The following is a 144179-nucleotide window of genomic DNA, read 5'->3' on the forward strand; positions in this document are numbered from 1 at the left end:
TGCACGATGGTGAACAAGTTTGTTTTTCTGATTCTCATAACAAGAAAAGGTTAAGACTAAACTATCTAATCTTCAACCCCATCCCAGATCTGAGGAGGAGAAATGTTGCCTGAATAAAAGGAAATTCAGAGCAAACAGCTTCCAAACCTAAGAAATGACAGAAATTGTTGGCTACCCTGGGAGTCAGACAGCAAATATTCCTGTGTCACTGTGGCATCCACCTTCAACTCACTGGGCCAGGATCTCTGACAACAATCCTTTGAAGCAGGTCACTTGAAGGACTATCCTATTTTTTTTTCCAAAAACTGGGACACAGACTTCCCCATGATCAACTTCTGCACAGTCTGGACAGCTTTCTGGCAGCAGTAGAGGTAAGTAGGTAGTATTTCACCCAATGGTTCTTTAGAGCCCATCATCTTTTTCAGAATAGATTGGGGACACTACCAGGAGTTAAGGTCTCTCCCACTGTGAAAAGCCTTTAACTATTAGGACATCTGAAATGGCAGATTCTTCAGATCTCTAAAGGATTTGAGAACCACCTTTGTATGTAATGTCTATCTCAGTGGACAAATGTGGCTTTTTTCCCAAGGGATTTACTTCCTACTTAACTTTAAAAACATACACAGGGAGTTAAATAAAGCTTATTTCTGTACCTAACTAAAGCAGTACCTAACATGACTGGAAGACTGATTATTTATAGTTGGAAAGTACTAGCTTGAATTCCTTAATTATCCACGGCAGTGTGCAGTAGTAATTTTATAAAATTAGAATTTTACACCACATTGTGAATAAGTTGCATATACTTATATCTTAAAAATGAATTGAATCATTTATGCAAGTACAATTTTAAATTCTATCATCATTCAAAAATCCATGCCATCCTAAAATATTTGAGACTTTGTATTGCTTTCTAGTATAAATAGAGATACAGTGATCTATGATTTTGTCATTTTAGTCCCTTCTCCTGATTTCCCACAACATTAGACAGAGAATTGAGGAGAGAAAGAGAAAGGAAGAAAGACATCCCTGGTTCGAATTTCCTTTACTGTTTCCTCCCTGACCATGGCCAGTAAGAACTTGCAACCAACCCCCTAACTGACAATAATCATCTACAGCCCACGGCAGTCAAATAACCACCCACCCACCCTTCCTCCTGAGAACGAGGGGGTCATGTTTTTTTAAGTTGCTTCCCAATGTGTGTGGGGTGACAACATGTTTTGGGGACCTTACAACAATTGGGATATTTTCCAAATCCTGGGAGATCTTGCAGTTTCATATGTGTCCAGACCCTGAATGTGGAGGGATTAACTGAAGTCCTGGCTACATTAACAATTGAAAATACAAACACACATTCCTACCATATGAGGAAGGTCACTGGATATCTACCCCTTGAAGTTTGCTCAAAACAATTAGTCAATTAGCTTTTTATTTATCTTCAGGTCACTTCTTAGTAAACAGGCAGAAAAGAGACAGATTGTTTGCCAAATTATATCAATTGCTTCTAAGCCACTCACCAATAGAGTTCCTGCCATCCTTTGAAGTTTCATCAGAGAGGCTCTATTTTGCACAGACTCACAATACTTATGTCTCCCATGTGGCAAACTAAAAGAACTGTTAAGATCTCCTTAAATAATTCAACAGTTTTCCCAATCCAAAGTCTCCCACCCTCCTCCAAAAAATCAAGAGATTCCTCACAAACATCTCCACTCACTTCGGTGCCAGTTTATATATCAGTCACATTTCTGTTACTGCAGAAAAATACTATGACCAAGAACAACTCAAGGAATACAGTTCTTCACATTGTGGTAACTTGGGGTTGGTTACCCCAACCCCAACTACCAAATTATTTCATTGCTAAGTCATAAATGTAAGGTTGCTTCTGTTTTAAATTGTAATGTAAATATCATGTATAAAGTATGTCTCATATGTGGTTGTTCCCTGAAGGGGTTGCAACCCACAGGTTGAAAACTGCACTTGTGTGTGGTGGTGGGAGGGGGGGTTGGGAGTTTTTTGTTTTGTTTGTTTGTTTTCCTTTTTGTCAAAACCCAAATGCTGATAAGAACATAGGCCAATATCAGGCTCTTCAATTTTATTCCATTAGGCACTGTGTCTGCTCTCATGATATTAACATGCTGGTTTTTCTTTTTTACTATTCCCCAAAATGAAGGTGAAATCATTAAAGGTGATGCCTCCCGCAGTGCTTTACTGTCTTATTAGTTAGCAGTGTCTGACTGCCCTGCTCAGTTGTGCTTTCATGTGAGTTCTGAGATTTTTTTTTCATTCCCATGAAGATCTGTATTGGGATTATAATGGGATGGATTTAAACCTGTAGATGACTCTGGTAGGATTCGATATAATAATATAAATCATACTGATACATGAAAATGAGAGGCCTCTTCATTTTCTGGTTTCTTCAGTTTTTTTTTTTATTATTCCTAATGATTTCATTTTAACAAGTCTTTACTTCCTTAGATATTACAAGATTTTTATTCTGAATGGGTTTGTTTTCTTGGCTTCTTTCGTCATATTTATTGTTGGTATACAGGAGTTCTATTGATTTTACTGTGATTTTAGTGAATGTGTCCATGAGCCATAGGAGTTTGCTAGTGGTTTCGTAGTGGTCTTTATATATGGATCATATCGCCTGCAAATGAGAATGCTCTGACTGCTTTCTTTCATATTAACATGCCTTTCCATCTCTCTCTTGTCATATTGTTTGGATAAGACTTCACATACTAGTTGAATTAGATGAAAAGAATGAACATCTGTGACTTATTCCTGATTTTAGTGGAAATCCATTATGATTTCCTCCAGTTAGGATGCTGTTGGCCTTGCATATTGCCTTTATAATGTTAAGGTATGTCTTCTCCATATCCCAGATTCTCCAGGACTTTTGCATTAATCACTGTGGGATTTTGCCAAAGAGATTGTCTGCCTCTACTGCAGTGATCATGTGTTTCCTGTTCTTGGTTTTCTGTGGTGAATTGTTTATTCATTTGTATTTGTTGAAACATTCTTGCACCTCTGCAGTCAAGCCAGCTTGATCACGGTACCTGACACTTTTGGTAAATGTCTGAATTTTATTTTCCAGGATATTATTGAGAAATTTTTCACTTAACTGTTCCTTCCAATCTTAGTTTCTTTTCTATGCTGTGAAGAGACACCATGAGCAAGGGAACTTGTAGAAGAAAGAGTTTATTTCAGCTTACAGTTTCAAGGATCATGAGTCTATGAATATTATGCTGGGGTACACGGCAGCAGGTAGGACACCATGTTTCTAGAGAACTGGCTGAGAGCTTACATCTTATGTGCAAGTCGGAGACAGAGAAAGTGTTAACTATAGATGGTGTTGAATTTGGAAACCTCAAAGCCCAATCCCATACACTCCTCCAACAAATCCGTATCTTATAATTCTTCCCGAATATTTCCACTAACCAGCAACAAACATTCATATATGTGAGTTTATGGGGGCCATTATCATTCAAATCACCATATTCCACTCCCAATTCCCCATAGATTCTTAAACATATCATAATAAAAATACATTAGCTCAGCTTCCAAAACCCCTGTAGTCTTTCAGTCTCTACACAGTTTATCCACAGTGCTTTTCGACCCTCCAGGAAGTCCCTTAATTATTCCCCTATGAAATCAAAAGGCAAATTGCATATATCCAATGTGTAATGCCAAAAATATGTTATCATTGCAAAGGGAAATTGGGAATGTGGTGAGCCAGTTCAAGGCATTAACCCAACAGGGCACACTCCAGATTCTCTACTTCTGATGCATGACAAAGGGATTAGATGGGTCCACTGCTCTGGCTTTGCTGACTGCAACATAATTCCTAAAACTATGTTGTATCGCATAGATCTGTGGTGGTTGTGTTTTCATTGTCACTCATTTCTAGGAATTTTAATTTTTCCTTATGTGTTTCTCCCTTGGCCCTTTCAGTAGTGTGTTGTTTGTGTTGCTGACCTTCCACGAGAGTGTGTCCTGACTGCACTTTCTATTGTGTGATACCAGTTTGATTCCTTTGTGCTTAGATAGAATGCATGACACTACTTCACCTTTCTTATCTTTCCTGAGGGCTGTTCTGTGTCCTAATCCGTGGTCAATTTTGGAGACAGATCCACAGGCTGATAGAAAATATATGTATAGTTCAGTGTAGTTTGTTAGGTCCATTTGACTGATGATGTCACTGAATTCTGCTCATCCTCTTTTGTTTATTTGCGTGTGATCTGCCAAGTGGTCAGAATAGACTATTAAAAACAATCACAACCACTATTATAGCTAATGGGTAATTTCAGATCTATGTGATAATTATATATTTAAATTTGTGACTGCTGTGTTTAATATGTATATATTTAGATTGTAGTATCTTTTGGTAATTGCAAAATATGAAATGAATGTCCTTACATCTTCTGGACAGGATTGGTTTGAAATCTATTCTGTCAGCTGGATAGAGAAACTGCATAGAATTGCGATAGGGACCTGTGTCTTAGGTCTGTTTCCCTAGTATATCCTCTACATCTCATGATGGTGATCCTGTTTCTGGCTAAATAATGTCTGTTCACTGGGGAATTGAGTTTAGTGACGTGCAAATATTATTTAAACCTATGTATTTAATTTTGTTAATTTTTGTGGGTTTTATTGTCTTCTTTTGATTGACTGTTCTAGTTTTGTTAAATTATTTCCTGTTTCCTCTGGTATTTTATCCTTCTCTTCAAACTAAAGTATTCCTTTTAGGATCCTCTATAGAGCTCCTTACTGGTTATACATATTTTGTAAATTTATTCATCATATGCCTTAATCAGCACAGTAGCTGTGCAGCTGCCTGCCCTCCATGGTATCAGATCTACTTTCCAAACAATAACGCTCAACTCTTACTGACTGTGTAGCATCTTGGCTGCTCTTTGTTGCACTTGGACAGCCCTCAGGACCAGGCTCTCCTCTCCCTTAACCATGGCTGCTGTCCTCTTCCTCTCTCCTCTCCATCACACATGTTCTTCCTTTATTCTCTGGCAGCTTCTTCCTCCTTCTTCCCTCCTCATGATCCTCTCTAGCAAAGCCCTCAAAGCTCACCTCCCCCATCTCTCTGCTGTGCAGCTGTTGGCTGTTGGCTTCTTTATAATCACACTTAACTGGGAGCAGGGTCAGTTTTTGGAGGTTAACCAGTCTTGAGTTCTACATATTAGCATTAAAATACAAGCAGAATTAGGCCAATCCACTACAAGGATTTCTTTTGTTTTGTTTTGGTGTAAGTTTTCTTTTACCTTTTCACTTTTTATTTTATTTTTGGCTATTTTTTTATTAATTGGTTATTTTATTTATTTACATTTCAACTGTTGTCCTGCTTTCCACACTCCCCTCATCATATCTTACATCCCATTTCTGCTCAGCTTTGCCTATATGACAGTGTTCCCCCACCTACACATATCCATTCCCACCTCACAACTCCAGCATCTACTTTTGTTGGGCAACAGGCCTCAGCGTAGACAATGGCCTCCCGCCACATGGGTGCCACTTAAATCAGTCCCCTTCTACACAGTTACCTAGAACCATAGACCCTGTATATACTTTGGCTGGCAGTTTATTCCCTAGGAGCTGGGGGATTGGTGACAGAGGGTCTGGTTAGATATTAAAGACCAATAGTTGCTGCTTTCTCTTCTTTTTCTGGTTATGGGTGAAATGGTGATTGTGTGCTTCATTTTTTGAAATTATTGAGAGATGATTTATTTCTTGGTTTTTCTTGGGTATAGTTTAGCTCATTGTCTTGGAGTTTCCCTACTACAATCCTCTGTTGTGCTTTCTTAGAGAAAAATATTGTTTAAATTTGGTTTTGTCATGAAATATTTTGGTTTCTCCATTTATGGTGATTGAGAATTATGCTGGGTATAGGATCCTTGGTCCGCATTACATCTGCCCAAGATTTTCTGGCTTTTGGAGTCTCTGTTGAGAAGTCTTGTGTAATTTAGATGAGTCTGAACTTATTTGTTACTGGTTATTTGTACCTTACCCCTTTTAATGATCTTTCTTTGATCTGTGCATTCAGTGTTTTAATTATTATGTTAATGGAGGAATTGTTTCTGGTATGATTAAATTGGCGTTCTGTAGGCTTGTTGTACCTTCATGGCCTTTTCTTCCTTTACCTTATGGATGTTTTCTGCTATGATTTACTGAATATGCTTACTGGACCTGTGAACTGGAAATCTAAATTCTCTTCTATTCTATTATCCTTAGGTTTGGACTTTTAATTCTGTCCTGAAATTCATGGATGTTTTGTATTCAATAAACCATACATGGTTATCTGAGATGGGTATTTTGTGATTCGTGGGGTGATCTCCTTGACCCCAACTGTTACACTTAGCACCACGTTTTATAATGAAACAAGGTCAAGAATGGTGACCTCTTGCCATAAACTATATGAAAAAGGCAGGTGAATTAATGTGTGTCAAGTATCAGTAGATTCCTGGGTGGTTTTTGCTCCGGGTTGGCCATATGCAACAGTTTCAAAAGCCCAAGTTTGATGTTCCTTGGGATTCCCAAGATGATGCACTCAGACCTGACAGACAACACCCAGAATCCTCGTCAAAGAAATTGATTTATAAAATCGAGGGAACGTTACTAAGTCATGTTACAAAATATTTGATCACACTGTGATCTCCAAGAATGTATTATTTACTGAAAAAGTAGTGTGTGGTATAGCAGGGCCATGGCACAGACATTTAAAGCAAGAGTTGTTTATTCATGTAAACATGGACTTAATTACGGTATGGCTCACCTACCACACACATTTATGGCAAAGGTAAAAAGTGCACTTAGGTCCAGCAGATCAAGACACAACGTGAAAGGAAATCTAGATAACTAAACCAATGGAAAGTTTTTGAGTTAAAGGATTTTTAAGAAAGTGTTCAGAGGGAACAGGACTGCTCTTCTTCTGGGAGGTCAGTGAATCAGGAAAGACAGTTGGGAGCTTTACTTGACTTCAGCATCTGACTCCTGAAACTTCATTGGTAAAATTAATGTCTGGAATTTTGGATTGTAAAACAACAGGTTGGCCCTGCAGCTTTGGGCAAGGCCCATGGACAAAGAGATCGCACCTGATGGGAACAATCTTAAAAGCCATCTGATTCTGGTAAGTCACCTGAGAAGTCCTCAAGGAGAGAGGAATGAATGGGTAGCACCATAATAGAAGGCTTTAGGATCTCGGATAGTGCTACTCTAGATGCCTTGGAAATAGAAGCAGAAAATGTAAAGCTAAATGACTTCGCAGGAATTAGCTCATTTCTGATTATGATTTTTTCATATTGGTATTTTATATTTATTCTTTTTTTAAAATTTAAATCAAGAGCCTTAGGTTGTAAGGTGAGGCGGTCTTAGAATCAGAAAATGCTTAGAACACTTGTATGGCGCCCCACAACTAACACTATCTGGCTAGAAATTCTACTTTTAATTTCGTCATCATCGACAGCTTCCATTTAACCAGCAGGGTCCATGCCAGGCAGACGCTGAGCAGGTTGTATGTTCTGTTAATCTCCACAACAACCCAATTCAGCAGAAACACGTCCATTTTACAGGTGAAGAAACCACAGCTCAAAGCAAATGAGTATCAGGGTCCCCTCAGTCTCACTGACTGTCACTCAGACCCACATCCTTCTCTGTAAAGGGAAGCCATGGGCCTGATGTGGCTGTGCAAGCTGACTCTGCTGAGATGATCAATGCTATTCTTGACCCTGGGAGAATTTAAGACAAGGTGACCCACAGACTCCTGGGATAGATTCTATCTCTGGGTTCTAGGGTGGGACACAGTATCCCTTGTCGTGGGTCTCTACTCAGCTGAGGAGTCTGCTCCCATCTGTCAGCTTCTATGGCAGTGGTTCTCAACAGTCCTACTGCTGCAACCCTTTAATACAGCTCTTCATACTGTGATGATCCCCTCCATAAAATTATTTCATTGCTACTTCATAAATAATATTGCTACTCTTATGAGTCATAATGTACAAGGTATCTGATATGCAATCTCTGTGAAGCAGTTGCCACCCACAGGTGGAGAAATATTGCTCTATAGACTTTTTTTTTAATGAAAGGCTTTCACCTCAGAAGTACCTGGAGCAGTTGTAAGAGCCCTGAAATACTGACAAGTTTTGGCAAGCCCAAGACTGCTTGCCTTAATGACAACAGAGATTCCTGGCTAAAGGCACAATCTGAAATCACTGTCCCCAGGTCATTTCTTGCCTAAGTTTTCCCTCATTACAATGTCTGTCTGCTTGGACATGTCTGTCCAGGAAGCCAGTCCATGTAGTCTCTGATACAGACAGAATGCTAAAGGCAAGAATGCTTTCCCTCTGTTGGCCCACAGTCATTTCTATAGAAGTAAGTTCAAATCCCCTGTGGATAAATGTGTGTCTCTCACATGGTGTGTGAGACTTGAAATGTCAACCGTTTGAGTTGACAAAAAACAAATTTCACTTCAGATTTACAGCTGACTAAAAATTATTTTTGGGAGAATGCAGAGGGTGGCCAGGCCTGCAGAGTCAGATCCCCTCCCTGCCTGGGATGATCCCACCCTCAGTAGACTTCAGCTTCACCTATAAGGTGTAATCAGAAAAATCTGACCGTAAGATTCTGAAGTCCACAATATGCAAACCCCTAAAGTTGGTAAACGGCCTATATGGGGGTTTTCTCCAGTTTAAACTATTCTGGCTTCTTTTCTCTCTTGTGCTGCAATCTGTTCTCTCAGGTCTGTTGATCCTGGAAGGACCTGGGTTCAAGTCAAGGCCTCGTGGGTGGGGAGGAAGATGTTCTGTTGTGTGAATGAGTATGGATTAAGAATGTAGCCCCACCAACAGATTGGGAAAAGATCTTTACCAATTCTACAACAGATAGAGGGCTTATATCCAAAATATACAAAGAACTCAAGAAGTTAGACCGCAGGGAGTCAAATAACCCTATTAAAAAATGGAGTTCAGAGGTAAACAAAGAATTCACAGCTGAGGAATGCCGAATGGCTGAGAAACACCAAAAGAAATGTTCAACATCTTTAGTCATAAGGGAAATGCAAATCAAAACAACCCTGAGATTTCACCGCACACCAGTGAGAATGGCTAAGATCAAGAACTCAGGTGACAGCAAATGCTGGCCAGGATGTGGAGAAAGAGGAACACTCCTCCAATGTTGGTGGGAGGCAGACTGGTACAACCATTCTGGAAATCAGTTGGAGGTTTCTCAGAAAATTGGATATTGAACTACCTGAGGACTGAGCTATACCTCTCTTGGGCATATACCCAAAAGATGCCCCAACATATAACAAAGACAAATGCTCCACTATGTTCATAGCAGCCTTACTTATAATAGCCAGAAGCTGGAAAGAACCCAACAGAGGAATGGATACAGAAAATGTGGTACATCTACACAATGGAATATTACTCGGCTATCAAAAACAATGATTTTATGAAATTCATAGGCAAATGGATGGAACTGGAAAATATCATCCAGAGTGAGGTAACCCAATCACAGAAAAACACACATGGTATGCATTCATTGATAAGTGGCTATTAGCCCAAATGCTTGAATTACCCTAGATGCACAGAACACATGAAAATCAAGAAGGATGACCAAAAAGCAAATGCTTCACTCCTTCTTTAAAAGAGGAACAAGAATACCCTTGGCAGGGAATAGAGAGGCAAAGATTAAAACAGAGGCAGAAGGAACACCCATTCAGAGCCTGCTCCACATGTGGCCCATACATATACAGCCACCCAATTAGATAAGATGGATGAAGCAAAGAAGTGCAGGCTGACAGGAGCCGGATGTAGATCGCTCCTGAGAGACACAGCCAGAATACAGCAAATACAGAGGCGAATGCCAGCAGCAAACCACTGAACTGAGAATAGGACCCCCGTTGAAGGAATCTTAGAAAGGACTGAAAGAGCTCAAGGGGGTTAAGACCGCATATGAAAAACAATTCCAACCAACCAGAGCTTCCAGGGACTAAGCCACTACCCAAAGACTGACCCTGGGCTCCAACTGCATACGTAGCAATGAATAGCCTAGTCAGAGCACCAGTGGAAGGGGAAGCCCTTGGTCCTGCCAAGACTGAACCCCCAGTGAACGTGATTGTTGGGGGGAGGGTGGTAATGGTGGGAGGATGGGGAGGGGGACAGCCATATAGAAGAGGGGGGGTTAGGAGGATGTTGGCCAGGGAAACCGGGAAAGAGAATACAATCGAAATGTAAATAAGAAATACTCAAGTTAATAAAGAAAAAAAAAAAAAAAAGAATGTAGCCCCACTTTGACTGGCCAACTAAGCTCCAGAAAATCTTCCCCAATCACAAAACTGGGCCATGTGGGAGCCTAAACTGTTTAAAGGGGAGAGCTGAGTGCTTTCTCCTGGAAGAAATACTTGGGGGTTGACTGTCACTTGTGAACCTTCTGTGTTAAGTCACTTCTCAGAAGGGAAGCTTTCCTCTAACTCTTCCATGGGACCCACCCAGCACTGGGGCCTGAGGATCCTATGGTGTTGCAGCTCTGAGCTGGGAGGGGTAGCTCTCACCCTGGCATGGAGAAGCCTGTTTTCACAGCTGATCTAAATCTGAGGAACAGGGGCTTTTAAAGAAGCATGTGAGAGTATCTCCTGCAGGAGAGCCCAGTCTGCAGGGAAAGTCACACAGGACAGCGAAAAGTGACTTCGCAACAAACACAGGGAATGGGAACCAGGGAGGGCACTGGATGGATGGTCGGAGAGTTTGAGAAAGCCTGCATCTCCCTGAAAGACTTCCCACAACCATAAGTCCCACCACTGTCCCCTTCTCACAGGGGAGGCTCAGCGAAGCCTGCCACCTGCTGGGATCCCTGCAAACTAAAACCGGAGTGGAGAACTGAGGAAAGCACTTTGGTGGAGGGGGAGACGCAAGTCTCCAGGGCCAGGTCAGCCTTCTGTCCCTTTGGTTCTCCTCACTTCACAGAGGTGCCTATTGAAAGGTAAAGCTCAAAACACACATTGCACCTCACACAATAATAGTGGGAGATTTCAACACCCCACTCTCATCAATGGACAGATCATGGAAACAGAAATTAAACAGTGATGTCGACAGACTAAGAGAAGTCATGAGCCAAATGGACTTAACGGATATTTATAGAACATTCTATCCTAAAGCAAAAGGATATACCTTCTTCTCAGCTCCTCATGGTACTTTCTCCAAAATTGACCATATAATTGGTCAAAAAACGGGCCTCAACAGGTACAGAAAGATAGAAATAATCCCATGCGTGCTATCGGACCACCACGGCCTAAAACTGGTCTTCAATAACAATAAGGGAAGAATGCCCACATATACGTGGAAATTGAACAATGCTCTACTCAATGATAACCTGGTCAAGGAAGAAATAAAGAAAGAAATTAAAAACTTTTTAGAATTTAATGAAAATGAAGATACAACATACTCAAACTTATGGGACACAATGAAAGCTGTGCTAAGAGGAAAACTCATAGCGCTGAGTGCCTGCAGAAAGAAACAGGAAAGAGCATATGTCAGCAGCTTGACAGCACACCTAAAAGCTCTAGAACAAAAAGAAGCAAATACACCCAGGAGGAGTAGAAGGCATGAAATAATCAAACTCAGAGCTGAAATCAACCAAGTAGAAACAAAAAGGACCATAGAAAGAATCAACAGAACCAAAAGTTGGTTCTTTGAGAAAATCAACAAGATAGATAAACCCTTAGCCAGACTAATGAGAGGACACAAAGAGTGTGTCCAAATTAACAAAATCAGAAATGAAAAGGGAGACATAACTACAGATTCGGAGGAAATTCAAAAAATCATCAGATCTTACTATAAAAACCTATATTCAACAAAATTTGAAAATCTTCAGGAAATGGACAATTTCCTAGACAGATACCAGGTATCGAGGTTAAATCAGGAACAGATAAACCAGTTAAAGAACCCCATAACTCCTAAGGAAATAGAAGCAGTCATTAAAGGTCTCCCAACCAAAAAGAGCCCAGGTCCAGACGGGTTTAGTGCAGAATTCTATCAAACCTTCATAGAAGACCTCATACCAATATTATCCAAACTATTCCACAAAATTGAAACAGATGGAGCCCTACCGAATTCCTTCTATGAAGCCACAATTACTCTTATACCTAAACCACACAAAGACACAACAAAGAAAGAGAACTTCAGACCAATTTCCTTTATGAATATCGACGCAAAAATACTCAACAAAATTCTGGCAAACGGAATCCAAGAGCACATCAAAACAATCATCCACCATGATCAAGTAGGCTTCATCCCAGGCATGCAGGGATGGTTTAATATACGGAAAACCATCAACGTGATCCATCATATAAACAAACTGAAAGAACAGAACCACATGATCATTTCATTAGATGCTGAGAAAGCATTTGACAAAATTCAACACCCCTTCATGATAAAAGTCCTGGAAAGAATAGGAATTCAAGGCCCATACCGAAACATAGTAAAAGCCATATACAGCAAACCAGTTGCTAACATTAAACTAAATGGAGAGAAACTTGAAGCAATCCCACTAAAATCAGGTACTAGACAAGGCTGCCCACTCTCTCCCTACTTATTCAATATAGTTCTTGAAGTTCTAGCCAGAGCAATCAGACAACAAAAGGAGATCAAAGGGATACAGATCGGAAAAGAAGAGGTCAAAATATCACTATTTGCAGATGACATGATAGTATATTTACGTGATCCCAAAAGTTCCACCAGAGAACTACTAAAGCTGATAAACAACTTCAGCAAAGTGGCTGGGTATAAAATTAACTCAAATAAATCAGTTGCCTTCCTCTATACAAAAGAGAAACAAGCCGAGAAAGAAATTAGGGAAACGACACCCTTCATAATAGACCCAAATAATATAAAGTACCTCGGTGTGACTTAAACCAAGCAAGTAAAAGATCTGTACAATAAGAACTTCAAGACACTGAGGAAAGAAATTGAAGAAGACCTCAGAAGATGGAAAGATCTCCCATGCTCATGGATTGGCAGGATTAATATAGTAAAAATGGCCATTTTACCAAAAGCTATCTACAGATTCAATGCAATCCCCATCAAAATACCAATCCAATTCTTCAAAGAGTTAGACAGAACAATTTGCAAATTCATCTGGAATAACAAAAAACCCAGGATAGCTAAAGCTATCCTCAACAATAAAAGAACTTCAGGGGGAATCACTATCCCTGAACTCAAGCAGTATTACAGAGCAATAGTGATAAAAACTGCATGGTATTGGTACAGAGACAGACAGATAGACCAACGGAATAGAATTGAAGACCCAGAAATGAACCCACACACCTATGGTCACTTGATTTTTGACAAAGGAGCCAAAACCATCCAATGGAAAAAAGATAGCATTTTCAGCAAATGGTGCTGGTTCAACTGGAGGGCAACATGTAGAAGAATGCAGATCGATCCATGCTTATCACCCTGTACAAAGCTTAAGTCCAAGTGGATCAAGGACCTCCACATCAAACCAGACACACTCAAACTAATAGAAGAAAAACTAGGGAAGCATCTGGAACACATGGGCACTGGAAAAAATTTCCTGAACAAAACACCAATGGCTCATGCTCTAAGATCAAGAATCGACAAATGGGATCTCATAAAACTGCAAAGCTTCTGTAAGGCAAAGGACACTGTGGTTAGGACAAAATGGCAACCAACAGATTGGGAAAAGATCTTTACCAATCCTACAACAGATAGAGGCCTTATATCCAAAATATACAAAGAACTCAAGAAGTTAGACCGCAGGGAAACAAATAACCCTATTAAAAAATGGGGTTCAGAGCTAAACAAAGAATTCACAGCTGAGGAATGCCGAATGGCTGAGAAACACCTAAAGAAATGTTCAACATCTTTAGTCATAAGGGAAATGCCAATCAAAACAACCCTGAGATTTCACCTCACACCAGTGCGATTGGCTAAGATCAAAAACTCAGGTGACAGCAGATGCTGGCGAGGATGTGGAGAAAGAGGAACACTCCTCCATTGTTGGTGGGATTGCAGACTGGTAAAACCATTCTGGAAATCAGTCTGGAGGTTCCTCAGAAAATTGGACATTGAACTGCCTGAGGATCCAGCTATACCTCTCTTGGGCATATACCCAAAAGATGCCTCAACATATAAAAGAGACACGTGCTACACTATGTTCATCGCAGCCTTATTTATAATAGCCAGAAAATGGAAAGAACCCAGATGCCCTTCAACAGAGGAATGGATACAGAAAATGTGGTACATCTACACAATGGAATATTACTCAGCTATCAAAAACAGCGAGTTTATGAAATTCGTAGGCAAATGGTTGGAACTGGAAAATATCATCCTGAGTGAGCTAACCCAATCACAGAAAGACATACATGGTATGCACTCATTGATAAGTGGCTATTAGCCCAAATGCTTGAATTACCCTAGATCCCTAGAACAAACGAAACTCAAGACGGATGATCAAAATGTGAATGCTTCACTCCTTCTTTAAATGAGGAAAAAGAATACCCTTGGCAGGGAAGGGAGAGGCAAAGATTAAAACAGAGTCTGAAGGAACACCCATTCAGAGCCTGCCCCACATGTGGCCCATACATATACAGCCACCCAATTAGACAAGATGGATGAAGCAAAGAAGTGCAGACCGACAGGAGCCGGATGTAGATCGCTCCTGAGAGACACAGCCAGAATACAGCAAATATAGAGGCGAATGCCAGCAGCAAACCACTGAACTGAGAATAGGTCCCCTATTGAAGGAATCAGAGAAAGGACTGGAAGAGCTTGAAGGGGCTCGAGACCCCAAAAGTACAACAATGCCAAGCAACCAGAGCTTCCAGGGACTAAGCCACTACCTAAAGACTATACATGGACTGACCCTGGACTCTGACCCCATAGGTAGCAATGAATATCCTAGTAAGAGCACCAGTGGAAGGGGAAGCCCTGGGTCCTGCTAAGACTGAACCCCCAGTGAACTAGTCTATGGGGGGAGGGCGGCAATGGGGGGAGGGTTGGGAGGGGAACACCCATAAGGAAGGGGAGGGGGAAGGGGGATGTTTGCCCGGAAACCGGGAAAGGGAATAACACTCGAAATGTATATAAGAAATACTCAAGTTAATAAAAAAAAAAAAAGAATGAATAAATCACCTTTGATCAGAAAAAAAAAAAAAAGAAATACTCAAGTTAATAAAAAAAAAAAAAAAAAAAAAAAAAAAGAAAGGTGAGGCAAGCCGGGATCTCAACAGTCTTTGGCCAAAGAAGTGAGAGCCCACAGGGCAGAGCAAGGCAAAGCAGAGCCAGGCAGAGCAAAGTGAAGCCCTGCCAGTCAGCAAATAGGCCTTGCGCATGTGGGACTGGTGGCAGCAGTGCTTGCCCTTGCTCTCCTGGTGGTGCAGAACACCTGCCTGGAGTGGGGAAACTCACAGTGGCTTGTCCTCCAGCTGCAACTGCCAGTGCTTGGGGAGGGGGAAGTTGAAGATGCTCCCATGATCCTCCGATTTCTGGCCCACTTTGTCCACGGTTGTCCATGTTCAAGGCTGTGGTCAGCCCCGCCAGAAGCCCCGAGGACAGGTAGAGCAAGCACAACTGGCCAGCAACCACCATGGGCATCTGCGGTGGGACCCAGGCCAAGTAGCCACAGAGGCACACCAGGCAGCCAGGCACCAGCCCCAAGCCTGTGCATACTGAGGCCAATGACACTCCACTAGTCCCTCCCACCATGCACATCCCACCCCTGGTAGGCAAGATCTCTCTGTCCAGGGCTTCCCCCAGACCTCCAACTACCACCAGCTCAATGAGCCTTTACTTAATTCTTGTTAACCATAATGGCTTGTCATAAAAGGTCATTGGGAAAGTCAATGATGAGATGAAAGCCTTAAAAGAAAACTAGAGAGACTTACAGAAATGAAGAAGAAAGCTCTCTTCCCAGTAGGAGCCTGGCAGTCCCAAGCTCAGGGCACCTCATGTCCAGTCTTGAACCCAGCATGCATTGTTGTGGAGAACCTGCCTGCTTAAGGACCTGGCTTCCCACTCATTCTCCTGAGATGATGACTTTAATTCTTTTAATTTTTACTGGTTATTTTCTTCATTTCCATTTCATGTGTTATCCCCTTTTCCAGTTTCCTTTCTCCACAAAGCAGAGTCCAGCTCACAAGCCTGAGCAGCTGCAGCCATAGTGCACCATGGGGGATCCTGGGGCAGACTGTTTCATCACCAAGATCCTGTGGACCCACAGGGGATGCATGACCTTAAAGGAACTGCAGAGTAGGATCAGGCTCCAGAGGCAGAGCTCTATGAGCTGCTGGGCAAGACTGCTTATTCCTATTGGAGACTGGAGATCAGGCAGGGATCATGCTGTAGGTGGCGGCTACTACTGAAGCCTGTGGCTTCAATCTCAAGTGCATCCAGGGACCATGCTACAGATTGCCCAAGCCTCTGCAAGCTCAAACTTCTGGGACAGAGTCATTATGCAAAATCCCAGAGAAACCTCTGCAAATATCCACACCAAGTTTTAGGAACACAGCTTCCAGGTCCTGAAGAATCATGAGCTTTCTGGGCTTAACCAAGAGGAGCCGGCCTTCTTCCTGGTACAGGGGGATTCTTTTCTCCTGCAAAAGTTACTACAAAGGAGACAGCCACAAACAGATCTGCTTGAAGCCACAGCCATGCAAGAGAGTCCAAGTCTGTGAGCACTTCACCCAGGCCAACTGCCGTTACCTCAATTGTCTCAGGTCTCATGACCTGTTGGACAGGAAGGTGCTGACCTCCGTGACTGAGCACGGGCTGAGTTCTGATGGGGTCCAGAACATCCAGGACATCTGCAACAACAAACACATTAGGAGGAGACCCACTGGCATGAGAGCTCCCCATGAACATCATAGCAGCAGGGCACACAGAGACAAAAGCAAAAGCAGAGACTGATTCCTTCCAAACAGTCTAGGATTTCTCTCCCATGTCTCATTTTGGCATCTGGTTCACTTTGTCCAGATGTCACCAGCTGTAAGGATTCCCTGGAGGATGTGTCTATAGCTGTCACTCAGGAGGTCAAGAACCTGGGGACCCAGGACTCTGCACAGCTTTCCTTGGTCTCATCTAAGGCTGCTGGTGTCTGAGGACCCAGTCACATGAGAGCAAGCCAGAGGTTTTCTGAGAATGGACATCTGGATGGCTTCTTTTCTAGAAATCCTACTGATTCTTTGTAAGCTCCTGCCTCCTCTGCTGGCTTTCTTCTTGCTGCAGCAAAAAGAGATGAGTCCATGTCCATGAGAACAGGCATGCCTTCTGGACACCGCATGGAGGTCAAGGGAAAGAATGAGGCTCCAGACATCGATTACATCCCATTTTAAATGGTTCTATTGATGGGGTGACAATGGAAGAAGCAACAGACTCAGGAATTCTAGGTAAAAGGAGAAACTCAGGGAAGGAGTTTGGCAATGTTCCTTCTCTTTCAATTCAGTGGAATAATTGAAGCACTATTGTTATTGGGTCTTCATTAAAAGTCTGGTAGAAAGGATGCATTAAAGCCATGTGGCCCTGATTATTATTATTTTTAATTTTTGGAGTGGCAGCCTTTAATGACTGTATCTATTTTCTTATGGGAATTATTCATTACCTTCCCAGATCTGTATTTAACTTGGTATTTGTTATCTGTTAGAAAAATCACCAGTATCAAATAGATTTTTCACTTTTCTGTAGTAAAGGCCTCTGAAGTAAGCCCTAATGATTGTTGAATTCACTCAGTGTCCTTTGTTATATCCCCCTTTTCATTTCTGATTTGGTACTTTAGATATAGGCTCTGTGGTTTGTCTGTCTTGTGGATCTTCTCAAAAAAAAAAAAAAAGCCAGCTCTTGCTTTGCTTGGCTCTTTGTATCATTCTCTTTGTTTGTAATTGATTGATTTTAGTTCTGAGTTTATTTCCTGCCATCAAATCCTACCAGACTCTCTATGGGATGAGGCTTTGCCTCACCTTGGTAACAGCAGCATGTGATACATGAAGCTTTTGCTGCTCTCTGTAGTGGGGACGACGTCACAATTTCACTGAAAACCATGCACAGCCTCGTTTTAGACTGTATTAAAGTAGCCCACGATTTCAGTGCTCCCTGCAAGGTGCCATGAGACAGTAGTAACATGAGTCTGCCTGCACCTCGACAGTTTTCACTAGGGACTTCTGAGTGATTTTATGAAAATTTATAGTGAGTTCATGGATGAACATGCACAAACACAAACGCACACACACACTTTACTGACATGGTGCACATTCTTTCCACACAAAGAAGAAAGTGAGTATTAATGAAAACACACCAATAAAGGAATTGATGGACGAGGTTGTGGGGAAGCTGGGGCTTAGAGTTATTTAAAGGCCCTGTGCAGGCTCTCCTTCTGTTGGAGGCTAAACTTCAAGTGCAATGGGGTTCTTTATTTTCTTTCTGTATAGCACACAGAGCTAGGGTGGAAACTAGTTTTTGAGCATATTTGGCAAGTACTAGAACACTGAATTAATTCCTAGGGCTGGAACCCTATTAATGTTCTACAGAATTACAGGGCAGGCTGGATGAAGACTCTCAGCTGACAATGTGGACATCTCAAGACAGGCACTGGACAATGGCTGACAGACTTGTATGAAGACTGGAAATGTTTGGCTATCTCAGAGGAAAAGAAGGCCCCTCCGACTACACTGTACTCTAAGGACAGTTTATTCAGGTAAGGGATGACATGAACTATTGTCTCATGTCACAGATGTCAGCACAAAATATCCTAGGTATTGTATGCCAATGGTAGCATTAACAGAACAAATCACACAGTGCTGTGAAGATATAGAATATGACTATATGTAGCAAGAACCAGGCCTCTTCTAGTTTCTAAGATCATACCTGAGAACCTCAAATATAGTAATAATGTGATAATGTGGTATAAGTCTAGTTACAACTAGTTTCTATTGTGACACAGATGACTCTTTTTGTGTCATGGTCAGCTTATAATGAATGACTAGACCTAAGCATGAGAATAACCAAATACTACATTGCTTCTCTAGCTGCTGAGCTTTTAAAAGCCCTGGTGTGACAGCAAGCTTTTGTGGACATCTGGATTATTCCTTCTGTACTTTAACTCTCTAAGTCAACCCCACTCTGAGTAAGTCAGTTCCATTCCATAAGTTGGAAATCAGTCAACTGGAAAAAAAATACTTTCTCAATACAAACACAGATTGGCCATGGAAAAAGGGCAGCTTGAACTGTCCCACCTAGGTCCTGGGCTTGCACAGGCCTGCTCTCCAAAAGAAACGTGTGTTCACAGCTGCAGGCTGCATTCACTATGGATGCTCTTGAGGTTCCTCCCTAAACTGCTTAGATTAAGATAATTTTGTTGCCATCTATCAAAAGAATTCATTATGCCAAACTGGCCTTTCTTCTGAATCTTCTGTTCTGTGGGCAGGGCAAAATCTCCAGCAACCCTCACAGCAATGTAGGCTGCCAATCTGGGACTCAGAATTATACCAGTGCAAACCAAGAACAGGGCAACTGGAAGAGACCTCATTGGGTTGTAGGAACCTCCTGTTCTGAGTCACTTCTCAGAAGGGGCACTTTGCTCTAACTCCTCCATGAGACCCAACCAGTACTGGGGCTGGAGGCTCCTTAGGTGTGGCAGCTCTGAGCTGGGAGGGGGAGCTGGCACACTGACAGGGAGAAGCCTGTTTTCACAACTGATCTGGATCTGAGGAGCAGGTGCTTTTAAAGAAGCATGTGAGAGTATCTCCTGCAGGAGAGCTCACTCTGCAGGGAAAGTCACACAGGACAGGGAAAAGTGGCTTCCCAATGTCCACAGGTCCTGTGACCCCAGGGAGGGCACCAGATGGTCCAAGAGTTTGAGAAAAGCCTGCATTTGCCTGAAAGACTTCCCTCAACCATAAGTCCCACCACTGTCCCAGACTAACACCTGAGGATCAGCAAAGCCTGCCACCTGCTGGGGTCCCCACAAACTGAACCCAGAATGGAGAACTGCGGGAAAGCACTTCGGGGGAGGGGGGAGACACAAGTCTCTGGGGCCAGGCCTGGGGTCTGTCCCTTAGGCTCTCCTCACCTCCATTAGCCTCCTAGTGCAGAGCGCTGCAAGCCGGGATCTCAAAAGTCTTGGGCTGAAGAAGTGGGAGAAGGTAGCAGCAGTGGCGGTGGGGACGACAGGGGAGTCGAAGACGGAATGGTAGCAACGCAAGCAGCGGCGGTGAGGGCACAGGCGGGGGGGGGCGAAGGAGAGGACTGGTGGGGGGGGGTCGGGGCGGGGTCAGGGTAGGGGCGAGGGCAGGCTGGGGGCGGGGGTTGGGACGGGTCTGAGTCGAGGGCGGTGGTGGGACTGGGAGGGGGGGATGGGTCGGAGGCGATGTCGAGTGCGGGTGTGAGGCGGGGGTGTGGGCAGGGGCAAGAGCAGGGGCGGGGGCAGGAGCAGGGGCAAGCAGAGCAAAACCCAGCCCTGTCAGCTGGCAGAAAGACTCTGGGGCTGGACAGACTCGCCCTGCAGCTCTATTGATGGGGTGACAATGGAAGAAGCAACAGACTCAGGTATTCTAGGTAAAAAGAGAAACTCAGAGAAGGGGTTTGGCAATGTTCCTTCTCTTTCAAATCAGAGGAATAATTGAAGCACTATTGTTATTAGGTCGTCATTAAACGTCTGGTAGAAAGGCTGCATTAAAGCCTAGTGGCCCTCATATATATTTTTTAATTTTTGTAGTGGCATCGTTTAAATACTATCTATTTTCTTATGAGAATAATCTTATGACTCTTTGTATTATCCTCTTTGTTTGTAATTGAATGATTTTAGTACTAAGTTTATTTCCTGCCATCAAATCATACCAGACTCTCTGTAGGATAAGGCTTTGCCTCATCTTGGTAACAGCAGCATGTGATAAATGAAGCTTTTGCTGCTCTCTCTAGTGGTGATGACGTCACAATCTCTGTGTAAACCATCCACAGCCTGTTTTTAGGCTGTATTATAGTAGACCACCATTTCAGTGTTACCTGCCAGGTGCCGTGGGACACTAGTAACACACGTCTGCATGCACCTCGACAGTTTTCATTACAGTCTTCTAAGTCATTTTATGAAAATTGATAGTGAGTTCATGGATGAACATACACAAACACCTGCACAGAAACACAAACAAACACAAACTCTCTCTCTCTCTCTCTCTCTCACTCTCTCTCTCTCTCTCTCTCTCTCACACACACACACACACACACTTTACTGACATGGTACACATTCTTTGCACACCAAAAATAAAGTGAGCAGTAATGAAAATACACCAATAATGGAGTCGATGAAGGGAGTTATGCAGAAGCTGGGACTTAGAGTTACTTAAAGGCCCTATACAGGCTCTCCTTTTGTTGGAGGAGAAATTTCAAGTGCAATGTGGTTCTTTATTTTCTATCTCTAAAGCACACAGGCTATGGTGGAATGTAGGGCTTTGAGCATGTTTGGAAAGTACAATCACACTGAATTAAATCCTAGGGCTGGAACCCTATTAATCTTCTACAGAATTACAGAGCAGCCTGGATGAAGACACTCAGCTGAAAAGGTGGACATCTCAAGACAGGCACTGGACAATGGCTGAAGACTTGTCTGAAGACTGGAAATATTTTGAAAATTCAGAGAGAAAAAAAAGGACCCTCTGACTACACCGTACTCTAAGGACAGTTTATGCAGGTTAGGCATGGCATGAACTATTGTCTCATGTGACAGATGTCAGCACAAAGTATCCAAGGTATTGTATGCCAATGGTAGCATCAACAGAACAAAGCACACAGTGTCATGAAGACATAAATTATGAGTTTGTGTACCAAGACCCAGGCCTCTTCCAGGTTCTTAGATAGTAACTGAGAACCTCAAATACGGTAGTGATGTGATAGTGTGGGGGTGAATCTAGTTACAACTAGCTTCTATTGTGACACAGATGACTCTTTTTGTGTCATGGTCAGCTTATAATGAATGACTAGACCTAAGCATGAGAATAACCAAATACTACATTGCTTCTCTAGCTGCTGAGCTTTTAAAAGCCCTGGGGTGACAGCAAGCTTTTGTGGACATACTGGATTGGTCCTTGTGTACTTTAACTCTCTGAGTCACCTCCACTCTCAGTAAGTTAGTTCAATTCCATAAATTGGAAATCAGTCACCTGGAAAAAATACATTCTCAATATGATCCCAGATTGGCCATGGAAAAAGGGTAGCTTGAACTGTCCCACCTAGGTTCTGGGCCTGCACAGGCCTGCTCTCCAACAGAAACCTGTGTTCACAGCTGCAGGCTGCATTCACTATGGGTGTCCTTGAGGTTCTTCCCTAAACTGCCTAGATTAAAATAATTTTCATGCTAACAATCAAAAAACTCATTATGCCAATCTGGCCAACAGGAAGCTAATTTCTATTCTGTATTTTGTCAGATGTGCAGAATACATATGGTCATCATTGATAATAGGTGAAAGATCTGCTCTAATATGGACACTAAGTGGTGCTGGAGGATGATCCTGACCCACAATGAGGAGTGGTAACACCAGAGCCCTGTAGGGATGGCTGGCAAGCTAACACATTGAGCATGCACAGCTCAGTAAATTTCCTGTGAATACACATCTCCTGAGATCTCTCTATTTGATTGGAGGTGATCCTGTCCACCTAATACAGTACATGATGTGGAAGGACAAAAGCACCTGCAGGAGCTGTGGTGATGACTCACAGGATAGAGCATCTGCTACTCTCTCAGAAGAACCACATGGACCCTAACAATTGGGTAAAGCATGTCAGTGATTACTTCATAAAGTGTGTGTCCGAGAAACAGCCACATTTTCCACACAAAAGACACTGTCACACTGGGTACCCCTTGGTGACTTTGAATTCACTTATTAGCCCAGGATCCATGGAACATGCAGAGATCCATCTCCACCTGTCAGGTCTAAGTCCACAGGAGGGGACAGAACCCTTGAATAAGAATGATGGTCTTAAGAGTCAAGAGATAGAATTCAATTTTTATTCATAAGGAATTCATTTTTACAACAAAACAGGATTAAAACAAATAAATTAAAATATTTAAAAATATTTGAAAACATAAAAACAGTAACAAGAACATATAAATATGAAACAACAAAAAGAAAATTTCAATTAAAATCATAACAAAAATATTTCTAAACAGCACAATCTTAACGAACATTTAGAAGCACAGATGTATTGCTGTTTCTCCTCTTGCACACATAATGAAAGGAGGTCCCCCAAGTTGTCTCTCAAGTGCTGTTTTCTGAGAAGAAAGTAAGACCTCAATCAGTCAGGCTGGCTTAGTGTTATATAAATTTAGGGTCTCTAAGCAATGACAAATTAACTCTGAGGAAGAATACTCATCCAAAAAATTTGTTACCGTTCAGGATGTTTGTCATCAGGGACTCCTGAGAAAGCAACTTATTCTTCAGGAAGCTCTCTTACTGGTGTGTGTCCAATTCCAGCTCTCTTGCACTTTCTGAGACCTGGGAGAGGAAGGCAGTTTTTCAGACACTGATTTGGTGGTGAAATGCAAGGCAGCTGTCGGAAGGCTGCCTTCTACCATCTCAGTTCTATTGGACAGTCAACATGGACCTTTTAACTGATATCATTGTTGCTACTCTTTGGGAAGGGCAAAATCTCCAGAGAGCCTCAAAGTAATATGGGCTGCCAATATGGGACCCAGACTTATACCAGTGCAAACCAAGAACAGGGCAATGGAAGGAACCTCATTGGGTTGCAGGAAGAAAGTAGATGTCCATATGTCACCAAGGTTAAAACCAATGACAAGTTCTAATTTGACATTTGCATTTTGTTCTTATCCCGCAAAGGTGCTTCCCACACAAGAAGTCACATGACCACAGAGTGTCATTTGTCAAAGAACCAAGAACTTGTTCAAAACTCTACAGAGCATCCAATCTATCACGTGGATATGCAATGATGAGGTATGTTATTAATCTGTCACCATTTCTATACTGCAGCTTCAAAAAGAGCAGACAAATATACTTGCAAAATAATTCAGTTTCTGAAAAGTGGTTGGCTTCCCAGAATACTGGTGCATAGGCAGAGCAATGAACAATTCCATTACATGAGGTGGTTGGCTGGTTGTGAGTGTAAATTAGAAAGGTGGTAGGAGAGAGCAAAGATGTATCAAATTGGCAAACTTTATCAGATATTGTTAAGCTAACACAGCTGCTTGTCCCTACCAGATGGTGCTCGGTCTGGACGTTGCTGGTCTTTATCTTTCTTGTTGAAGTCAACCAAATATTTCTGGTTCAGTGCACAATCAAGATGTACCTCCTTGCTCTCCTGCTTCAGTGGGACCAACTTCTTCCTACATGTGTTCTCCATCAGGAGCTGGCTGAGCAGGTTTCTGGAAATACAGTCTGCATAGTAAGATCATGCTGGCCCTTTCCCCCATTCCTACTCCCAAGTACCACTAACTCTACCAGATCCCAGATACCCATGAAGACTTAATAGAATTCATTTCGATACATATAAGGCTGCTGCACAAACCACAAAGAGTAAATTCCGGGAAGAATAAATTGTTTGTTTGGCCCGAGCACCAATTAGTGTCCACATCTCTCAAAAAGAACATGGATCTACAACTATCCATGAAAGCCCAATGCATGGGGGCAACATCAATTAGTAGTGGGCAAACACCCTCAAAGGAGGTCAGTAGAACCAAGAGAAGGTCATGCTAACCATGTGGTCCACACACTGAGTTTTGTAAAACCTGGTATGACACCATAGGTCCAGGTCAGCCTAATAACCTGTTGACTTCAATCAGTGCTGTTCTATCTAGAGCCTTCTGAAGATGCCTAGACAATCCTGGGATGAGGAACAGTCTTTTGTGGAACTGAAAACTGAGTCCTAATGACCCTGGCACACTGATGTGTAAACAGCACAAGAGATAGAACCAGAGCTGAAGACCGTCCAATCCAGAACAAAGAAAGTCAGAAATGGCCATTCCACAGGTGATAGGCTTTCTGACCAGGACTTACCTAGAGAAGGTAATCTCCTTCTTCAGCTTACAGCTGTTCTCATGGATCTCAGTGTTCTCCATCTCTAAGTTGTGCAGAATTGACATGACCGCCTCCTCCATTCTCTCCAGGTCTTCATAATATGGATTTGGCCTGAAGTGTGGCCTGGCCCCAAATGATAGAATACAATGAACATCAGCATTTAGGAATATATGAGCTCAGGGTGGGTCCTGTACTACCCCAGTCCTGGAAGGACACCTTCTGAATTGTACATATTGGATATTCTTCAGCTTCAGAAACGTGTTTTTCTGCGTCCAGGACACCAGAATCTCAGCATCTAGATGGAGGCTTCCCTGGCTCCCTTTGTTCAATCAAGAGGAAATCTGCAGTCAAGCCAGTTAAGCTATCAAGAGCCTAGGCCACACCTCTCCATGCTCCCCGACCCCAACACACCCAGAAACCGGTGATTTCTTTTCTCCTGTTTTGACAAGAGACCACATATCAACACAAAATTATAATCTGCACAAGGAATACAAATGTACAGACAATCGTGGCCACATAGGCAAAGAACTGTGCTGTTGACAGTGGGGCTCCCAGAACAAAGCATTCACATGACCATGAAAGTGTTACAGGTAAATACTCAGGCTAAGACATAGACCCCTAGATTCCAGGTGTGGAGGGAAATATAAACATATAAAAGTTGTGCATATGCATTTGGATGTATGCACACACAGACTCACAGACTGAAACACACCCACAAAAAAAAGAGAAAAGTTAACAGAATCAGAGAAAGAGAAAAACAAATATGGAAACAGAGAGCACTGTGAGAACCAGGAGAAATGCATGCACCATTGCTGTCTCAGAGTGCAAGACACACAGACAATAACAAACAGGCCTGAGCCTGAGACCTTCTAGTCAAGCATTGAGATGAACAGTTTGGGACCAGGCCCCTCAGGCTGCTGCCTGGATCTTCCAGCACTCAGTCCCCTGCCTAGCAAGTACAGAGACTCACCATAAACTCACTGCAATTACAATCTTGCAAAGCCACCAGCTGTCAAGGGCTTTGCAAATGCACACTAGACACTCACTCTCCCTGACTTTATCCCCGAATTCTTCATTCAGACCACAAGATCTGCTTTTCAATAAATTGAAGCAGATGAGTCCATTTTCCATCTTGCTCCTCAGGAAGGGTCAAGGTTCTGAATCTCCTCTATATGGGAGGTGAGGTTTAGCACAGGGTGGTTAGGGAGGCACAGCTTTCTAGAACCCAAAACCTTAATAGGATAAGAAGAAGGTGACCTTGCAGACCCAGGAATGAAACAAGAGCATTTGGAGCAGTTCATACCTGTTCTTCATGGATCTCTCTGTCAGAAACCTCAGGCGATCTCTCAGGTCATTTCTCTCCTCGGTAATGAGCTGCAGCTCTTTAATCAGCTTCTCCTTTTCCTTCTTGGCCTGATTCTCGCTTAGTTCAGTGCCAGGGGATGATGTTTCTCTCCCAGCGTCTGTAGGTAGAAGAACACAAGTGAACCTGCATGGGGAGAATGCATAGAGTGTACATAGACCACAGTTAGGCCTAAACAGGAGAACAAGCCTGGAACCCAGTGTCACTGCTAGGCGATTGGTCTATGCTTAAGAGGCCTCATCAGTGGATCTCAGTTCTCCCACTACTCTATCGAGACCAAGAGATGTAAGCAGCCAGGTGTTCCCTATTCCGGACATCAGGTGCTTACATGGACCACGGAGATGGCTTCTCCAGGATTATCATCAGCTGAACAGGGTACAGCTTGGTTTCAGGACCCTCACCCCTGTGGGTTCGAACTCAGATGATAAATTCACCACCCACAAGACTTGAGTGATTGGAGACACTCAGATGTCCTACCCTGATACTCTAGGCCAACAACTTTGGATTAAAAACACATTTCCATGGAGGACATGGTCAACAGACTTATCAGTTCCCCTATTTGAAATACCAAATGCCCGAGAAGTTCCAATAGGTTACAGGATGAATCTTGGTCCACATGTTCCAAATACTTTTGGTATTTTAGAAACATGTTTGTAACACACAACCTCTAATATATAAAGCTAACGATGACCCTGCCAGTTAGAAGAAATCAGAGGAGGTCTAAGAACATAAGGTTATTGCCTGGAGCACAATTCTCCCCCTGTTCCTACTGTCAGATATCCACTGTATTTAAAGAAGCAATGATAGTGAAGTACATTGCTGCCCTGTCTAACACAGAAAAGGAGGACCCTCCATGACTCCTGATGGTGTTATTATACAATGTAACATAACAAATGCACTGTAAAAGTAAAGACCAGAAGTTCACAGAATAATAGCATTGGCCTTACCATATCCTCCCAGTGGGGATGGGGAAACTAAAGTTCTGAAATCCTGACTTTCAGGAATTGTGATATTCATGGAAATTCAATTCCTTTTCAGATGCTCCAGTTGTTGTGGCCCATTGCTAGAAAGGTCAGCTTAAGCCTGCAGCCCCCCTGGCAGGAAGCTCAAAATACACTGCCCAGAACTTACTCAACATTCCCCAGAAGTGCTGTCTTTGTCCATCATTACTTTGAGACGAAAGGCTAGACTCCTTCACTTTAGTCTCTCCAGAATCGACATTCCCCCTCCGAAAATGCTTGCGAAGACGGGAAAACATGTCTTAGCTTGTAACCGCCAGACTCAGACTGAGAGAAACTAGGGCACTGGTCGTCACTACAACACTGGTGACATCACAGAGGATGCCAGAACTCTCTAGGAGACAATAGAATGTCCAAGAAGGGACAGCTGATGTCATGGGGAGCAGACTTTGCCTCCCTGGTAATGTTCTCCCTGTACTGAGCATAAGCTGAGGTGCCCTTTCCAGGAGACTTTCCTGGGGCAGAGCCACTGAGCATCTCCTGCTTCCAAAGCCAAATTTTCCTCAAGGCTTGATTATAAAAACCTTAGTAATTCTTATGCATCTAAATGAATGTTTCCTTCCATATCTTGCCCCAAAATGTCTCATCCTAACTCAAATTGTCCTCATTCACCAATGTTAGCCATTAAAACTTCCGGAGATTTCACACCAGATTGAATATGCAGTCAAAAGTTCTCCTGTCTCATTATGTACAGGTGCTTTATATCACATCAAGAAGTAGTCTGCATGGTAGGTTACAACATGCGTGTGTGTTAGGGGAACACTCATGAAGTCATGTGCTTAGCAATTGACAATTGCCAGAAAATTCCTTAGTTGAAAGAGTTGAAGTCTTTATGGTGCTAGGAACAGTGTGGAGACCAGTTGGCAGAGGAAAGTGCAATATTGGAGCCACCAATAAAGGGAACCTCATGCTGCTTGTGGGGTTCTCATCTCTGCGCTAATGTCGCCAAAGGAGCACTGCTGACAGGCCTTCTATCAGAAGCTGAGCTTCTATCAAAAAAATAAAATAGTCAAGAGATATAGGGGGTGCAGATAAAGGTGTAGGACGAGGCTATACACATCACTACGTGGATAGAGCAAGGACCCAGCACTTGTGCTCTGGGTCATGGGCTTCCCCACAAACACAAAAGTATCTGTCACAGTAAAAAAATGGATACTGTATTGAGTGCACACACCAACACTGATTGATCAGATCCATACCCCAGATTTTGGGGGCAGATCCATGGCCCCAAATATCTTCCTCTCAACTTATACAGCAACAAATAAGAAAGAAAGAAAAAAGTCAAAAAAAAAAGCTCAAGCTTCTCATATGAGGATTGCAGGAAGTGTGATCTGGTGGTCAGTTCTGATTAGGCCATTTTAGATAGAACAGTGCACAGTGATGCTTAATGTGATGGGTCCTATATAAAGCTTTCTGCAATATTGGAATTTTTACAAGCCTCATCCAGAACATACAGAACAGGAAAGGATGTGATCACCATGTCCTTGCTCTCTATCAGGTTATTTTTCTGTGTCCGTGATTGTCAGGCATAGACAGCAACAATCTGAAATAGCTGGTAGACATGGAACAAAGTGGCTATAACAAAACTATAGTTGTGGGTTACACACCTCAACTGTCAAAGGCTAATGCTGTCCTCACAGTCCCTGGAGGCCACTCTTGTAAGACTGTCTACTGGAAAGTAGAAGCAGGTTTATCTGAGCTCAAAGTGAACCTGGCCAGCTAGGAAGAGGGCAACATGGGATACTTGAGACCCTGTCTAAACCAGCACAGAAACCCACCCTGCATTCAAAGCATCATCCACCAATTCTCGATTATCTACCATTCTCTCCCTACCAGTCTTTCAGACTGGAACTGTAGAAAAGAACTGGAAATGATCTTCCTATTCTGAAGACCTTGATCTCTCTTACCTTAGGTGTACATTAAGAACTCATGCAAATGGGTATGACCATCTGAACATCTTAGTATCACCTACTCAGTATATCTAGCATAATACTGTGCCTATGGCAATCTCAAGTTTCCTTGAGTTTCGCTGACCCAGCAAGAAGTATGAAGTACTGAGGTCAAACCCCAGTGATCCTTTCAAGGGTTTAGAAGAAAGCCATCAGAGAAACTCCACTTCTTTGTCCTTAGATTAAATCAAGCTGATACAATGTGAACCTGGTGGGCTATTTAACCATGCATCTTTCTGCCATCCCCACCTTTCTGAATTCAGTCCATGTGAACCTGCATGGGGAGAATGCATAGAGTGTATGTACATAGACCACAATGAGGCCTAAACAGGACAACAAGCCTGGAATCCAGTGTCACTGCAAGGAGTTTGGTCTATGCTTAAGAGACCTCCTCAGTGGGTCTCAGTTCTCCCACTACTCTATAGAGACCAAGAGATGTAAGCAGCCAAGTGTTCCCTATGCCTGCTGACACACGCAATAAATGCAGTAAATTTTAATTTTTGTTCAGTTGTTCAGTAACTTACATATTGCTGTGGAAGTGATGGGGTTTCGTGATCAGCATTGCATTTAACAATGCATAACCAATCATCCCTCCTAGAATGACTGTATATAGAGAAAGAAAATTTATTAGAATGGTGTATAGGCTGTGGTACAGCTAATTCAACAAGGAATGGAAGGTCCAAATTGCAGTAGTTGCCCCTGTTGAAGCCAATCCCCCTAGCATAGCTGTAGCCATTTTGTTCCATGCCTGCCAGATAGTTCATATTCTTGCTGTACTATGTCTGTCTGTCATGATTGTCTGAAAATAATTTAACTCAGAGCAGGGTCAGGAATGATCACATAACTTGTGTATGTTTTTTTTTATTGGTTATTTTGTTTATTTGCATTTCAAATGTTAACCCCCTTTCCAGTTTCCCCTACAATAACCCTGCATTCCACCCCCTTCCCCAGCCTCCTCGAGGGTGCTCCCCCACCCACCCATTCCGGAACCACTGGAAGGAAGTTCTTTATGTTGTGAGGTTTCTTAATCTTAAATTTCATAATTATAAGCTTCATGTAGGACCAATAAAATTAAAGGTCAATATGAGGGCTGCAGTGATGGCTCCATGGTTAAGAGCACTGACTGCTCTTCCGGAGGTCCTGAGTTCAAATCCCAGCAACCACGTGGTGGCTCACAACCATCTGTAATGAGACCTGATGCCCTCTTCTGGTGTGTCTGCAGACAGCTACAGTGTACTTATATATAAATAAATAAATCTTTAAACAGATAAAAAGTCAGTATGAACCTTTGTTGTCTAAAATGGCTTGAGTCAGGGCTGACAACCAGACAGCCCTTCCAGCACCTGCCTATGACCTCACAGTTTTAGTCTTTATAAACTGACATAGAAAAATGTCCAGGGTCGTAGCCTGACAAATTCTCAGCTATGTCTCTGATGATCAGTCTTAGGGTGGGCATTCAATAAACCATCCCTGTCTAAGTGAGGTCAGAGTTTGTGTGGTTTATGGGGCAACCCCTGGACTCCAACGGTTTTGTCCATAAGGCTGGATATTTAAGCTGGTCTTCAGTATATGCAGTAATCCTGAAGAAGTAGGCGAATTAATAAAGCAAACTTCCTTCTTCCATGTCCTTGATATGAGCCAGCAGAAGGTGTGGTCTAAACAACAACCAATGGATTGGGTAAAGATCTTTACCAATCCTACAACAGATAGAGGGCTTATATCCAAAATATACAAAGAACTCAAGAAGTTAGACCTCACGGAGACAAATAACACTATTTAAAAAATGGGGCTCAGAGCTAAACAAAGAATTCACAGCTGAGGAATGCCGAATGGCTGAGAAACACCGAAAGAAATGTTCAACATCTTTAGACACATAGGAAATGCAAATGAAAACAACCCTGAGATTTCACCTCACACCAGTCAGAATGGCTAAGATCAAAAACTAAGGTGACAGCAAATGCTGGCAAGGATGTGGAGAAAGAGGAACACTCCTCCATTGTTGGTGGGATTGCAGACTGGTACAACCATTCTGGAAATCAGTCTGGAGATTCCTCAGAAAATTGGACATTGAACTACCTGAGGATCCAGCTATACCTCTCTTGGGCATATAACCAAAAGATGCCCCAACATATAACAAAGACACATGCTCCACTATGTTCATAGCAGCCTTATTTATAATAGCTAGAAGCTGGAAAGAACCCAGATGCCCTTCAACAGAGGAATGGATACAGAAAATGTGGTACATCTACACAATGGACTATTACTCAGCTATCAAAAACAATGACTTTATGAAATTCATAGGCAAATGGATGGAACTGGAAAATATCATCCTGAGTGAGGTAACCCAATCACAGAAAAGCACACATGGTATGCACTCATTGATAAGTGGATATTAGCACAAATGCTTGAAATACCCCAGATGCACAGAACACATGAAAATCAAGAAGGATGACCAAAATGGAATGCTTTACTCCTTCTTTAAAAGGGGAACAAGAATACCCTTGGCAGGGAATAGGGAGGCAAAGTTTAGAACAGAGGCAGAAGGAACACCCATTCAGAGCCTGCCCCACATGTGGCCCATACCTATACAGATATTAGATAAGATGGATGAAGCAAAGAAGTGCAAGCCGACAGGAACTGGATGTAGATCTCTCCTGAGAGACACAGCCAGAATACGGCAAATATGTAGCTGAATGCCATCATTAAACCACTGATCTGAGAACCGGGCCCCCGTTGAAGTAATCAGAGAAAGGACTGGAAGAGCTTGAAGGGGGTTAAGACCCCATATGAACAACAATTCCAACCAACCAGAGCTTCCAGGGACTAAGCCACTACCCAAAGACTATACATGGACTGACCCTGGACTCCAAGTTCATACGTACCAATGAATAGCCTAGTAAGAGCACCAGTGGAAGGGGAAACCCTTGGTCCTGCCAAGACTGAACCCCCAGTGAACATGATTGTTGGGGGGAGGGCGCTAATGGGGGAAGGATGGGGAGGGGAACACACAAATAGAAGGGGAGGGGAAAGGGTTGAGGGATGTTGGCCTGGAAATCAGGAAGGGGAATAACAATCGAAATGTAAATAAGAAATACTCAAGTTAATAAAGATGAAAAAAATAAAAAGAAAAAAGAAGGTGTGGTCCACATTAGAGGTGGGCCTTTCCATCTCAAAAGATCTGAATTAAAGATTTATCTTCTGATCTCCAAGATTTGGATTACAAGTAGGTCTTCTTGCTTCAGAAAATTTAATTAAGAAAAAAAATACAATGGTGCTTATGCCTTTAGCCTCAGCATCCAGGAGGTAGAGGCAGGTGGATCTCTGAATTCAAGGCCAGCCTGGTCTACAAAATGAATTCCAGGACAGCCAGAGCTACACAGGGAAACCCTGTCTCAAAAAAAAACAAAGAAGAGGAGGAGAACCAAGAGGAGGGGGTTGAAGAGAGGAAAACAGAAAGAAGGAAGGAGAGAGAGTAAGAGAGAGAGAGACAGAGAGAGAGAGAGAGAGAGAGAGAGAGAGAGAGAGAGAGAGAGAGATATCTCCCCCTCACAGGGCATCAAGCCATTTGGCATTAGTTAATTCCAGGTACACTCAAGTTGACAGCCAAGAACAGCAATCACATTACCCGTGGTTGTGATCTCACCCTGGTAGGCTCCTGAGTAGGAGGCTGAAGCAGGAGAATTGCCATAAGTCTGATGCCAGCATGAACTACACACATGTTCCAAGCCAAGCCAATCTTGGCTACAATTTGAGATTCTGTCTGAAAAATATGAAAGAGAAAGAAAACATAAATTCCTAGAGCAGTGTTTCTCAACCTTCCTATGGCCTCAACCCTTTAGAACAGTTCCTCATGCTGTGGTGACCCCAACTACAAAATTTATTTTGTCGCTACTTCACAACTGTAAATTTGCTACTGTAATGAATCTTTATTGTAGTGTAAACTATCTGATAGGAGACCCTGTGTGGGTCACGACCCCCAGGCTGAGGGCCTTTGCCCTAGAGGTGGTCTTGACCTAGTTCATATAGTTCATATTATAATGGGCTCTCTCAGTGTTTGAAGGTCAAGTATATTCACTTGTAACATCAAAACTTAAAAATTCAGTTGACCTGCTGGCTGGTATGGTCTGACATCCCCCAGAATGCCTTTGCCATTTTGTTCCATGTCTGCCAGCCATTTCATATTGTTGCTGGAACACGCCTGCCGTCACTGAGGAGGAGAAGGGAGTTGGCTCAAGGACATGCTGACCACACACCTTGCTTTGTTCTGAATGTTCTGTATGCGGTTTGCTAATCTTGAGAAATTCTACACCTGAAGGAGTGGTTCCCTGAAGTGGACACAGGTGAAAGGCTAAGGCAGATGTGTGAAGGAACGTTTCACTGAAGCAGACACAGGTAAAAGGATGTTCTGCTAAAGCACGCATGTGAAGGGACACGTGATGAAGGGTTCTGCACTAAGGACACACATGCATTGGTCTGCCTTGCATTCTGTAATTGAGCTGCATTTGTTGGGACTTCATAGAACCACAGCAAAAACCCTTCTGGTGGGCTGTGTAGTTTCTCACTGTTTCCTTGGACTCGGGCTGATGGGCAGAGTGATGTCAGCTGAGACAGACACATGTGCTGACACAGGACACACGCTAAGGCCAGGCCCATGGAGGACACGGATATTGAGAGGGAGTTTGGATGGAGTTATGCTTGCGTAGCTTATTGGTCTGGGGTCTCTGCTGATCTCTGCTCGCCTGAGAGCTGCTCTTACTACTGTGTAGCATCTTGGCTGCTCTTTGTTCCCCTTGGACAGCCCTCAGGACCAGGCACTCCTCTCCCTTAACCATGGCTGCTGTCCTCTTCCTCTCTCCTCTCCATCACACATGTTCTTCCTTTATTCTCTGGCAGCTTCTTCTTCCTTCTTCCCTCCTCATGATCCTCTCTAGCAAAGCCCTCACAGCTCACCTCCCCCATCTCTCTGCTGTGCTGCTGTTGGCTGTTGGCTTCTTTATAATCACAGTTAACTGGGAGCAGGGTCAGTTATTTGGGGTTAACCAGTCTTGAGTTCTACAAATTAGCATTAAAATACAAGCAGCATTAGGCCAATACACTACAGGGATTTTTGTTTGTTTGTTTGGTTGGTTTGGTTTAATTTTTATTTACCTTTTTACTTGTTATTTTGTTTTTGGCTATTTATTATTAATCGGTTATTTTATTTATTTACATTTCAAATATTGTCCTACTTTCCACACTCCCCTCATCATACCTTACATTCCATTTCTGCTCAGCTTTGCCTATGTGACAGTGCTCCTGCACCCACACATATCCATCCCCACCTCACTCCTCTAGGATCTGTGTTTGGTGGGGCAATAGGCCTCACCTTTAACCATAGAGCATCCTTGCATACACTTTGGCTGGCAGTTTGGCCCCTAGGAGCTTGGGGATTAGGGAAAGACGATGTGATCAGATATTAAAGCCAATGATTGCTGCATTTTCTTCTTTTTCTGGTTGTAGGTGAAATTATGATTGTGTGCTTCTCTTTTTTGAAATTATTGAGAGATGATTAATTTCTTGGTTTTTCTTGGTTATAGTTTAACTCATTGTCTTGGAGTTTTCCTCCTATTATCCTCTGTTGTGCTTTCTTAGAGAAAAGTATTGTTTATATTTGGTTTTGTAGGGTTGGGTATTTAGCTGAGTGGTAGAACGCTTGCCTGGCAAGCTCAAGGCCCTTGGCTCGGTCCTCCGCTCCGGAAAAAAAATTATTCATTAAATTTGGTTTTGACAAGAAATATCTTGGTTTCTCCATTTATGGTGGTTGAGGATTATGCTGGATATAGGAGCCTGCGTCTGCATTACATCTGCCCAAGATTTTCTGACCTTTAGAGTCTCTGTTGTGAAGTCTGGTGTAATTCAGATACGTCTGAATTTTTTTGTTACTGGATATTTATACTGAAAGAACCCCAAATTTGGGGAGACTCTTGCTCCAGTCTCGGGATGGCGTGCCCCAGGAAACACGAGTAGCCGATCTTGATGTAACAACAAGAGGTAGCTTTATTAAAGAGATCTCGGGCCGACATGTATCTCATGGAGCCGACCTTGAGCCTCTAAAGGCAGGGGTTTATATAGGGAAAGCCAGGGGATTTCGCGTGGTTACACATGATTGGCTGATTCAAATGGTGCACAGTTACTTTTGTCGCGGAGTTACATCAGCAGAGAATACGTGTAATCTAGCATCTCAGCAATGTGTGTAGGGTGACTCATCTCACTCAGCAGGGGGATGACTAATCCTCAGGGAGTGAAGGAAGGGGAAAGGGTGGCTTCAGATGGCCAGTGTCCTTGGGGGCTGATAGCCGGGTCAGTGAACCCTATCTCAAAATCTCTTAGGCATGTCAGGACTTTGTTTGTGACTGACTTTTTGAAATTTAACTCTTCAATACCTTACACCTATTAATGTTCTTTCTTTGATCTGTGCATTTAGTGTTTTAATTATTGTGTGAATGCAGGAATTCTTTCTGGTATAATTAATTTGATGTTCTGTAAGCTTGTTGTACCTTTATGGTCTTTTCTTTCTTTACCTTATGGAAGTTTTCTGCTATGATTTGTTGAAGGTGTTTACTGGACCTATGAACTAGACATCTTAATTCTCTTCTCTATCTATTATCCTTAGGTTTCGACATTTAATTGTGTCCTGAAATTCATTGATGTTTGGATTCAATAAACCATACATGTTTATCTGAGATGGGTGTTTTGTGCTTTGTGGGTGACCTCCTTTACCCCAACTGTTCCACTTAGTAGCACGTTGGATAATGAGACATGGTCAGCAATGGTGACCTCTTCCCATAAACTATATGAAAATAGGGAGGGGAATTGATGTGTGTCAAGTATCAGTAGTCTCCTGGGTGGTTTTGGTTCCCGGTTGGCCACATGCAACAGTTTCAAAAGCCCAGGATTGATGTTCCTTGGGATTCCCATGATGATGTACTCAGACAGGACAGAAAAAAGACCAGAATACACATGAGAGAACTTGATTTCTATAATAGAGAGAACATTACTAAGTTATGTTACAAAATATTAGATCACACGGTGATCTCTATGAATGTATTTTTTAGTGAAAAACTAGTGTGTGGTATAGCATTGCCATGGCACAGACATTTAAAGAAAAAGTTGTTTGTTTACTGCAAACATGGACTTTATTACCATATGACTCACCTACTACACACCTTCATTGCAAAGGTAAAACGTGCACTTAGGTCCAGAGGAGATCAAGGCATATCTTGAAAGGAAATGAAGATGACTAATGCAATGGAAAGTCTTTGAATTGAAGGATTTTTAAGAAAGTGTGCAGAGGGAACAGGAATGCTCTTCTTCTGAGAGGTCAGTGAATTAGGAAGGACAGTTGGGAGCTTTACTTGACTTCAGCATCTGATTCCTGAGACTTCATTGGTAAACTTAATGTCTGGAATTTTGTGTTGTAAAACAACACATTGGCTCTGCAGCTTTTGGGAAGGCCCATGGACAGAGAGATCACACCCGCTGGGAACCATTTGTGTGGCCATCACATTTTGGAAAGACAATTGAGAAGTCCTCAAGGAGAAAATAATGAAAAACTAAATGTCTTCACAGGAATTACCTCAATTCTGATTATGATTTTTTCATATTAGTAATTTATACTTGATTCTTTTTTTTTTTTAATTTTAAACAAGAGCCTTCGGGTTTAATCTGAGGTGGTCGTAGAGTCACAAAATGCTTACAATACCTGTATGGCACCGGTGTCGTCTCCGTCTCCGTCCTTCAGATAGGAGAGACACCACGAAGTTCTTCTCAAAGTAGTTTATTCAGGAACCTTTCTTTCTGCATGCAAGCAGCAATCTTCTACCCCCAAGGACACTCCCTACTAAAAAAACAGTAACCACGCCCCATCAGTCCAGTCTACATAGTCTCAGTTCATAGGTCCACGCCAAATGGCCTGATCTTGTGTCATGGTGCACCTGCGCAGCTCTCACGATGGGCGTGGCTTACTTTTGGTTGTATGAGGAAGTCAGGTGCTAGTCATAAGACTTGGCAGCTGTCCCGGGCACCATCTTGGGATTGCCGCCACACCCGCTCCCCACAACCCGGCATCTAACACTATGGGGCTAGAGATTCTTCTTTTAAATGCATCACCATGAACAAATTTCATTTAACCAGCATGTGTCCATGCCAGGCAGACACTGAGCAGGTTGTATGTTCTGTTAATCTCCACAACAACCCAATTCAGCAGAAACACCTCCAATTTACAGGTGAAGAAACCACAGCTCAAAGCAAATGAGTATCAGGGTCCCCTCAGTCTCACTGGCTGTCACTTAGACCCACATCCTTCTCTGTACAGGGAAGCCATGGGCCTGATATGGCTGTGCAAGCTGACTCTGCTGAGATGATCAATGCTATTCTTGACCCTGGAAGAATTTAAGACAAGGTGACCCACAGACTCCTGGGGTAGATTCTGCCTCTGGGTTCTAGGGTGTGACACGGTATCCCTTGCCATGGGTCTCTACTCACATGAGGAGTCTGCTCCCATGTGTCAGCTTCTATGGCAGTGGCTCAAATCACTCCTAATGATGAAACGCTTTAATACAGCACTTCATGCTGTGGTCACCCCCACCATAAAAGTATTTCATTACGACTTTGTAACTAATATTGCTGTTCTTGTAAGTCATAATATGCAACATATCTGATAGGGAAAGTATCAGAAAAAAAGGGGCTGGGAAGGGGTTGTGACCCACAGGTTGAGAAACATTGCTCTGTGAAATACTTTTAAAGTAAGGCCTTCTTCTCAGGAGAACCCGGAACAGTTGTTAGAGCAGAGATGCCCTGAACTAGTTACATGATTTAGCAGGCCTTAATGACAACAGAGATTCCTGGCTAAAGGCACAATCTGAAATCACTGTCCCCAGGACATTTCTTGCCTCAGGTTTTCCCCATAACAATGTGAGTCTGCTTGAACATGTCTGTCCAGGAAGCCAGTCCCTGTAGACTGTAATACAGACAGAATGCTAAAGTCAAGAATGGTTTCCCTCTGACGGCCCATAGTCACTTCTCTAGAAGTAAGTTCAAGTCCCCTGTGTGTAAAGTCACATAGTGTGTGAGACTTGAAATATCATCCGTTTGAGTTGACAAAAAACAATTCTCACTGGAACTGGAAAATATCATCCTGAGTGAGGTAACCCAATCACAGAAAGACATACATGGTATGCACTCACTGATAAGTGGCTATTAGCCCAAATGCTTGAATTACCCTAGATGCCTAGAACAAATGAAACTCAAGACGGATGATCAAAATGTGAATGCTTCACTCCTTCTCTAAAAGGGCAACAAGAATACCCTTGGCAGGGAAGAGAGAGGCAAAGATTAAAACAGAGACTGAAGGAACACCCATTCAGAGCCTGCCCCACATGTAGCCCATACATATACAGCCACCCAATTAGACAAGATGGATGAAGCAAAGAAGTGCAGACTGACAGGAGCCGGATGTAGATCGCTCCTGAGAGACACAGCCAGAATACAACAAATACAGAGGCGAATGCCAGCAGCAAACCACTGAACTGAGAATAGGACCCCCGTTGAAGGAATCAGAGAAAGAACTGGAAGAGCTTGAAGGGGCTCGAGACCCCATATGTACAACAACGCCAAGCAACCAGAGCTTCCAGGGACTAAGCCACTACCTAAAGACTATACATGGACTGACCCTGGACTCTGACCTCATAGGTAGCAATGAATATCCTAGTAAGAGCACCAGTGGAAGGGGAAGCCCTGGGTCCTGCTAAGACTGAACCCCCAGTGAACTAGACTGTTGGGGGGAGGGTGGCAATGGGGGGAGGGTTGGGAGGGGAACACCCATAAGGAAGGGGAGGGGGGAGGGGATGTTTGCCCGGAAACCAAAGAATTATTATTAAGTATTAAATAAATTTAAAAAAAATTCTCACTTCAGATTGACAGCTGACCAACAATTATTTTCAGGAGAACACAGAGGGTGGCCAGGCCTGCAGAGTCAGATCCCCTACCTGCCTGGGACAATCCCACCCACAGTAGACTTCTGCTTCTCCTAAAAGTGTTATCAGAAAATGTGACCTTAAGGTTCTGAAGTACACAATATGCACAAACCCTAAAGTTGTTAGATGGCCGATATGAGGCTTTTCTCTGCTTTAAGATCATTCTGGCCTCTCCTCTCCCCTGGACTGCATTCTGTTCTCTCTGGTCCGTTGATCTTTAAGTACCTGGGTTCACCTCAAGGCCTGGGTGGGGAGGAGGACCTTTTCTTGTAGGAATGAGCATGGATCAAGAATGTATCCCCACTGTGACTGGGCAACAAAGTACCAGAAAATCTTCTCCAATCACAGAACTGGGTCATGTGGGAGCCACCACTGTTTCAAAGGGAGAGCTGGTTGCTTTCTCCTGGAAGAAGCACTTGGGGGTTGACTGTCACTTCTGGACTTTCTGTTCTAAGGTCACTTCTCAGAAGGGGCACTTTGCTCTAAGTCCTTTGGGGGACTCACCCAGCACTGGGGCTGGAGGATCCTATGGTGTTGCAGCTCTGAGCTGGGAGGGGGAGCTCGCACACTGACTTGAAGAAGCCTGTTTTCACAGCTGATCTATGTCTAAGGAACAGGTGCTTTTAAAGAAGCATGTGAAAGCATCTCCTGCAGGAGAGCCCAGTCTGCAGGGAAAGTCACACAGGACATCGAAAAGTGGATTCCCACCTTCCACAGGGTGGGTGAACCAGGGAGGGCACTGGATGGTCAGAGAGTTTGAGAAAAGCCTGAATTTTCTGAAAGACTTCCAGCACTTTACATCCCACCACTATCCCAGGCTCACATGTGAGGCTCAGCAAAGAACGCCACCTGCTGGGGTCCCTGAAACTAAACTTGGAGTGGAGAACTGTGGAATACACCTCTGGGTAGGGGGAGATGCAGGAGTCCAGGGCCAGGCCTGGGGTCTGTCCCTTTGGGTCTCCTTGCTTCCCAGAGGCTCTGAGTGCAGGGCCAGGGAGCCCAAATCTCAAATTCTTTGGCCTAAGTAGTGAGAGTCAACAGGGCAGGGCAAGGCAGGGCAGGGATGGGCAAAGGAGGGCCAGGCACAGGAAAGCCAAGCCCAGCCAGCCAGTGGATAGGCTCTGGGCATGAGGGACTGGGGATAGCAGGACCGACCCTCACTCTCCAGGCTGGGCATGGCACCCCAGCAGGGATGTGGAGAGTCCTGGAACCGACAGCCCCTTGTCTTCTGACTGCATCTGACAGTGCATGGAGTGCTAGAAGTCAGAGAGGCTCCTGGGATCCCCCGATTTCCTAATCACATTGTGCTCACTAGAACACTATTAATCTTCTACAAAATTACAGAGCAGGCTGTATGAAGACTCTCAGCTGACAATGGGGACATAAATTATGAGTATGTGTAGCAAGACCCAGGCCTCTTCCAGGTTCTTAGATATTAACTGAGAACCTCAAATACAGTAGTAATGTGATAGTGTGGTGTGAATCTAGTTACTTTCTCTATTTTGATATAGATGACTCTTTTTGTGTCATGGTCAGCGTATAATGACTAGAAGACCTAAGCTTCAGAATGACCAAAGACTACATTGCTTCTCTAGCAGCTGAGATTTTAAAAGTCCTGGTGTGACAGCAACTGTTGGTGGACATTCTGGATTATTCCTTCTGTACTTTAACTCTCTGTGTCACTTCCACCATCAGTAAGTTAGTTCAATTCCATAAATTGGAAATCCATCACCTGGAAGAAATACTCTATTTTTTAAAGATTTATTTATTTATTTATTTATTTATTTATTTATTTATTATATACAAGTACACCGTGACTGTCTTCAGACACACCAGAAGAGGGCATCATATCTCATTACAGATGGTTGTGAGCCACCATGTGGTTGCTGGGATTTGAACTCAGGAACTCTGGAAGAGCTGTCAGTACTCTTAACCACTAAGCCATCTCTTTAGCCCAAGAAATACTTTCTGAATATGATCTGAGATTGGCCATGGAAAAAGGGTAGCTTGAACTGTCCCACCTAGGTTCTGGGCCTGCACAGGCCTGCTCTCCAAAAGAAACCTGTGTTCACAGCTGTTGGCTGGCTAAGAAAGATTTCATGAGACGTGATACACAGCCCTCGGACTTCTGCTTCAGTCATCTGCACAATTTTTCCGGGACGATATCCTCATACGTCCAGCAGGCGGGTGATGAAGCTGTCTGCTCTCAGCTCCCCTTCAGCCATCTTGTGGGCACCAGACTCTCCTCCCTGCAACAGGAACAAGGGCTTCTCCATGGTGGCTGCAGCAGCAGCTTGACATTCTCACCTAGGAGGCCCTATGCCTTTCTACCCCAGTTCCAACTCACCTCAGGCCCGGGCCTTCCCCCCATCCACTTCCCACGGAGCAGGGAGAGCAGCACCCACTAGAAATAAAAGGGAAGCCCTTGGTCCTGCCAAGACTGAACCCCCAGTGAAAGGGATTGTTGGGGGGAGGGTGGTAATGGGAGGAGGATTGAGGAGGGGAACACCCATAGAGAAGGGGAGGGGGGTTAGGGGGATGTTTGCCTGGAAACCCAGAAAGGTAATAACAATTGAAATGTAAATAAGAAATACCCAATTTAATAAAGATGGAGAAAAAAATAGAAAGAAAAGGCACACATTCAAAACAGAAGAATATGTACCCTAATTTTAAACCACAGCTCTGTCAATTAACTATATCTTTAAGGAAGCTCAGAAAAGCAGGCCAAACAATTAATATTTTCTCGGTTTAAGTATTTGTAATGTTGCATAAATAATAATGTCCGTTTCTTGCTATTGTGGAGGGAATAAAATAGATAATATGTAATCACGGAAATTTTGAAGTACCATCCATGTTTCTGTTCATTAAATCAATCTTCCTCATTTCATTGATCAAATATGTATGTTTTCTGTTTCATAGTTATATGTATAATAAAACTAGTATAAAAACCTTCAGAATTATGTATGCTTTCACTTTTAACAAATTAAATTAGCTATTCGTTGTATTTCAGCTGAACATTTAAATGTTCTTCATATGTCCCAATGCTAGTTTATTAGGTACCTATAAACTTTAAACTCTTTGCCTGAGAGCATGAGTACTATTTAATTACATAGTAACTACACTCAGGCTGTCTTTTTATTAGAACCAATTATATCAGACTGTAAGAAAAATTACTTTTGTTTTAAAGTTTGTGTGTGTATGAGTGTGAGTGTGAGTATGAGTATGAGTGTGTGTGTGTGAATGTGTGTGTATGAGTGTGTGTGTGTGAGTGTATGTGTGTGTCTGTGTGTATGTGAGTGTGAGTGTGAATGTGAGTGTGTATGTGTGTGAGTGTGTGTGTGTGTGAATGTGTGTGTGTGAGTGTGTGTGTGTGTGTCTGTGTGTGTTTGTGTGTGTGAGTGTGTGTGTGTGTGTGTGCAGCACATGACCAAACAACTTTCAGGAGCCATTTCTCTCCTTCTGTCATTTGGGTCCCAGGATGTAACCCAGATGTTTGACTTTGGCAATAAATAATATTACCCACTAAATAAATAAATAAACAAACAAAAAACAAGCCACAAATCAACTTTAAAAGTAAAGGCCAGAAGTTCACAGAAGAGTAGCATTGGCCTTACCATATCCTTTCTTTGGGGATGGGAAAATTAATGTTCTGAAATCCATAACTTTCAGGAATTGTGATATTCATGGAATTTCAATTCCTTTGCAGATGCTCCAGTTGTTGTGGCCAATTGCTAGAAAGGTCAGCTTAAGCTTGCAGGACCCCCACTATCCCTCCCCACCCCGCCTCCACAGAAAGCTCAAAAGACACTGCCCAGAACTTACTCCACATTTCCCAGAACCACTTTCTTTGTCCATCATTTCTGTGAGACGAAAGGTCAGACTCCTTCACCCTAGTCTCTCCACAATCGACATCCCCCCTCCCAAAACACTTCTAAGACTGGAAAACATGTCTTAGGGTGTATCTGCCAGACTCGGACTGAGAGAAACTAGGGCACTGGTTGTCACTACAACATTGGTGACATAGCAGAGGACGCCAAGAACTCTCTAGGAGACAATAGAATGTCAAAGAAGGGACAGCTGATGTCATGGGGAGCAGACTTTACCTCCCTGCTAATGTTCTCCCTGTACTGAGCATAAGCTGAGGTGTCATTTCCAGGAGACTTTCCCGGGGCAGTGCCACTGAGCACCTCCTGCTTCCAAAGCCAAATTTTCCTCAAGGCTTGATTATAAAAACCTTAGTAATTCCTATGCATCTAAATGAATGTTTCCTTCCAAATCCTGCCCAAAAATGTCTCATCCTAACTCAAATTATCCTCCTTCACCAATATTAGCCATTAAAAATTCCTGAGAAATAATACCAGTTTGAATATGCACTCAAAATGTTCTCCTGTCTTATTATGTACAGGTGCTTGAAATCACATCAAGAAATAGCCTGCATGGAAGGTTGCAACATGGGTGTGTGTTAGGGGAACACTCATGAAGCCTTGTGCTTAGCATTCAACGGTTGCCACAAAATTCCTTATGAGGAAGACTTGAAATCATTATGGTCCTAGAAACAGTGTGGAGGCCAGTTGGCAGAGGAAAGTGAAACATTAGAGCCACCAGTGAAGGCTCCTGTTGGGCCCTACCTTGGTGTTTCCCTCCCCCCTCCCTGAGCCTTTCAGCCTGCTATAGCAAGAAATTGTTTACACCTTTGACAGCTGCTCTTAGCCCCTGATTTGGGGTGGGATTTATGATGGCACCCTTCCTCCCCACTGAGCTTTCCTGCTTCTTGTTTTTAAGAAGCTGTTTATGCCCCTGATTGGGCTGGAACTTTCACCACACAGACTTGTCCTATTTTCTTGGTTGGGGATTTTCAACCGCCTTGTTGTTTTTCCACAGCTTTTGCCTCTGGTATATAAGGAGATCTCAGTAAAGCCTTGGTGGCACTGGCTAAAAAGGGGTGACCCGTGTACGTGTTTTCTTTCAACCCCACAAACCTACACCCGATATTCACACACTGTCGGCGCAGACACTGACAATAGGTGTCACAATAGAAACTAGTAACTAGATTTAACCAAACTATCACATTAATGCTGTATTTCGTGGTTTTTTTCTTTTTGCTCTCCTAGAACCTGGAAGAGGCTTGGGGTTTTCTAATCCTACTCATAATTTATTATCCTTCCCAACACTATGTGCTTTGTTCTGTTAATGCTAACAGCGCCATCCAATACCTAGGATATTTTCTACTGACATGTGTGACATGAGACAAAACAGTCCCTGTCATCCGTCACCTGAATAAACTTCCTTAGAGGACAGTGTAGTTGGAGGGTCCTTCTTTCCTCTCCAAGATCGAGAAACATTTCCAGTCTTCAGACAAGTGTGTCAGCCATTGTCCAGTGACTGTCCTGAGATGTCCACATTGTCAGCTGAGTGTCGTCATCCAGCCTGCCCTGTAATTGTTGTAGATGATTAATAGGGTTCCAGCCCTAGGATTTAATTCAGTGCTACAGTACCTGCCAAACACGCTCAAAGCCCTAGCTGCCACCCTAGTCCTGTGTGCTCTAGAGAAAGAAAATAAAGAACCACATTGTCTCTCAAGTTTCTCCTCCAATAGAAGGAGAATCTGCATCGGGTCTTTTAAGTAACTCTAAGCCCCAGCTTCCCCACAGGTCCCTCCATCGATTCCATTATTGGTGCATATTCAGTAACGCTCACTTTATTTTTGGTGTGCAAAGAATATGCACCATGTCAGCAAAGTGTGTGTGTATGTGTGTGTGTGTATGTGTGTGTGTGTGTTCATCCATGAATTCACTATAAATTATTATCAAATGACCCAGAAGACCGTGGAGAAACCTGTCGATGTGCATGCAGAATTATGTTACTACCGTTCCATGGCACCTTGCAGGTAACACTGAAATACTGGGCTGCTTTAATAGAGCCTAAAACCAGGCTATGCATGGTTTTCGGTGAGATTGTGATGTGCAACACCACAACAGAGATCAGCAGAAGCTTCATTTATTCCATGCTGCTGTTACCAAGGTGAGGCAAAGCCTCATCCCATAGAGAGTCTGGTAGGATCTGATGAAGGGCAATAAACTCAGGGTTGAAATCAAGCCTTTAGAAACAAAGAGAAAAATACAAAGTCAAGGAAAGCAAGAGCTGTCTTTTTCTTTTCTTCCTCTTTTTTTTTTTTTGAGAAGATCCACAAGAGAGACAACCCCTTCCTCAAACTAACAATGCACAAGAGAGACAATACATGAATTAAAAATCAGAAATGAAATGAGGGACATAACAATAGACACCGAGCAAATTCCAAAATCATTAGTTCTTACTCCCGAGGACTTTACGCCAGAAAACTGGAATATTTATTCGATATTGTTGATTTTGTAGACAGATAACAATTACCAAAGTTAAATCCAGATCGGGGAAGGTATCTGAATAATACCCCTAAGAAAATAGATACACTCATTAAAGGTTGCCTATATTATATATTATATTGCTTTCTTTTTGCATGATAAAACCCCTTTGAGGACATTTAGCTGTGTTATAGACAGTGTTACTTTAAAAACAAAAGAAAAAAGAAAGAAACTGTGGAGTCACTGAGATACACTTCCCAGACAGGATCAAGGAAAGACGGCTGAGAGATGCAAGTAGGGGCTGGAATGCTGCCCTTGAGAAGGAAATGTTTTTCTCACTTTACCTTACACTATGCTGTACTGTGTCCATTTTTTATGGAAGCGGCTCTCATGCTCTCTGGGTTATGACAAGTAGATTGTGACACTAGGAAGAGGGGTGATTTGCTATACAGATATTTTAAGGAGAAGCCTTTGCTTAGTCTTACTTCTTTGCCTAGTCTTGCCTCAGTCGTTCCTGGTATCATGGGAATAACGATCTTATTATATCTTGCCAAAAGGGAAAGTGAGGTAATGCATATTCATGCCTGTATAAGGGTTAATAAACTTGCAGCTGCATGCAGTTGCATCTGCCTTTGCTCTGCATCCCCTGTGTCCTGGTTATTTGTGACCATACCTGGGCCCCCAACACACTAGATGTTGACAAGCATCACCCTTCTCACTGTCAGGTTTATTTTCTATCTTTTTTGAAATCTATGATGTGGAGGCGTATTACAGCAACAATATGAAATAGCAGGCTGGCATGTATGAAAATTGCTGTGTTTAAGCTAGGTGTGGGGACAAGTCCTCAAAAGGAGCTGTTAAGATGGGAAACACATAATGCATTTGTTGCTGGAATTGAGTTGCCTCAGCTGTGTTGCTCTGCCTGCTCAGTGTCCATTCATCCTCACTCTGTTTCTACAGAGGAACTCAAGGTTTGCCCCAGCCGCCTGTGAGCTGTGATATGGGCAGAGAAAGGCCAGGACACAGTGGTGATTTCCCACTCCTCAGTTATGCTGAATTTTCCACTACTGTACTTGTATACACAAGTACAGTGTGGTCAGTTATTATAGATATTTGTCATTTCTTACAGAGGGCAACTATGATTGACTACACCCAATTCTATAAAAAACAAAACTCAGGAAACCTGGCCCTTGGCAGCAATGAATCAAGAAATATCTAGGATGGTGGGGCATGAATTCTGCCAAGCAATGAACTCAGATAGGTGGGGTTGTGAGGAAGATGTGTGGTTGAATAGCCCAATAGATTCACGTTGTATCATCTTGATTTAATCTAAGGACAAAGAAATGCAGTATCTCTGATGGCTTTCTTCTAACCCCTTGAAAGGTTCACTGGGGTTTGACCTCAGTTCTTCATTCTTCTTGCTGGGGCAGCAACACTCAGGGAAGCTTGAGATTGCCATAGGCACAGGATTAGGCTAGAAATGCTGAGTAGGTGATACTAAGTTGTTCATATGGTGATACCCATTTCATTTGTTCTTAACGTGGACCTAAGGAAAGACAGATCAAGGTCCTTAGAATACAAAGATCATTTCCAGTTCTTTTCTACCTTTCCTGAATGAAAGACTGGTTGGCAGAGAATGGTAAAAATTCAAGAATTGGTAGATGATGCTTTGAATGAAGGGTGGGTTTCTGTGCTGGTTTTAGACAGGTTCTCAATTACCCCATCTTGTTCTCTACGTTGCTCGTTAGGTTCACTTTGACCTCAAATAAAGCTGCTTCTACTTTCCAACAGGTAGTCTTACAAAGGGGCCTCCAAGGACTGTGAGGACAGCATTAGCCAATGAGACCTGAGGTGTGTAACCCACAACTATAGCTTTATCTGAAAGACCCTCAGACAGAGGAGACTCTCGCTCCAGTCCTGAGGACAGTCACCACCCCATGAACACACAGGACTCAGTCTTGATGTAAAAACAAGAGGTTTACTTTGGGATACCAATGCACTGGGGCTCGATATGGTCCACACGCAGGAAGGATGTGAGGAGCCTCGAACAACAGAAATGTACAGCTTAAACAGTCATTTACGATCACACAGTTTCCTTAGCTCAGCTATTTCGGTGCCAAGGATAACTAGGCAGATGTTTCTCGTCCTGGAATTCCTGGGATAAGGCCATAACCACATCAATGCAGCTATTTCAGTACCAAGGACGTCTGACTTGATATATGTTTTCTTATCCTGGGGTTCCCAGGACAAGGATCAAGGATATCTGTCTTGGCAGGTGTTTCTCTTCTGGAGTTCCCAGGACAAGGCTATAGCTATGTCAGCCTATAGCACAGCTGCATTCAGTACCAAGGACATCTCACTTCTATAGTGGTCAGTCAGCTTCTCAGAGATGTTTCCTGTCTTGTAATTGCCCTGCAGTAAATATATTCTATACCCTCTGTTCTTATGGTCGGGCAGCTTCCTAGAGAGTGGGTGGGAATGTGCTTTCTATACTTTCTGGTCTATTGTCTAACGTCTAGGGGCTAAGCGAGGGCCAGCTTAAAAGATTCTCATGCTTAAGAAATGGCTGTACTGATATATAAATGGGGATCTTTCTTATCCACTTTCTTCCAAGTCTACCAGCCATCTCAGATTGTTGCTGTAATATGCCTGACAATCAAGGACACAGAAAAATAACTTGATACACAGCAAGGACATTGTGATCATATCCTGTGTCGTTATGTATGTTCTGGATGAGGTTTGTTAAAATGACAATATTGCACAAAGCTTTATGTAGGACCCATCAAATTAAGGGTCACTATGCACCGTCATAGCTAAAATGGCCTAGTCAGAAGTGACCACTGGATCACTCTTCTGTAACTTCACATGAGAGGCTTGTGCTTTTTGTGTTTTTTATTTTTGTGTTTTTTTCTTATTTATTTATTTATTTATTTATTTATTTATTTATTTATTTATTGCTTTATATGTTGTCAGGAAGATAGTTCAAGTCATGGATCTGCCCCCAAAATCTGAGCTTTGCTACTAATACTGTAAACAGTATTAGTGTATGCATTCAATAAAATAACTGGTTTCTTTTTCTTTAGTACGATAGATGCTTTTGTGTTTTGTGGGGTGATCCATGAAACAGGAGTGAAGATGCTTGTTTCTTACTCTGTCCACTGAGTTATGTCTCTAGGCTTGTCCTACTCCTTTGGCTGCATCCCCCCCGCCACATCTGCTGACTATTTTATTTTTCAGATGAAATCACACGTTATAACTAAGAGAGGCCTGTAAGGAATCCTGCTTTGGTAACTTAAGTGCAAAGAGGAGAGCCCCACACTCAGCCTGAGGGTGCATTCACTGGTGGATCCAATATTTCAGTTTCCTCTGCTAACAGATCACCACATTGTTGCCAGGACAATAATGAATGCAATTCTTTCTCCTAAGTAATCTGGTGGCAACTGTCAAATGTTAAGCAGAAAGCTTCAGGTTGTACCCATAACACACACCCACATTGCAACCTACCCTACAGGCTATTTCTGGGTGTGATTTCATGCACCTGCACATGATGAGACAGGAGACCTCTTTGGCTACTTATAGGAACTGGTGTGATTTCTCAGTAATCTTTAATGGGTAATATTGCTGACTGAGGAGAATTTGAGGTAGGATGAAACATTTCTGTGCAGGGATTGGGGAGGAAGCACTCATTTAGATACATAGCAATGACTTAGGTTTTTCCAATCAAGCCTAGAGCCAAATTTGGCTTTGGAAGCATGTGGTGCTCAGTGGCTATGCCACAGGGAAGTCCCCTGAAAAGGGTCCATCAGCTTTTGCTCAGTACAGGGAGAACATTAGTAAGGAGGCAAAGTCTGTTCTCCGTGACATCAGCAGACCCTTCGTGGACATTCTATTGTCTCCTAGGGACTTCTTGGAATCCCTGTGATGTCACCAGTATCGTTGTGACAACCAATTCCCTACTTTTTCTCTTAGTGTCCAAAGGATATATCCACAGACATGTTTGCCCGTCTTTGTAGGCGCTTTGGGAGAGTTGATGTTGATAGAGAAGAGTCTAGAGTGAAGCAAATGAAACCTAAAGGTAATGATGGACACAGGACATGGGGAATGTGGAGTAAGTTCTGGGCAGTGTATGTTGAGCTTCCTGTCAGGGGTGTGTGGGGGGGTCTTCCGTTGGCTGTTTAAGTAATGGGCCTCAACCACTGGAACATCTCCACAGATATTGAATTCCATGATTATCACAATTCCTGAAAGTGAAGGTTTTCACATCATTAGTTTCTCCATAACCACATGGAGGATATGGCACTGCCTCTGCTATTATTGGGTGAACTTCTAGTCTTTACTTTTACAGTGCATTTGGTATGTTAAATTGATATTATAACACCACCAGGAGTCATGAGGGTATAACTTTTCTGAATTAAACAGGGCATCAATGTACTTCACTTTCATTGCTTCTTTAAATTCAGTGGCTATCTGACAGTAGTAAGAGGGAGAGAACTGTGCTCCTGGCCATGACCTTATATTCTTAGAACTCCTCTGACTACCTCTGGCTGACGGGGCCAAACTTACCTTCATATATTAGAGGTTCTGCGTGGCAGATATTTTTCTACAGTAGCCAAACTATATGGAGCAGGTAGAGAAAGAGCCTGTAACCTATTGGCACTTCTGGGGCATTTGTCATTTCAGTAGGGGGAATTAATAAGTCTGTTGACCATGTCCTCCCCCTACATGTCTTTTTAATGCAAAGTTATTGGACTAGAGTAACAGTGTAGGATATCTGAGTATCCCTGATCAATCAAGTCATTGTGGATGCTGAATTGATGATCTGACTTCTGAAACCAGAGGGGTGAGAGTCCTGAAACCAGGTTGTAGCCTGCGTACCTGATAATAATCGTGGAGAAGGCATCTCTCTGGTACTTGTAAGCCTGTGTGGGCGGGCATAGGGAACACCTGGCTGCTTACATCTCTTGGTCTCTATATAGTAGTGGGGGAACTGTGATCCACTTAGGATGCCTCTTACACAGACCAAACTTCTTGCAGTGACACAGGCTTCCAAGCATGTTCTCCTGTTTGGACCTCACTGTGGTCTATGTATGCTCTATGCATTCACCCCATGCGGGTTCACTTGTGTTCTTCTACCTACAGAGGCCTGCAGACAGATGTCATCCCCTGAAAATATCCTAAACAAGGTGCAGGACAACGAGGAAGAGGAGAGGCTGAATAGAGAACTGGAGCTAACTACCAAGGAGAGAAGTGAGCTGACAGATCGCCTCCTTTATGTGACAGGTGGATGCATGAACAAGAGGTATGCATTGCTCCAAACAAACGACCTTGTTCTAAACCTCATCTCCCATAGAGAGGAGATTCAGAACCTGACCCTTACTGAGGAGTGAGTTTGGACATGGACTCTCTGATTCTGCCTGTTGAAAATCTGAACTTGTGATCTGAGTGAAGAATTCAGGGATAAAGTCACTGGAGCATGAGTTCCCAGTGTACAATTGGAAAGCCCTTGACAGGTGGTAGCTTTGCAAGGTACTAGGTGCTGTGAGTTTGTGGACAGTGTTTGTACTTGCTAGGAAGGTGACTGAACGCTATCGTCTCCTGGCAGCACCCTTAGGTGACAGGTCCCACATTGTTCATCTCCATGCTTAACTAGAAGTCCTGAGGCTCAGGCCTGTTCCTTCTTGTCTGTGTGCCTTAAACTCTGAGATAGTAATGGTGCATACATTTCTACTGATTCTCATTGTGCTCTTTCCATATTTGTCTCTCTTTCTCATTCTCTGAGTCTGTTTAATTTTCTTTTCTTGTGGGTGTGTACCAGTTTGTGTGTCTGTATGTGCACAGGTCTGCATGCATATGCACAACTTTTATATGTTTCTGTGTCCCTCCACCGTTGGAATTTAGGGGTCTGTTTTTTGACCTCAGGATATACCTGTATAATAGTTTCATGGAGGTGTAAGTACTTTATTTTGGAAGCCCCACTTTCAACAGCACAGTTCTTTGCCTGTGTGGTCACATTTGTCTATACATTTGTATGCCTGGGCAGATTATAAGTTTGTGGCAATATCTGGTCTCATCTCCAGAATTATGTGTACTGTCTGCCTCTAGAATATTAGTTATTCGGCTTGTAGCATTCCACTTGTCAAAACAGGAAAAATGAAATCAGAGGTTTCTGGATGTGTGTGTGTGTGTGTGTGTGTGTGTGTGTGTGTGTGTGTTAGCGTAAGAGCTGTGGCCTAGGCTCTTGACAGCATAACAGGTTTGAATGCAGATCCAGCCCTCCTGATTGAAAAAAGTGAGCCAGGGAACCCTTTATCTGGGTGCTTAGCTTCTGTTTTCCTGGGCACACAATTCCAAGTTTCTGAAGCTGAAGAATTCAAATATGTAGAATTCATAAAGTGTCCTTCCAGGACTGGGGTAGTACAGGACACAGCCTGAGTTCATATAATCCTAAACCTCGATGTTCATTGGGTTCTATCTTCCTGGGGCCAGCCCCTACTTCAGGCCAAATCCATTTTATGAAAACTTGAAGATAAAGGAGAAAGAGGTCATGTCATTACTGCACAACTTACACACAAAGAATATTGAACATCGTGAGAAATTTCAGGAGCTCAAGAAGGAGATTAACTTCTATCGGTAAGTACTGGTCAGAAGGGCCCCTCACTTGTGGAATGGCCATTGCTGCCTCTCTTTGTTCTGGACCGGGGGGTCTGCAGCTCTGGGCCCATGTCTTCTGCTGTTTAATATCACTGTGCTGTGGGTCTTTTGGACTCAGTTTCAGTTCTTTAAGAGACTGTGACTTCTCACCACAGTGTCTATGCATCTTAACAAGGCTCTGGATAGAACTACACTGATTCAGGCATCAGAGTGTTATTAGGCCAACCTGCGGCTCTGGGGTCATACCAGGTTTAACAAAGCTCAATGTGTGGACGACATGGTTTGCATGACCTCCCTTGGTCATACTGTCCTCTTGTGGTTATTTGCTGCCTACTAATTGATGCTGTCCCGATGTATTGAGCTCTCATGGGTAGTTGTAGATCCCTTGTTCTTTTGGACAGACATGGACTCTTATTGGTGCGTGGGTCACAGAAACAATTTATTCTTCCCTGGATTGGCCGTTTGCTGTTTGTGCAGCAGCCTTACATGTATGGAGATGTATTCTATGAAGTCTTTATGGGTATCTGGGTCCTGGTGGAGTTTGTGGGATTTGGCAGTTGGAATGGGAGGAAGAGGCCTCAGGATCTTACTATGCAGAGTGTGTTTCCAGCAACCTGCACAGCCGGCTCCTGATGGACCAGGCATGTATGAAGAAGAAGTTGGTCACATTGAAGCAGGAGAGCAAGGAGTTACAGCGATATTTGTTTGAGTTGAACCCGAAGGATGAAGACGAACAGGAGAAGGCCAGCAACCTCCAGACCCAGCAAAATGTGGTAGGAACAAGCAGCTGAGTCAGATTAACAATGTCTGATACCATTTGCCTATTGGATACATCTTTGCTTCCCCTATCATCTTTCTAATCTCCCCACACCCAGTCAGTCACCCACCTCATGTGATAGAGTTATTCATTGCTCTGTGTATGCACAAGTATTCTGGGATGTTAACCACTCTTCAGAAACTGAATTATTGGCAATTATACTTCTCTGCCCTTTTTGAAACTGCAGTCCAGAAATGGTGACAGAGGAATAACATATCACATGACTGCATCTCCCTATTACAGATTGGATGCTATGAAGAGATTTGAACGAGTTCTTGGTCGTGTGACAAAGGTCATACAGGGGTCATGTGATGGTTGGAAGCACCTTGTAGGGATAAGAACCAAGTGCAAATGGCAAATGAGTCCTGGTCATTGGCTTTCATCTGGGTATCATGTGGCCTTCTCCTTTCTTCCTGCACCCCAATTAGGTCTCTCCCCATTTCCCCATTCTTGGTTTGCACTGGTAGAGTCTGAGGAGCAGCTTGTTCTCCCACAGTACTGTGAGGGTTGCTGGTGATGTTCCCAGCCTGCAGAGATATCAGCAATGATTTCAGTGAAAAGATCAGTGCTGTGTGTCCAATGCAGCTGAGGGGACAGAAGGCAGCAACTTGACAGCTGCTATGCATGTCCCCACCAAATCAGTGTCTTAATAGCTGCCTTCTCCTCCCAGGTCTCAGAAACTGCAGGAGACATGGCATAGGACGGATACCAGGAAGACAGCCCCCTGAAGAGTGAGTTTCTTCCTCAGGAGTTCCCTGTGACGACAATCCTCACAGTCAAAGACTTTTTGGGGGAATATTCTTCTTCTCAGATAATTTCTTCAATGTATAGAGACCCTAAATTTATGTATCCGTATGCCAGTCTGTCTGGTTGAGGTCCTTCTCCTTTCTCATACAGACAATACCATTTGAGAGACATCTGAGGGGACTGCCTTGACATCTTGTCCAAGTGGAGAAACTGCACTACAACTGTGTTTCTAAATGTTCATTAAGAAAATGCTGTTAAGAAATGTTTTTGGTTATGATTTTCATTGAAGTTTTCTTTTTGTTATTTCATAGTTATATATTCTTGTTACTGTTTTTCATTTTTTATACCATTTTAGTTGTTCATTTTATGCCTGTTTTTTGTAAATTGTATTCCTTATGAATAAAAATTGATTTGTAACTCTTGACTCTTAAGACCATCTTATTCAAGGGTCCTTTCCCCTCCTGTAGACTTAGAACTGACAGCTAGATATGGATCTTTGCATGGTCCAGGCAGCATGGGTAAATAGGGAAATCAAAGCCACCAAGGTGTACACAGGGTGATAGTGTCTTTTGTGTGGATAATGTGACTTTTTTTATGGACACACACTTTATGATGTAATCACTGACATACTGTATCCATGCTGTCATGTCTTCTGCTCATCCTAGTCTATATCAGTCTACAACACACATTCCTTATTGACTGTGTGCACCAGATATTGAGTAACACACACTCATGCCTGTAGAGCTGCAGAAAAAATGACAACTTTCACAAAGGAATATAGAATAATCCTAATGGAGAACCATGTGCCTCAGTTTTTCTTACAATACAGCATTAGTATTAAACCACAAAGATAATGACCATCAACGTCATTTTGGGAAATAGATTTTTATAGGTGCTGTTTCATTCATATGCTGTGTTTTTTATTGTTGCTGATTATATTTATTTTTATCATGTAACTCAATGGATCTTTTTTTTTCAAATGTATGTCTGGGCCACTCCTGAGTGCATTTCCCTCATGATCCAAAGGAGGGAATAGCATTCCCCATTGTAGATGATTGTTAGGGACCATGTGGTTCTTCTGAGAGACAAGCAGATGCTCTAACCTGGGAGTCATCACCACAGCTAGCTTTTGTCCTTCCAGGGCATGTGCTGTACTAGGTGGACACGATCACCTCCCATTTAGGAGAGAGATCTCAGGAGATGTGTATGTACAGGTGGTTGAGCAGTGCCTGCTCAATGTGGTAGGCTGCTAGGCAACCAACTGAACCCCAGCCCTGCTCCACCTGCATTCTTCGAGGCAGAGTTTCTATAGCCCAGGATGGTCTAGAATGCATCATCTACCTATGTCTTTTTTCCACTAATGCTAGGATGAGGAGCATATGTCCTCCACACCCTTCTTTCCAAACAATGAACATGCTCATGGTCTGGTTATCACATGGCCACGAGGGAGGTAAATAACACTCAGCCAAAACAGAGGCGCATTCCACAGTCACACAGACAGCCTGGACAGATCTGACACGATCAGCACCAGGTTTGACTGCCACTACTTGAAGCAAGGTCCTCTAGTGTTAGGACAACCATTCAAACAGCAAAGAAGGAACCTGTTCCCAGCATCCGAGGAGTGGGAGACCCAGAAACCCATGTGTCAATGTGGCCATTTGGAAAATGGAAGTGGGGAGGCAGGGAAGCAGCCAGAACTGGACACAGTTGCAGGGACCCAGGGAAAGAGGGAATATTGGGGCAGAGTCAATGAGATGTCAGTAGGCAACAGGCCAGCTGGGACTAGTGTGGGTACAGGGCTTCTAGTGTGGGTATGAGAGGAGCAAAAGTAGCAATGGTCAGATTCTGATGCAGCATAAAGATTGGAAGGAGCTTAGACTGTCTCAGTGTCGTATAGGGACATTATAGACACTGATGGGCAGTATGGGGATTGCAGGGTCCCTTATAGTGGTCTCTGCAGGTGTCAGGGCTCTGTCAGACCTATGACTATCAGGCAGGCTCTGAGCACAAGTGAGAGTCACGGGACAGGCCCTGTGTACAGCCTGGTTTGGGGACATTTCCAGGTGCCCCATGGACTGCAAAATAAAGGCAAAGGACACAGGGAAGCCAGCAGTTCCCATGCACAGGACATAAATACTAGTAGACCTTTCTAGAATTTCCATAGACCATCTGTCACTAGTCCTCACTATAGAAGGCACCAGCATTCTGCCCTCTACTTCAATTGGTGAGACAGCTAGTCTAACTCCAGCAGTAAGGCCTCAGGGAAGACAGTAAGAACTCACAGGTGACCTCTTTTACTATTGAAACAGGCTCTTCCTATGGAGCCCAGAGTGACTGTAGGGTCCTAATTCTCCTGCCTCACAGTGACTGTAAATTCAAATCTACCTTCAAGAGCAATTGATTCATAGCACAGGGGGGAAGATCAGATTAAGGCTATCTAAAGGCCCCAGGGTGGTAGGATTACCAGGGTCCTAGTAAATTTCTCCAGCCTTAATTACAACCTGAGTCAGTCCTGCTGTGTGGGATATCGCCTGCTGCCCACTGATATCACAACTTGGAATTCTTTGTCAAATATAAGCTGTTATGGGAATGAAGTAGCCACACAATAAACACTGGTCTGGATACTCCTAGGTCAAGAATCCCCTGTTGGAAATGCCTTGGACCGCACCATTTTACATTCTGGATCCTTCTGGCTTTTTAGCGGATTTATAAATACAAAAAAGAAAAATGGGCATAGTAATTTAAGCCTATGATCGCAGTCATGGGAAACTGAGTCAGGGTGATGGAAGACTGTAAGTTCCAAGGCAACCTGTGTTTCAAGAAAAAAAAAAAAAGGCATGGTGAAGATTCCACTCAAGTAGAAACCAAAAGGCTTTCACATGGGGCCTGCATTCTACTGGTCAGCACTCCCATCGTCACAGCCACAGGGAGACACTGGGGAACATTTCCCACTGTCTCTCTTTGGGATGCAGTCCACCCCATGATTCTATGTGAGGAATGCCCCAAAGGTTGCATCATGTGAGGGACCTAGATAGTTCCAGGATTGGGAGAATTCAGGAGTTTATCATTAGGGATGATCTACAGCTATGGCAAAGCTTTTCCCTCCACATGGCAGCCCCAGGTTTGGCCCCAACAGTAAAAATAAAATCCCCCCAATATAATGCCAACAAAATATCACGAAGCCTAAATGTCTGACCAGTCTCCTCAAAAGTGCGCAGGAACCTGACTCCACATTTAGGACCCACTATGGCCTCTGTGACCTGTGAGAAGGGATCTAATATGGGAATTAGTCCAGTATGACTTATCCTTATGGATATCTTTGGTGACAATCACCACCTGACCCCTGAAAACCCATCTACCTGGGAGGCTCAGCACTCATGTCACCAAAAAAGCCCAGATCCTAGGGCCAGCATGGGCAGGAGGTGAAGAAAGTTTGTCCCTCGTGAACATCAGTTGCTGCTCCTGGCCTGACTCTATCCTCAGGAGACAATGTTGCCCCAGAAAGTGTGGGTGTCAATGGCTCTTCCCAGGCCAAGGCTGGGATACTGCTGGTCATCCCCGCAGTGACACCTCACCCCTGCATTGTGTGGTCATCCCCGCAGTGACACCTCACCCCTGCAGTGTGTGGTCATCCCCGCAGTGACACCTCACCCCTGCAGTGTGTGGTCATCCCCGCAGTGACACCTCACCCCTGCACTGTGTGGTCATCCCCGCAGTGACACCTCACCCCTGCAGTGTGTGGTCATCCCTGCAGTGATGCCTCACCCCTGCACTGTGTGGTCATCCCTGCAGTGACTCCTCACCCCTGCACTGTGTGGTCATCCCTGCAGTGACTCCTCACCCCTGCACTGTGTGGTCATCCCTGCAGTGATGCCTCACCCCTGCAGTGCAGACCTTTGGGCCTGTGGCCTTCAGGATCCGGATTATCTGTTAAACTCAGTTCATAATCAGAATGTTTTGTGTTCAGCCTCTGCATGGACTGTACTCCAAGAAGAGTTCAAGGGTTTCTGTGGCAACATCTAGCGATCAAGCCTGAGCAAAAGGATTCTCACATCACCCTGCAGGCAGATTCCCATAGTCATTTCTAGTCCATTTAAGCTGCTGCTGAAGATGCCTTGAAGGCATAGCCACAGCGACCCCGTGTGTTCAGAGGTGATGTTTTCCTTCAGGAACCTGATGCTGAGTCTTCTCCTAACCCAGCAGGCAGTCCCTGCATCAGGCTGGAGTCTTGAGTGTCTGTGTTGTCCTGATACCGCCTGCTGTGTTCTCCTGGGGCAGAATGGATCTCAGAAGGTCTGGGCCAGTCTCACTGGTTGAGGATTCTTGCAAGGCCTCATCTCCAATTCCTGAGGGAAGGTGTAGGTTAGGAGAATGCCTGGATTTGAAATTCAATGTTTTCAGATTTCAGGATTGGATGAGGGGTACTCAGCATATGCATGTGTCCATGTCTCTGTATGCATGAACATGCAGGCCAGGGATGGACACCAGCAAACTTCCTCAGTCACCCTACCCCTCTCACACAAAGGAGCTCTCACACAGAAGCTGTGGCTCACAGATGAGGTTGCTCAGGCTTAGAGTCCCAGAGATTCTTCTGCTGTGCTTCAAAACTTTGAATGTGTGTGTGTGTGTGTGTGTGTGTGTGTGTGTGTGTGAGAGAGAGAGAGAGAGAGAGAGAGAGAGAGAGAGAGAGAGAGAGATTCTACCAGCTTGTACAACCATGCATGCACACATGGATGCCAGAGGGAAATATCCGGTATCTTCCTTTTCGAACAGGGTCCTAATCAACTATCAGGTCTCTATATCTTAATATCTAGCAGGGGTCCCAGCGTGAGCATAGCCTGGGCATACACATGCTTGGCTGTCAGGCAGGCAAGAGGCAGAGATCTTGTTCTATTCTTCATGGTTAATGCTCTTAGTGCCCTTGAGGGCCTGGCTGACACCTGCCTGGAGACTGCTGGATCTGATGCTGGCCTAGACAGCCAGGGCTATTGATGATGGATGTCCAAAGTGGCCCTCATTCTTGGCAAACTTCTCTCTTCTAGTCTGAATGTGCGTGGGTGTTTAATGCAAGGACTGGGTTGTAGTTTTCCTCTTCCATCCTGCTGCCTCCTTATTTTCTTCAGCAGGTCACCTGCCCTAGTGAGGAAAGAGAAGTGTGTGAACCACAGCACCACCCTCCCATGCTTCTGCTTGCTGGTCTGTGGTATCTGTTGATGGAGAACCGTTCCTGTGGCGGTCCCATTGCTGTTTGTGAGTTTTGAGGATTTACGTCAGTGAAGTAATGTGCATAGTCATCCTGGGAAACCCCACAGGAAGTTGGTCCCCAGGTTTCAGCACACAGAAGCACAGGCCAGAAGAGATGCCCAGGTGTTGAAGGAGGTCCGGTAGATGTGCTGTTAGTTTCCTGTGTCTGATGCATGATTGTCCCTTGCTTAATAAAATGTATACACAAAACTCTTTAAGTGTCCCACTGACCTCTGAGAAAGAACATCAGTGGGAAGATGGCTTTGAACTCTTAACTCCCTGTTCCTTTCCTAATAACAGGTTTCTGTAGCAACCAAAGGAGAGAAGCCACCTGAGGGAAGGAAGTTCAAGACAGTGCCTAGGAGCAGAAGTAGGGTCTGGCTGTAGAGGGGACAAGTGACTGGGTATAGGGACCCTAGGATCAGAAAAGAGGTTGCCTGGCATCTCCCACAGCAACGAAGACAGTCTGATCCAGACTGTCCCTCATTTCCCAGGCGATTATAGATGGTGTCAGGTAGCAGTTGAAAACTGGCCATCAGGGCATGATTCAACTGTTTATTAAGGTATCATGGCATCAAGAGTATATGAGGACATAGCCATATGTACACAGAACGACTTGCAGATCCAGAGAGCAGGGAGGGAATAGCCAGGAGCTCCTGCTTGCTGCTGCCTTAGGGGTTCTACAGAAATCCCAGTGGCACTTGGCAAGTGGAGGCCATATCAATTAGGGATTGTGGCCACATGGGGAGATTGAGACCAGCCATGTGCTGTGGCATCAGAACACTGACCAGCGATGACAAAATGGAACATAAAACACTGGTTGCTCAGCTTTGATACTGCTGACTGCTGACGTGGCCAGGGGCCATCCGGTTCACCAAAGGCTCAGCCAACAGTTGTCTCTCCACTCACCAAAAGTCAAAGGTGGCCCAGCTCCACAACCAAATGTGTGCCCACATTGCAATGGCTCCGGTACTGTTTCACCTCAGCTGCGGAGATCTCAGGATCCATGAGTGTCCAGCACGCACACACCCGAAAGAGACAGTCTTAGGTGTCTTAGGCAGCACTGAGGGTGGTGAGCCTCTGCCTCACGGCTCAATGGCCCCGAACTTAGCATTGTTTGGGCACAAGAGAGCAAAGTGCTGGGGACAGACAACCTGCAGTCTACCATGCTGGAAGGGCATGACTAACACTGATTGATCACATCCATGTGACTACTGAAGCTTTTCCTGCTCTCTGTAGTGGTGATGATGTCATGTTACAGAAACCATGCACACCCGGGTTAGACTGTATTAAAGTAGCCACCATTTCAGGGTTCCCTGAAAGGTACCATGGGACAGTAGTAGCATGAGTCTGCATGCACCTCGACACATTTCACTAGGGACTACACACACACACACACACACACACACACACACACACTTTACTGACATGGTGCACATTCTTTGCACAGAGAAGAAAGTGAGTAGTAGTGAAAACACACCAATCATGGAATTGATGGAGGGAGCTGTGGGGAAGCTGGGGTTTAGAGTTACTTAAAGGCCCTATGCAGGCTCTCCTTTTGTTGGAGGAGAAAGTTCAAGTGCAATGTGGTTCTTTATTTTCTTTCTCTAAAGCACAGAGGGCTAGGGTGGATCACAGGGCTTTGAGCATGTTCGGCAAGTACAGTCATGCAGAATTAAATCCTAGGACAGGAACCCTATTAATCTTCTACAGAATTATAGAGCAGCCTGGATGAAGGCTCTCAGCTGAAAAGGTGGACAACTCAAGACAGGTACTGGACAATGGCTGTCATTCTTGACTGAAGACAGGAAATGTTTTGCTATCTCACAGGAAAAGAAGGCCCCTCATACCACACTGTATTCTAAGGACAGTTTATTCAGGTTAGGATGACATGAACTATTGTCTCATGTCACAGATGTCAGCACAAAGTATCCAAGGTATTGTATGCCAATGGTACCATTAAGAGAACAAAGCACACAGTGTCATGAAGACATAAATCATGAGTTTGTGTAGCAAGACCCAGGTCTCTTCCAGGTTCTTAGATAGTAACTGAGAACCTCAAATACGGTAGTGATGTGATAGTGTGGGGTGAATCTAGTTACAACTAGTTTCTATTGTGACACAGATGACTCTTTTTGTGTCATGGTCAGCTTATAATGAATGACTAGACCTAAGCATGAGAGTAACCAAATACTACATTGCTTCTCTAGCTGCTGAGCTTTTAAAAGCCCTGGGGTGACAGCAAGCTTTTGTGGACATACTGGATTGGTTCCTCTGTACTTTAAATCTGAGTCACCTCCACTCTCAGCAAGTTAGATCAATTCCACAAATTGGAAATCAGTCACCTGGAAAAAATACATTCTCAATATGATCCCAGATTGGCCATGGAAAAAGGGTAGCTTGAACTGTCCCACCTAGGTTCTGGGCTTGCACAGGCCTGCTCTCCAACAGAAACCTGTGTTCACAGCTGCAGGCTGCATTCACTATGGATGCTCTGGAGGTTCCTTCCTAAACTGCTTAGATTAAAATAATTTTCTTGCTAACAATCAAAAAACTGATCATGCCAATCTGGCCTACAAGAAGCTAGTTTCTATTCTGTATTTTATCAGATGTGCACAATACATATGGTCATCATTGATATTAGGTGAAAGTTCTGCTCTAGTATGGAAACTAAGTGATGCTGGAGGATGATCCTGACCCACAATGAGCAGTGGGGACACCAGAGCCCTGTAGGGATGCCTGACAACCTAACACACTGAGCACGCACGGCTCAGTAAGTTCCCTGTGAACACACATCTCCTGAGATCTCTCTATTTAATTGGAGGTGATCCTGTCCACCTAATACAGCACCTCATGTGAAATAACAGAAGCTACCTGCAGGAGCTGTGGTGATGACTCACAGGTTAGAGCATCTGCTGCTCTCTCAGAAGAACCACATGGACCCTAACAATTGGGTAAAGCATGTCAGTGATTACATCACAAAGTGTGTGTCCGAGACACAGCCACATTATCCACACAAAAGACACTATCACACTGGGTACCCTTGGTGACTTTGAATTCACTTATTAGCCCAGACTCCATGGAACATGCAGAGATCCATCTCTAGCTGTCAGTTCTAGGTCCACAGGAGGGGACAGAACCCTTGAGTAAGAATAATGGTCTTAAGAGTCAAGAGATAGAATTCAATTTTTATTCATAACAAATACATTTTTACAACAAAACAGGATTAAAATGAATAAAAATATTTAAAAATATTTGAAAGTAAAAATAGTAACAAGAACATAGAAATATGAAACAACATAAAGAAAACTTCAATTAAAATCATAACAAAAATATGTCTAAAAGCATATTCTTAACGAACATTTAGAAGCACAGACGTATTGCTGTTTCTCCTCTAGCACACATAATGAAAGGCGGTCCCCCAAGTTGTCTCTCAAGTGCTGTTTTCTGAGAAGAAAGTAAGACCTCAATCAGTCAGGCTGGCTTAGTGGTATATAAACTTAGGGTCTCTAAGAAATGACAAATTAACTCTGAGGAAGAATACTCATCCAAAAAATGTTGTTACCATTCAGGATGTTTGTCATCAGGGACTCCTGAGAAAGCAACTTATTCTTCAGGAAGCTCTCTTACTGGGATTTGTCCAATTCCAGCTCTCTTGCACTTTCTGAGACCTGGGAGAGGAAGGCAGTTTTTCAGACACTGATTTGGTGGGGAAATGCAAGCCACCTGTCAGAATGCTGCCTTCTACCACCTCAGTTCTATTGGACAATCGACATGGACATTTTAAGTGATATCATTGTTGCTAACTCTGTGGGCAGAGCAAAATCTCCAGAGAGCCTCACAGTAATGTGGGCTACCAATATGGGACCCAGACTTATACCAGTGCAAACCAAGAACAGGGCAATGGCAAGAGACCTCATCGGGTTGCAGGAAGAAAGGAGATGTCCATATGTCACCAAGGTTAAAGCCAATGACAAGTACTAATTTGACATTTGCACTTGGTTCTTATCCCAAAGGGGCTTCCTACACAAGAGGTCACATGACCACAGAGTGTCATTTGTCAAAGAACCAAGAAATTGTTCAAAACTCTACATAGGATCCAATGTATCACATGGATATGCAATAATGAGGTATGTTATTCATCTGTCACCATTTCTAGACTGCAGCTTCAAAAAGAGCAGCAAAATATGCTTGCACAATAATTCAGTTTCTGAAAAGTGGTTAACTTCCCAGAATACTTGTGCATAGGCAGAGCAATGAACAATTCCATTGCATGAGGTGGTTGGCTGGTTGTGAGTGTAAATTAGAAAGGTGGTAAGAGAAGCAAAGATGTATCAAATTGGCAAATTTTATCAGATATTGTTAAGCTAACACAGCTGTTTGTCCATACCAGATGATGCTGGGTCTGGCCGTTGATGGTCTTTATCTTTCTTGTTGAAGTCAACCAAATATTTCTGGTTCAGTGCACAATCAAGATGTACCTCCTTGCTCTCCTGCTTCAGTGGGACCAACTTCTTCCTACATGTGTTCTCCATCAGGAGCTGGCTGAGCAGGTTTCTGGAAATACAGTCTGCATAGTAAGATCATGCTGCTCCTTTCTCCCATTCCTACTACCAAGTCCCACTAACTCTACCAGGTCCCAGATACCCATTAAGACTTAATAAAATGCATCTTGATACATATAAGGCTGCTGCACAAACATAAAGAGTTAATTCGGGGAAGAATAAATTGTTTGCTTGGCCTGACACCAATTAGTGTCCACACCTCTGAGAAAGAACATGGATCTACAACTATCCATGAAAGCCCAATGCATGGGGCCAACATCAATTAGTAGTGGGCCAACACCCTCAAAAGAGGTCAGTAGAACCAAGAGAAGGTCATGCTAACCATGTGGTCCACGCTCTGAGTTTTGAAAAACCTGGTGTGACACCATAGGTCCAGGTCAGCCTAATAACCTTCTGCTGACTTCAATCAGTACTGTTCTCTCTAGAGCCTTCTGTAGATGCCTAGACAGTCCTGGGATGAGTAACAGTCTTTTATCGAACTGAAAACTGAGTCCTAATGACCCTGGAACACTGATGGGTAAATAGCACAAGAGATAGAACCAGAGCTGAAGACCGTCCAATCCAGAACAAAGAAAGTCAGAAATGGCCATTCCACAAGTGATAGCCTCTCTGACCAGGACTAACCTAGAGAAGGTAATCTCCTTCTTCAGCTTATGGTTGTTCTCATGGACCTCAGTGTTCTCCATCTCTAAGTTGTGCAGAATTGACATGACCACCTCCTCCATTCTCTCCAGGTCTTCATAATATGGATTTGGCCTGAAGTGTGGCCTGGCCCCAAATGATAGAATACAATGAACATCGGCATTTAGGAATATATGAACTCAGGGTGGGTCCTACATTACCCCAGGCTGCTGCCTGGATTTTCCAGCACTCAGTCCCCTGCCTAGCAAGTACAGAGACTCACCAGAAACTCACTGCAATTACAATCTTGCAAAGCCACCAGCTGTCAAGGGCTTTGCAAATGCACACTGGGAACTCACTCTCCCTGACTTTATCCCTGAATTCTTCATTCAGACCACAAGTTCTGCTTTTCAATAAATGGAAGCAGATGAGTCCATTTTCAATCTCACTCCTCAGGAAGGGTCAGGTTCTGAATCTCCACTATATGGGAGGTGAGGTTTACCACAGGGTGGTTAGGGAGGCACAGCTTTCTAGAACCCAAAACCTTAATAGGATAAGAAGAAGGTGACCTTGCAGACCCAGGAATGAAACAAGAGCATTTGGAGCGATTCATACCTGTTCTTCATGGATCTCTCTGTCAGAAACCTCAGGCGATCTCTCAGGTCATTTCTCTCCTCGGTAATGAGCTGCAGCTCTTTAATCAGCCTCTCCTTTTCCTTCATGGCCTGATTCTTGCTTAGGTCAGTGCCAGGGGATGATGTTTCTCTCCCAGCGTCTGTAGGTAGAAGAACACAAGTGAACCTGCATGGGGAGTATGCATAGAGTGTTCATAGACCTCAGTGAGGCCTAAACAGGAGAACAAGCCAGGAACCCAGTGTCACTGCTAGGCGATTGGTCTATGCTTAAGAGGTCTCCTCAGTGGATCTCAGTTCTCCCACTACTCTATAGAGACCAAGAGACGTAAGCAGCCAGGTGTTCCCTATTCCGGACATCACGTGCTTACATGTACCACGGAGATGGCTTCTCCAGGATTATTATCAGCTGAACAGGGTACAGCTTGGTTTCAGGACCCTCACCCCTGTGGCTTCAGAACTCAGATGATAAATTCACCATCCACAAAACTTGAGTGATTGGAGACACTCAGATGTCCTACCCTGATACTCTAAGCCAACAACTTTGGATTTAAAACGCATTTCAAGGGAGGATATGTTCAACAGACTTATCAGTGTCCCTATGTGAAATACCAAATGCCCCAGAAGTGCGAATAGGTTACAGGCTGAATCTTGGTCTACACGTTCCAAATAGTTTTGGTATTGTAGAAAAATTTTTGTAACATACAACCTCTAATATATAAAGCAAACAATGACCCTGCAAGTTAGAAGAAATCAGAGAAGGTCTAAGAACATAAGGTTATTGCCTGGAGCACAATCTCTCCCTGTTACTACTGTCAGATACCCACTGTATTTAAAGAAGCAATGATAGTGAAGTACATTGCTGCCCTGTCTAAACTCAGAAAAGGTGGACCCTCCATGACTCCTGATGGTGTTATTATATCAATGTAACAGAAAAAAATGAACTGAAAAGTAAAGACCAGAAGTTCACAGTATAATAGCATTGGCCTTACCATATCCTCCCAGTGGGGATGGGGAAACTAAAGTTCTGAAATCCTTGACTTTAAGGAATTGTGATATTCGTGGAAATTCAATTCCTTTTCAGATGCTCCAGTTGTTGTGGCCCATTGCTAGAAAGGTCAGCTTAAGCCTGCAGCCCCCCTGAAGGAAGCTCAAAATACACTGCCCAGAACTTACTCCACATTCCCCAGAAGTGCTGTCTTTCTCCATCATTACTTTGAGACGAAAGGCCAGACTCCTTCACTCTAGTCTCTCCACAATCGACGTTCCCCCTCCCAAAACGCTTGCGAAGACGGGAAAACATGTCTTAGGTTGTAACAGCCATACTCAGTCTGAGAGAAACTAGGGCACTGGTTGTCACTACAACACTGATGACATCACAGAGGATGCCAGAACTCTCTAGGAGACAATAGAATGTCCAAGAAGGGACAGCAGATGTCATGGGGAGCAGACTTTGCCTCCTGCTAATGTTCTCCCTGTACTGAGCATAAGCAGAGGTGCCCTTTCCAGGAGACTTTCCTGGGGAGAGCCACTGAGCATCTCCTGCTTCCAAAGCCAAATTTTCCTCAAGGCTTGATCATAAAAAACCTTAGTAATTCCTATGCATCTAAATGAATGTTTCCTTTCAAATCTTTCCCAAAAAAAGTCTCATCCTAACTCACATTGTCCTCATTCACCAATGTTAGCCATTAAAACTTCCTGAGATTTCACACCAGCTTGAATATGCAGTCAAAAGTTCTCCTGTCTCATTCTGTACAGGTGCTTTATATCACATCAAGAAATAGTCTGCATGGTAGGTTACAACATGGGTGTGTATTAGGGGAACACTCATGAAGTCATGTGCTTAGCAATCGACAATTGCCAGAAAATTCCTTAGGAGAAAGAGTTGAAGTCTTTAAGGTGCTAGGAAAAGTGTGGAGACCAGTTGGCAGAGGAAAATGCAATATTGGAGCCACCAGTGAAGGGAACCTCATGTTGCTTGTGGGGTTCTGCTCTCTGCACCAATGTTGCTAAAGGAGCACTGCTCACAGGCCTGAGTAAGATGTACCATGAGCTTCTATCAGAAAAATAAAATACACAAGAGATATAGAGGGTGCACAGAAAAGTCTAAAATGAGGCTATAAACATCATTAAGTGGATAGAGCAAGGTCCCTGCACCTGTACACTGGGAAATGGCCACCACACCAAACACAAAAGTAGTAACACATTTATCATAGTAAAACACATTTATCATAATAAAAAATGAATACTTTATAGAATGCACGCACTAACATGATTGATCACATCCGTAGTTCAAATTTTGGGGGCAAATTCATGGCCTTAACTATCTTTGTCTCAACTTACATAGCAAAAAATAAGAAAGAACGAGAAAAGAAAAAGTCAAAACTAAAAGCTCAAGCTTCTCATATGAGGATTGCAGGAAGTGTTATATGGGAGTCAGTTCTGATTAGGCCATTTTAGATAGAACAGTGCATAGTGACCCTTAATGTGATGGGCCCTATATAGAGCTTTTTGCAATATTGGAATTTTAACAAAACTCATCCAGAACGTACGGAAGAGGCACCATGTGATCACCATGTCCTTACTCTGTATCAGGTTATTTTTCTGCATCCTTGATTGTCAGGCATATAACAGCAACAATCTGAAATAGCTGATAGACATGGAAAAACATGGCTAAAACTATAGTTGTGGGTTACACACCTCAACTGTGAAAGGCTAATGCTGTCTGCACAGTCCTTGGAGGCCACTCTTATAAGCCTATTCATTGCAAAGTGAAAGGAGGTTTATCTGAGCTCAAAGTGATCCTGGCCAGCCAGGTAGAGGGCAACATGTGATACTTGAGACCCTGTTTTAAACGAGCACAGAAATCCACACTTCATTCAAAGCATCATCTACGAATTCTCAATTATTTACCATTCTCTCCCTACCAGTCGTTCTGTTTGGAATGGTAGAAAACAACTGAAACTGATCTTTCTATTTTAAGGACCTTGATCTCTCTTTTTTTAGGTCCACATTAAGAGTGCATACAAATGGACATCACCATCTGAACATCTTAGTATTATCTACTCTGTATATATAGCATAATACTGTGCCTATGAAAATCTTAAGCTTCCTTGAGTGTAGTTGCCCCATCAAGAAGTATGAAGTTCTGAGTTCAAACCCCAGTGATGCTTTAAAGGGACTAGAAGAAAGCCATCAGAGATACTCCACTTCTTTGTCCTTAGATTAAATCAAGTTGACACAATGTGAACCTGGTGGGCTATTTAACCATGCATCTTTCTCCCAACCCCACTTCCACGAGTTCAGTCCATGGCAGAATTCATCCCCCACCATCCTAGATATTTCTTTGTATATTTCTACAAGAGCCAGGTTTCTTTTTTTTAATAGAATTAGTTGTAGTCAATCAACTGCTGCCCTATGTGAGAAATGATTAGTATCTATTGCAACTTACCACACTGTATTTGTGTATACAAGTACATTATTGGAAATCCAGCACTACTGAGGGATTGGAAACCAGTGCTGTGGCCTTGCCTTTCTGTGCCTCTTCCTGGCTCACAGGCAGCAGAGGGCAGACCTTGAGTTCCTCTTCAGGGACAGAGTGATGTTGAATGGGCACTGAGCAAGCAGAGAAACACAGCTGAGGCAGCTCCTTTCAGTTATCAAACACATCATCTCCTTCCCATCTTAATGGCTACTACTGAGGTCTTGCCCCCATACCTACCTTAATAGCAGCGAATTTGTTACACAGCAGCCAGCTCTTTCCTATTGTTCTGTAATACGCCTCCACATCATGGATGCCAAGAAAAACACTAACAAAGAACAAAAAACTCTGACGTTGAACTGTGTGGTGCTGGTCACATACCCTGTTATGTTCTGTATGTTATGAGGTTTGTTAATCTTAACAAGTTCCCCAAGTGTATTCTTCACATAGGACCCAATAGATTCAAGGAAAATAGGAACAATTATGTGTAAAATGGCCTCAGTCAGGGCCCACAGACCGAAGCATTTCCAGCACTTGTGCATGAGCCCATGTGGATTTTGCAATGAGCGGGGCCTAGCAATGTCCAGTACACAGTTGTGAGCTGTTGCTCTGGTTGAACTGTATTGGTGTGTGCATTAATAAACTACACCTATTTAAATGAATTCAGTGTCCTGTGGTTTGAATCCAGACCCCTTGACACCAGATCTTCCCTTCTGCAGCACTTGGGAAAAAGGCTAAGTTTAGGAAAGGTGACGTCTTGTCATAAGTTATGTGACAAGAGGGATGGTGAATGATCCCTTGTGATAAGAATCAAGGTTTCCTCTGTGGTATTTAGGTCTATACTGGCCCTGTGCAACAGCTTCAAGAACCCATTTCTGATTTTCCTTGGGATTCCCGTGATGATGCACTCAAACAGGATTGGAAACAACCAAAACGGTGGTCAGACTTGATTTATAGAATGTAGGTAACATTGCAAACTTATGTTGTAGGATATTTGATCATATTGTCATCCCCAATATTGTGTTATTTACTTAGAAAAATACCTTCTGGCTGTGTAGTTCAGCACTAGCACCAATATTTCACCCTAGAGCTATTTTTGTTTGTTTGTATGTTTGTTTTTTGTTTTTGTTTTTGGATGAACAAGTACTTTCCTATTTTGTGGCCCAGCCCTAGCTCTTACTTCTTTGCACAGTCATAGAGAGCCCTCAAACATATACTCAGACAAAGCCAGGGGAGTGTATAAAAGAGCCTAAGGCAATACCACTAATGACATTGAAAGTGGGCTCTCTTCTTGATCCACGCCTCCAGCTCTCCTGACATCTACATGAATTATAACTCCTAATGCAGTGTAAATGATGTCTGCGCTATTGCTGAAGGAATCATGAGAATAACAACTCTAAACATCCCACCATGGATAGAATTTGTGGAAAGAGGCAACTGGCAGCCAATGAGAGGGCTCTACAGTTAAAGGGCTTGCTGTCAAGTCTGATGAGCTTGACACAATCCCCAGGACCCACGTGGTAAAAAGGAGAGAACCAAGGGCCAAGCTGTCCTCTGGCTTCCACTCATGTGCTTACATGTATGTGAGTATATATGTATATGTCTGTATGTACGTGTGGATATGAATGTGTGTATCCATGTATGTGTATACGTGTATATGTATATGTGTGTATATGTCTGTGTATATGTGTGTATAGGTGTATTTGTATGTGTGTATATGTATTGTTGTGTGTATGTATATGTGTATGTGTGTATGCATGTATGTGTGTATGTGTGTATGTGTGTGTATGTGTGTATGATGTAGGTGTGTATATATGTGTGTGTGAGCATGAATGTGTATAGTCATGTATATGCATGTGTTTTCATGTACGTGTATTCGTGTATATGTACGAATGTATGTGTGTATGTGTATGTATGGACACACAAACACACACAATGTTAAAACATAAAAAGCTCCTTGGACTGTTCATGATGCCTGGATAAGTGGTGACCATGTGGGGGAAACACATGTCCATGTAAGCACACCTGTTCACATGTGCTAAGCAATGCCCAGCCTGGTCTTGAGCTCACTACCTGCCCAACGATGAGTTTCTGCCCACCTGGTCTTCTCAGAGCCAGGTGACAATTGTTCCTGCCATGCCAGTTCTGTTCCAGTTTCTCATGCCACAAACCTTCTAGCTTGAATCTCACCTACTGACGCAGGAACCTAACAGCCTCCAACCCAGTGAAGTAAGTAAACTTCTTCCTGACATCCTCAGGCTTGGTGTCCCCCATGAGTCACAGGGAGGAAGGATGGCATGCACCAAGGAGAAGGGCCATGGGCAAGGAAGACAGGAAACATAAGTCAGTCATCACTGACACCAGCAAAGTGTGTGCTTCAGAGCTGGCTCTGCTCACTCTTGTCCCAGTGGCAGGACTTAAGAGTGGTGCATACCTGTCACCCAGCACTCAGAGAAGTCTGAGGCATGAGAACCAGGAGTTCATGGCCATCTTAACTAATGGTGAGATCAGAGCCAGCCTGGGCTGCATGAGACTCAGTCTCAAAGTAGGCAAGGAGGAACTTGCTATATTTGAGAAAGGAAGCTGGAATCCTCCTGGGTTCTAAACATTCACTGCAATACAGAAAGATGCTAGGGCTAGTATGGGAGAAAGTAGGAGACAGAGAAGCCAGGTTAACCCTCCCTAATCTTCTCATGCTGTGTGAGCTATGAGTAGATGGTGCCATATACACTGTGGACAAGATGGTCTCTCAGACGGTTCAGAAAGCCATGGAGGACTCCAGCAATTCTCCACTTGGGTGTCACTTGAGTCTTATATGTGTGTGTTTACAAGCCAAAATATAAGATCCATAGGTGACTGTGTAAATTCAACATGGTCCAGCCATGTGCTGGAATATTATTCAGCCTTACAGAGGATTCAGATTCTGACCCTTGAACAGGAATGAGAATGGTAGCCATTCTCCTAAGTCAGACCTCCAGCCAGTGCAAAGACAAACTAACACTGTATGACACCACTGAGGGCTGGAGTGTCACCAGTTATATAAAGACAGAAAGCAGGAAGGTTTACAGAGCCCCAGGGGTGACAAGGAGTGGGGAGGTTGGAGGGTAGGTGTGTAAGTGGGACTGAGGCTCAGAGGAATCAGACATGGCTGGAGAATATGCATGTGGCTGCCTCCCATACCTGTGGGTCCTGCCTCCTCAGAAAGGCAAATACAGCAAAAGAAATGAACAGAGGGGACAGGCTCTGACCTCCTGTAGACACACACAAATGACGTGACAGAATGTGCACACTGCTGCCTTGCTGCAGGAGCAGTTGAGCATCCAGAAGGTTTGAAAGAGGCTGGAAGGGCTGAGCATGGCACTGAGTTCAAGGACATAGCTTTAGGTCCTGGGGAACCTACGGTGCGCAGGCCCCATCCTGCTGATACTGAGGGTCACAGCTGACATTCAGGGTGATGGCTGGGCTGGGCTGGGTAATAGGTGTCCACTCTCACCTGCTCCAGCTTGAAGGTGCTCTGGATGAAGTAGAACTGCAACTACTTGTTGGATTCATTGATGCAAATCTGCTGGAAGCTCTTCTGTTCAAAGTCCTCAAATCTGAATATGGCCAAGACACCAATGGGCAAGCACTGGGAGACAAGGTCTGGTTATAGCCGGGGTCTCCTGGAAAGACTAGCCCTCCTGAGAGGAGTTGCAGCAGAGGGGGTGTGTTTTCCTGACCAGTTTGGTACCCCGTGTTTTTTTGCCAAGGGTTCCTTTATTACTTCTTGATGGAACCAGGCCTGCACATATCCAGTAAGCATTGGGGTGGAACCTAGGCTTGGTGCCCACATGCTGGCATTGCTGAGGGTGAAGCCTAGCCTACCACACTTCCAGACACCGAGTGCAGATGCCTGGGTTCCTATAGAATGGCGGTTCTTACCCTTCCTAACACTGTGTCTCTTTATTTCAGTTCCTCATGTTGTCATCCCAGCATAAACTTATTGGAGAGCTACTTCATGAGTGTAACTTTGTTACTGTGAGGAACTGTAATGTAAATGTCTGGTTTGCAGGAGCTCTGATGTAGAACCCACAGATTGAGAGCAGCTGCTGTAGAGGATCAGAATCCTCTGCCAGCCCTGGTGTTTGCAGAGATCCCGTGGGTTCCCAGTCTCCATGGCTTTTCCCAAGGACAGGGTTTATTATTGGCCGTCTCAGGGCCCGGAATCTCACAGAAACAGCCTCTCCCATGTCCTTCCTGTTGAGGAGAGCGTGGTTGGTCCTCAGCATAGTCCAGTCAAACAGGGCGCTGTATAGACACTTGGCCAGGGGTCTCCTGCAGTTATGGCCTCTGGACAGAGGGGTTTCTTACCTGGGTGGTGCAACTGTGCCAGGTACAGACTGTGATGCTCAGAGTCAAGACCTCATTTTGTCTTATTTTCATAGACAAAGTTGCCCAGGCTGGCCTCGAACTTGCCGTGTAGCCAAGGATAATTAAACAACTGATCCTACTGCCTCTACCCCCCATGGGCTGAGATTGCAGATGAGTGTCACCAGAGCTGGCTTGTCACAGCTGCTATACGGCTCTAAGTCAGGGGCCTCATGCGCAGGTGTGTTATGACTGTGCCATCCCCACCCCGCAACCAGGGTTTTCAGCTTTCTCCTGCTGAAGTCTGCTTAATCCTACTCTGGCCCCAGGACACAGCAGCTGTGGGAGACTCAAAGCCTGGGGCTTCAGCTCAGCATGGGTACACAGCATGGCACGCAGGATGTATGGTTGTGAAAAAGCCAAGGAAGTGCTTCTCAGCTCACCCCCTGCAGGAGTGTCTAGTCAGTCCTTCTCTCCATGGACGCAGACATCTGCTTCCAACTGCCCAACATGTCTCTCTGGTTTTGACTTTCCTGGATGCCATGTCAATGCCACCACCCAGAGTGCTACCTCTACTGGGGACACTCACACAACCTCTCTGGGGGACATCTGAGCCAAGCAGGGATTGGGTGCACTGCAGAGAGGTCAAGTCATGTCATGAAGTACCTTGTCCCACAAAGGCTCACTGTTCAGGGAGTTGACTGGAAAAGTAAGCTTATGCCCCTGGGCAGGGTCCCCATAGGGAGTGTCCTACACCCTGCTATCAGGTCTATTCCTGGTGCCATGCAAATTCAATTTGCAAGACCCAATGCTCTGGAAATGTCAAGAGCTAATGGAAATGTACCAGGCAGTGCACACCACAGCAAAGGGAGAGGATGGCACCGAGACCTATGCTATGGGTTAAGGGGCACGGAAAGGCCACCTCGAGCACAGGGTTCAGTCACCTCTTTCACAAACAAGGCAAAAGGTCAATGCTCTCAGCTCTGGGAGCCTAAAGGGCTCTGTGGCTCCTAAGCCCTGCAGCTGCAGCCAGAAGCAGCACTGAACAGGATGTAAATGCTGAGTATGGTGATGTCAATAAAACTTTATTTACAAAACTAAATTGGTGGTGGTGCTGGTGGTGGTGGTGGTGGTGGTGGTGGTGGTGGTGGTGGTGGTGGTGGTGGTGGTTACGGACTGGTTCATTTCAAAGCATGCTGGAGTGGCATGGCCACTGAGCATCGGGAAACACAGAAAGGAATGCGACCGGACGCAGGGCTCCCAACACCCTAGACGTCGACCTATGGCACTGCAACAGGGTCCCTGAAGGTAAGTCTGGACAGTCAGATAAGGTAAGTACATTTTATTACAAGGAAATGGGACAAGATAAATCTTCTCTTCATCTCGTTATGCTTAAGCATCTTTAAGAGTGCAGGGAATTCATGTCTATCAGTCTGGTTTAGAAAAGTGTTTAGAGACAGCAAGAGTAAACTCCATGGTTCCCTGACGAGGGTTCCAGGGATTCTGATATCTGGGTCAAAGTGAAAGTTAAGGTGAAAAAGGCTGTCAGGCAGGGCAAAAAGATTCCAATTTCTGGTCTCTTTGGGCTGTAAGTTTTACTGTGTTCAAGGCCATGAATGCAGACAGGGTAATAACGAATACAGAACAAGAAGCTAGAGCTTCATTAAGACAAAACGAAAGTAAAAGTTTTGCCCTCTGCACCACTGCCTGAAGCAAGTTTTTCTAAGTAGTTTCCGGAGGATGGCATGTTGACCATTAGATTCACAGGATGATGATGACAAATTCACCTGCTTTTACTTTTCCTATAATTAGGCCAGCATCGATTCAAGGTGTGGCCCAACCGACTTATTATAAAGGATGATACTGGTTGGTTGAAAAAGGTAGTAGCTTTCTATGAACCATATATTAAGTTTTTATGTATATTAAAATTAACATTTGAAAGAACAATGGTAGGAGAGGAAGCTGGAGGACAACTGCTGCAAATGCTTGCTTTTGAAAATGCTAATGAAGAGTACAGGAGAGCATTATTACCTATAAAGGAGGCTGGGGATATTAATGCTTATATGAAGGCATGCAAGGGTATCTTTTCTGAAAATGGAAAGATGCATATTTGGCACGTTTTGATCCAGATAGAGTTATTAAATTATATGTTTAAATACTCTTGAATATCCTACAGGCACTTTCGCTCAGGATGAGTTGCCTTTAGAATGGGTTTATGTTAAATAAAACTTTAACCAAACATTAACAAATTATGAGGAACAAATTTCTTTAATTATTCAGCAAGGCATACAAAGACCTGTTACTCTGTGGGGATATGATTGTGCTGCTATTGTTTTCCCATTAAGCAAAGATAAAGTGGAATATTTAATGCAGATGTCTGAGGTTTTTCACTTAGCCATGATTTCTTACACTGGAAATATTGAATTTCATCCTCCCCATAGTAAATTGTGGGATTGCTTTAAAAAACAAAAAAAATTTGATAAATACACTAATTTCTGTTGATCCATTACCATCAGCCTTTACTGTGTTTACAGATGGCTCTAACACCAAGATGGCTTATTGGACCAAAGATTAATTTTGGGGACAAGAATCTTCTTTTGGGTCAGTACAACAAAATGAATTATTAGCGGTAATTAATGTATTCCAGGATTTTACTCATGATGTAAAAATATTATAGCTGAGTCCACTTATGCTGTAGGAGTAGTACAGAATATTGCGACTGCTGTTGTTTCTACATCTAAGCCTATATTAAATGTTATTCTCACATATTAAAGGACTATTGTTATTATGAAACTCTAGAATATTCATTACACATACTAGATCACATTCAAAATTTCCAGAATCTTTAACACTTGGCAATCATATGGTAGATCAATTAGTGGCATTTGCTACCCCAGAAGAACACAGTCATAATCATGCCAATACAGGATATTTACATATTAAATATAAGCTTCCCTATTCGCAACCCAAACAAATTATTGCTAATTGTCCTATGTGTCAGTCTTCATGTATAAAATGTATTCCATCTCAAATTAATCCCAGAAGGATGCAACTTAATACATCGTGTCAGATCGATATAACCCATATTTCTGAGGTTGGTCGCCTTTCACATATAGATGTAAGCATAGATAATTTTTCAAAATTTGTGTGGGCTACACCATTGCCAGGAGTACGCACTGCTCATGTTATACAGCATCTATTGGAAACTTTTGCTGTTATGGGACTGCCTTCTAAAATTAAAATTGATAATGGACCCACATATATTTCTTATCAATATAAACAATTTTGTCAACGATATCATATTGTACATATTACTGGTACAGAACACAATACACAAGGACAAGCTTTTGTTGAAAGAATTCACCATACCCTGAAATGATAAATTATAAAATTAAAAAGGGGGAAAAGAGATGGCCTTATGCAACCTGAATGGAGTTGGCAGACCAGACCCAGAGCTATATTAGCACAAGCATTATACGTTATTAATTTTCTTAATTTACCACAAGGTGAAGTTATATCAAGATCCGATAGACACTTTGTTGAACTTTCCCCCAGAAGGCATGGAACAGACAGTATGGATAAAAATCGACCGGGATGCTGAATGGCAGGAAGGGACATCATTGTATATAGGGGAGAGGGTTTTGTCTCATTACAGGATGGGTTATTCTGGTTACCCGGGAGATGGATCCAAGCACAGAATAATAAGAACTGCTCCCTACCCTCAAAGGAATCCAGTTAAACCAGCTACATTTTCTCCTGATGGATGTTCTCAGGAGATGAGGAGGTGTCCTCCATTACTGAGGCCCTGGCTTCTCTTAGTGTCCACAAACAACAACGGATAAGGATCCGTGTAGTGACAGCCCTATTACCTATGTGGGGTCAGGTGAAGCGATTAAGCATGAAAGGAATAATTTTGTCTCCTTCAGGAAAGTCCTTTACTGCTGAGCACTTATTCTTAGCAATGTGTGTTTTACTCATGGTTTCTTCTGCTGCGGCCAATGCCAGTTATCGGGCTTATATTGCTTATCATGATGAAATCCTACTACTTTTGTGTTAGTAAATATATGGATAATGACACAGAACATGATTGGAAGTTAATTCAAGCCTATTTAGAGGGTAATGAAAGTGCTTCAAAAGTAATTAATGCCTTGAAATATGATGTTCGAATGTCTTCTGGCAAACAGCTAGAAGATACTACCCCTATGGAAATAGCGAAATTATTGGCTGCTCAATTGACAGGATTAGATCCCAAGGCTTGGCTTCAAAGGATTTTCCATAGCATGGGAGGAGCTAGTTTTGCCATAATCTTATGTACATTATGTATTATGTTGCTTTATTTTTACATGACTAAACCCCTACAAGGACCTTTAGCTATGTTATGTAAAGTGTTACTTTAAAACAAAAGAAAAAAAAAAGGAATTGTTAAGACATAGAGATGCAGCTCCCAGGCAGGGTCAAGAAAGGGCTGGTGACAGATTCAAGTAGGGGCTGGAATGCCGCCCTGGAGAAGAAAATTTTTTTCTCACTTGGCCTTAAATTATGTTCTGCTGTGTCCCGTTTCTGTGGAAGTGGTTCTAACGCTCTCTTGGTAATGGTGAGTATATTTTGATTATAATAAGAGAGGTGATTTGTTATATGAATATTTTTAGAAGAAGCTTTTGTTTATTCGTCTTTCTTTGTTTAATCTTCCCTCATTGTTCCTGGTATCCTGGGAATAATGATCTTATGGTATCTTGACACAATGAAAATTGTAGTAATGCATATTCTTAGCTTAATAAGGATTAATAAAGCTTGCAACTGCGTGCAGTTTCTTATGCCTTTGCTCTGCATCCCCTGTGTCCTGCGGTATGCGACCATACCCAGGGCCCCAACTCACTACACATTGACAATGGGTCACCGCACAAAACACAGAAGCATCTACCTTAGTCAAAAATGGACATTTTATTGAATGCATACACTAACACTGATTGATCACATCCATAGCTAAGATACTAGGGGCAGATCCGTGGCCCAAAATACATTCCTCTAAACCTATAAAGCGAGAGAAAGAAAGAAAGAAAGAAAGAAAGAAAGAAAGAAAGAAAGAAAGGAAGGGAGAAAGGAAGGAAGGAAGAAGAAAAAACACAAAAAACTTAAGCTTCTCATAGGAACTTCGCAGGAAGTGTTGTCTGGCGGTCAGTTCTGATTAGGCCATTTTTGATGAAACAGTGCATAGTGACCCTTAATGTGATGGGCCCTATATAAAGCTTTTTGCAATATTGGAATTTTAACAAACCTCATCCAGAACATACAGCAGAGGCAAGGATGTGATCACCATGTCCTTGCTCTCTATCAGGTTATTTTTCTGTGTCCTTGATTGTCAGGCATAGAACAGCAACAATCTGAAATAGCTGGTAGACATGGAACAAAGTGGCTAAAACTATAGTTGTGGGTTGCACACCTCAACTGTCAATGGCTGATGCTGTCCTCAGAGACCTCGGAGGCCCCTCTTGTAAGACTGTCTATTGGAAATGGAAGCACTGACTTCAAAGTGAACCGGGCCAGCCAGGGAGAGGGCAACATGGGATACTTGAGACCCTGTCTAAAACCAGCACAAAAACCAACCCTTCATTCAAAGCATCATCTATTAATTCTTTATTATTTACCACTTTCTCCCTACCAGCCTTTCAGTCTGGAATGGTAGAAAAGGACTGGGAATGTTCCTTCTATTCTAAGGACCTTGATCTCTCTTTCCTTAGGTCCACATTAAGAACACATGCAAATGGATATCACCATCTGAACAACTTAGTATCATCTACTCAGTATATCTAGCCTAACACTGTGCTATGACAATCTCAAGCTTCCCTGAGTTTCGCTGACCTAGCAAGAAGTATGAAGTACTGAGGCCACACCCCAGTGATCCTTTCAAGGGGTTAGAAGAAAGCCATGAGAGATGCTCCACTTCTTGGTCCTTAGATTAAATCACATTGACACAATGTGGGTGGACTATTTAACCAGACATGTTTCTCCCAACCCCACCTTTCTGAGTTCAGACCATGGCAGAATTCATGCCCCACTACCCTAGATATTGAGTTTAGTGATATGTAATTATTATTTAAACCTATGCATTAAATTTTGTCATTTTGTTAATTTTTGTGGTTTTCACAGTCTTCTTTGATTAACTTTTCTAGTTTTATTAATTTATCCCCTGTGTTCTCTGGTATTTTGTCCTTCCCTTCAAACTAAAGTATTTCTTTTAGGATCCTCTACAGAGCTGTCTTACTGGTTATACGTATTTTGTTAAATTTATTTTTAGTGTGCATTAGTCAGCACAGTAGCTGGGCAGCTACCTGCCCTCCATGGTATTAGATCTACTTTCCAAACAATAACGCTAACTCTTACAGGCTGTGTAGCATCTTGGCTGCTCTTTGTTCCACTCAGACAGCCCTCAGGACCAGGCTCTCCTCTCCCTTAACCATGGCTGCTGTCCTCTTCCTCTCTCCTCTCCATCACACATGTTCTTCCTTTATTCTCTGGCAGCTTCTTCTTCCTTCTTCCCTCCTCATGATCCTCTCTAGCAAAGCCCTCAAAAGGTCACCTCCCCCATCTCTCTGCTGTGCAGCTGTTGGCTGGTGGCTTCTTTATAATCACAGTTAACTGGGAGCAGGGTCAGTTATTTGGGGTTAACCAGTCTTGAGTTCTACAAATTAGCATTAAAATACAAGCAGCATTAGGCCACTTCACTACAGTGATTTTTGTTTGTTTGGTTGGTTTGGTTTAATTTTCATTTACCTTTTTACTTGTTATTTTATTTTTGGCTATTTTTTATTAATCGGTTATTTTATTTATTTACATTTCAACTGTTGTCCTGCTTTCCAGACTCCACTCATCAAACCTTACATCCTGTTTCTGCTCAGCTTTGCCTATGTGACAGTGCTCCTGCACCCACACATATCCATCCCCACCTCATACCTCTAGGATCTCCCTTTGGTGGGGCAATAGGCCTCACCTTGAACCATAGAGCATCCTTGCATACACTTTGGCTGGCAGTTTGGCCCCTGGGAGCTTGGGGATTAGGGAAAGAGGATCTGGTCAGATATTAAAGCCAATGATTGCTGCTTTCTCTTCTTTTTCTGGTTATAGGTGAAATTATGTTTGTGTGCTTCTCTTTTTTTAAATTATTGAGAGAAGATTAATTTCTTGGTTTTTCTTGGGTATAGTTTAGTTCATTGTCTTGGAGTTTTCCTCCAATTAGCCTCTGTTGTGCTTTCTTAGAGAAAAGAATTGTTTAAATTTGGTTTTGTCATGAAATATCCTGGTTCCTCCTTTTATGGTGAGTGTGGATTATGCTGGATATAGGAGCCTTTGTCTGTATTACATCTGCCCAAGATTTTCTGACTTTTAGAATCTCTGTTGAGAAGTCTGGTGTAATTCAGATACGTCTGAATTTATTTGTTACTAGATATTTATACCTTACCCCTTTTAATGTTCTTTCTTGATCTGTGCATTTAGCGTTTTAATTATTATGTGAATGGAGGAATTTTTCTGGTACAATTAGTTTGATGTTCTGTAGGCTTGTTGTACCTTTATGGCCTTTTCTTTCTTTACCTTATGGAAGTTTGCTGCTATGATTTGTTGAAGGTGTTTACTGGATCTATGAACTAGAAATCTTAATTCTCTTCTCTATCTATTATCCTTAGGTTTCAACATTTAATTGTGTCCTGAAATTCATGGATGTTTTGGATTCAATAAACCATACATGTTTATCTGAGATGGGCGTTTTGTGCTTTGTGGGATGACCTCCTTGACCCCAGGCTGCATGAAGAATCTCAGCTGACAGTGGGGACATAAATTATAAGTATGTGTAGCAAGACCCAGGCCTCTTCCAGGTTCTTAGATATTAACTGAGAACCTCAAATACAGTAGTAATGTGATAGTGTGGTGTGAATCTAGTTACTATTCTCTATTTTGATATAGATGACTCTTTTTGTGTCATGGTCAGCTTATAATGACTAGAAGACCTAAGCTTGAGAATAACCAAAGACTACATTGCTTCTGTAGCAGCTGAGCTTTTAAAAGTCCTGGTGTGACAGCAACTGTTGGTGGACATTCTGGATTATTCCTTCTGTACTTTAACTCTCTGTGTCACTTCCACCATCAGTAAGTTAGTTCAATTCCATAAATTGGAAATCCATCACCTGGAAGAAATACTCTTTTTTTTTTTACAGATTTATTTATTTATTTATTTATTTATTTATTTATTTATTTATTTTATACAAGTACAACGTGACTGTCTTCAGACACACCAGAAGAGGGCATCATATCTCATTACAGATGGTTGTGAGCCACCATGTGGTTGCTGGGATTTGAACTCAGGACCTCTGGAAGAACTGTCAGTGCTCTTAACCACTAAGCCATCTCTTTAGCCCAAGAAATACTTTCTGAATATGATCTGAGATTGGCCATGGAAAAAGGGTAGCTTGAACTGTCCCACCTAGGTTCTGGGCCTGCACAGGCCTGCTCTCCAAAAGAAACCTGTGTTCACAGCTGTTGGCTGGCTAAGAAAGATTTCACGAGACGTGATACACAGCCCTCGGACTTCTGCTTCAGTCATCTGCACAATTTTTCCCGGACGATACCCTCATACCTCCAGCAGGCGGGTGATGAAGCTGTCCACTCTCAGCTCCCCTTCAGCCATCTTGTGGGCACCAGACTCTCCTCCCTGCAGCAGGAACAAGGGCTTCTCCATGGTGGCTGCAGCAGCAGTGGCAGCTTGACATTCTCACCTAGGAGGCCCTATGCCTTTCTACCCCAGTTCCAACTCACCTCAGGCCCGGGCCTTCCCCCATCCACTTCCCACGGAGCAGGGAGAGAAGCACCCACTAGAAATAAAAGGGAAGCCCTTGGTCCTGCAAAGAGTGAACCCCCAGTGAAAGGGATTGTTGGGGGGGAGGGCGGTAATGGGAGGAGGATGGGGAGGGGACACCAATAGAGAAGGGGAGGGGGAGGGGTTAGGGGGATGTTTGCCTGGAAACCTAGAAAGGTAATAACAATTGAAATGTAAATAAGAAATACCCAATTTAATAAAGATGGAGAAAGAAAGAGAAAAGTGTCACACATTTAAAACAGAAGAATATGGACCCTAATTTTAAAGCACAGCTCTGTCAATTAACTATATCTTTAAGGAAGCTCAGAAAATCAGGCCAAACAATATTTTCTCGGTTTATGTATCTGTAATGTCGCATAAATAATAATGTCCGTTTCTTGCTATTGTGGAGGGAATTAAATAGTTAATATGTAATAATGGAAATTTTGAAGTACCATCCATTTTTCTGTTCATTAAATCAATCTTCCTCATTTCATTGATCAAGTATGTATGTTTTCTTTTCATAGTTACATGTATAATAAAACCAGCATAAAAACCTTCAGAATTGTATAAGCATTCACTTTTAACAAATTAAATTAGTTGTTCTTTGTCTGCTGAACATTTAAATGTTCTTTATATGTCCCAATGCGAGTTTATTAGGTACCTATAAACTTTAAACTCTTTACCTGAGAGCATGAGTACTATTTAATTATATAGTAACTACACTCAGGCTGTCTTTGTATTAGAACCAATTATATCAGACTCTAAGAAAAATTACTTTTGCTTAAAAGTTTGTGTGTGTATGAGTGTGAGTGTCTGTGTGTGTGTGTGAGTGTGTGTGTTTGAGTGTGTGTGTGTGTGTGTGTGTGTGTGTGTGTATGTGTGTGTGTTCAGCACATGACCAAACAACTTTCAGGAGCCATTTCACTCCTTCTGTCATGTGGGTCCCAGGATGTAACCCAGATGTTTGACTTTGGCAATAAATAATATTACCAACTAAATAAATAAATAAACAAACAAAAAACAAGCCACCAATCAACTTTAAAAGTAAAGGCCAGAAGTTCACAGAATAGTAGCATTGGCCTTACCATATCCTTTCTTTGGGGATGGGAAAATTAATGTTCTGAAATCCATGACTTTCAGGAATTGTGATATTCATCGAAATTCAATTCCTTTGCAGATGCTCCAGTTGTTGTGGCCAATTGCTAGAAAGGTCAGCTTAAGCTTGCAGGACCCCCACCATCCCTTCCCCTGCCTCCAGAGAAAGCTCAAAAGACACTGCCCAGAACTTACTCCACATTCCCCAGAACCACTTTCTTTGTCCATCATTTCTTTGAGATGAAAGGTCAGACTCCTTCACCCTAGTCTCTCCACAATTGACATCCCCCCTGCCAAAACACTTCTAAGACTGGAAAACATGTCTTAGGATGTATCTGCCAGACTCGGACTGAGACAAACTAGGGCACTGGTTGTCACTACAACATTGGTGACATAGCAGAGGATGCCAAGAACTCTCTAGGAGACAATAGAATGTCCAAGAAGGGACAGCAGATGTCATGGGGAGCAGACTTTGCCTCCCTGCTAATGTTCTCCCTGTACTGAGCATAAGCAGAGGTGTCCTTTCCAGGAGACTTTCCCGGGGCAGAGCCACTGAGCATCTCCTGCTTCCAAAGCCAAATTTTCCTCAAGTGTTGATTATAAAAACCTTAGTAATTCCTATGCATCTAAATGAATGTTTCCTTCCATATCCTGCCCAAAAATGTCTCATCCTAACTCAAATTATCCTCCTTCACCAATATTAGCCATTAAAAATTCCTGAGAAATAATACCAGTTTGAATATGCAGTCAAAATGTTCTCCTGTCTTATTATGTACAGGTGCTTGAAATCACATCAAGAAATAGCCTGCATGGAAGGTTGCAACATGGGTGTGTGTTAGGGTAACACTCATGAAGCCTTGTGCTTAGCATACAACGGTTGCCACAAAATTCCTTAGGAGGAAGACTTGAAATCATTATGGTGGTAGAAACAGTGTGGAGGCCAGTTGGCATAGGAAAGTGAAACATTAGAGCCACCAGTGAAGGCTCCTGTTGGGCCCTACCTTGGTGTTTCCCTCCCCCCTTGCTGAGCCTTTCAGCCTGCTATAGCAAGAAATTGTTTACACCTTTGACAGCTGCTCTTAGCCCCTGATTTGGGGTGGGATTTATGATGGCACCCTTCCTCCCCACTGAGCTTTCCTGCTTCTTGTTTTTAAGAAGCTGTTTATGCCCCTGATTGGGCTGGAACTTTCACCACACAGACTTGTCCTATTTTCCTGGTAGGGATTTTCACCTGTCTTGTTCTTTTTCCACGGCTTTTGCCTCTGGTATATAAGGAGATCTCAGAAAAGCCTTGGTGGCACTCACTAAAAAGGGGTGACCCGTGTATGTGTTTTCTTTCAACCCCACAAACCTACACCCGATATTCACACACTGTCGGCGCAGGCACTGACAATAGGTATCACAATAGAAACTAGTAACTAGATTTAACCAAACTATCACATTAAAGCTGTATTCCGTGGTATTTTTTTTTCTCTCCTAGAACCTGGAAGACGCTTGGGGTTTTCTAATCCTACTCATAATTTATTATCCTTCCCAACACTATGTGCTTTGTTCTGTTAATGCTAACAGCGCCATCCAATACCTAGGATATTTTCTACTGACATGTGTGACGTGAGACAAAACAGTCCCTGTCAACCCTCACCTGAATAAACTTCCTTAGAGGACAGTGTAGTTGGAGGGTCCTTCTTTCCTCTCCAAGACCGAGAAACATTTCCAGTCTTCAGACAAGTGTGTCAGCCATTGTCCAGTGACTGTCCTGAGATGTCCACATTGTCAGCTGAGTGTCGTCATCCAGCCTGCCCTGTAATTGTTGTAGATGATTAATAGGGTGCCAGCCCTAGGATTTAATTCAGTGCTACAGTACCTGCCAAACACACTCAAAGCCCTAGCTGCCACCCTAGTCCTGTGTGCTCTAGAGAAAGAAAATAAAGAACCACATTGTCTATCAAGTTTCTCCTCCAATAGAAGGAGAATCTGCATCGGGTCTTTTAAGTAACTCTAAGCCCCAGACTCCCCACAGCTCCCTCCTTCAATTCCATTATTGGTGCATTTTCAGTAACGCTCACTTTATTTTTAGGGTGCAAAGAATATGCACCATGTTAGTAAAGTGTGTGTGTGTGTGTGTGTGTGTGTGTGTGTGTGTGTGTGTTCATTCATGAATTCACTATAAATTATTATCAAATGACCCAGAAGACCGTGGAGAAACCTGTCGATGTGCATGCAGAATTATGTTACTACTGTTCCATGGCACCTTTGCAGGGAACACTGAATTAGTGGGCTGCTTTAATAGAGCCTAAAACCAGGCTATGCATGGTTTTCGGTGAGATTGTGATGTGCAACACCACAACAGAGATCAGCAGAAGCTTCATTTACTCCATGCTGCTGTTACCAAGGTGAGCAAAGCCTCATTCCATAGAGAGTCTGGTAGGATCTGAGAAGGGCAATAAACTCAGGGTTGAAATCAAGCCTTTAGAAACAAAGAGAAAAATACAAAGTCAAGGAAAGCAAGAGCTGTCTTTTTCTTTTCTTCCTCTTTTTTTTTTTAGAAGAACCACAAGAGAGACAACCCCTTCCACAAACTAACAATGCACAAGAGAGACAATACATGAATTAAAAATCAGAAATGAAATGAGCGACATAACAATAGACACCGAACAAATTCCAAAATCATTAGTTCTTACTCCCGAGGACTTTATGCCAGAAAACTGGAATATTTATTCGATATTGTTGATTTTGTAGACAGATAACAATTACCAAAGTTAAATCCAGATCGGGGAAGGTATCTGAATAATACCCCTAAGAAAATAGATACACTCATTAAAGGTTGCATACATCATATATTATATTGCTTTCTTTTTGCATGATTAAACCCCTTCAAGGACATTTAGCTGTGTTATAGAAAGTGTTACTTTCAAAACAAAAGGACAAAGAGAGAAATTGAGGAGTCACTGAGAGACACTTCCCAGACAGGATCAAGGAAAGACGGCTGAGAGATGCAAGCAGGGGCTGGAATGCTGCCCTTGAGAAGAAAATGTTTTTCTCACTTTATCTTACACTATGCTGTACTGTGTCCGTTTTTTTTGGAAGCGGCTCTCATGCTCTCTGGGTTATGATAAGTATATTGTGATACTAGGAAGAGGGGTGATTTGCTATACAGATATTTTAAGGAGAAGCCTTTGCTTAGTCTTACTTCTTTGCCTAGTCTTGCCTCGGTTGTTCCTGGTATCATGGGAATAACGATCTTATTATATCTTGCCAAAAGGGAATGTGAGGTAATGCATATTCATGCCTATATAAGGGTTAATAAGCCTGCAGCTGCATGCAGTTGCATCTGCCTTTGCTCTGCATCCCCTGTGTCCTGGTTATTTGTGACTGTACCTGGGCCGCTAACGCACTAGATGTTGACAAGCATCACCCTTCTCAGTGTCAGGTTTATTTTTTTTCTTTTTTGAAATCTAAGATGTGGAGGCGTATTACAGCGACAATATGAAATAGCAGGCGGGCATGTATGAAAATTGCTGTGTTTAAGCTGGGTGTGGGGACACGTCCTCAAAAGGAGCTGTTAAGATGGGAAACAAATAATGCATTTGTTGCTGGAATTGAGTTGCCTCAGCTGTGTTGCTCTGCCTGCTCAGTGTCCATTCAACATCACTCTGTTTCTACAGAGGAACTCAAGGTTTGCCCCAGCTGCCTGTGAGCTGTGATATGGGCAGAGAAAGGCCAGGACACAGTGGTGATTTCCCACTCCTCAGTTATGCTGAATTTTCCACTACTGTACTTGTATACACAAGTACAGTGTGGTCAGTTATTATAGATATTTGTCATTTCTTACAGAGGGCAACTATGATTGACTACACCCAATTCTATAAAAAACAAAACTCAGGAACCTGGCCCTTGGCAGCAATGAATCAAGAAATATCTAGGATGTTGGGGCATGAATTCTGCCAAGCAATGAACTCAGATAGGTGGGGTTGTGAGGAAGATGCATGGTTGAATAGCCCAATAGATTCACATTGTATCATCTTGATTTAATCTAAGGACAAAGAAGTGCAGTATCTCTGATGGCTTTCTTCTAACCCCTTGAAAGGTTCACTGGGGTTTGACCTCAGTTCTTCATTCTTCTTGCAGGGGCAGCAACACTCAGGGAAGCTTGAGATTGCCATAGGCACAGTATTAGACTAGAAAGGCTGAGTAGGTGATACTAAGTTGTTCAGATGGTGATACCCATTTCATTTGTTCTTAACGTGGACCTAAGGAAAGACAGATCAAGGTCCTTAGAATACAAAGATCATTTCCAGTTTTTTTCTACCTTTCCTGAATGAAAGACTGGTTGGCAGAGAATGGTAAAAATACAAGAATTGGTAGATGATGCTTTGAATGAAGGGTGGGTTCTGTGCTGCTTTTAGACAGGTTCTCAATTACCCCATCTTGTTCTCTAAGTTGCTCGTCAGGTTCACTCTGAGCTCAAATAAAGCTGCTTCCACTTTCCAACAGGTCGTCTTACAAAGGGGCCTCCAAGGACTGTGAGGACAGCATTAGCCAATGAGAATTGAGGTGTGTAACCCACAACTATATCTTTATCTGAAAGACCCTCAGACAGAGGAGACTCTCACAAGAGTCCTTAGGACAATCACCACCCCATGAACACACAGGACTCAGTCTTGATGTAAAAACAAGAGGTTTACTTTGGGATACCAATGCACTGGGACTCGACATGGTCCACACGCAGGAGGGATGTGAGGAGCCTCGAACAACAGAAATGTACAGCTTAAACAGTCATTTACCATCACACAGTTTCATTAGCTCAGCTATTTCGGTGCCAAGGATAACTAGGCAGATGTTTCTCGTCCTGGGATAAGGCCGTAACCACATCAATGTAGCTATTTCAGTAGGAAGGACGTCTGACTTGATATATGTTTTCTTATCCTGGGGTTCCCAGGACAAGGACCAAGGATATCTGTCTTGGCAGGTGTTTCTCTTCTGGAGTTCCCAGGACAAGGCTATAGCGATGTCAGCCTATAGCACAGCTGCATTCAGTACCAAGGACATCTCACTTCTATAGTGCTCAGTCAGCTTCCCAGAGATGTTTCCTGTCTTGTAATTGCCCTGCAGTAAATATGTTCTATACCCTCTGTTCTTATGGTCCGGCAGCTTCCTAGAGAGTGGGTGGGAATGTGCTTTCTGTACTTTCTGATCTATTGTCTAACGTCTAGGGGCTAAGCGAGGGCCAGCTTAAAAGATTCTCATGCTTAAGAAATGGCTGTATTGATATCAAATGGGGATCTTTCATATCCACTTTCTTCCAAGTCTACCAGCCATCTCAGATTGTTGCTGTAATATGCCTGACAATCAAGGACACAGAAAAATAACTTGATACACAGCAAGGACATGGCAATCATATCCTGTGTCGTTATGTATGTTCTGGATGAGGTTTGTTAAAATGACAATATTGCACAAAGCTTTATATAGGACCCATCAAATTAAGGGTCACTATGCACTGTCATAGCTAAAATGGCCTGGTCAGAAGTGACCACTGGATCACTCTTCTGTAACTTCACATGAGAGGCTTGTGCTTTTTGTGTTTTTTATTTTTGTGTTTTTTTCTTATTTATTTATTTATTTATTTATTTATTTATTTATTTATTGCTTTATATGTTGTCAGGAAGATAGTTCAAGTCATGGATCTGCCCCCAATCTGAGCTTTGCCATTAATACTGTAAACAGTATTAGTGTATGCATTCAATAAAATAACTTGGTTTTTTTTTTTTTTAGTACGATAGATGCTTTTGTGTTTTGTGGGGTGATCCATGAAACAGGAGTGAACATGCTTGTTTCTTACTCTGTCCACTGAGTTATGTCTCTAGGCTTGTCCTACTCCTTTGGCTGCATCCCCCCCAACATCTGCTGACTATTTTATTTTTCAGATGAAATCACACGTTATAGCTTAGAGAGGCCTGTAAGCAATCCTACTTTGGTAACTTAAGTGCAAAGAGGAGAGCTCCACACTCAGCCTGAGGGTGCATTCACTGGTGGATCCAATATTTCAGTTTCCTCTCCTAACAGATCACCACATTGTTGCCAGGACCATAATGAATGCAATTCTTTCTCCTAAGGAATCTGGTGGCAACTGTCAAATGTTAAGCAAAAAGCTTCAGGTTGTACCTATAACACACACCCACATTGCAACCTACCCTACAGGCTATTTCTGGGTGTGATTTCATGCACCTGCACATGATGAGACAGGAGACCTCTTTGGCTACTTATAGGAACTGGTGTGATTTCTCAGTAATCTTTAATGGGTAATATTGCTGACTGAGGAGAATTTGAGGTAGGATGAAACATTTCTGTGCAGGGATTGGGGAGGAAGCACTCATTTAGATACATAGCAATGACTTAGGTTTTTCCAATCAAGCCTAGAGCCAAATTTGGCTTTGGAAGCATGTGGTGCTCAGTGGCTATGCCACAGGGAAGTCCCCTGAAAAGGGTCCATCAGCTTTTGCTCAGTACAGGGAGAACATTAGCAGGGAGGCAAAGTCTGTTATCCATGACATCAGCCGTCCCTTCGTGGACATTCTATTGTCTCCTAGAGAGACCTTGGAATCCCTGTGATGTCACCAGTATCATTGTGACAACCAATTCCCTACTTTTTCTCTTAGTGTCCAAAAGATATATCCACAGACATGTTTGCCCGTCTTTGTAGGCGCTTTGGGAGAGTTGATGTTGATAGAGAAGAGTCTAGAGTGAAGCAAACGAAACCTAAAGGGAATGATGGACACAGGACATGGGGAATGTGGAGTAAGTTCTGGGCAGTGTATGTTGAGCTTCCTGTCAGGGGTGTGTGTGGGGGTCTTCCGCTGGCCTTTTTAGTAATGGGCCACAACCACTGGAACATCTCCACAGATATTGAATTCCATGATTATCACAATTCCTGAAAGTCAAGGTTTTCACATCATTAGTTTCTCCATAACCACATGGAGGATATGGCAATGCCTATGCTATTATTGGGTGAACTTCTAGTCTTTACTTTTATAGTGCATTCGGTATGTTAAATTGATATAATAACACAATAAGTAGTCATGGAGGGGATAACTTTTCTGAATTAAACAGGGCATCGATGTACTTCACTTTCATTGCTTCTTAAATTCAGTGACTGTCTGACAGTAGTAAGAGGGAGAGAATTGTGCTCCTGGCCATTACCTTATATTCTTAGAACTCCTCTGACTACCTCTGGCCGACGGGGCCAATCTTGCCTTCATACATTAGAGGTTCTGTGTGGAAGATATTTTTCTACAGTAGCCAAACTATATGGGGCAGGTAGAGAAAGAGCCTGTAACCTACTGGCACTTCTGGGGCATTTGTCATTTCAGTAGGGGAAATTAATAAGTCTGTTGACCATGTCCTCCCCCTACATGAATTTTTAATGCAAAGTTATTGGACGAGAGTAACAGTGTAGGATATCTGAGTATCCCTGATCAATCAAGTCATTGTGGATGCTGAATTGATGATCTGACTTCTGAAACCAGAGGGTTGAGGGTCCTGAAACAAGGTTGTAGCCTGCGTACCTGATAATAATCCTGGAGAAGGCATCTCTCTGGTACTTGTAAGCCTGTGTGGGCGGGCATAGGGAACACCTGGCTGCTTACATCTCTTGGTCTGTATATAGTAGTGGGGGAACTGTGATCCACTTAGGATGCCTCTTACACAGACCAAACTCCTTGAAGTGACACTGGCTTCCAAGCATGTTCTCCTGTTTGGACCTCACTGTGGTCTGTGTATGCTCTATGCATTTGCCCCATGCGGGTTCACTTGTTTTCTTCTACCTACAGAGGCCTGCAGACAGACGTCATCCCCTGAAAATATCCTAAACAAGGTGCAGGCCAACGAGGAAGAGGAGAGGCTGAATAGAGAACTGGAGCTAACTACCAAGGAGAGAAATGAGCTGACAGATCGCCTCCTTTATGTGACAGGTGGATGCATGAACAAGAGGTATGCATTGCTCCAAACAAACGACCTTGTTCTAAACCTCATCTCCCATAGAGAGGAGATTCAGAACCTGACCCTTACTGAGGAGTGAGTTTGGAAATGGACTCTCTGATTTCGCCTGTTGAAAATCTGAACTTGTGATCTGAGTGAAGAATTCAGGGATAAAGTCACTGGAGCATGAGTTCCCAGTGTACAATTGGAAAGCCCTTGAGAGGTAGCAGCTTTGCAAGGTTCTAGGTGCTGTGAGTTTGTGGACAGTGTTTGTACTTGCTAGGAAGGTGACTGAACGCTATCATCTCATGGCAGCACCCTTAGGTGACAGGTCCCACATTGTTCATATCAATGCTTAAGTAGAAGTCCTGAGGCTCTGGCTTGTTCCTTCTTTTCTTTGTACCCTACACTCTGAGACAGTAATGGTGCATACATTTCTATTGATTCTCATTGTGCTCTTTCCATTTTTGTCTCTCTTTCTCATTCTCTGAGTCTGTTTACTTTTCTTTTCTTGTGGGTGTGTCCCAGTTTGTGTGTCTGTGTGTGCACAGGTCTGCATGCATATGCACAACTTTTATATGTTTCTATGTCCCTGCACACTTGGAATTTAGGGGTCTGTTTTTTGACCTCAGGATTTACCTGTATAATAGTTTGATGGAGGTGTAAGTGCTTTATTTTGGAAGCCCCACTTTCAACAGCACAGTTCTTTGCCTGTGTGGTCACATTTGTCTATACATTTGTATGCCTTGGGCAGATTATAAGTTTGTGGCAGTATCTGGTCTCATCTCCAGAATTATGTGTACTGTCTGCCTCTAGAATATTAGTTATTCGGCTTGTAGCATTCCACTTGTCAAAACAGGAAAAATGAAATCAGAGGTTTCTGGATGTGTGTGTGTGTGTGTGTGTGTGTGTGTGTGTGTGTGTGTGTGTGTGTGTGTGTTTGGGTAAGTTCTGTGGCCTATGTTCTTGACAGCATAACAGGTTTGAATGCAGATCCAGCCCTCCTGATTGAAAAAAGTGAGCCAGGGAACCCTTTATCTGGGTGCTTAGCTTCTGTTGTCCTGGGCACACAATTCCAAGTTTCTGAAGCTGAAGAAGATCCAAATATGTAGAATACAGAAAGTGTCCTTCCAGGGCTGGGGTAGTACAGGACACAGCCTGAGTTCCTATAATCCTAAACCTCGATGTTCATTGGGTTCTATCTTCCTGGGGCCAGCCCCTACTTCAGGCCAAATCCATTTTATGAAAACTTGAAGATAAAGGAGAAAGAGGTCATGTCATTACTGCACAACTTAGACACAAAGAACATTGAACATCGTGAGAAATTTCAGGAGTTCAAGAAGGAGATTAACTTCTATCGGTAAGTACTGGTCAGAAGGGCCCATCACTTGTGGAATGGCCATGTCTGCCTCTCTTTGTTCTGGCCTGGGGGGTCTGCAGCTCTGGGTCCATGTCTTCTGCTGTTTAAATATCACTGTGCCGTGGGTCTTTTGGACTCAGATTCAGTTCCATAAGAGACTGTCAGTTATCACCACAGTGTCTATGCATCTTTAGAAGGCTCTGGATAGAACTACACTGATTCAGGCATCAGAGTGTTATTAGGCCGACCTGGGCCTCTGGGGTCATACCAGGTTTAACAAAGCTCAATGTGTGGACCACATGGTTAGCATGACCTCCCTTGGTTCTACTGTCCTCTTGTGGTTGTTTACTGCCTACTAATTGATGCTGTCCCGATGCATTGGGCTTTCATGGATAGTTGTAGATCCCTTGTTCTTTTGGAGAGACATGGACTCTTATTGGTGTTGGGTCACAGAAACAATTCATTCTTCCCTGGATTGGCCGTTTGCTGTTTGTGGAGCAGCCTTACATGTATGGAGATGTAGTCTATGAAGTCTTTATGGGAATCTGGGTCCTGGTGGAGTTTGTGGGATTTGGAAGTTGGAATGGGAGGAAGAGGCTTCAGGATCTTACTATGCAGAGTGTGTTTCCAGCAACCTGCACAGCCGGCTCCTGATGGACCAGGCATGTATGAAGAAGAAGTTGGTCACATTGAAGCAGGAGTGCAAGGAGTTACAGCGATATTTGTTTGAGATGAACCCGAATGATGAAGATGAACAGGAGAAGACCAGCAACCTCCAGACCCAGCAAAATGTGGTAGGAACAAGCAGCTGAGTCAGATTAACAATGTCTGATACCATTTGCCTATTGGATACATCTTTGCTTCCCCTATCATCTTTCTAATCTCCCCACACCCAATCAGTCACCCACCTCATGTGATAGAGTTATTCATTGCTCTGTCTATGCACAAGTATTCTGGGATGTTAACCACTTTTCAGAAACTGAATTATGGGCAATTACACTTCTCTGCCCTTTTTGAAACTGCAGTCCAGAAATGGTGACAGAGAAATAACATATCACATGACTGAAGGCAGCAACTTGACAGCTGGTATGCGTGTCCCACCAAATCCGTGTCTTAATCGCTGCCTTCTCCTCCCAGGTCTCAGGAACTGCAGGAGACATGGAATAGGACGGATCCCAGGAAGACAGCCCCCTGAAGAATGAGTTTCTTCCTCAGGAGTTCCCTGTGACAACAATCCTTACAGTCAAAGACTTTTTGTGGGTGAATATTCTTCTTCTCAGATAATTTCCTCAATGTTTAGAGACCCTACATTTATGTATCCGTATGCCAGCCTGTCTGGTTGAGGTCTTTCTCCTCTCTCATACCGACAACACCATTTGAGAGACATCTGAGGGGACTGCCTTGACATCTCATGTCCTAGAGGAGAAACAGCACTACAACTGTGTTTCTAAATGTTCATTAAGAAAATGCTGTTAAGAAATGTTTTTGGTTTTGATTTTCATTGAAGTTTTCTTTTTGTTATTTCATAGTTATATATTCTTGTTACTGTTTTTCATTTTTTATACCATTTTAGTTGTTCATTTTATGCCTGTTTTTTGTAAATTGTATTCCTTATGAATAAAAATTGATTTGTAACTCTTGACTCTTAAGACCATCTTATTCAAGGGTCCTTTCCACTCCTGTAGACTTAGAGCTGACAGCTGGATATGGATCTTTGCATGGTCCAGGCATCATGAGTAAATAGTGAATTCAAAGCCACCAAGGGGTACACAGGGTGATAGTGTCTTTTGTGTGGATAATGTGACTTTTTTTATGGACACACACTTTATGATGTAATCACTGCCATACTGTATCCATGCTGTCATGTATTCTGCTCATCCTAGTCTATATCAGTCTACAACACACATTCCTTATTGACTGTGTGCACCAGATATTGAGTAACACACACTCATGCCTGTAGAGCTGCAGAAAAAATGACAACTTTCACAAAGGAATATAAAATAATCCTAATCGAGAACCATGTGCCTCAGTTTTTCTTACAATACAGCATTAGTATTAAACCACAAAGATAATGACCATCAACGTCATTTTGGGAAATAGATTTTTATAGGTGCTGTTTCACTTGATCATTCATATGCTGTGTTTTTTATTGTTGCTGATTATATTTATTTTTATCATGTAACTCAATGGATCTTTTTTTTTCAAATGTATGTCTGGGCCACTCCTCAGTGCATTTCCCTCATGATCCAAAAGAGGGAATAGCATTCCCCATTGTAGATGATTGTTAGGGACCATGTGGTTCTTCTGAGAGAGCAGCAGATGCTCTAACCTGTGAGCCATCACCACAGCTCCTGTAGGTAACTTTTGTCATTACAGGGCATGTGCTATACTAGATGGACGCCATCATCTCCCATTACGGAGAGAGATCTCAGGAGATGTGTATGTACAGGTGGTTGAGCGGTGCCTGCTCAATGTGGTAGCCTGCTATGCATCCACACCGGGCTCTGGTGCCTCCACTGCTCATTGTGCATTCAGGATCATCCTCCAGCATCACTCAGTTTCAATTCCAAACAGATCTTTCACTTACTGTCGATGATTATATACATTAAGCACATCTGATAAAATACTGAAAAGACTAGCCTCCTTCTACAGGCCAACTTGGCATAATGAATTCTTTTGATAGAAAGCAAGATAATTATCTTAATCTATGCAGTTTAGGGAGGACCTCAAGACCACCCATACTGAATGCAGACTGCAGCTGTGACCACATGTTTCTTTTGCAGAGCAGGTCTGTGCAAGCCCAGAACTTAGGTGGGACAGTTCATGTTTCACCTTTTACGTGGAAATCTGTGATCGTATTGAGAAAGTATATGTTCCACGTGACTCATTTCCAATTTATGGAATTAAACTGACTTACTGTGAGTGGAGGTGACTCAGAGAGATTAAGTGAAGAAGAATAATCCAGTATGTCTGCAAACAGATGCTGTCTCATTAGTGCTTTTCAATGCTCAGCAGCTAGAGAAGCAAGGGAGAGGCATTGCTGACTCTCAAGCTTAGGTCCTCTAGTCATTATAAGCTGAGCATGACACAAAAAGTGTCATAGGTATCACACTAGAATCTAGTAACTAGATTTAACGAACCTATCACATTAATGCTGTGTTTGGTGGTATTTTTTGCCCTCTTAGGACCTGGAAGAGGCTTGGGGTTTTCTAATCCTACTCATAATTTATTAATCTTCCCAACACTATGTGCTTTGTTCTGTTAATGCTAACAGCGCCATCCAATACCTAGGATATTTTCTACTGACATGTGTGACGTGAGACAAAACAGTCCCTGTCATCCGTCACCTGAATAAACTTCCTTAGAGGACAGTGTAGTTGGAGGGTCCTTCTTTCCTCTCCAAGATCGAGAAACATTTCCAGTCTTCAGACAAGTGTGTCAGCCATTGTCCAGTGACTGTCTTGAGATGTCCACAATGTCAGCTGAGTGAGGGCAGGGCAGGGCATTGGGGCTGGGCAGGGCAGGGCATTGGGGCAGGGCAGGGCATTGGGGCAGGGCAGGGCAGGGCAGGGCATTGGGGCAGGGCAGGGCGGGGCAGGGCAGGGGATTGGGGCAGAGTCCATGAGATGTCAGTAGGCAACAGACCAGCTGGGGCTAGTGTGGGTACAGGGCTTCTAGTGTGGGTGTGAGAGGAAGAAATTAGGAATGGTCAGATTCTGATGCAGCATATAGGCGGGAAGGAGCTTAGACCATCTCAGTGCCATATAGGGACATTGTAGACCCTGATGGGCAGTGTGGGGATGGTAGGGTCCCATATACTGCTCTCTGCAGGTGTCAGGAGAGCATACAGTGGCTCTGTCACACTTATGACAATCAGGCAGGCACTGGGTGCAAGTGAGAATCATGGGACAAACCCTGTGTGCAGCCTGGTTTTGGGACATTCCCAGGTGCCCCATGGACTGCAAATTAAAGGCAAAGGACACAGGGAAGCCAGCAATTCCCATGCACAGGACATAAATACCTGTAGATCTTTCTAGAATTTCCATAGACTATCTGTCACTAGTTTTCATTATAGAAGGAACCAACCTTCTGCCCTCTACTTCAACTTGGTGAGACAGCTATTCTAACTCCAGCAGGAAGGCCTCAGGGAAGACAGTAAGAACTCGCAGGTGACCCCTTTTACTATTGAAACAGGGTCTTCCTATGGAGCCCAGAGTGGCCGTAGGGTCCTAATGCTCCTGCCTCACAGTGACTAGAATTCCAATCCACCCTCAAGAGCAGTTGATTCATCGCTAGATCACACTAAGGACATGTGAGGCCCCAGGGTGCTAGGATTACCAGGGTCCTAGTAAGTTTCTCCAGCCTAAATTACAACCTGAGTCGGTGCTGCTATTTGGGACACCGCCTGATGCCCAGTGACATCACACCTTGGAACTCTTTGTCAAACATAAGCTGTTATGGGAATGAAGTAGCCACACAATAAACACTGGTCTGGACACTCCTAGGTCAAGAATCCCCTGTTGGAAATGCATTGGACCGCAAAATTTTAAATTCTAGATCCTTCTGGTTTTTAGAAGATTTATAAATACAAAAAAAGAAAGATGGGCATAGTATTTTAAGCCAGTGATCCCAGTCATGGGAAACTGAGTCAGGGTGATGGAAGACTGTAAGTTCCAGGGCAACCTGTGTTTCAAGAAAAAAAAAAAAGGCATGGTGAAGATTCCACTCAAGTGGAAACCAAAAGGGTTTCACATGGGCCCTGCCATCCACTGGTTACTACATCCACTCTCATCACCACAGCCACAGGCAGACACTGGGGAACATTTCACACTGTCTCTCTTTGGGATGCAATCCACCCCATGATTCTATGTGAGAAATCCCCCAAAGGTTGCATCATGTGAGGGACCTAGAAAGTTCCAGGATTGGGAGAATTTAGGAGTTTATAATTAGGGATGATCTACAGCTGTGGCAAAGCCTTTTCCCAGCACATGGCAGCCCTAGGTTTATCCCCAACAGTAGAAATAAAATCCCCCAAAATAATTCAAACAAAATGACCTGAAGCCTGCGCCCTGACCAGTCTCCTCAAAAGTGCGCAGGAACCTGGGTCCACATTTAGGACCCAGCACGGCCTCTGTGACCCGTGAGAAGGGATCTAATATGGGAATTAGTACAGTATGACATATCCATGTGGATACCTTTGGTGACAATAACCACCTGACCCCTGAAAACCAATCTACCTGGGGGGTTCAGCATTCATGTCACCCAAAAAGCCCAGATCCTAGGGCCAGCATGGGCAGCTGGTGAAGAAAGTTTGTCTCTTGTGAACATCAGTTGCTGCTCCTGAACTGACTCTATCCTCAGGAGACAATGTCACCCCAGAAAGTGTGGGTGACAATGGCTCTTCCCAGGCCAAGGCTGGAATACTGCTTAAGTTCCACAATGCACAGCAGTGCTCACTCTAGAGCTAAATGTTCTACAGCTGAAAGGGGTGGGTGCTCTGCTGGCCACACCCCTCCCCTGCAGTATTTACTGCACTCAGAGTGGTGCTTCAGATGTGACGGACTCCTTGAGGCTACTCCAATGGAGAATGGCAGATTCATCAGAACGGGGCACAGGGTGAATTCAGAGCACAGCTGGGAAGAATTTAGGGGTGCCAAGCCATGACTAAGACCAGATCCTGGGCTGACAGGCAGTTGAGCTGGAGAACTGGCATCCAAAGTGTGACTGCCTGAATTCCTCTTAGACCAAAAGCCCTGGATCTGAGCTACTTTGCTGTGTGCTCCTAAGTGGGGTCCCAGACACAGCTCAGAATTGGGGCTGTGCATGGACTTTGGTGCTGGCAGCAGGTGGCTTAGCCATAAAGTGCTGAGCTTTCCCATCTGTACCCACTCAAACTCCTCTGTTTCATTTTAGGTGTGTTTGGTATAGTTTTGAGACAGGGTATCTTGTAGCAGCCCAACTTGCTTTGAGCAACAATGTAACATAAAAATAACCTTGAATTCAGGATCCTCCGACCCCTCTGTCCCAAGTCCTGGAATTAAGACCTCCAGCTGTGACCATTTTACTGCAGCATAGGATCCATCTGTATTAGAGTGAGCTTTGGAAATACTGGAGCTCCAACTGTTCCTTAGAATTCAGGTTTCCTTAATTCTTAGCAGGAGTTTTGTGATGATGCTGATGAGAGAGTCAGGAGTTACACTGGGAGAGGTAACAGTCCTGGCAGCCCTGAGTGCTCAGTGAAAGTCAAGACAGAAGCCTGCTGATTAGCACCTGAGTGAAAGTGGGAGGATTCAGACTTCAAGAACAGACTCAGTTATATACCTAAGACCATATTGCAACATTTTTGTTTCATTTTTGGCTTGTTTTCTTTGAGACAAGGTGTTAATTTATAGCCCTGGCTGTCCTGGAACTCACAATGCCTCTACCTCCCAACGCATGGAATTAAAGGCATGTGCCAACATGCACTGCCACTAATTAATTTTTAATTAAACATGCTGGCACAATCCAGTAATCCCAGTGCTTAAGAGGGCGAGGCAGGCAGATATCTGGTTTCCTGACACGTCTGATCTACAGAGAGCATGTCAGAATAGCCAGGGCCAAACAGAGAAACCCTGTCTCAAAAAATAAACAACAAAATGAATTTGTTTTAAAGAAGAGAGTAACTATTTAACAGAATTAGAGGCAGAGAACCAAAAGGTAAAGGGCAGTGCAGAGTCTAGCTTCTGAGATGAAACTGGACACCATGGGGTTAGGGTGGGGATTCTCATCTTGGACTGGGAGAAAGAGGGTGACTTCAGGCATGGAAGGCTCAGTCAGTCATTAGTCAGGATTCTCAATCAAGAGGGTGTTGTAAGATCCAAAATGTGTGAGCAGTGTTCTGCATGAGACTAGAAGAACCCGCCTACCCATACAAAACAGCCAATGAAGATTAATCACAAGCATACGTCTGGAGGTCCACAAGAGGTTAACGTCCACCTTACTGTGGATTATTCAGAGCACAGGTGGAGAGGAGTAGAAGAGCTGATAGTGGCTGAGGCAGGAGAGGAGTTCGGGTGTGAATTTGAGCCAGTAAAATGGAGCTTGGAGGTCGGGCAGAGCAATGAGAGGTCTAACAGCATAGCTGTTGAGATCCTTCAGATTAATTTGTCTTAAGAGCCTCATGCCATAGCCAAGGGCAGGAATAGATCTGACTATTGGGTGGCTGGGCTCACATAGCCCAACAGGTTTGGCCTTGCATCTGTGGGATTCCAAGTCTCTCCCTTTAGACACAGCCATGGAGAAGGTGTAGCAGTGAAGGTGCAGATGGCTTTGCAATGCTTGGCTTATGGTGTTGAGTACTTCATGCTCCACAGAGCTAGGGAATGTCCTAGAAGCCAGGGAGGCTGAGCCATGAGGAAGACAGGTCTCCAGGAGAGAGAAATGATAACCAAAGTCACTAAGAACTTCCTGAATCACAGTGTCTGTTAAGCATATATTTTATTTACTTACTTTTATGGGCCTGAGTGTTTCACCTAATAAATGCTTGTGCACAATGTGGTATGTGTGGTGCCCGTGAAGTCCAGACTGATTCCCTAGAACTGCAATTACAGCCTAATAGGAGCCACCATGTGGGCACTGGGAACTGAACCCTGGTCTTCTGCTCTTAGCCACTAAACCAACATTCTCTGCAGCACACCCCCTCATTGTATTGTCATTAAGATTTACCCATTTAGCCTTCAGTATTTGAATTAATGAAGATGTGACAAGAGTTATAGTTACCATGATGGTTCAGGCATAGACAGGCAGGCATCTCATTGTATACAAAATATAATTTCATTCTTTCTTTCTTTCTTTCTTTCTTTCTTTCTTTCTTTCTTTCTTTTTTTCTTTCTCTTTCTTTGTTTTACTCTTGGAAACAGGGGTTTTTTGTGTAGCTGACCTGGAACTAGCTCTGTAGAGGGAGCTGGCCTAGAATTCACAGAGATCTGTCTGCCTCTGCCTCCCAAGTGTTAGGATCAAAGGCCTGTGCCACCACCACCACACATCCTTCTGTTTTAAAGGAAAAATGTAGCCCTACATGGCAGCACGAGTTTAGTCCCAGTATAGACATTTTTCTAGAGTTCCTGAAGGGCTTGCTGCCTTCCCCTTTAGCCCTGGCTAACATGAGAGCTCCACACCTATGGGGTTTGCTTCATAAGAGTCTGGAGGATGAGGGTCACAGGCTGATATATCTGTGTACAGCAAAGGATGCCTGGTGAAGGTCAAGTGGGTACAGATCAGCAGGTAAAGGCTCTGCAACCCAGCCTCATGGCCTCAGTTTGATCATGGATGAAAGCAGAGAACTGAGTCCAAATTGTGTCCTCTGCTCTCCATGTGCATATCATGGCACAGGAACACCACAAACTACATAAAATGTAAAATGCTGAAATGCTGACAAAAGAGGCCTATGGTAGGCGCCTCCTACACCTGAGACTTCCAACGCCGAAAAGCAGGAGGTAGAGAGTGAGGATGCACAGTGCACACAGGTCAGGACAAGGCCATGTTACTGAAGCCTCCATGTGTGGTGAGCAGGCTCTGGGGCACCATGAGGGACATCAGGAGCTTCTGCACTTTGTAGAATTACAGGGTTCCATGTTACCTCACATGCCCATGATTTGCCCCCTACTGCAGGGAGAAGCCAACACCAGAAGCCTCCAGCTCCCAGCCCTGCTTTTGCCATGTAGGTTGATCCAGAAGAGCTTGGAAGTCCCTGGACCTGGAGTCTCAGGTGGTTGTGAGCCACCTGACCCGGGTGCTGGAGACTGAACTCAAGTCTTCTGCAAGAGCAGCAAAGACCCGTGCGCTGCCTTGCCCAGCCAGGGCTGTGAAATGGTGTTTATTTTCATCTGAACAAACCCAACAACAGTTTAGGTCCCTAGAAGCCACATGAACCTGGATGCAGTAGAGTCTGTCATCCAGCCCTTCCCACAGGGAGATAGGAGCCTAAAGTGGACAGTCTCTAGGATTAGGGGAAGGGCTAGCCTAGCATACACAGCCATGGACGAGAGGTAGAAGGTGAGGACCTGTGCTCAGGTTGTCCCTGACCTTTACACAGGCACATCAGTACCTGTACTCACAGAAACACCATACAGACATAGGTGAGAAAAGAAATAAAACAAACAATATTGAAAATACAATATACTGGGGCTGGAGGGATGGCTCAGTGGTTAAGACCACTGACTGCTCTTCCAGAGGATCTGAGTTCAATCCCCAGCAACCACACTGTGTCTTATAACCATTTCTAATCTCATCTACTACCCTCTACTGTTGTGTCTGAAAACAGGGACAGTGTACTCACTCATACGGACAAAATAAATAGTTTTTGTTTTAATCCTTTTCTAAAAAAAGAAACCCATCTGTGACACATGATCATTGTGTGATTCCAAATGTCGCTAAGTCAGTACAGTCCTATTGCTACATGGTCCACCAGTTGTGTCAGCCTTGGTAGTAGAGTGGCACAGTTGAAAAGATGCTGGTCACAGTGACCAGGCAGCCTAGAAAGCTAACCATGAGCAGAGAAGGCTGTGCTGTGTCCTAGTCCTCTACCCCACACTGCCACCTCATCCCTATGAATAGAGCAAAAAAGAACAGATGAGGAATCTTCCAGGTTTCTTTCCTCTTTGACTTCTTTATTAACCTAGCCCCTGTGCTACATGTAACCTTGTCACATCCTCTGTCCCATCCCTAAGCCCACATACCTGTCAGATAAGACAGGGATCTTGCTTTGGGGAGAAGCTCTGGTCCCTCTCTGTCCTAAGAGGCTCTGAGCCATCGCTGAAAGAGAGTCCTCTGAGGATTGAGGGAAGTCCATAGCCCGTACTCTGACTTCCAGGAAGGTTTGAGGAAGGTGGTCCTCTTCTTGTGGTTCCTCTAGTAGGAGCAGCCCACACTTGGGCCCAGCTCCCACTATCAGGAAAAGACAGGTGGCTCTGGTCTTTGCACAGCTCCAGCGGAATGAACAGTGCATCTCTCCTCTCTCTCTTGCAGGAAGTCTCAGCCACTGGTGCAGGTGATGTTCCCAAGGCAAAGGAAAGGGAAGTGCAGAGTGAGGACTCCCAGGATCCTTTAAAACATTGTCTGCATTGTCTTCATTAATTTTTATGTTTAATTTTTATTCCATGTGTATTGATCTCATTGTAGGGGTGTGCATTCCAAAGCATGAGTGTTGAAGGTAGAGCAGAAAGCATGGGAGTCACTTTATCCTACCGCATGGGGTCCCAGGCTCTGAACCGGGTTGTTGAGCTTGTCTACAAAGAGCTTTCATACTGAATTTCCTTCTGGCTCTGATTTCAGGGAGAGCATCTCATAGAGCCCAGATTGGCCAGTAAACTACTGATCATCCTGCCTCAAGTATTGCCATCTAGTTCATGAAAGGGTTGAGTTATTGAAACGAGGGACTGGGGATGGGCAGAGGTGCATGACTGAGGCTATCTCTGCTCAGTGGCATGCCTTTGGGGACTGATAGTTTTCATCACTGAGATGTCATTTGACTGCAGTGCTCCTCTGGAGAGAAGGAATCTCTTTTGCCAGGGCATCAGGCTCTCCAGACAGGCCTGGAAGGTGGAGGTCTAGAGGCCAGGCCTGCATTCCTCTTCAGAAGCTGCATTTACCACTCTGGACAGTGCTATAGCACAGGGTCACATATCCAGTTCTACCCTGAGACCTGCTGATAAAGAATTTCTATCCTGGGACAATGTCTATCATCGGTTCAAGGTGTGGCCCAACCAACTTATTATAAAGGATGATAGTGGTTGGTTGAAAAAGGCAGTAACTTTCTATGAACCATATATTAAGTTTTTATGTATATTAAAATTAACATTGGAAAGAACGATGGTAGGAGAGGAAGCTGGAGGACAACTGCTGCAAATGCTTGCTTTTGAAAATGCTAATGAAGAGTATAGGAGAGCATAATTACCTATAAAGGAGACTGGGGATATTAATGCTTATATGAAGGCATGTAAGTATATCTTCTCTGAAAATGGAAAGATGCATTTTTGGCACGTATTGATCCAGATAGAGTTATTAAATTATACATTGAAATACTCTTGAATATCCTATAGGCACTTTAGCTCAAGATGAGTTGCCTTTAGAATGGATATATATTAAATTTAACTTTAACAAAACATTAACAACATATGAGGAACAAATTTCTTTAATTATTCAGCAAGGCATACAAAGACCTGTTACACTGTGGGGATATGATTGTGCTGATTTTGTTTTCTCATTAAGCAAAAATAAAGTGGAATATTTAATGCAGACGTCTGAAGTTTTTCAATTAGCCATGATTTCTTACACTAGAAATACTGAATTTCATTTTCCCCATAGTAAATTCTGGGATTGCTTAAGAAAACAAAAAAAAAATGTGATAAATACACTAATTTCTGTTGACCCATTACCATCTGCCTTTACTGTGTTTACAGATGGCTCCAAGACCAAAGATCTAAGACAGATGGCTTATTGGACCAAAGATAAATTTTGGGGACAAGAATCTTCTTTTGGGTCAGTACAACAAAATGAAGTATTAGCAGTAATTAATGTATTGCCGGATTTTACTCATGATGTAAAAATATTATAGCCGAGTCAGCTTATGTTGTAGGAGTAGTACAGAATATTGCAACTGCTGTTGTTTCTACATCTAAGCCGATATTAAATGTTATTCTCACATATTAAAGGATTATTGTTATTCTGAAACTCTAGAATATTTATTACACATATTAGATCACATCCAAGATTGCCAGGATCTTTAACACATGGCAATCATATGGTAGATCAATTAGTGGCCTTTGCTACCCCAGAAGAAAACAGTCATAATCATGCCAATACAGGATATTTGCATATTAAATATAAGGTTCCCTATTCTGAAGCCAAACAAATTATTGCTAATTGTGGTATTTGTGAGCCTTCTCTTATAAAATGTATTCCATCTGAAATTAATCCCAGAAGAATGCAACCTAATACATCGTGGCAGATGGATGGAACCCATATTTCTGAGTTTGGTCGCCTTTCATACATACATGTAAACATAGATAATTTTTCAAAATTTGTATGGGCTACACCATTGCCAGGAGTACGCACTGCTCATGTTATACAGCATCTATTGGAAACTTCTGCTGTTATGGGACTGCCCTCTAAAATTAAAACTGATTATGGACCAACATATATTTCTTAACAATTTAAACAATTTTGTCGGCTCTTCTGGGAAAATGGCGACTCCTGCACGTGCTCCAGAGTTGCCGCTGCCCTGGAGCCTGCGACCTCCATGGGCCCTGCTGGGGAACCCTGCCTGCGGGGCCAGCCTCAGCCCATGCACAATGTGCTCCCTGCCCCGCGGCTTCGAGCCCCCAGTTCCTGAGGACGTGGGGCGGCAGAGTTTGGCGGAGCTGCGGGAGAGGTTGAGGCGCCAGGAGAGACTTTTGCGCAAAGAAAAATTCATTTGCAAATTGCCCTACAAAGGTAAAAAGATCTCAGACACCACTGCCAAACTGAGAGCTGCCATTTCAGAAAGTGAAGAGGTCAGAGGGAGAACTGAACTACTTCATCCTGTTAGTGTTGACTGTAAGCTAAGGAATAAAGCAAACACAAGAGTTGATACCGACATAGACAAGGCCCAGAATTCTGACCTGATGCTTGATACTTCATCATTAGTTCCTGAATGTTCGTCAGTAGACATTGAATCATCTAAAACAACCTCAGAAACACAGGGACCTACACAGCTCACTCACAAAGGCAATGAAGACTTTGGAGACTGGCTGCACAGTGAGTACCAGCCCATCTGTCCGCATCACAGCCCAGGCTCCCCCATCTGAAGTTAATGAACATCTCCCCCAGCATTCAAGTCAAGCGGAAGAGGTTTCCAGCAGCGTCGACAGTCTGTTTATCACTAAATTGCAAAAGATCACAACTGCAGACCAGACTGAACCCTCAGAAGAAAACACCAGCACTGAGAACTTTCCAGAACTGCAGAGTGAGACTCCTAAGAAGCCTCATTACATGACAGTGCTAGAAATGCGAGCTAGAAACCCAGTGCCCCCTCCTCATAAGTTTAAGACAAATGTGTTACCCTAACAACAGAGTGACTCAACAAGTCATTGTCAGAGGGCTCAGTCTCCTGCTTCCTCAGAAGAGCAGAGACCCAGGGCTAGGCAGCATCTTGATGATGTCACAGCAGCTCGCCTTCTTCTGCTCCACCCCCTGCCTGCACAGCTGCTCTCCATAGAAGATTCACTGGCTTTGCAGAAAGAGCAGAAGCAGAATTATGAGAAGATGCGGGCAAAGCTCGCAGCACAGAAACTAGCTGAGAGACTGAATATTACAATGCAGAGCTACAATCCAGAAGGGGAGTCTTCAGGGAGATACCAAGAAGTGAGGGATGAAGATGATGCCCAGTCCTCGGATGAATGCTGAAAATGAGCGCTGGGAGATCCCGGGAGTTGACTGTTGAGCTTACATTGTCTCATCCAACTTCCAAACAAGTACCAAGACAGTGTCAGACCTTGTTGAGGGACAGCAGTTGAAGTTACACAAAGGTAGCTACAAAATAAGAACCCAGTTTGTCTTTCAGAAGATGATCTTCACATGCTTGAACAGTTCAATATTTGAACATTATGTTTGGCCGTATTGTGTTACAGCTTTGCAGTATATTATGCATTGGTCTGACATTTTAGTGTGAGTAGAACACACGTTTTCTTTAAGATATCTGCTTTTTCCTTCTTCGTATTCTTATCAGATAGCACTGCTTACACCCCTTCTGGTGAAATACTTTGTTATTCCAGGCACCTAAAGTGAATTAGGAAGGCCTGGTCCCCTCACTCAAGAAATTAGGGGAGCAGTCTAAAGAATGGTACGCATGCTTGCATGGACACGTTCCTGAGACGCTGGATATGAAATGCCGCACACAACACTCGGGAACCACCACCACTGTGTCTGCTGCTCTGTCCTCTCTTGGGGCGACTGCTGTCACCTGTGATGAGGTTAAGGAGCACTTGGAAGAAGTGCTAGGTGGGGAGGGTCTTCTGAGCTGGTGTGGGGAGCTGCTCCTGGCTGCCCTAGGCTTGAACTCATTGCCATCTGGGATGATAGGCCCTGTACAGGACACTCGTGCTTGGTAAGGAAACCGGTGTTTTTCTAAGAGTTACAGTTGAATTGTCAGTTAATTGCTTTTTTTCCTTGTTAAACCCACAGAGGTGTTTACAGGCTGCAGAAACCTCAGTCCTGTATGTGCACATTTGTGCTGTTTAAAATGATTATATGATCATTTCCAGCAAAGTTAACAATGTTATCAAAAAGCCTTTTTCTATTATGTGGAATTTGTAAAGGAGAAATAAAATACCAATCAGAGCAAAAATAAAAACCATTTTGTCTATGATATCATATTGTATATATTACTGGTATAGAATACCATCCACAAGGACAAGCGTTTGTTGAAAGAGTTCACCATACCCTGAAATGACAAATTATAAAATTAAAAAGGAAAAGAGATGACCTTACACAGCCTGAATGGAGTTGGCATACCAGTCCCAGAGTAATATTGGCATAAGCATTATTTTTTATTAATATTCTTAATCTTAAATTTCATAATTATAAGCTTCATGTAGGACCAATAAAATTAAAGGTCCATATGAGGGCTGCAGACATGACTCCATGGTTAAGAGCACTGACTTCTCTTCCAGAGGTCCTGAGTTCAAATCCCAGCAACCACATGGTGGCTCACAACCATCTGTAATGAGACCTGATGCCCTCTTCTGGTGTGTCTGCAGACAGCTACAGTGTACTTATATATAAATAAATAAATCTTTAAACAGATAAAAAGTCAGTATGAACCTTTGTTGTCTAAAATGGCTTGAGTCAGGGCTGACAACCAGACAGCCCTTCCAGCACCTGCCTATGAGCTCACAGATTTAGGCTTTATAAACTGACATAGAAAAATGTCCAGGGTCGTAGCCTGACAAATTCTCAGCTACGTCTCTGATGATCAGTCTTAGGGTGGGCATTCAAAAAACCATCCCTCTCTAAGTGAGGTCAGAGTTTGTGTGGTTTATGGGGCAACTCCTGGACCCCATAAGGCTGGATATTTCAGCTGCTCTTCAGTACATGCAGGAATCCTGAAGAAGTAGGCAAATTAATATAGCAAACTTCCTTCTTCCATGTCCTTGATATGAGCTGCCAGCAGAAGGTGTGGTCCAAACAACAACCAACGGATTGGGTAAAGATCTTTACCAATCCTACAACAGATAGAGGGCTTATATCCAAAATATACAAAGAACTCAAGAAGTTAGATCTCAGGGAGACAAATAACACTATTTAAAAAATGGGGCTCAGAGCTAAACAAAGAATTCACAGCTGAGGAATGCCGAATGGCTGAGAAACACCGAAAGAAATGCTCAACATCATTAGTCACAAGGGAAATGCAAATCAAAACAACCCTTAGATTTCACCTAACACCAGTCAGAATGGCTAAGATCAAAAACTCAGGTGACAGCAAATGCTGGCCAGGATGTAGAGAAAGAGGAACACTCCTCCATTGTTGGTGGGATTGCAGACTGGTACAACCATTCTGGAAATCAGTCTGGAGATTCCCCAGAAAATTGGACATTGAACTACCTGAGGATCCAGCTATACCTCTCTTGGGCATATACCCAAAAGATGTCCCAACATATAACAAAGACACATGCTCCACTATGTTCATAGCAGCCTTATTTAGCCAGAAGCTGGAAAGAACCCAGATACCCTTCAACAGAGGAATGGATACAGAAAATGTGGTACATCTACACAATGGAATATTATTCAGCTATCAAAAACAATGACTTTATGAAATTCATAGGCAAATGGATGGAACTGGAAAATATCATCCTGAGTGAGGTAACCCAATCACAGAAAAACACACATGGTATGCACTCATTGATAAGTGGATATTAGCCCAAATGCTCGAATTACCCTAGATGCACAGAACACATGAAAATCAAGAAGGATGACCAAAATGCAGATGCTTCACTCCTTCTTTAAAAGGGGAATAAGAATACCCTTGGCCGGGAATAGGGATGCAAAGTTTAGAACAGAGGCAGAAGGAACACCCATTCAGAGCCTGCCCCACATGTGGCCCATACCTATACAGATATTAGATAAGATGGATGAAGCAAAGAAGTGCAAGCCGACAGGAACTGGATGTAGATCTCTCCTGAGAGACACAGCCAGAATATGGCAAATACGTAGCTGAATGCCATCATTAAACCACTGAACTGAGAACGGGGCCCCCGTTGAAGTAATCAGAGAAAGGACTGGAAGAGCTTGAAGGGGGTTAAGACCCCATATGAACAACAATTCCAACCAAAGCCACTACCCAAAGACTATACATGGACTGACCCTGGACTCCAACTGCATACATAGCAATGAATAGCCTAGTAAGAGCACCAGCAGAAGGGGAAACCCTTGGTCCTGCCAAGACTGAACCCCCAGTGAACATGATTGTTGGGGGGAGGTCGCTAATGGGGGAAAGATGGGGAGGGGAACACCCAAATAGAAGGGGAGGGGAAAGGGTTGAGGGATGTTGGCCTGGAAATCGGGAAGGGGAATAACAATCGAAATGTAAATAAGAAATACTCAAGTTAATAAAGATGAAAAAAATAAAAAGAAAAAAGAAGGTGTGGTCCAGATTAGAGGTGGGCCTTTCCATCTCAAAAGATCTGAATTGAAGATTTATCTTCTGATCTCCAAGATTTGGATTACAAGTAGGTCTTCTTGCTTCAGAAAATTTAATTAAGAAAAAAAAATCCAATGGTGCTAATGCCTTTAGCCTCAGCATCCAGGAGGCAGAGGCAGGTGGATCTCTGAGTTCAAGGCCAGCCTGGTCTACAAAATGAATTCCAGGACAGCCAGAGCTACACAGGGAAACCCTGTCTCAAAAAAAACAAAGAAGAGGAGGAGGACCAAGAGGAGGGGGTTGAAGAGAGGAAAACAGAAAGAAGGAAGGAGAGAGAGAGAGAGAGAGAGAGAGAGAGAGAGAGAGAGAGAGAGAGAGAGATCCCCCTCACAGGGCGTCAAGTCATTTGGCATTAGTTAATTCCAGGTACACTCAAGTTGACAACCAAGAACAGCAATCACATTACCCGTGGTTGTGATCTCACCCTGGTAGGCTCCTGAGTAGGAGGCTGAAGCAGGAGAATTGCCATAAGTCTGATGCCAGCATGAACTGCACACGTGTTCCAAGCCAAGCCAATCTCAGCTACAGTTTGAGATTCTGTCTGAAAAATATGAAAGAGAAAGAAAACATAATTTCCTAGAGCAGTGTTTCTCAACCTTCCTATGGCCTCAACCCTTTAGAACAGTTCCTCATGCTGTGGTGACCCCAACTACAAAATTATTTTGTCGCTACTTCACAACTGTAAATTTGCTACTGTAATGAATCTTTATTGTAGTGTTAACTATCTGATAGGAGACCCCGTGTGGGTCACGACCCACAGGCTGAGGGCCTTTGCCCTAGAGGCGGTCTTGGCCTAGTTTATATAGTTCATATTATAATGGGCTCTCTCAGCGTTTGAAGGTCAAGTATATTCACTTGTACCATCAAAACTTAAAAATTCAGTTGAGCTGCTGGCTGGTACGGTGTGATATCCCCCAGAATAGCTTTGCCATTTTGTTCCAGGCCTGCCAGCCATTTCATATTGTTGCTGTAACACGCCTGCTGTCACTTAGGAGGAGAAGGGACTTGGCTCAAGGACATGCTGACCACACACCTTGTTTTGTTCTGAATGTTCTGTATGCGGTTTGCTAATCTAGAGAAATTCTACACCTGAAGGAGTGGTTCCCTGAAGTGGACACAGGTGAAAGGCTAAGGCAGATGTGTGAAGGAATGTTTCACTGAGGCAGATGCAGGTAAAAGGATGTTCTGCTAAAGCACGCATGTGAAAGGACACGTGATGAAGGGTTCTGCACTAAGGACACACATGCATTGGTCTGCCTTGCATTCTGTAGTTGAGCTGCATTTGTTGGGACTTCATAGAACCACAGCAAAAACCCTTCTGGTGGGCTGTGTGGTTTCTCGCTGTTTCCTTGGGCTCGCGCTGATGGGCAGAGTGATGTCAGCTGAGACAGACACATGTGCTGACGCAGGACACACGCTGAGGCCAGGCCCTTGGAGGACCCGGGATATTGAGAGGGAGTTTGGATAGAGTTATGCTTGAGTAGCTTGTTGGTCTGGGGTCTCTGCTGATCTCTGCTCGCCTGAGAGCTGCTCTTACTGACTGTGTAGCATCTTGACTGTTTTTGTTCCCCTTGGACAGCCCTCAGGACCAGGCTCTCCTCTCCCTTAACCATGGCTGCTGTCCTCTTCCTCTCCATCACACATGTTCTTCCTTTATACTATGGCAGCTTCTTCCTCCTCCTTCCCTCCTCATGATCCTCTCTAGCAAAGCCCTCAAAGCTCACCTCCCCCATCTCTCTGCTGTGCAGCTGTTGGCTGTTGGCTTCTTTATAATCACAGTTAACTGGGAGCAGGGTCAGTTATTTGGGGTTAACCAGTCTTGAGTTCTACAAATTAGCATTAAAATACAAGCAGCATTAGGCCAATCCACTACAGGAGTTTTTGTTTGTTTGTTTGTTTGGTTTGGTTTAATTTTCATTTACCTTTTTACTTGTTATTTTATTTTTGGCTATTTTTTATTAATTAGTTATTTTATTTATTTACATTTCAAATATTGTCCTACTTTCCACACTCCCTTCATCAAACCTTACATTCCATTTCTGCTCAGCTTTGCCTATGTGACAGTGCTCCTGTACCCACACATATCCATCCCCACCTCACACCTCTAGGATCTGCATTTGGTGGGGCAATAGGCCTCACCTTGAACCATAGAGCATCCTTGCATACACTTTGGCTGGCAGTTTGGCCCCTGGGAGCTTGGGGATTAGGGAAAGAGGATCTGGTCAGATATTAAAGCCAATGATTGCTACATTCTCTTCTTTTTCTGGTTGTAGGTGAAATTATGTTTGTGTGCTTCTCTTTTTTGAAATTATTGAGAGATGATTAATTTCTTGGTTTTTCTTGGGTATAGTTTAGTTTATTGTCTTGGAGTTTTCCTCCTATTATCCTCTTTTGTGCTTTCTTAGAGAAAAGTATTGTTTATATTTGGTTTTGTAGGGTTGGGGATTTAGCTCAGTGGTAGAATGCTTACCTGGCAATCTCAAGGCCCTGGGCTCGGTCCTCCGCTCCGGAAAAAAAAATTATTCATTAAATTTGTTTTGACAAGAAATATCTTGGTTTCTCCATTTATGGTGATTGAGGATTATGCTGGATATAGGAGCCTGGGTCTGCATTACATCTGCCCAAGATTTTCTGACCTTTAAAGTCTCTGTTGAGAAGTCTGGTGTAATTCAGATACGTCTGAATTTTTTTTGTTACTGGATGTTTATACTGAAAGAACCCCAAATTTGGGGAGACTCTCACTCCAGTCTCCTTATGGCTTGCCCCAGGAAACATGCATAGCCGATCTTGATGTAACAACAAGAGGTAGCTTTATTAGCAAGATCTCGGGCCGACACGTATCTCACGGAGCCGACCTCGAGCCTCTAAAGGCAGGGGTTTATATAGGGAAAGCCAGGGGATTTCGCGCTGTTACACATGATTGGCTGATTCAAATGGTGCACAGTTACTTTTAGTGCGGAGTTACATCAGCAAAGAATACGTGTAATCTAGCATCTCAGCAATGTGGGTAGGGTGACTCATCTCACTCAGCAGGGGGATGACTCATCCTCAGGGAGTGAAGGAAGGGGAGGGGGTGGCTCCAGATGGCCAGTGTCCTTGGGGGCTGATAGCCGGGTCGGTGAACCCTATCTCAAATTCTCTCAGGCATGTCAGCACTTTGTTTGTGACTGAATTTTTGAAATTTAGCTCTTCAATACCTTACCCCTTTAAATGTTCTTTCTTTGATCTGTGCATTTAGTGTTTTAATTATTGTGTGAATGGAGGAATTCTTTCTGGTATAATTAATTTGATGTTCTGTAAGCTTGTTGTACCTTTATGGTCTTTTCTTTCTTTACCTTATGGAAGTTTTCTGCTATGATTTGTTGAAGGTGTTTACTGGACCTATGAACTAGAAATCTTAATTCTCTTCACTATCTATTATCCTTAGGTTTCAACATTTAATTGTGTCCTGAAATTCATTGATGTTTAGATTCAATGAACCATACATGTTTATCTGAGATGGGTGTTTATGCTTTGTGGGTGACCTCCTTTACCCCAACTGTTCTATTTAGTAGCACGTTGGATAATGAGACATGGTCAGCAATGGTGACCTCTTCCCATAAACTATATGAAAATAGGGAGGGGAATTGATGTGTGTCAAGTATCAGTAGTCTCCTGGGTGGTTTTGATTCCCAGTTGGCCACATGCAACAGTTTCAAAAGCCCAGGTTTGATGTTCCTTGGGATTCCCATGATGATGTACTCAGATATGACAGAAAAAGACCAGAATACACATGTGAGAACTTGATTTCTATAATAGAGAGAACATTACTAAGTTATGTTACAAAATATTAGATCACACGGTGATCTCTATGAATGTATTATTTAGTGAAAAACTAGTGTGTGGTATAGCATTGCCATGGCACAGACATTTAAAGAAAAAGTTGTTTGTTTACTGCAAACATGGACTTTATTACCATATGACTCACCTACTACACACCTTCATTGCAAAGGTAAAACGTGCACTTAGGTCCAGAGGAGATCAAGGCATATCTTGAAAGGAAATGAAGATGACTAATGCAATGGAAAGTCTTTGAATTGAAGGATTTTTAAGAAAGTGTGCAGAGGGAACAAGAATGCTTTTCTTCTGAGAGGTCAGTGAATTAGGAAGGATAGTTGGGAGCTTTACTTGACTTCAGCATCTGATTCCTGAGACTTCATTGGTAAACTTAATGTCTGGAATTTTGTGTTGTAAAACAACACATTGGCTCTGCAGCTTTTGGGAAGGCCCATGGACAGAGAGATCACACCCGCTGGGAACCATTTGTGTGGCCATCACATTTTGGAAAGACACTTGAGAAGTCCTCAAGGAGAAAATAATGAAAAACTAAATGTCTTCACAGGAATTACCTCAATTCTGACTATGATTTTTTCATATTAGTAATTTATACTTGATTCTTTTTTTTTTAATTTAAAACAAGAGCCTTCGGATTTAATCTGTGGTGGTCATAGAGTCACAAAATGCTTACAATACCTGTATGGCACCGGTGTCGTCTCCGTTCCGTCCTGCAGATAGGAGAGACACCACGAAGTTCTTCTCAAAGCAGTTTATTCAGGAACCTTTCTTTCTGCATGCAAGCAGCAATCTCCTACCCCCAAGGACACTCCCTACTAAAAAACCAGTAACCACGCCCCATCAGTCCAGTCTACATAGTCTCAGTTCATAGGTCCACGCCAAATGGCCTGATCTTGTGTCATGGTGCACCTGCGCAGCTCTCACGATGGGCGTGGCTTACTTTTGGATGTATGAGGAAGTCAGGTGCTAGTCATAAGACTTGGCAGCAGTCCCGGGCGCCATCTTGGGATTGCTGCCACACCCGCTCCCCACAACCTGGCATCTAACACTATGGGGCTAGAGATTCTTCTTTTAAATGCATCACCATGGACAACTTCCATTTAACCTGCAGGTGTCCATGCCAGGCAGACACTGAGCAGGTTGTATGTTCTGTTAATCTCCACAACAACCCAATTCAGCAGAAACACGTCCGTTTTACAGGTGAAGAAACCACAGCTCAAAGCAAATGAGTATCAGGGTCCCCTCAGTCTCACTGTCTGTCACTCAGACCCACATCCTTCTCTGTACAGGGAAGCCATGGGCCTGATGTGGGCTGTGCAAGCTGACTCTGCTGAGATGATCAATGCTATTCTTGACCCTGGGAGAATTTAAGACAAGGTGACCCACAGACTCCTGGGATAGATTCTGCCTCTGGGTTCTAGGGTGTGACATGGTATCCCTTGCCATGGGTCTCTACTCATCTCAGGAGTCTGTTCCCATGTGTCAGCTTCTATGGCAGTGGCTCAAATCACTCCTAATGATGAAACGCTTTCATACAGCTCTTCATGCTGTGGTCACCCCCACCATAAAATTATTTCATTACGACTTTGTAACTAATATTGCTGTTCTTGTAAGTCATAATATGCAACATATCTGATAGGCAACGTATCAGAAAAAAAGGGGCTGGGAAGGGGTCTTGACCCACAGGTTGAGAAACATTGCTCTGTGAAATACTTTTAAAGTAAGGCCTTCTTCTCAGGAGAACCCGGAACAGTTGTCAGAGCAGAGATGCCCTGAACTAGTTACATGTTTTAGCAGGCCTTAATGACAACAGAGATTCCCGGCTAAAGGCACAATCTGAAATCACTGTCCCCAGGACATTTCTTGCCTCAGGTTTTCCCCATAACAATGTGAGTCTGCTTGAATATGTCTGTCCAGGAAGCCAGTCCCTGTAGACTGTTATACAGACAGAATGCTAAAGTCAAGAATGGTTTCCCTCTGATGGCCCATAGTCACTTCTCTAGAAGTAAGTTCAAGTACCCTGTGTGTAAAGTCACATAGTGTGTGAGACTTGAAATGTCATCTGTTTGAGTTGACAAAAAACAATTCTCACTTCAGATTTACAGCTGACCAACAGTTATTTTCAGGAGAACACAGAGGGTGGCCAGGCCTGCAGAGTCAGATCCCCTCCCTGCTTGGGACAATCCCACCCACAGTAGACTTCTGCTTCTCCTAACAGTGTTATCAGAAAATGTGACCTTAAGGTTCTGAAGTACACAATATGCAGAAACCCTAAAGTTGTTAGATGGCCGATATGGGGCTTTTCTCTGCTTTAAGATCATTCTGGCCTCTCCTCTCCCCTGGACTGCATTATGTTCTCTCTGGTCCGTTGATCTTTAAGTACCTGGGTTCACCTCAAGGCCTGGGTGGGGAGGAGGACCTTTTCTCGTAGGAATGAGCATGGATCAAGAATGTATCCCCACTGTGACTGGCAACAAAGTACCAGAAAATCTTCTCCAATCACAGACCTGGGTCATGTGGGAGCCACCACTGTTTCAAAGGGAGAGCTGGTTGCTTTGTCCTGGAAGAAGCACTTGGGGGTTGACTGTCACTTCTGAACCTTCTGTTCTAAGTCACTTCTCAGAAGAAACACTTTGCTCTAAGTCCTTTGGGGGACTCACCCAGCACTGGGGCTGGAGGATCCTATGGTGTTGCAGCTCTGAGCTGGGAGGGGGAGCTCGCACACTGACTTGAAGAAGCCTGTTTTCACAGCTGATCTAAGTCTGAGGAACAGGTGCTTTTAAAGAAGCATGTGAAAGCATCTCCTGCAGGAGAGCCCAGTCTGCAGGGAAAGTCACACAGGACATCGAAAAGTGGATTCCCACCTTCCACAGGGTGGGTGAACCAGGGAGGGCACTGGATGGTCAGAGAGTTTGAGAAAAGCCTGAATTTTCTGAAAGACTTCCAGCACTTTACATCCAACCACTATCCCAGGCTCACATGTAAGGCTCAGCAAAGAGCGCCACCTGCTGGGGTCCCTGAAGACTAAACTTGGAGTGGAGAACTGTGGAATACACCTCTGGGTAGGGGGAGATGCACGACTCCAGGGCCAGGCCTGGGGTCTGTCCCTTTGGGTCTCCTTGCTTCCCAGAGGCTCTAAGTGCAGGGCCAGGGAGCCCAAATCTCAAATTCTTTGGCCTAAGTAGTGAGAGTCAACAGGGCAGGGCAAGGCAGGGCAGGGATGGGCAAAGGAAGGCCAGGCACAGGAAAGCCAAGCCCAGCCAGCCAGTGGATAGGCTCTGGGCATGAGGGACTGGGGACAGCAGGACCGACCCTCACTCTCCAGGCTGGGCATGGCACCCCAGCAGGGATGTGGAGAGTCCTGGAACCGACAGCCCCTTGTCCTCTGGCTGCATCTGACAGTGCATGGAGGGCTAGAAGTCAGAGAGGCTCCTGGGATCCCCCGATTTCCTAATCACATTGTGCTCACTAGAACACTATTAATCTTCTACAAAATTACAGAGCAGGCTGTATGAAGACTCTCAGCTGACAATGTGGACATAAATTATGGGTATGTGTAGCAAGACCCAGGCCACCTCCAGGTTCTTAGATAGTAACTGAGAACCTCAAACACGGTAGTGATGTGATAGTGTGGTGTTAATCTAGTGACAACTAGTTTCTATTGTGACACAGATGACTCTTTTTGTGTCATGGTCAGCTTATAATGAGTAGAAGACCTAAGCTTGAGAATAACCAAAGACTACATTAGTTCTCTAGGTGCTGAGCTTTTAAAAGCCCTGGGGTGACAGCAAGCTTTTGAGGACATTCTGGATTATTCCTTCTGTACATTAACTCTCTAAGTCACCTCCACTCTCAGTAAGTTAGTTCAATTCCATAAATTGGAAATCCATCACCTGGAAGAAATACTGTCTTAATGTGATCCAAGATTGGTCATGGAAAAAGGGTAGCTTGAACTGTCCCACCTCGGTTCTGGGCTTGCACAGGCCTGCTCTCCAAAAGAAACCTGTGTTCACAGCTGTAGGCTGCATTCACTATGGATGCCCTTGAGGTTCCTGCCTAAACTGCTTAGATAAAGATAAGTTTCTTGCTAACAATCAAAAGAATTCATTATGCCAAGCTGGCCTACAGCAAGTTAGTTTCTATTCTGTATTTTATCAGATGTGAATAATATACATGGTCCTCATTGATAATAGGTGAAAGATCTGCTCTAATATGGACACTAAGTGATGCTGGAGGATGATCCTGACCCACAATGAGCAGTGGGAACACCAGAGCCCTGTAGGGATGCCTGACAACCTAGCACATTGAGCAGGCACAGCTCAGTAAGTTTCCTGTGAATACACATCTCCTGAGATCTCTCCATTTAATTGGAGGTGATCCTGTCCACCTAATAGAGCACATGCCCTGGAAAGACAAAAGCCACCTGAAGAAGCTGTGGTGACGACTCACAGGTTAGAGCATCGGCTGTTCTCTCAGAGGAACCGCCTGGTCCCTAACAATAATATACAACGGGGAATGGGATTCCTTCCTTTGGACTATGAGGGAAATTCACCCAGGACAGGCCACAGACAGACTGTAGAAAAAAAGACCCATTGACATAAATGATAAAACTAAGTCTAATCTACATCAATAAAAACACAGCATACTTCTGGTCAAGAACAAGAGCATCTGTCAAAACCTGTTTCCCAGCATGACATTGAAGGTCATAATCTCTGGGGTAAATATCGATGCTGTATTGCAAGAAAAGCTGAAGCACATGGTTCTCCATTAGGATGACTTCTGTATTCCTTTGAGAATGTTGTCAATTTTTCTGTAGCTGTACAGCAATGAGTGTATATTACTCAATATGTGGGGCACAGGGTCAACAATGAATGTGAGCTGCAGACTGTTATATGTTAAGGTGAGCAGAACACATGACAGTATGGGTAAAGTATGGCAGTGATTACATAGTAAAGTGTGCATCTGAGAGACAGCCACATTATCCACACAGAAGACACTTCACACTGGGTACCCCTTGCTGGCTTTGAATTCACTATTTAGCCAAGGCTCCCTGGAACATGCAGAGATCCATCTCCAGCTGTCAGTTCTAAGTCCACAGGAGCAGAAAGAACCCTTGAATAAGAATGATGGTCTTAAGAGTCAAGAGATTAAAATCAATTTTTATTGATAAGAAATACAATTTACAACAAAACAGGATTAAAACGAATTAATATAAATATTTAAAAGTATTTAAAAATGAAAAATAATAACAAGAGCATATAACTATGAAACAACAAATAGAAAACTTCAATGAAAATCATAACAAAATATTTCTAAACATCATATTCTTAACGAACATTTAGAAGCACAGATGTATTGCTCTTTCTCCTCTAGCATAATGAAAGGCGGTCCCCCAAGTTGTCTCTCAAGTGGTGATTTCTAAAGAAGAAAGTGAGTAAGACCTCAATCAGTCAGGCTGGCTTAGTGATATATAAATTTAAGGTCTCTAAGCAATGACAAATTAACTATGAGGAAGAATATTCATCCAAAACATGTTGTTAATAGTCAGGATGTTTGTCAGCAGGGGACTCCTGAGGAAGCAACTTATTCTTCAGGAGTCCTCTTCCTGGTCCGTGTCCAATTCCAGCAGTCTTGCACTTTCTGAGACCTGGGAGAGGAAGGCAGTTTTTCAGACACTGATTTGGTGGGGAAATGCTAGCCAGCTGTCAGAATGCTGCCTTCTACCACCTCAGTTCTATTGGACGGTCGACATGGACCTTTTAACTAATATCATTGTTGTTAACTCTGCGGGCAGGGAAAATCTCCAGCAAGCCTCACAGTGATGTGGGCTGCCAATCTGGGACCCAGACTTATACCAGTGCAAACCAAGAACAGGGCAATGGGAAGAGACCTCATTGGGTTGCAGGAAGAAAGGAGATGTCCATATGTCACCAAGATAAAAGTCAATGACAAGGATGAATTCAACATTTGCAATTGGTTCTTATCCCACAAAGGTGCTTCCTACCTAGGAGGTCACATGACCACAAAATGTCATTTGTCACAGGACCAAGACCTTGTTCAAAACTCTACATAGCATATCACACAGTCATGCCATAATATGATATGTTATTCATCTGTCATCATTTGTGGACTGCAGCTTCAAAAAAAAAAAAAGGAAAATATACTTGCCAATAGTTCAGTTTCTGCAAAGTGGTTACCTTCCCAGAATACTTGTACATAGACAGAGCAATGAACAATTCCATTACAGGCCATGGTTGGCTCGTTGGGAGTGTAAATTAGAAAGATTGTAGGGGAAAACAAAGATGTATGAAATTGGAAAATGGTATCAGATATTGTTAAGCTCACACAGCTGCTTATTCCTACCAGATATTGCTGGGGTCTGGCGGTTTCTGGTCTTCTCCTATTCATATTTATCGTTCTTGTTCAATTCAATCAAATATTTCTCTATCAGTGCACAATAAATCTGTACCACCTTGCTCTCCTGCATAGATGTGACAAAGTTCTTCATACATGTGTTCTCCATCAGGAGCGGCTGAGCAGGTTACTGGAAATACATTCTGCATAGTAAGATCTTGCTGCCCCTTTCTCCCATTCCTACTTCCAAGTTCCACTAACAACCCTAGAACCCATATACCCATGAAGACGTAGAATACATCTTGATACATATAAGGCTGCTGCAGAAACAGGAAACAGCCAATTCAGGGAAGAAGAAATTTTTTTGATGGCCCAAGCATCAAATAGGGTCCAAATCTCTCAAAAAGAACATGGATCTACAACTATCCATGAAAGCCCAATGCACGGGGGCAACATCAATTAGTAGTGGGCAAACACCCTCAAAGGAGGTCAGTAGAACCAAGAGAAGGTCATTCTAACCATGTGGTCCACACACTGAGTTTTGTAAAACCTGGTATGACACCAGAGGCCCCGTTCAGCCTAATAACCTTCTGCTGACTTCAATCAGTGCTGTTCTATCTAGAGCCTTCTGAAGATGCCTAGACAATCCTGGGATGAGTAACAGTCTTTTGTGGAACTGAAAACTGAGTCCTAATGACCCTGGCACACTGATGTGTAAACAGCACAAGAGATAGAGTCATAGCTGAAGACCGTCCAATCCAGAACAAAGAAATCAGAAATGGCCATTCCACAAGTGATAGCCTTTCTGACCAGGACTTACCTAGAGAAGGTCATCTCCTTTTTCAGCTTATGGCTGTTCTCATGGATCTCAGTGTTCTCCATCTCTAAGTTGTGCAGAATTGACATGACCGCCTCCTCCATTCTCTCCAGGTCTTCATAATATGGATTTGGCCTGAAGTGTGGCCTGGCCCCAAATGATAGAATACAATGAACATCAGCATTTAGGAATATATGAACTCAGGGTGGGTCCTGTACTACCCCAGCCCTGGAAGGACACCTTCTGAATTCTATATATTGGGATCTTCTTCAGCTTCAGAAACTTGTTATTCTGGGGCCAGGACACCGGAAGCTCAGCATCCAGATGGAGGGTTTCCTGGCTCCCTTTGTTCAATAGAGAGGACTGGACCTGGAGTCAAGACAGTTATGTTATCAAAAGCCTCAGCCACAGCTCTTCCGGGCACTCCCCTACACACCCAGAAAATGTGATTTGATTTTTCCTGTTTTGACAACAGGAATTATTCATTCTGAATAACTAATAGTGTAGAGACAGACATTACACATAATTATGGAGTTGAGATCACATCTGGCCACAAAATAATAATCTGCCCAATGGATACAACTGTACAGACAAATGTGACCACACAGTCAAAGAACTGTGCTGTTGACAGTGGGGCTCCCAGAACAAAGCACTCACATCTCCATGAAAGTGTAGCATGGGTAAATACTCAGGCCAAGACATAGACCCCCTAGACTCAAATTTGGAGGGAAATATAAACATATAAATGTTGTACCTATGCATTTGGATGTGTGCACATGCACATACACAGACTGAGACACAGCCACAAATAAGAGAAATATAAACAGAGTCAGAGAAAGAGAAAGAGAAATATGGAAACAGAGAGCACTGTGACAACCAGGAGAAATTGCATGCACCATTGCTGTCTCAGAGGGCAAGACACACAGACAAGAACAAACAGGCCTGAGCCTGAGACCTTCTAGTCAAGCATTGAGATGAACAGTTTGGGACCAGGCCCCTCAGGCTGCTGTGTGGATCTTCCAGCACTCAGTCCCCTGCCTAGCACGTACAGAGACTCACCATAAACTCACTGCAATTACAATCTTGCAAAGCCACTAGCTGTCAAGGGCTTTGCAAATACACACTGGGCACTCACTCTCCCTGACTTTATCCCCGAATTCTTCATTCAGACCACAAATCCTGCTTTTCAATAAATGGAAGCAGATGAGTCCATTTTCCATCTTGCTCCTCAGGAAGGGTCAGGTTCTGAATCTCCTCTATATGGGAGGTGAGGTTTAAAAAAGGGTCGTTACAGAGACACAGCTTTCTAGAACCCAAAACCTTAAAAGGATAAGATGAAGGTGACATTGAACACCCAGGAATGGAACAAGAGCGTTTGGAGCGATTCATACCTGTTCTTCATGGATCTCTCTGTCAGAAACCTCAGGCGATCTCTCAGGTCGTTTCGCTCCTCTGTAATGAGCTGCAGCTCTTAAATCCACCTCTTATTTTCCTTCTCGGCCTGCTTCTTGCTTAGCTCAGTTCCAGGGGATGGTGTTTCTCTCCCAGCCTCTGTAGGTAGAAGGACACAAGTGAACCTGCATGGGGAGAATGCATAGAGTGTACATAGACCACAGTGAGGCCTAAACAGGAGAACAAGCCTGGAACCCAGTGTCACTGCTAGGCGATTGGTCTATGCTTAAGAGGCCTCCTCAGTGGATCTCAGTTCTCCCACTACTCTATAGAGACCAAGAAATGTAAGCAGCCAGGTGCTCCCTATGCCGGACATCACGTGCCTACATGTACCACGGAGATGGCTTCTCCAGGATTATTATCAGCTGAACAGGGTACAGCTTGGTTTCAGGACCCTCACCCCTGTGGTTTCAGAACTCAGATGATAAATTCACCATCCACAATACTTGAGTGACTGGAGACACTCAGATGTCCTACCCTGATATTCTAGGCCAATATCTTTGGATTTAAAACGCATTTCCAGGGAGGACATGGTCAACAGACTTATCAATTCCCCTATTTGAAATACCAAACCCCCAAAGTGCCAATGGGTTACAGGCTGAATCTTGGTCTACATGTTCCAAAGAGTTTTGGTATTTTAGAAAAATGTTTGTAACACACAACCTCTAATATATAAAGCTAACGATGACCCTGCAATTAGAAGAAATCAGAGAAGGTCTAAGAACATAAGGTTATTGCCTGGAGCACAATTCTCCCCCTTTTCCTACTGTCAGATATCCACTGTATTTAAAGAAGCAATGATAGTGAAGTACATTGCTGCCCTGTCTAAACTCAGAAAAGGTGGACCCTCCATGACTCCTGATGGTGTTTTTATATCAATGTAACAGAACAAATGAACTGTAAAAGTAAAGACCAGAAGTTCACAGAATAATAGCATTGGCCTTACCATATCCTCCCAGTGGGGATGGGGAATCTAAAGTTCTGAAATCCTGACTTTCAGGAATTGTGATATTCATGGAAATTCAATTCCTTTTCAGATGCTGCAGTTGTTGTGGCCCATTGCTAGAAAGGTCAGCTTAAGACTGCAGCCCCCCTGAAGGAAGCTCAAAATACACTGCCCAGAACTTACTCCACATTCCCCAGAAGTGCTGTCTTTGTCCATCATTACTTTGAGACGAAAGGCCAGACTCCTTCACTCTAGTCTCTCCACAATCGATGTTCCCCCTCCCAAAACTCTTGCGAAGACGGGAAAACATGTCTTAGGGTGTAACCGCCAGACTCAGACTGAGAGAAACTAGGGCACTGGTTGTCACTACAACACTGGTGACATCACAGAGGATGCCAAGAACTCTCTAGGAGACAATAGAATGTCATAGAAGGGACAGCTGATGTCATGGGGAGCAGACTTTGCCAGCCTGCTAATGTTCTCCCTGTACTGAGCATAAGCAGAGGTGCCCTTTCCAGGAGACTTTCCTGGGGCAGAGCCACTGAGCATCTCCTGCTTCCAAAGCCAAATTTTTCTCAAGGCTTGATTATAAAAAAACTTAGTAATTCCAATGCTTCTAAATGAATGTTTCCTTCCATATCTTGCCCCAAAAATGTCTCATCCTAACTCAAATTGTCCTCATTCACCAATGTTAGCCATTAAACCTTCCTGAGATTTCACACCAGTTTGAATATGCAGTCAAAAGTTCTCCTGTCTCATTCTGTACAGGTGCTTTAAAACACATCAAGAAATAGTCTGCATGTAGGTTACAACATGGGTGTGTGTTAGGGGAACACTCATGAAGTCATGTGCTTAGCAATCGACAATTGCCAGAATATTCATTAGGAGAAAGAGTTGAAGTCTTTATGGTGCTAGGCAAAGTGTGGAGACCAGTTGGCAGAGGAAAGTGCAGTATTGGGACCATGAGTGAAGGGAACCTCATGCTCCTTGTGGGGTTCTCTTCTCTGTACCAATGTTGCCAAAGGAGCACTGCTCACAGGCCTGAGTAAGATACATCATGTGCTTTTATCAGAAAAATAAAATAGTCAAGAGTTATAGGGGATGCACCTAAACGGCTAAATGGTGCTTATCCATTAAGTGGATAGAGCAAGGTCCCAGCACCTGTACACTGGGAAATGGCCACCCCACCAAACACAAAACCACCTATCATAGTAAATAATGAATACTTTATAGAATGCACACATTAACACTGATAGATCACTTCCGTAGTTCAAATTTTGGGGGCAAATTCATATAGTAACTTATATAGCAAAAAATAAGAAAGAAAGAGAAGAGAAAAAGTCAAAACAAAAAGCTCAAGCTTCTCATATGAGGATTGCAGGAAGTGTTATCTGGTGGTCAGTTCTGATTAGGCCATTTTAGATAGAACAGTGCATAGTGACCCTTTATGTGATGGGCCCTATATAAAGCTTTTTGCAATATTGGAATTTTAACAAACCTCATCCAGAACATACAGAAGAGGCAAGGATGTGATCACCATGTCCTTACTCTGTATCAGGTTATTTTTCTGCATCCTTGATTGTCAGGCATATAACAGCAACAATCTGAAATAGCTGGTAGACATGGGAAAACGTGGCTAAAACTATAGTAGTGGGTTACACACCTCAACTGTGAAAGGCTAATGCTGTCTGCACAGTCCTTGGAGGCCACTCTTATAAGCCTATTTATTACAAAGTGAAAGGAGGATTATCTGAGCTCAAAGTGATCCTGGCCAGCCAGGTAGAGGGCAACATGTGATACTTGAGACCCTGTTTTAAACGAGCACAGAAATCCACACTTTATTCAAAGCATCATCTACGAATTCTCGATTATTTACCATTCTCTCCCTACCAGTCGTTCAGTTTGGAATGGTAGAAAACAACTGGAACTGATATTTCTATTTTAAGGACCTTGATCTCTCTTTTTTTAGGTCCACATTAAGAGTGCATACAAATGGACATCACCATCTGAACATCTTAGTATCATCTACTCTGTATATATAGCATAATACTGTGCCTATGACAGTCTTAAGCTTCCTTGAGTGTAGTTGCCACATTAAGAAGTGTGAAGTTCTGAGTTCAAACCCCAGTGATGCTTTAAAGGGACTAGAAGAAAGCGATCAGAGATACTCCACTTCTTTGTCCTTAGATTAAATCAAGTTGACACAATGTGAACCTGGTGGGCTATTTAACCATGCATCTTTCTCCCAACCCCACTTCCACGAGTTCAGTCCAGGGCAGAATTCATCCCCCACCATCCTAGATATTTCTTTGTATATTTCTACAAGAGCCAGGTTTCTTTTTTTTAATAGAATTAGTTGTAGTCAATCAACTGCTGCCCTCTGTGAGAAATGATTAGTATCTATTGCAACTTACCAAACTGTATTTGTGTATACAAGTACATTATTGGAAATCCAGGGGTTGGGGATTTAGCTCAGTGGTAGAGCACTTGCCTAGGAAGCACAAGGCCCTGGGTTTGGTCCCCAGCTCCAAAAAAAAAGAACCAAAAAAAAAAAAAAAAAAAAAAGAAAAAAGAAAAAAAAAAGAAAAAGGAAATCCAGCATTACTGAGTAATTGGAAACCAGTGCTGTGGCCTTGCCTTTCTGTGCCTCTTCCTGGCTCACAGGCAGCAGGGGGCAGACCTTGAGTTCCTCTTCAGGGACAGAGTGATGGTGAATGGGCACTGAGCAGGCAGAGAAACACAGCTGAGGCAGCTCCTTTCAGTTATCAAACACATCATCTCCTTCCCATCTTAAGGGCTACTGCTGAGGTTTTGCCCCCATACCTACCTTAATAGCAGCGAATTTGTTACACAGCAGCCAGCTCTTTCCTATTGTTCTGTAATACGCCTCCACATCATGGATGCCAAGAAAAACACTAACAAAGAACAAAAAACTCTGACGTTGAACTGTGTGGTGCTGGTCACATACCCTGTTATGTTCTGTATGTTATGAGGTTTGTTAATCTTAACAAGTTCCCCAAGTGTATTCTTCACATAGGACCCAATAGATTCAAGGAAAATAGGAACAATTATGTGTAAAATGGCCTGAGTCAGGGCCATAGACCGAAGCATTTCCAGCACTTGTGCATGAGCCCATGTGGATTTTGCAATGAGCTGGGCCTAGCAATGTCCAGTACACATTTGTGAGCTGTTGCTCTGGTTGAACTGTATTGGTGTGTGCATTAATAAACTACACCTATTTACATGAATTCAGTGTCCTGTGGTTTGAATCCAGACCCCTTGACATCAGGTCTTCCCTTCTGCAGCACTCGGGAAAAAGGCTAAGTTTAGGAAAGGTGACGTCTTGTCATAAGTTATGTGACAAGAGGGATGGTGAATGATCCCTTGTGATAAGAATCAAGGTTTCCTCTGTGGTATTTAGGTCTATACTGGCCCTGTGCAACAGCTTCAAGAACCCAGTTCTGATTTTCCTTGGGATTCCCGTGATGATGCACTCAGACATGATTGGAAACAACCAAAATGGTAGTCAGAGTATTTGATTTATATAATGTAGGGAGCAATGCAAACTCATGTTGTAGGATATTTGATCATATTGTCATCCCCAATATTGTGTTATTTACTTAGAAAAATACCTTCTGGCTGTGTAGTTCAGTACTAGCACCAATATTTAACCCTAGAGCTATTTTTGTTTGTTTGTTTGTTTGTTTTTTGTTTTTGTTTTTGGATGAACAAGTACTTTCCTATTTTGTGGCCCAGCCCTAGCTCTTACTTCTTTGCACAGTCATAGAGAGACCTCAAACATATGCTCAGACAAAGCCAGGGGAGTGTATAAAAGGGCCTAAGGCAATACCACATAATGACATTGAAAGTGGGCTCTCTTCTTGATCCACGCCTCCAGCTCTCCTGACATCTACATGAATTATAACTCCTAATGCAGTGTAAATGATGTCTGCGCTATTGCTGAAGGAATCATGAGAATAACAACTGTAAACATTCCACCATGGATAGAATTTGTGGAAAGAGGCAACTGGCAGCCAATGAGAGGGCTCTACAGTTAAAGGGGCTTGCTGTCAAGTCTGATGAGCTTGACTCAATCCCCAGGACCCACGTGGTAAAAGGGAGAGAACCAAGGGCCAAGCTGTCCTCTGGCTTCCACTCATGTGCTTACATGTATGTGAGTATATATGTATATGTCTGTATGTACGTGTGGATATGAATGTGTGTATGCATGTATGTGTATACGTGTATATGTATATGTGTGTATATGTCTGTCTATATGTGTGTATAGGTGTATTTGTATGTGTGTATATGTATTGTATGTGTGTGTATGTGTGTATGTATATGTGTATGTGTGTATGCATGTATGTGTGTATGTGTGTATGTGTGTGTATGTATGTGTGTATGCATGTAGGTGTGTATATATATGTGTGTGAGCATGAATGTGTATAGTCATGTATATGCATGTGTTTTCATGTACGTGTATTCGTGTATATGTACGAATGTATATGTGTATATGTATGTATGGACACACAAACACACACAATGTTAAAACATAAAAAGCTCCTTGGAGTGTTCACCGTGCCTGGATAAGTGGTGACCATGTGGGGGAAACACATGTCCATGTAAGCACACCTGTTCACATGTGCTGAGCAATGCCCAGCCTGGACTTGAGCTCACTACCTGCCCAACGATGAGTTTCTGCCCACCTGTTCTTCTCAGAGCCAGGTGACAATTGTTCCTGCCATGCCAGTTCTGTTCCAGTTTCTCATGCCACAAACCTTCTAGCTTGAATCTCACCTACTGACGCAGGAACCTAACAGCCTCCAACCCAGTGAAGTAAGTAAACTTCTTCCTGACATCCTCAGGCTTGGTGTCCCCCATGAGTCACAGGGAGGAAGGATGGCATGCACCAAGGAGAAGGGCCATGGGCAAGGAAGACAGGAAACATAAGTCAGTCATCACTGACACCAGCAAAGTGTGTGCTTCAGAGCTGGCTCTGCTCACTCTTGTCCCAGTGGCAGGACTTAAGAGTGGTGCATACCTGTCACCCAGCACTCAGAGACGTCTGAGGCATGAGAACCAGGAGATCATGGCCATCTTAATTAATGGTGAGATCAAAGCCAGCCTGGGCTGCATGAGACTCAGTCTCAAAGCAGGCAAGGAGGAACTTGCTATATTTGAGCAAGGAAGCTGGAATCCTCCTGGGTTCTAAACATTCACTGCAATACAGAAAGATGCTAAGGCTAGTGTGGCAGAAAGTAGGAGACAGAGAAGCCAGGTTAACCCTCACTAATCTTCTCATGCTGTGTGAGCTATGAGTAGATGGTGCCCTATACACTGTGGACAGGATGGTCTCTCAGACGGTTCAGAAAGCCATGGAGGACTCCAGCAATTCTCCACTTGGGTGTCACTTGAGTCTTATATGTGTGTGTTTACAAGCCAAAATATAAGATCCATAGGTGACTGTGTAAATTCAACATGGCACAGCCATGTGCTGGAGTATTATTCAGCCTTACATAGGATTCAGATTCTGACCCTTGAACAGGAATGAGAATGGTAGCCATTCTCCTAAGTCAGACCTCCAGGCAGTGCAAAGACAAACTAACACTGTATGACACCACTGAGGGCTGCAGTGTCACCAGTTATATAAAGACAGAAAGCAGGAAGGTTTACAGAGCCCCAGGGGTGACATGGAGTGGGGAGGTTGGAGGGTAGGTGTGTAAGTGGGACTGAGCCTCAGAGGAATCAGACATGGCTGCAGAATATGCATGTGGCTGCCTCCCATACCTGTGGGTCCTGCCTCCTCAGAAAGGCAAATACAGCAAAAGAAATGAACAGAGGGGACAGGCTCTGACATCCTGTAGACACACAAATGACGTGACAGAATGTGCACACTGCTGCCTTGCTGCAGGAGCAGTTGAGCATCCAGAAGTGTTGAAAGAGGCTGGAAGGGCTGAGCATGGCACTGAGTTCAAGGACATAGCTTTAGGTCCTGGGGAACCTTTGGTGCCCAGGACCCATCCTGCTGATCCTGAGGGACACCGCTGACATTCAGGGTGATGGCTGGGCTGGGCTGGGGAATAGGCGTCCACTCTCACCTGCCTCAGCTTGAAGATGCGCTGGGTGAAGTAGGACTGCAACTACTTGTTGGATTCATTGATGCAAATCTGCTGGAAGCTATTCTGTTCAAAGTCCTCAAATCTGAATATGGTCAAGACACCAATGGGCAAGCACTGAGAGACAAGCTGTGGTTATAGCCGGGGCCTCCTGGAAAGACTAGCCCTCCTGAGAGGAGTTCAGCAGAGGGGGTGTGTTTTCCCGACAGTTTGGTACCCAGTGTTTTTTACCAAGCGTTCCTTTATTACTTCTTGATGGAACCAGGCCTGCACATATCCAGTAAACATTGTGGTGAAACCTGGGCTTGGTGCCCATATGCTGGCATCGCTGAGGGTGAAGCCTAGCCTATCACTCTCCGAGACACCGAGTGCAGATGCCTGGGTTCCTATAGAATGGCAGTTCTTACCGTTCCTAATGCTGTGTCTCTTTATTTCAGTTCCTCATGTTGTTGTCATCCAAACCATAAACTTATTGGAGAGCTACTTCATGAGTGTAACTTTGTTACTGTGAGGATTTGTAATGTAAATGTCTGGTGTGCAGAAGCTCTGATGTAGAACCCACAGATTGAGAGCAGCTGCTGTAGAGGATGAGAGTCCCCTGCCAGCCCTGGTGTTTGCAGAGATCCCCTGGGTTCCTAGTCTCCATGGCTTTCCCAAGGACAGGGTTTATTCTTGGCCGTCTCAGGGCCCGGAATCTCACAGAAACAGCCTCTCCCATGTCCTTCCTGTTGAGGAGAGCGTGGTTGGTCCTCAGCACAGACCAGTCAAACAGGGCGCTGTATAGACACTTGGCCAGGGGTCTCCTGCAGTTATGGCCTCTGGACAGAGGGGTTTCTTACCTGGGGTGGGGCAACCATGCCAGGTACACGCTGTGATGCTCAGAGTCAAGACCTAGTTTTGTCTTATTTTCATAGACAAAGTTGCCCAGGCTGGCCTCGAACTTGCCGTGTAGCCAAGGATAACTAACAACTGATCCTATTGCCTCTACCCCCCATGGCCTGGCATTGCAGATGAGTGTCACCAGAGCTGGCTTGTCACAGCTGCTATACGGCTCTAAGTCAGGGGCCTCATGTGCAGGAGTGTTATGACTGTGCCATCCCCACCCTACAACCAGGGTTTTCACCTTTCTCCTGCTTAATCTTAAGTCTCCTTAATCCTACCCTGGCCCCAGGACACAGCAGCTGTGGGAGACTCAAAGCCTGGGGCTTCAGCACAGCATGGGTACACAGCATGGCATGCAGCCTACATGGCTATGAAAAAGCCAAGGAAGTGCTTCTCAGCTCACCCCCTGTAGGAGTGTCTAGTCCATCCTTCTCTCCATGGACACAGACATCTGCTTCCAACTGCCCGACATGTCCCTCTGGTTTTGACTTTCCTGGATGCCATGTCAATGCCACCACACAGAGTGCTGCCTCTACTGGGGACACACACACAACCTCTCTGGGGGACATCTGAGCCAAGCAGGGATTGGGTGCACTGCAGAGAGGTCAAGTCATGTCCTGAAGTACCTTGTCCCACAAAGGCTCACTGTTCAGGGAGTTGACTGGAAAAGTAAGCTTATGCCCCTGGGCAGGCTCCCCATAGGGAGTGTCCCACACCCTGCTATCAGGTCTATTCCTGATGCCATGCAAATTCAATTTGCAAGACCCAATGCTCTGGAAATGTCAAGAGCTAACGGAAATGTACCAGGAAGTGCACACCACAGCAAAGGGAGAGGATGGCACAGAGACCTATGCTATGGGTTAAGGGGCACGGAAAGGCCACCTCGAGCACAGGGGTCAGTCACCTCTTTCACATCAAGGCAAAAGGTCAATGCTCTCAGCTCTGGGAGCCTAAAGGGCTCTGTGGCTCCTAAGCTCTGCAGCTGCAGCCAGAAGCAGCACTGAACAGGATGTAAATGCTGAGTATGGCGATGTCAATAAAACTTTATTTACAAAACCAAATTGGTGGTGGTGCTGATGGTGGTGGTGGTGGTGGTGGTGGTGGTGGTGGTGGTGGTGGTGGTGGTGGTGGTGGTGGTTGAGGACTGGTTCATTTCAAAGCATGCTGGAGTGGCATGGCCACTGAGCATCGGGAAACACAGAAAGGAATGCGACCGGACGCAGGGCTCCCAACACCCTAGACGTCGACCTATGGCACTGGAACAGGGTCCCTGAAGGTAAGTCTGGACAGTCAGATAAGGTAAGTACATTTTATTACAAGGAAATGGGACAAGATAAATCTTCTCTTCATCTCGCTATGCTTAAGCATCTTTAAGAGTGCAGGGAATTCATGTCTCTCAGTCTGGTTTAGAAAAGTGTTTAGAGACAGCAAGAGTAAACTCCATGATTCCCTGACGAGGGTTCCAGGGATTCTGATATCTGGGTCAAAGTGAAAGTTAAGGTGAAAAAGGCTGTCAGGCAGGGCAAAAAGATTCCAATTTCTGTTCTCTTTGGGCTGTAATTTTTACTGTGTTCAAGGCCATGAATGCAGACAGGGTAATAACGAATACAGAACAAGAAGCTAGAGCTTCATTAAGACAAAACGAAAGTAAAAGTTTTGCCCTCTGCACCACTGCCTGAAGCAGGTTTTTCTAAGTCGTTTCCCAAGGATGGCGTGTTGACCATTAGATTCACACGAGGATAATGACGAATTCACCTGCTTTTTCTTTTCCTATAATTAGGCCAGCATCGATTCAAGGTGTGGCCCAACCGACTTATTATAAAGGATGATACTGGTTGGTTGAAAAAGGTAGTAGCTTTCTATGAACCATATATTAAGTTTTTATGTATATTAAAATTAACATTGGAAAGAACAATGGTAGGAGAGGAAGCTGGAGGACAACTGCTGCAAATCTTGCTCTTGAAAATGCTAATGAAGAGTACAGGAGAGCATTATTACCTATAAAGGAGGCTGGGGATATTAATGCTTATATGAAGGCATGCAAGGGTATCTTTTCTGGAAATGGAAAGATGCATATTTGGCATGTATTGATCCAGATAGAGTTATTAAATTATATGTTTAAATACTCTTGAATATCCTACAGGCAATTTCGCTCAGGATGAGTTGCCTTTAGAATGGGTTTATATTAAATAAAACTTTAACCAAACATTAACAAATTATGAGGAACAAATTTCTTTAATTATTCAGCAAGGCATACAAAGACGTGTTACTCTGTGGGGATATGATTGTGCTGCTCTTGTTTTCCCATTAAGCAAAGATAAAGGGGAATATTTAATGCAGATGTCTGAGGTTTTTCAATTAGCCATGATTTCTTACACTGCAAATATTGAATTTCATCCTCCCCATAGTAAATTGTGGGATTGCTTTAAAAAACAAAAAAAATTTTGATAAATACACTAATTTCTGTTGAACCATTACCATCAGCCTTTACTGTGTTTACAGAGGGCTCTAACACCAAGATGGCTTATTGGACCAAAGATTAATTTTGGGGACAAGAATCTTCCTTTGGGTCAGTACAACAAAATGAATTATTAGCGGTAATTAATGTATTGCCGGATTTTACTCATGATGTAAAAATATTATAGCTGAGTCCGCTTATGTTGTAGGAGTAGTACAGAATATTGCGACTGCTCTTGTTTCTACATCTAAGCCTATATTAAATGTTATTCTCACATATTAAAGGACTATTGTTATTATGAAACTCTAGAATATTCATTACACATACTAGATCACATTCAAAATTTCCAGAATCTTTAACACTTGGCAATCATATGGTAGATCAATTAGTGGCATTTGCTACCCCAGAAGAACACACTCATAATCATGCCAATACAGGATATTTACATATTAAATATAAGCTTCCCAATTCTCAAGCAAAACAAATTATTGCTAATTGTCCTATGTGTCAGTCTTCACGTATAAAATGTGTTCCATCTCAAATTAATCCCAGAAGGATGCAACTTAATACATCGTGTCAGATCAATATAACCCATATTTCTGAGTTTGGTCGCCTTTCACATATACATGTAAGCATAGATAATTTTTCAAAATTTGTGTGGGCTACACCATTGCCAGGAGTACGCACTGCTCATGTTATACAGCATCTATTGGAAACTTTTGCTGTTATGGAACTGCCTTCTAAAATTAAAATTGATAATGGACCAACATATATTTCTTATCAATATAAACAATTTTGTCAACGATATCATATTGTACATATTACTGGCACAGAACACAATACACAAGGACAAGCTTTTGTTGAAAGAATTCACCACACCATATAATGACAAATTATAAAATTAAAAAGGGGGAAAAGAGATGGCCTTATGCAACCTGAATGGAGTTTGCAGACCAGTCCCAGAGCTATATGGCACAAGCATTATACGTTATTAATTTTCTTAATTTACCACAAGGTGAAGTTATATCAAGAGCAGATAGACACTTTGTTGAACTTCCCCCCAGAAGGAATGGAACATACAGTATGGATAAAAATTGCCCGGGATGCTGAATGGCAGGAAGGGACATCATTGTATATAGGGGAGAGGGTTTTGTCTCATTACAGGATGGGAGACTATTCTGGTTACCCGGGAGATGGATCCAAGCACAGAATAATAAGAACTGCTCCCTACCCTCAAAGGAATCCAGTTAAACCAGCTACATTTTCTCCTGATGGATGTTCTCAGGAGATGAGGAGGTGTCCTCCATTACTGAGGCCCTGGCTTCTCTTAGTGTCCACAAACAACAATGGATAAGGATCCGTGTAGTGACAACCCTATTACCTATGTGGGGTCAGGTGAAGCGATTAAGCACTGAAAGGAATAATTTTGTCTCTTTCAGGAAAGTCCTTTACTGCTGAGCACTTATTCTTAGCAATGTGTGCTTTACTCATGGTTTCTTCTGCTGCGGCAAATGCCAGTTATCGGGTTTATATTGCTTATCATGATGAAATCCTACTACTTTTGTGTTAGTAAATATATGGATAATGACACAGAACATGATTGGAAGTTAATTCAAGCCTATTTAGAGGGTAATGAAAGTGCTTCAAAAGTAATTAATGCCTTGAAATATGATGTTCGAATGTCTTCTGGCAAACAGCTAGAAGATACTACCCCTATGGAAATAGCGAAATTATTGGCTGATCAATTGACAGGATTAGATCCCAAGGCTTGGCTTCAAAGAATTTTCCATGGCATGGGAGGAGCTAGTTTTGCCATAATCTTATGTACATTATGTATTATGTTGCTTTATTTTTACATGACTAAACCCCTACAAGGACCTTTAGCTATGTTATGTAAAGTGTTACTTTAAAACAAAAGAAAAAAGAAGGAATTGTTAAGACATAGAGATGCAGCTCCCAGGCAGGGTCAAGAAAGGCCTGGTGACAGATTCAAGTAGGGGCTGGAATGCCGCCCTGGAGAAGAAAATGTTTTTCTCACTTGGCCTTAAATTATGTTCTGCTGTGTCCCGTTTCTGTGGAAGTGGTTCTAACGCTCTCTTGTAATGGTGAGTATATTTTGATTATAATAAGAGAGGTTATTTGTTATATGAATATTTTTAGAAGAAGCTTTCGTTTATTCGTCTTTCTTTGTATAATCTTCCCTCATTGTTCCTGGTATCCTGGGAATAATGATCTTATGGTATCTTGACACAATGAAAATTGTAGTAATGCATATTCTTAGCTTAATAAGGATTAATAAAGCTTGCAACTGCGTGCAGTTTCTTCTGCCTTTGCTCTGCACCCCCTGTGTCCTGGTGGTATGCGACCATACCCAGGGCCCCAACTCACTAGACATTGACAATGGGTCACCCCACAAAACACAGAAGCATCTACCTTAGTCAAAAATGGACATTTTATTGAATGCACACACTAACACTGATTGATCACATCCATAGCTAAGATACAAGGGGCAGATCCGTGGCCCAAAATACATTCCTCTAAACCTATAAAGCGAAAGAAAGAAAGAAAGAAAGAAAGAAAGAAAGAAAGAAAGAAAGGAAGGAAGAAAGAAAGAAAGAAAGAAAGAAGGAAAGAAAGAAGGAAAGAAAGAAAGGAAGGAAGAAGAAAAAACACAAAAAACTTAAGCTTCTCATAGGAACTTCGCAGGAAGTGTTGTCTGGCGGTCAGTTCTGATTAGGCCATTTTAGATGAAACAGTGCATAGTGACCCTTAATGTGATGGGCCCTATATAAAGCTTTTTGCAATATTGGAATTTTAACAAACCTCATCCAGAACATATAGAAGAGGAAAGGATGTGATCACCATGTCCTTGCTCTCTATCAGGTTATTTTTCTGTGTCCTTGATTGTCAGGCATAGACAGCAACAATCTGAAATAGCTGGTAGACATGGAACAAAGTGGCTAAAACTAAAGTTGTGGGTTGCACACCTCAACTCTCAATGGCTAATGCTGTCCTCAGAGACCTCGGAGGCCCCTCTTGTAAGACTATATATTGGAAAGTGGAAGCAGGTTTATCTGAGTTCAAAGTGAACCTGGCCAGCCAGGGAGAGGGCAACATGGGATACTTGAGACCCTCCCTTAAACCAGCACAAAAACCAACCCTTCATTCAAAGCATCATCTATTAATTCTTTATTATTTACCACTTTCTCCCTACCAGCCTTTCAGTCTGGAATGGTAGAAAAGGACTGGGAATGTTCCTTCTATTCTAAGGACCTTGATCTCTCTTTCCTTAGGTCCACATTAAGAACACATGCAAATGGATATCACCATCTGAACAACTTAGTATCATCTACTCAGTATATCTAGCCTAATACTGTGCTGTGACAATCTCACGCTTCCCTGAGTTTCGCTGACCTAGCAAGAAGTATGAAGTACTGAGGCCACACCCCAGTGATCCTGTCAAGGGGTTAGAAGAAAGTCGTGAGAGATGCTACACTTCTTTGTCCTTAGATTAAATCACATTGACACAATGTGGGTGGACTATTGAACCATACATGTTTCTCCCAACCCCACCTTTCTGAGTTCAGACCATGGCAGAATTCATGCCCCACCACCCTAGATATTGAGTTTAGTGATATGTAATTATTATTTAAACCTATGTATTAAATTTTGTCATTTTGTTAATTTTTGTGGTTTTCACAGTCTTCTTTGATTAACTTTCCTAGTTTTATTAATTTATCCCCTGTGTTCTCTGGTATTTTGTCCTTCCCTTCAAACTAAAGTAATCCTTTTAGGATCCTCTACAGAGCTGTCTTACTGGTTATACATATTTTGTTAAATTTATTTTAGTGTGCATTAGTCAGCACAGTAGCTGTGCAGCTGCCTGCCCTCCATGGTATCAGATCTACTTTCCAAACAATAACGCTCAACTCTTACAGACTGTGTAGCATCTTGGCTGCTCTTTGTTCCCCTTGGACAGCCCTCAGGACCAGGCTCTCCTCTCCCTTAACCATGGCTGCTGTCCTCTTCCTCTCTCCTCTCCATCACACATGTTCTTCCTTTATTCTATGGCAGCTTCTTCCTCCTTCTTCCCTCCTCATGATCCTCTCTAGCAAAGCCCTCAAAGCTCACCTCCCCCATCTCTCTGCTGTTGGCTGTTGGCTGTTGGCTTTTTTATAATCACAGTTAACTGGGAACAGGGTCAGTTATTTGGGGTTAACCAGTCCTGAGTTCCACAAATTAGAATTAAAATACAAGCAGAATTAGACAAATACACTACAGGGATTTTTGTTTGTTTGTTTGGTTGGTTTGGTTTAATTTTCATTTACCTTTTTACTTATTTTATTTTTGGCTATTTTTTATTAATTGGTTATTTTATTTATTTACATTTCAACTATTGTCCTGCTTTCCACACTCCCCTCATCAAACCTTACATCCCGTTTCTGCTCAGCTTTGCCTATGTGACAGTACTCCTACACCCACACATATCCATCCCCACCTCACACTTCTAGGATCTGCATTTGGTGGGGCAACAGGCCTCACCTAGAACCATAGAGCATCCTTGCATACACTTTGGATGGCAGTTTGGCCCCTGGGAGCTTGGGGATTAGGGAAAGAGGATCTGGTCAGATATTAAAGCCAATGATTGCTGCATTCTCTTCTTTTTCTGGTTATAGGTGAAATTACGTTTGTGTGCGTCTCTTTTTTTAAATTATTGAGAGAAGATTAATTTCTTGGTTTTTCTTGGGTATAGTTTAGTTCATTGTCTTGGAGTTTTCCTCCTATTAGCCTCTGTTGTGCTTTCTTACAGAAAAGAATTCTGAAATCCATGACCTTCAGGAATTGTGATATTCATGGAAATTCAATTCCTTTGCAGATGCTCCAGTTGTTGTGGCCAATTGCTAGAAAGGTCAGCTTAAGCTTGCAGGACCCCCACCATCCCTCCCCCTGCCTCCACAGAAAGCTCAAAAGACACTGCCCAGAACTTACTCCACATTCCCCAGAACCACTTTCTTTGTCCATCATTTCTTTGAGACGAAAGGTCAGACTCCTTCACCCTAGTCTCTCCACAATCGACATCCCCCCTCCCAAAACACTTCTAAGACTGGAAAACATGTCTTAGGATGTATCTGCCAGACTCGTAGTGAGAGAAACTAGGGCACTCGTTGTCACTACAACATTGGTGACATAGCAGAGGACGCCAAGAACTCTCTAGGAGACAATAGAATGTCCAAGAAGGGACAACTGATGTCATGGGGAACAGACTTTGCCTTCCTGCTAATGTTCTCCCTGTACTGAGCATAAGCAGAGGTGCCCTTTCCAGGAGACTTTCCCGGGGCAGAGCCACTGAGCATCTCCTGCTTCCAAAGCCAAATTTTCCTCAAGGCTTGATTATAAAAACCTTAGTAATTCCTATGCATCTAAATGAATGTTTCCTTCCAAATCCTGCCCAAAAATGTCTCATCCTAACTCAAATTATCCTCCTTCACCAATATTAGCCATTAAAAATTCCTGAGAAATAATACCAGTTTGAATATGCAGTCAAAATGTTCTCCTGTCTTATTATGTACAGGTGCTTGAAATCACATCAAGAAATAGCCTGCATGGAAAGTTGCAACATGGGTGTGTGTTAGGGGAACACTCATGAAGCCTTGTGCTTAGCATTCAACGGTTGCCACAAAATTCCTTAGGAGGAAGACTTGAAATCATTATGGTGCTAGAAACAGTGTGGAGGCCAGTTGGCAGAGGAAAGTGAAACATTAGAGCCACCAGTGAAGGCTCCTGTTGGGCCCTACCTTGGTGTTTCCCTCCCCCCTCGCTGAGCCTTTCAGCCTGCTATAGCAAGAAATTGTTTACACCTTTGACAGCTGCTCTTAGCCCCTGATTTGGGCTGGGATTTTCCATGGCACCCTTCCTCCCCACTGAGCTTTCCTGCTTCTTGTTTTTAAGAAGCTGTTTATGCCCCTGAGTGGGCTGGAACTTTCACCACACAGACTTGTCCTATTTTCCTATTTGGGGATTTTCACCTGCCTTGTTGTTTTTCCACAGCTTTTGCCTCTGGTATATAAGGAGATCTCAGTAAAGCCTTGGTGGCACTGGCTAAAAAGGGGTGACCCGTGTAGGTGTTTTCTTTCAACCCCACAAACCTACACCCGATATTCACACACTGTCGGCGCAGGCACAGACAATAGGATCACAATAGAAACTAGTAACTAGATTTATCCAAACTATCCCATTAATGCTGTATTTCGTGTTTTTTTTTTTTTTTTTTTTTTCTCTCCTAGAACCTGGAAGAGGCTTGGGGTTTTCTAATCCTACTCATAATTTATTATCCTTCCCAACACTATGTGCTTTGTTCTGTTAATGCTAACAGCGCCATCCAATACCTAGGATATTTTCTACTGTCATGTGTGACATGAGACAAAACAGTCCCTGTCATCCCTCACCTGAATAAACTTCCTTAGAGTTCAGTGTAGTTGGAGGGTCCTTCTTTCCTCTCCAAGATCGAGAAACATTTCCAGTCTTCAGACAAGTGTGTCAGCCATTGTCCAGTGACTGTCTTGAGATGTCCACAATGTCAGCTGAGTGAGGGCAGGGCAGGGCTGGGCAGGGGATTGGGGCAGGGCAGGGCAGGGCTGGGCAGGGGATTGGGGCAGGGCAGGGTAGGGCAGGTGATTGTGGCAGGGCAGGGCAGGGCAGGGGATTGGGACAGAGTCCATGAGATGTCAGTAGGCAACAGGCCAGCTGGGGCTAGTGTGGGTACCGGGCTTCTAGTGTGGGTGTGAGAGGAGGAAATTAGGAATGGTCAGATTCTGATGCAGCATATAGGCGGAAAGGAGCTTAGACCATCTCAGTGCCATATAGGGACATTGTAGACACTGATGGGCAGTGTGGGGATGGTAGGGTCCCATATACTGCTCTCTGCAGGTGTCAGGAGAGCATACAGTGGCTCTGTCAGACTTATGACTATCAGGCAGGCACTGGGTGCAAGTGAGAATCATGGGATAAGCCCTGTGTGCAGCCTGGTTTTGGGACATTCCCAGGTGCCCCATGGACTGCAAATTAAAGGCAAAGGACACAGGGAAGCCAGCAATTCCCATGCACAGGACATAAATACCTGTAGATCTTTCTAGAATTTCCATAGACTATCTGTCACTAGTCCTCACTATAGAAGGCACCAACATTCTGCCCTCTACTTCAACTTGGTGAGACAGCTATTCTAACTCAAGCAGGAAGGTCTCAGGGAAGACAGTAAGAACTCGCAGGTGACCCCTTTTACTATTGAAACAGGGTCTTCCTATGGAGCCCAGAGTGGCTGTAGGATCCTAATGCTCCTGCCTCACAGTGACTAGAATTCCAATCCACCCTCAAGAGCAGTTGATTCATTGCTAGATCAGACTAAGGACATGTGAGGCCCCAGGGTGCTAGGATTACCAGCGTCCTAGTAAGTTTCTCCAGCCTAAATTACAACCTGAGTTGGTGCTGCTATTTGGGACACCGCCTGATGCCCAGTGACATCACACCTTGGAACTCTTTGTCAAACATAAGCTGTTATGGGAATGAAGTACCCACACAATAAAAACTGGTCTGGATACTCCTAGGTCAAGAATCCCCTGTTGGAAATGCCTTGGACTGCAAAATTTTAAATTCTAGATCCTTCTGGCTTTTAGAAGATTTATAAATACAAAAAAAAAAAAAAAAAAAAACAAAGATGGGCATAGTAATTTAAGCCTGTGAGCCCAGTCATGAGAAACTGAGTCAGAGTGATGGAAGACTGTAAGTTCCAGGGCAACCTGTGTTTCAAGAAAAAAAAAAAAAAAGCATGGTGAAGATTCCACTCAAGTGGAAACCAAAAGGGTTTCACATGGGCCCTGCCATCCACTGGTCAGCACTCTCATCACCACAGCCACAGGCAGACACAGGGGAACATTTCTCTCTTTGGGATGCAATCCACCCCATGATTCTATGTGAGGAATCCCCCAAAGGTTGCATCATGTGAGGGACCTAGAAAGTTCCATGATGGAGAATTTAGGAGTTTATAATTAGGGATGATCTACAGCTGTGGCAAAGCCTTTTCCCAGCACATGGCAGCCCTAGGTTTGTCCTCAACAGTAAAAATAAAATCCCCCAAAATAATTCAAACAAATGTCATGAAGCCTGCACCCTGACCAGTCTCCTCAAAAGTGCGCAGGCCCTGGGTCCACATATAGGACCCAGCACGGCCTCTGTGACCCGTGAGAAGGGATCTAATATGGGAATTAGTACAGTATGACTTATCCTTGTGGATACCTTTGGTGACAATAACCACCAGACCCCTGAAAACCCATCTACCTGGGGGGCTCAGCACTCATGTCACCCAAAAAGCCCAGATCCTAGGGCCAGCATGGGCAGGTGCTGAAGAAAATTTGTCTCTCATGAACATCAGTTGCTGCTCCTGACCTGACTCTATCCTCAGGAGACAATGTCACCCCAGAAAGTGTGGGTGTCAACGGCTCTTCCCAGGCCAAGCCTGGGATACTGCTTAGGTTCCACAATGCACAGCAGTGCTCACTCTAGAACTCTAAATGTTCTACAGCTGAAAGGGGTGGGTGCTCTGCTGGACATACCCCTCCCCTGCAGTATTTAGTGCACTCAGAGTGGTGCTTCAGATGTGAGGGACTTCTTGAGGCTACTCCCATGGAGAATGGCAGATTCATCAGAACGGGGCACAGGGTGAGTTCAGAGCACAGCTGGGAGGAATTTAGGGATGCCAAGCCATGACTAAGACCAGATCCTGGGCTGACAGGCAGTTGAGCTGTAGAACTGGCATCCAAAGTGTGACTGCCTGAATTCCTCTTAGCCCAAAAACCCTGGATCTGAGCTACTTTGGTGCATTCTCCTGAGCAGGATCCCAGACACAGCTCAGAATTGGGGCTGTGCATGGACTTTGGTGCTGGCAGCAGGTGGCTTAGCCATAAAGTGCCGAGCTTTCCCATCTGTGCCCACTCAAACTCCTCTGTTTCATTTTAGGTGTGTTTGGTATAGTTTTGAGACAGGGTATCTTGTAGCAGCCCAACTCGCTTTGAGCAACAATGTAACATAAAAATAACCTTGAATTCAAGATCCTCCAACCCCTCTGTCCCAAGTCCTGGAATTAAGACCTCCAGCTGTGACCATTTTACTGCAGCATAGGATCCATCTGTATTAGAGTGAGCTTTGGAAATACTGGAGCTCCGACTCTTCCTTAGAATTCAGGTTTCCTTAATTCTTAGCAGGAGTTTTGTGATGATGCTGATGAGAGAGTCAGGAGTTACACTGGGAGAGGTAACAGTCCTGGCAGCCCTGAGTGCTCAGTGAAAGTCAAGACAGAAGCCTGCTGATTAGCACCTGAGTGAAAGTGGGAGGATTCAGAGTTCAAGAACAGTCTCAGTTACATACCTAAGACCATATTGCAACATTTTTGTTTCATTTTTGGCTTGTTTTCTTTGAGACAAGGTGTTAATATATAGCCCTGGCTGTCCTGGAACTCACAATGCCTCTACCTCCCAACGGACGGTATTAAAGGCATGTGCCAACATGCACTGTCACTAATTAATTTTTAATTAAGCATGCTGGCACAATCCAGTAATCCCAGTGCTTAAGAGGCCGAGGCAGGCAGATATCTGGCTTCCTGACAAGTCTGATCTACAGAGAGCATGTCAGAATAGCCAGGGCCAAACAGAGAAACCCTGTCTCAAAAAATAAACAACAAAATGAATTTGTTTTAAAGAAGAGAGGAACGATTTAACAGAGAATTAGAGGCCGAGATCCAAATGATATGGGCTAGTGCAGAGCCTAGCTTCTGAGATGAAACTGGACACCATGGGGTTAGGCTGGGGATTCTCATCTTGGACTGGGAGACAGAGGGTGACTTCAGGCATGGAAAGCCCAGTCAGTCATTAGTCAGGATTCTCAATCAAGAGGGTGTTGTAAGATCCAAAATGTGTGAGCAGTGTTCTGCATGAGACTAGAAGTACCCGCCTACCCATACAAAACAGCCAATGAAGAGTAATCACAAGCATACGTCTGGAGGTCCATGGAGAGGTTAACGTCCACCTTAGTGTGGATTATTCAGAGCACAGGTGGAGAGGAATAGAAGAGCTGATGGTGGCTGAGGCAGGAGAGGAGTTCGGGTGTGAATTTGAGCCAGTAAAGGAGCTTGTAGGTCGGGCAGAGCAATGAGAGGTCTAACAACATAGCTGTTGAGATCCTTCAGATTAATTTGTCTTAAGAGCCTCATGCCATAGCCAAGGACAGGAGTACATCTGACTATTGGGTGGCTGGGCTCACATAGCCCAACAGGTTTGGCCTTACATCTGTGGGATCCAAGTCTCTCCCTTTAGACATAGCCATGGTGAAGGTGTAGCAATGTAGGTGCAGATGGCTTTGGAATGCTTGGCTTATGGAGTTGAGTACTTCATGCTGCACAGAGCTAGGAATTGTCCTAGAAGCCAGGGAGGCTGAGCATGAGGAAGACAGGTCTCCAGGAGAGAGAAATGATAACCAAAGCCACTAAGAACTTCCTGAATCACAATGTCTGTTAACCATATATTTTATTTACTTATTTTTATGGCCTGAGTGTTTCACCTAATAAATGCTTGTGCACCATGTGGTATGTCTGGTGCCCATGAAGTCCAGAACGATTCCATTGAACTGCAATTACAGGCTAATAGGAGCCACCATGTGGGCACTGGGAACTGAACCCTGGTCTTCTGCTCTTAGCCAATAAACCACCCATCTCTTCAGCACCCCCCCCATTGTATTGTCATTAAGATTTAACCATTTGGCCTTCAGTATTTGAATTAATGCAGATGTGACAAGAGTTATAGTTAACATGATGGTTCAGGCATAGACAGGCAGGCATCTCATTGTATACAAAATATAAATTCTTTCTTTCTTTCTTTGTTTCTTTCCTTCTTTCTTTCTTTCTTTCTCTCTCTCTTTCTTCCTTCCTTTCTTTCTCTCTTTCTTTCTTCCTTCCTTTCTTTCTTTCTTTCTTCCTTCCTTCCTTCCTTTCTTTCTTTCTTTCTTTCTTTATCTTTCTTTGTTTTACTCTTGGAAACAGGGTTTCTTTTGTGTAGCTAACCTGGAACTAGCGCTGTAGAGGGAGCTGGCCTAGAATTCACAGAGATGTGTCTGCCTCTGCCTCCCAAGTATTAGGATCAAAGGCCTGTGCCACCACCACCACACATCCTTCTGTTTTAAAGTAAAAATGTAGCCCTACATGGCAGCACGAGTTTAGTACCAGTATAGACATTTTTCTAGAGTTCCTAAAGGGCTTGCTGCCTTCCCCTTTAGCCCTGGCTAACTGTGGGAGCTCCACACCTATGGGGTTTGCTTCATAAGAGTCTGGAGGATGAGGTCACAGGCTGATATATCTGTGTACAGCAAAGGATGCTTGGTGAAGATCAAATGGGTACAGATCAGCAGGTAAAGGCTCTGCCACCCAGCCTCATGGCCTCAGTTTGATCATGGATGAGAACAGAGAACTGAGTCCACATTGTGTCCTCTGCTCTCCATGTGCATATCATGGCACAGGAAGACCACAAACTACATAAAATGTAAAATGCTGAAATGCTGAGAGAAGAGGCCTATGGTAGGCGTCTCCTACACCTGAGATTCCAACCGCCAAAAGCAGGGAGTAGAGAGTGAGGATGCACAGTGCACACAGGTCAGGACAAGGCCATGTTACTGAAGCCTCCATGTCTCGTGAGCAGGCTCTGGGCCACCATGAGGGACATCAGGAGCTTCTGCACTTTGTAGAATTACAGGGTTCCATGTTACCTCACATGCCCATGATTTGCCCCCTACTGCAGGGAGAAGCCAACACCAGAAGCCTCCAGCTCCCAGCCCTGCTTTTGCCATGTAGGTTTATCCAGAAGAGCTTGGAAGTCCCTGGACCTGGAGTCTCAGGTGGTTGTGAGCCACCTGACCCTGGTGCTGGAGACTGAACTCAAGTCTTCTGCAAGAGCAGCAAAGACCCGTGCACTGCCTGGCCCAGCCAGGGCTGTGAAATGGTGTTTATTTTCATCTGAACAAGCTAACAACAGTTTAGGTCCCTAGAAGCCACATGAACCTGGATGCAGTAGTGTCTGTCATCCAGCCCTTCCGACAGGGAGACTGGAGCCTAAAGTGGACAGTCTCTAGGATTAGGGGAAGGGCTAGCCTAGCATACACAGCCATGGACGAGAGGTAGAAGGTGAGGACCTGTGCTCAGGTTGCCCCTGACCTTTACACAGGCACATGAGTACCTGTATTCACAGAAACGCCATACAGACATAGGTGAGAAAAGAAATAAAACAAACAACATTGAAAATACAATATACTGGGGCTGGAGGGATGGCTCAGTGGTTAAGACCACTGACTGCTCTTCCAGAGGATCTGAGTTCAATCCCCAGCAACCACACTGTGTCTCATAACCATTTCTAATCTCATCTACTACCCTCTACTGTTGTGTCTGAAAACAGAGACAGTGTACTAGTATGGACAAAATA

The 144179-nt window shown here is 43.5% G+C and overlaps 3 protein-coding genes, 3 long non-coding RNA genes and 2 pseudogenes across 9 annotated transcripts; 5 read left to right on the forward strand and 3 right to left on the reverse strand.

Moving 5' to 3' along the window:
* Positions 1-14902: 14902 nt before the first annotated feature.
* LOC134483174 (zinc finger CCCH-type antiviral protein 1-like) lies at positions 14903-19931 on the forward strand (annotated as a pseudogene).
* Positions 19932-20760: 829 nt separating this feature from the next.
* Positions 20761-30635, forward strand: LOC134483176 (uncharacterized). Of its 2 annotated transcripts, none has more exons than XR_010060063.1 (3): positions 20761-22767; positions 23837-23950; positions 24215-30635. It is a non-coding gene; the product is annotated as an uncharacterized LOC134483176 (long non-coding RNA). The 2 variants fall into 2 exon arrangements; XR_010060062.1 differs by having other exon boundaries at positions 20767-21690.
* Positions 22991-27681, reverse strand: LOC134483175 (uncharacterized). Its single transcript, XM_063278441.1, has 6 exons — positions 27525-27681; positions 26334-26493; positions 25010-25153; positions 24212-24378; positions 23386-23491; positions 22991-23268 (listed from the first exon to the last, which is right to left on the reverse strand). Exons 1-5 carry the CDS (start codon positions 27649-27651, stop codon positions 23427-23429), a joined length of 663 nt encoding a protein of 220 aa, XP_063134511.1. The 5' UTR covers positions 27652-27681; the 3' UTR covers positions 22991-23268; positions 23386-23426.
* Positions 30636-50615: 19980 nt separating the features above from the next.
* Positions 50616-53329, forward strand: LOC134483400 (disks large homolog 5-like). Its single transcript, XM_063278681.1, has 3 exons — positions 50616-51011; positions 52199-52342; positions 52974-53329. The coding sequence occupies exons 1-3, from the start codon at positions 50716-50718 to the stop codon at positions 53152-53154; spliced, it is 621 nt and encodes a 206-aa protein (XP_063134751.1). The 5' UTR covers positions 50616-50715; the 3' UTR covers positions 53155-53329.
* Positions 53330-62392: 9063 nt separating this feature from the next.
* On the reverse strand, positions 62393-64001 carry LOC134483536 (uncharacterized). Its single transcript, XR_010060359.1, has 3 exons — positions 63562-64001; positions 62737-62842; positions 62393-62618 (listed from the first exon to the last, which is right to left on the reverse strand). It is a non-coding gene; the product is annotated as an uncharacterized LOC134483536 (long non-coding RNA).
* A 26583-nt stretch (positions 64002-90584) lies between these two features.
* On the forward strand, positions 90585-92996 carry LOC134483401 (disks large homolog 5-like). Its single transcript, XM_063278682.1, has 3 exons — positions 90585-90746; positions 91951-92094; positions 92726-92996. The coding sequence occupies exons 1-3, from the start codon at positions 90736-90738 to the stop codon at positions 92904-92906; spliced, it is 336 nt and encodes a 111-aa protein (XP_063134752.1). The 5' UTR covers positions 90585-90735; the 3' UTR covers positions 92907-92996.
* Positions 92997-104423: 11427 nt separating this feature from the next.
* LOC134483537 (DNA-directed RNA polymerase II subunit GRINL1A-like) lies at positions 104424-105681 on the forward strand (annotated as a pseudogene).
* Positions 105682-117318: 11637 nt separating this feature from the next.
* Ppp1cb-ps5 (protein phosphatase 1 catalytic subunit beta, pseudogene 5) lies at positions 117319-122595 on the reverse strand. 3 transcript variants are annotated; one of them, XR_010060362.1, is made up of 4 exons: positions 122395-122595; positions 121205-121390; positions 119817-119960; positions 117319-118289 (listed from the first exon to the last, which is right to left on the reverse strand). It is a non-coding gene; the product is annotated as a protein phosphatase 1 catalytic subunit beta, pseudogene 5 (long non-coding RNA). The 3 variants fall into 3 exon arrangements; XR_010060360.1 differs by having other exon boundaries at positions 121205-121364; positions 122395-122591; XR_010060361.1 differs by having other exon boundaries at positions 117319-118060; positions 121205-121364; positions 122395-122590.
* Between the last annotated feature and the right edge of the window lie 21584 nt (positions 122596-144179).

Source organism: Rattus norvegicus, chromosome 19 (genome assembly GCF_036323735.1).
Source record: "Rattus norvegicus strain BN/NHsdMcwi chromosome 19, GRCr8, whole genome shotgun sequence".
NCBI lineage: Eukaryota > Metazoa > Chordata > Mammalia > Rodentia > Muridae > Rattus > Rattus norvegicus.

Coding starts and splice junctions, on each gene's coding strand:
- LOC134483175 (XM_063278441.1), bottom strand. CDS start 27,651: ATGTTTTCCCGTCTTCGCAAGCATTTTCGGAGGGGGAATGTCGATTCT. Junction 25,154..26,333: donor GAGAGATCCATGAAGAACAG/GTATGAACTGCT, acceptor ATTTGGGGCCAG/GCCACACTTCAGGCCAAATC. Junction 24,379..25,009: donor AAGGAGATTACCTTCTCTAG/GTAAGTCCTGGT, acceptor CTGTATTTCCAG/AAACCTGCTCAGCCAGCTCC.
- LOC134483400 (XM_063278681.1), top strand. CDS start 50,716: ATGCCTCTTACACAGACCAAACTTCTTGCAGTGACACAGGCTTCCAAG. Junction 51,012..52,198: donor GGTGGATGCATGAACAAGAG/GTATGCATTGCT, acceptor TCCTGGGGCCAG/CCCCTACTTCAGGCCAAATC. Junction 52,343..52,973: donor AAGGAGATTAACTTCTATCG/GTAAGTACTGGT, acceptor GTGTGTTTCCAG/CAACCTGCACAGCCGGCTCC.
- LOC134483401 (XM_063278682.1), top strand. Junction 92,095..92,725: donor AAGGAGATTAACTTCTATCG/GTAAGTACTGGT, acceptor GTGTGTTTCCAG/CAACCTGCACAGCCGGCTCC.